Here is a 144,179-nt window from a genome sequence, read left to right as displayed (position 1 = left end):
TATAGCATTATTTTTCAGCTTTCCTTTATTTACAAAAGATTGTCCTTTCAAAAGGTCACCAGCATTTACTAGCAGTTATCTCAAAGCAATAGCTAAGCCAGAACAGCTTTTTTCTTATACCTATGGTGCAAAATTCTTCCCTCCTTCTAGGAGGTAATGCCTAAAATCTATATGACTCCAATATACTGTGCCCTTGTGATATTTTCTGACCTTATTGTGTGGCAGGAAAGCCTATCGTCTCCTGGATGGAGAGAGAGATGCCTGCATTTACGTGTACATGTACTTACTTTAAATAGATTCATTAGATTTTACCTTCCTTCTAAAATACAGCAGTCTCCAGGTCCACTTTGCTCTTGCTGGGCTAACTTGAAGTAAGCACAATACAACCCATTTTTCACAAACAGAAAGGTCAAGATCTGCTTTGTGGCACACACCTGTCACTATAGCGACTGTAGCTGTAGCTGTTGCAAAATAACCTGTGACACGGCTATCAGGAAGGACAAGAACGCGTCATTTCTCCACACCTGAAAGGGCAGTTGTGTTTCTTAAGACAACTAAATATTCCAAATAAAGGGATTTGAAAAAGTGTGTACTTGCCTATTTTCTAAAGAGGGTGGCCAGTTTTATTTCAGCATGTCAGTTTTGTTCTGGCACAAACTGATGCTTTATTCCTTAATAAATATCCAACACTGGCAAATTGAAGGATGTGGGAGACAGGTGTCAGTCTCATGTTAAGATGCCTAGCCATTCTTGCTATTCTCTAATATACCCCACAGCATCAGCAGAGAACAGTTCTAAAATTACCATTTCATCAGCTGACCTTACAGGAACAGATGGGGAAGGAACCAGGTGCATTGCTGAGTTGTCGCCTCTGCAATAATGTGAAGAGCATGTTTAATTCAGAGGGGTCTAACCAGCCTTTTGGCCTGGAATAACTATAAAACCTTCTTCACACTTCTTTATAGCTGTCCAATCTACAGAAAAATATAAATTTCTTCTGGGGTGGTATAAAGTGTAACCATAAAATGTTATGTGTAACAGCCACAGATACTTCGCTGCTGAGCACAGCAGAACCATTCTCTTGATGTCTGTATCCTGCAAATGTTCCAGTTCCACCTTATTGGGCTCACATGAGACTTTTAATTCAGGGTGTCTGGACATGATATTCTCATCCCACAAAGATCCATCAATAGGAAATTTATTATTACCTAAGTATCAGCTTTCAGCTGATAAGAAAAGAGACATGAGCTTTGCTAACATTTCTCAAGAAACATCATAGAGCCGATCATAATTTTACAGGTGTAAGGCCATGCATTCTAAAAAAAAATGGTATTTGTTGAATAACGAAATCCATCAAACTATCTTTTGACAGGAGGGTGGATATGTTTAGAAGACTGCAGGACTTTCAAGGTAGTTTCATATTTTAATATTTTGAAAATTAAACTTCTAAAGTTTCTGCTCAATTCTGTATTTTATGAATAGCAAAGGAAATTAGAAGGCAAAAGAACATGATCTTTGAAAAAGAATTTCCAGGTGCAAGGAAAGAATGAATTACACACTACACTCAGAAACTAGAATGAAATTTCCATTCCTTCTCTGGGTACCAGCCAAATTTCTACAGTTATATAGTACTGACTACCAAGAAGCATCTCATGCAGTTTAACAGTGAATTTCTAGGCTCCGTTAAGTTCAGAAGGATAATTATTCATAACATGAGAGTTGTTTTTAAAAAGCCTCCCTCTTCAGTGTTCCTGAATTACATCCAGAAATACTAACAGGCTTGAGTTTCATGACTGCTTCTTTTACCAACTTCTGCATTTCAAAAGACAATTTTGGATGAGCTGAGGTTAAATTCCTCAGCCTATACATGAAAGATTCCAACAAGAAAACATATCCCTTTAGTGACATTAGTGGAAATACATAAAACTACATCACCCCTTAGAAGAATAGTAGCTTTCTGGCACCAATGCAGGCCAAAAGGTCCAAAGATCTGGTGCAATTTGCAGTTGAAAGTACAGTGGCAACAGAGATGACAACTTTTTTGTAGAATATCCTTCTCTTTTATGAATAAACACCTCTTATACTACTTTGCCTTCAGTAATCAATAGGCCAAAGCAGCTTTTAAGTAGAGTTATATCATGTTTTTTCATTTAAAAATTTTCAGAAATAGAATTAAAATATAAATATTTGAATGTCTTTGTCTTTTTTTTTTTTTCAAGATGAAAACCATTTTCCCTGTCTATAAAAATATTGAATGGCTTTCATGAAAACCTTCCATGAAAAACTTTCTTAGGAATAAAGGTGTATATAGCCACTCCCTTTTTTTTCCCTTTCCCATTACTTTGCAGGGAAGGATAAAGCTTTGTCATGATGGTAGGTACATAGATGCTCGCCAAAGTAGTGAACAAGAATTAATGGTGTTATGGAACCACAAGTAAAATCTCAAAAAACTTATACAACTTTTTCTCATATACATTGATCTAGAAATACCATTAACCAATACTAGTGATGTGGCTCCTCCAGCACAGCAAACCAGGTACTGGAGTCCAGCACTCCTCCAGATAGAGGTGACCCATGGAGAAGCACTGCAGGAGAGAGGCAGATGGGGAGGAATGACATGACCATGGTTGCAAAAACATTTATAAATCATACTGAAGGGAAAAATTTAATACAATCTGAAATATATAAAATCATATCTACACACATACATGCATGTTTACACACCTGTACAGTGACCACCTAACTTTACAAGCACACCCAGAGCACTGGCATTTCAAGCAGCAGAGGAAGGCCAACCTGTCTCTTGGTTCTGACATCTCATAGAATTATTCCAATTCTGTAGTGCCCAGGACAACAGGCTAACAAAATAAAGACAGGTGCCAGTGGATTAAACTTCACTCAGTTCTAACACTGAATTACAGCACACTGCTTGTCTACATTTACTTGTTCTTTTTCTAGAGCTTGATCTTCAGTGCCATCTAGCACACACAAGTTGTTCAAGCAAGTGACAACCTGTAGAAGTCAAATAAGAGGGAAAAACCTTCCATATAAGAAAATCCTATAAAAGATAGTCTCAAGGAAGAGTATGCACAACTAACGTAATTTCTCCATTGAACCTCCCCAAAACAAATCTTTGTGCAGACCAAGTAGCACTTAGGCACACTTTCTAAAATAATTCCATAATTCTTGTCTTTCTTGACCTTGATGGCCAGCCATACCTCATGAGTAGTGCTACAAACCATATTCTCACTACTGACAGAAAGAACAACATCAATGTAAGACTTATACCTATATCGTTCCCTTGAATGATACTACTACCTGTGACCCTTGAAGAGTCACAGGTAGCAGCCTCAGGTCTCTGAGTGATGAACAAATTACTTTAAGGGCTGTTGAGTAGGAAGACAAAAGAATACTTCAGCCACAACTGTATAGTATTCAACAAATAGCAGGTTTCAATCCTGGACCATCTAATAAAATAAAATAAAATAAAAGAGGAAAGAAAGAAAGAAAGCAACAGATGTAGTATTGGATAATAATGATCCAGAATTATTTAATGCATTGTTTTGACAGACTTCACATCATAAAAGTAAAAGCAGACCTTCTTAATAATAAAATATAGATAGAGACAGAAACACAGCAGAGCAACAAAGAACATAATGGAAGACATTTGAAGATATTTTGACATATTTTTCTCCTTAAACAGTCGAATTTACGTAAATTTGTAAACTAGCCTGAATATATTCATGAGACGTGGGAAAACAAGTAATGCTGTTAAAATAAAGGCTAAACTGTATCAACAACTTAACACCAGTGCAAACAGAACAAGGACCTGAAGCGATTGTATAGCAAATATCAACTTAAGGCCAGCACCAGATCATCAGTGTCAGTGGACAGCTTCCCTTTGGCTTCTGTAAGATGAAAGCATATTTGACTAGCCGTAGGATGTTCATTTGTTGCTTTTATTAGAAAATAAACTTATTTATGTTTAAAGAGATTAGCTCCCCCACTGAATAGACAGCCCTTACTACCACATGACTCAGGTCACTTATCCCAACCACTAGCTGGAAGACACTCAAGGAAAGGAAAGGAAAGGAAAGGAAAGGAAAGGAAAGGAAAGGAAAGGAAAGGAAAGGAAAGGAAAGGAAAGGAAAGGAAAGGAAAGGAAAGGAAAGGAAAGGAAAGGAAAGGAAAGGAAAGGAAAGGAAAGGAAAGGAAAGGAAAGGAAAGGAAAGGAAAGGAAAGGAAAGGAAAGGAAAGGAAAGGAAAGGAAAGGAAAGGAAAGGAAAGGAAAGGAAAGGAAAGGAAAGGAAAGGAAAGGAAAGGAAAGGAAAGGAAAGGAAAGGAAAGGAAAGGAAAGGAAAGGAAAGGAAAGGAAAGGAAAGGAAAGGAAAGGAAAGGAAAGGAAAGGAAAGGATCTCCTACCAATACTAAAAATTTATATTTTTCTTGCATAAATATATATTTATCCTGTCTTTGGGCTTATCCAACTATGGGAGAAGCCAGACAGGACTTGTAGGTTGTCTGCCAGGAGCCAGTAACATTAAGGTAAGAGTCAAGAAAGATAAGAATGAGAAAAAAATAGGAATAGTTAATAGGGATGTTAGAGAGCAACAATAGGAATTTTGACCAGGGACAGGCTGAGCAGACATGATTGTGGATGAATTAATAAAGAATGGCCTAAACTGCAAAACCAGGAGGTACACCAAGTACAGGAACAGACAGGCAGAAATGCATGAGGAATAGGACAAAGGCACATCTGGAAGAGAAGCCACCATATTCTCACCAAATTTATATCAGAGCAAGAGTTCAATGTGAGGAGTCGTGGGTGTGTGTCCAAAAAGACAGTGAAAGACAAAACATCCACACATCTTTGTTCACCAAATTTATCTCAGAGCAAGAGTTCAATGTGAGGAGTCGTGGGTGTGTGTCCAAAAAGACAGTGAAAGACAAAACATCCACACATCTTTGTAACAGCTTCCACAGTCTTGCATGCAAAGCCTTCATCTAGCAGCATGGCCTCAAACTGATGCCGCATATTTTCTATTCTTGGAGATAGGCTGAGGCCAGAAACAGCATTGATATTAACACTATGCTTGTGGTTTGCATGAACACCAGGCTGAGCACATTAACAGCTATTTCCTCCTGGTAGATCTGTCTTCTGACTTAAGTCAGTTTACCCTCTCCAGAACCAAGATAAAGGTATAGATTATTTCAGACAGAATATGAAATAGATCAGCAAGTTCTCAATTGGTTCAGGGACCCGAAGTGACTGTAGTGCCTGAGCTATGTAGCTGGAAGAGTTGAAGCTGGACCTCCATAAGGGCCAGTAAAGGCAACTTTTAGATAACACAGAGGTGGTTGACCTAGCAGTAAAGGGTGAAATGAGTGAGAAATTAAACAAATCTTAATTAAAAAATGAAAATTATGAGTAGCTCTAATATGGAATGAAAAGACAAAAAAAAAAAAAAAAAGGACACGAAAGGCTAAAAGAAATCAAAATATGCCTTCTATAGGGAAGTTTTTAAAACAGTTTCTTGTAGTCTTTAAAGCAATTCAGTGTAACAGAGGCTGCACTCCTGGGTTTAAAGCAGCCCACCCTAAGGAACGAGAGAGAGAGCACTAAGAATGTGTTGGAACTTGCATCTCTTCCCATAATTTTCAGTCTTTCCCATATCTCAGAAGAGGGCAGTGTGGGATGGAGAGCTACTAGAAGTGACAAAATTCAGCCGAATTCTCAACAGGAATTGCTATCACCATGTAATTTGCAATTAATTACTTCTTTTGTTTTTATCCAGAGAACCGTGTGTGATGTATTTGCTCAAATGCATGAGCATTCAAATGCATGGCTTGCTCATTCTCTGATGTTAGAGGAAAATATCTATCCTTCTGACATATCACCAGCCCCAACCACAGAGAGGTTTATAACTGCTGAGTAGTTTAATTCCGGGGGGGAACACCTTTTCATTTTTATTTTTTTACACTTTATTTCTTATTAGCAACATACAAAGGAAATGGTCTTTATCCTTGCTGAGACAGAATGTCTCTTAGCAATTAAGGTGAAAGTAGGTGAACACCCAAAACAGATGAATACCCGATATAGTGTATGGACAATTAAACCCGAATTATACAAATTTTACATTCTCATGAATAACAAAAATATTGTACCTGCTTCCCTACTGCCTTGATCTTTGTGAGCTATTTACACCTGTACTGCATAGATGTAAACCGTCATCATGCTGAACTGTGTATGGCTGGTTTTATGTATGTATGTGCATTTTATGTTTTCTGTTTGCAAATTAAAAAGACTGCACAATAGCAGAAAGTCCTTGGGCTTTTCCTCTGTGCTTTTTCTTTGACTGAATCAGTAATAAAACTGGTCAGCTCCTGATGGAGCAAATTCCCACTGCTGTTAATTTGAAACTAAATATTTTGTAGAAACATGGTAATCTCTGTGAGCAGTTTTTGGTTTGGGAAATTAAATGATTTTTAAAGGGATTTTTTTTATGTTTGCTTTAAAATTAGTTGTTCACTTCATTTGTAGTGTTCTAAGAATTTTTCTGTTACAACCCATGACACTATAAAAATTAATAATTTTCCATTTCCAAATTAAAAATTCTACCCATTCATATGAAGCCTATCAAACACGAGGAAATAAATGCTGAAGACAATATTGTTCAACAGAAACTTTAAAATTTGGGGTGTTTGTTCCATTTCAGAATGGAAGATCAATATTCAATAACAAAACTGGGAGCAAGAAATGGTGATTTAGAACTAGCCAGCTCTTATTACTAGTCTAACAGAAACAAATTAGACTCCTTCAAAAGAGGAGTTATTTGAATCCTTTGATATTTTTGAGTTTTCAGCAGTCCTTCCATTACCATAGTTCTGTTTCTAAGACATTAAACTTCTTTCAGCTATCTGATGTCTGGAACTTACACTCAGTTTCTGGTTTGCCAGCTTCTTAGTCTTACTTTTTCTCCCTTCCTTATAATTTTAGTTTCTGGTAAATCCAGATTGCATGTCTTTCTTTTATTTTCTATCAATTTTGGCCTGTCATCTTACTTCCATCTCAGCACACCAAAAGTGATTTTGTTTCTTTGATTACTTAAGCTGAAGTTACATCATACAGACTTATACTGTAGATGCACAGCCACATAGGGATGTATCGCTATAAGCATTGACATGAGACCACTTTCTTCCCCAGGGGCCTCCACCCCTGTCTTTCTCCCATGTTTTTTTGTTTTGTTTTGTTTTGTTTTGCGGTGTTTTGTGTTTTTTTTCCAGTAAAGCAGTGCAACAGCAGTCGTGGGGATGAAGGAAGTGTCCAGCTGTTTGACACTGACCTGAGAAGTAGCTTCAGAGCTTGGGGAAGTCAAGGGTGTCCATGGAGTTGCCTCTCAGGGCAAGCATGTCGGTACTCTGAGGTGAAGGCAGCAGATGAGCAAGATCTGCACTGGAGGGGGAGGGGGTTGGTTAGTTGTTTTTTTTAATGCACAGCAACCGACATAGCTCATTTCAGAGCCTGCTGTCTCTCCACAGACGCTTCCCTAAGGATGCATGTTAAAATTGCGAAAAAACGTTCTTGAGTTTTACTAAAACCGTCAAGTCTGTATGACTGCATAAGTGTGTAATGAATGCTGTAATTAAGGCTAAGGACTGCTGCTGCTTTGGATAATTTATGGAAATTTTTTTCACAGAGCTGTGTTGGTTTTTTTTTTGAGCAAAATGGACAAAGCTTAATCACACTTCATATTAGGTCCCATTTATAAATACTTAAGAAAGAATTAATAAATGATTAAGAGACATTTCAGTGAATGCTCAAATATTGTTTAAACCAGCAGGTTAATAGGGGTTAGATTCACAGGATGTTTAAGTCCAAAACCTCTGGCTACATTCTATCTAAATTAGCTTTTATGTAAATGCATGCAGACACATGCATTTCTACCCATAAAATTCCCTTGGTGTGCAATATCTGCCTGTAGGTATGCCAATTGTCACGTACGCCTTGACAGAGCAGATCGTCTCAGGTCTGCACATAAGCAAGAGTGACAAGCAAGGTAATCTGCCAGATCTCGGTTGCAGCACCTCACCTGGAAGTCCTCAGGACTCCTAACACCCTCTCAGGAAAAGAGCCTGCTTTGGCCTCGTAACTCACCCAGCTGAGTGCTTATCTGAGATGCAAGCAGACATGTTGACCTCCCAGCCTCGTACAAAACTAAACTAACCTGCAAGTCCATTCCTGAGGGACACCAGTGGAGGAAGACCTGCCATCTGCTTTTGGAAGAGAGGTTGGTGGGACATACGGGGACTTTCCACAGAACTAGGGCATCCAGGAAAAGGGACTCAGCTCAGAGGTTCAGGGGAGGGCATGGCAGTACAAAAGGAAAATACAGAGGCAGCCAAAGGAGACAGTGTCAGGATCACAGCTACATCAGTTTGGTTTGCTTCAGTCCCAGCTAAATCCCATGTTAGCCATGGCAGTCATCTGACTTTACTCTAGCCATGCAAACAGAGGCACCTTTTCACCCAGAGAAGAACAATGGGCATATCTGAAAGGAGATCCACCCCTTTTTAACATAGACCTTTACTCACTTGTAGATCAAACAGTCTATATTCCCTGTGAAGTAGACTACACGGCTTGTTCCTGGCCCGATCTGTGCTCAGTATTTAATCATTAGGCTGTTACACTGAGAAACCCAAACCACAGGATTTTCAGGCAGTGTCACTTTTTAGACAGCAGTGCTAGGTTGCACTTTGCAAAAGTAAATCATTAGTAGCTTTCATCTAATTATCTGCATCTTGCTAAGCAAACTCCACCTTAAATGCCTTTGATCAGATCCTCAGATGGTTTAATTAGCAGACTTCAGGCATCCATGTCAAATGTAAGATCTAAAATTCTGCCCTTTACTAATCATTAATAAGTACATCCTTCTGCCTTCTTCCATGATACTATGATACCACTCACTGCACAGAGGGGAATGCAGATGACCCATTCTTACACACAAGCAATTATTAATCAGCCACTTTTCTGTTTTATGCTTCTTGTCTGTGTTAGAAGGCATTAAAAATAAGTATTTAACCTATGTCAGGATAGGGGCCAATGACATAAATATTATTTTCCACACTCATAAGTCTACACTCATAAGTCTGTCTCCCCCATCCCTATGCTCTCACATATTGTGTTTTGTCAGTTGGAAGTGTACCAGACAAGCATTTTGTACCTTGTTTTTTAGAAGCTAGGCTTTGTGTCTCTGGGTGACACAGAATAGAATGACAATATATCAGATGATAGCATTTCTGCCCAAAGTTGCCCAGAAGTGAAATTTGGAGGAAGATAGATCTGTTAGATTCCTGTGGGAATTGTCACTCATTCAAATGTATCTAATCTATGGTTGATGGTTAAACCCACAGAGGTGTATGCCTCTTTCAGTAGGGTATGAGTCAATTTAAGCCTCTGAACTTGACCCTTTCAGGCCACGTCCAGAGTGCAGGACCCAGGAGTGCCTGCCAGGCTGTGCTCACATTGAGCTGTTGAAGTGCATTGTAGACACAAAGGAACTGCAGGAGACCCCGGAGCAAATCAATTCCCCATCACCATCCATCCCCTGGTTTTGCTGTAAGAAAGCTCAGGCAGACAGCAGTGGAGCTGCCATCCTCTTCTGCAGCTCTCATGACCTTGACAACAGGCAGGCCTCTAGAGAGAGCTTGCTCCACATGTGAAGTCGCCCCTAAATTAAATCCCTCGCATTTTGCAACACAGATGTTTAAGAACCCCCATTCTGCTTCCTGCAGAGTTTCTTTTTATTGTAGTTCCTCCTGGAATTGCACACTGTCACCAATATTTTTGTTTCATCTTGTTAAATAAGAGTTAAATCAATAGGACTATTATTCTCTTTGTGTTTGTTCATTAAACAGTGTGGGAAGTTATGGCACACTAGTGAAATCACAGTCAGAAACAGATTTGTGTCTGTAGGTTTTATCAACATATATAAAACTGACATTCAAAAGTGTGTCTAACTCTTTTATTATGAAAATTTACTTATCTCCCTACCTCCCACATTCAATAACAACAACAAGGAAGAAGTTTTCTTAGTCAAACACCATTTGACACTCGAAAGTGAAAATGAGAATGTGAATGATACTAATTTACCCAACAATCACTGCTCAGGCAGTTTTACTTGCCAAGGAAGTGTGACAAAGAAAATGCAATTGTTCAGGGAATTGTGCAAGCAATAAAATGCTATTTTACTATACTTAAAGAAAATTAACAAGAGCAGGCATGGAGTAGCTACACTAATGTCTTTAAAATGACCTAAGTGCAATAAGTGAACAAGAATTGGGGTTGAGAAAAGGATTCTTTAAAGTTTATTACTCTCATAAGCAATTTTGTTCTTCAGCCCATTTGTTTCGGACAAAATGTCTGTATCTCTATCTCCTTCTGTTTTGCTTTTCCATACTGCATAGGTACATGAACAATTCTCTAGACTTACTTTCCAGGACAGTTTGTTTTGTTGGATGTAGGACAGAACAGGGTCATGCTTTGTAAAATACGTTGTTCAGCTCAACAGTGCAGTGCCCAAACTTGATATATCTATATATATCCATATGAAACTATAAATACAATTTTCAGCCCCTAGACAGGCATTTTGTTTCCCAATAAAGTGCATGCAAGGAAAGTGAAGTACAGATGCTGATGTTGTGCCAGAGGGTGTGCCAACCGTGTATCAAAAAAAAAAGCACAATTGCTTGCCAGGGAATGAGCCCATGCCTGCTCCTGCACAGTTCAGCAGTGTAGGCGAAAACTCTGATACCACCTGGGCATACAGCTGAGCAACCCTCTTCCATGCTTCTATGCTTGTTGATTCTGTTCTGACAATGCCTATTCATCACTCACCTTTCCTGCCTTTAAATGCCTCAGATGCCCATGTGCTGGCAAATGAAATGTGTGATCTATTGGACCAACAGCTGAACCATATTAATATAAGCTCTTACATTGGGGAAAGAAAAAATCATCTTTAATTTAGGAGAAGCAGATTGATACTGCACCATGGGCTGTTTTTAATGTATAATTTAAAACATTTTCTCCATTCCTCCCACCTCCTTCCCCCTGCAATGATATAAATATGGAATGTCTTCAAAAGTTGGACAAGTCCAAGGACAAGGTTCAAAAAGGTCTTCTTTTCCCTCACTAGGTATGTCCTTAAATCAGTTCACATGGTCTAGATCAATGAATCTATGCTAAGTGTTACTGAATTTTCTATTTGCAAAGCCAAAGCAAATCTTCAGCATGTAATAACCAGCCTCTTGTGTAGAAAGCAGCCAGGAACCATTTTGATGGGTGAAAGAAATGAAGTGTTTTTGTAAGTAAGAGGGGAAAAAAAAAGACATGACCTCTATGTTCTGATTTTCCTAAACCTGAAAGGCTGCCTGCTGATTCCAGGTAGCAGCTGGATCTCACAGCCTGGATAAATATAGTCTCTTTTAAGTAATTGTCTCTAAGAAAGGACACAATGCTGCAACTCTTTAGCAACATACATATAGATATACACATATATACCACAATAACCCCCTGATGGAGGCCTGTAGCTATTAATTTCTAGGTAACAGCACTTCAAATATGGCAGAATCAGAATGTTGGGCACTTCTCTGTCAGAAAAGAACCTAGTATTTACAGAAGTGTCTTTTCCTCTGTACTCCCTTTGTAGGCCCTCTGATGTTGTAGATCTAGGTATAGCCATCTAAAACACACAGCTGCAGACACACTATATCCCTTACATGTTTTCTGGCTGCAGAATTCTGGTTTTCTTCATGAAATGCAATCAGCAGTCAAGGATTTGTTACTGAGAATATAGAGCTCCTGGGGCTCTGTGTTGATGGTACAAGTGCTTCCCTTTCTCAAGTGCTTTCCCATGATCATTCAAGGCCTTCAATTCTCCCCAAGAAAAAGATGCACATAAAGGTACTACTCATTTCATCACTCTTGACTTCCATTTAAATTACTGTTCATCTTGGGCATTGGAACAAGTTGCCCAGGGAGGTGGTGGAGTCACCGTCCCTGGGGGTGTTTAAGGAAAGGTTGGATGTGGTGTTTAGGGACATGGTTCGGTGGGTGATGTTGGTGGTAGGGGGATGGTTGGACCAGATGATCTTGGAGGGCTTTTCCAACCTTAATGATTCTATGATTCTATCATTTTATGATTGGGAGCCTTTCCACACCCAGAGCCACATCAGAAAAAGTATCTCTTCTACTACTAGTGCTACTACTAGCGTAGTACGAGTTATTGCACCTTTATTCTTGACCCACCACTCCAGTAACAGCTCTGCTTCTTTAGAACTGCATCAGAAAAAAAAAAAAAAAAAAAAAAAAAAAAAAAAAAAAAGTCTTTTCCAACCTTCCCTTAAGGAGCTGCTCTGGTTCTGGCTGGGATGGATTTAACTGGGTTCACAGCAGCCTGTGTGGTTGATGGCATGGATGGCATGTGTGATGACACATAAATATGTGTCAGAATGGCCAAGTGGTCTAGTTGCTGCGTGAAGGTTCAGGTCACACTCCTGACAGGATTTTTTCTCTTGGCTCCTTTTCCCATGGATCGAGGGTGTCATGTGTCAGATCCATACGATGCCAGGTACCAGTGGACATCAGTGTTTGTGCACCCTAATGCCATCTGAGTGTGGGGGCAGAGAGCCCCTCTGGAGTGGCAGGGGGATGCCAGCCTTGTCTGTGTTGGATGCAGATGTGCCCCTAATAGGGGACAGGTGGAAGAAGCACCTTATTGTGGTTGGCCCAACCCAGGTCAAAGAAAAGCAGGTGATGAATGATATCACGATGGCACATCAGCATCAATATTTCACCAACAAAGACTCCCTAGTTTCTGCCCATGAACTGATTCATTGACTGGAGAGTCAAGAAGCAACCAGCAAGACCTGAGCACCCTTTAATAGTCCAGTATGGCTAACAGTGGACTACCACAGCCTGAATGAAGTCACACCACCGCTGAGTGCTGCCATTCTAGAACTCCAATATGACCTGTTTGAAGGCAGCCAAGTGGCATGCCAGAACTGATATTGCCAATGTTTTTGGCAGCAGAGTGCAGTACACAGTGTGGTTTCATATGGAGGATTGTCCAATACACTTGGAATCAACTGCCTTGGGGGTGGAAGCAGACTGCCATTTGCCATGGGCACTGGAACAGGGTGATGCCCCTGAACATCAGTAATACCTTGGTGACATCATTGTGTGGGGCAACACAGCAGAGGAATTGTTTGAGAAGGGGAAAAAAAAATCTGGCTCCTTCTGATCCTTCCTATAAAACAAAGCAAGGCCAAAGGAACTGCACAAGAGATTTGGTTCTTGGGGGTAGAATGCTCAGGTGTGCATCACATCCCTATGGGTCTGATCAGTGAGATAACAGCCACGTCCCTACCAGCTAAACAGAAACACAACTTTTTTTCTAGGTATTGTAGGTTTCTGGAGAATTAATATTCCAGGTTACAGTCAGCTTGAGAGTCCTTTCCGTCAAGTGTCAACAAAGAATTGAGTGGGGTCTGAAGCAGCATCAAGACTTTGAACACATCAAACAGCAGACAGTTTATGCAGGAGCCATTGGGCCCATCCACAAGACCAGCTGTCAGAGAAGTGCTTTATGTTGCAGTTGGGGAAATAGCCTTGCATTGGGCCTCTGCAAGAAAACACCAGAAGAAACACAAGATCTACCTCCAGGGTTTTGAAAACAGGGCTATTGAGGATCACTAACCCCGACCCCAAAAAATAAAAAAAATTTTAAAAAAATGGAGACTAGCAGCATATGAAGGGGTTCAAGCTGCTTCAGAAGTTGTTGATACAGGAACACAGCTCCTCTTGACACCTTGGCTGTCTGCACTGCACTGGATTTTCAGACAGAAGTTTCCCTCTACGCGTCACGCAAGCAAAAATACATGGAATACACAGGTAGCATCAGTCACATAATGGGACCAAAAAGGGAACCCCAACCACACAGGAATCCTGGAAGATGTCATGGACTGGCCAGAAGGTAGAGATTTCAGAGCATAGCTGAAGAACAACATAGCGAAGAGGCACCACCTTACAATGAATTATCAGAAGGTGAACGGCACTATGCTCCGTTTACCATCTACCTGTCCTGTTGTAGGAAAACATCACAGGTGGAAAGCTTTTGTGTAGAGTTCCACATGACAAGTAACGGAAGCCATTGAAGAAGCTGAGTCAAGTCATTTTTCAGAAGTGAAAGTCATTCATCTGGGCCTAGATGTTGCCAAATGAGAAAAGTGGTCAGTACTCTACCTCATGGTCAGTACACTAACTCATGGATGGTTGCAAATGCCCTGTGCATGTGCTACTGCAGTGGAACCAGACCAACGGTCAGCACAGAGGTAATCCCATTTAGGTTTCTGCATTGTGACAAGACATCAGTGCCTAAGTAGAAAACATAGCTTTGAAGGTACATCATGTGGATGCTCACATACTCAAGAACTGTACCACTGAAAAATATCAATGCAATGAACAGGTAGGTGAGGCTACCAGAATTGTGTCTCCAGTTGACCTAGGACAGGAACTTAACTGTGACCTATTTGTAGCTCAGTGGGCCCATGAAACATTGGGACATCTAGAGAAAGATGCAGCATACAAATTCGCTAGAAATCAAGAGATACACCTGACCACTGAGGCTATCACCCAAGTCATCCATGAACGAGAAATGTGTGCAACAATCAAGTGAGCCACACGAGTGAAGTCTCCCCAGAGTAAAGGGAAGTGGCTGGGCTATCGATATGCCAAGGCCTGGCAGATTGATATGATGGACCACTGCCAAGGCAATTGCAAAATGCTTGCCACGCAGCTATTGGTGGCTGGAAATGTTATCCTTAGGTCAAGACTACAGAAACATACCCTGTATACCATGCCACTGCCCCTAACACCATCTTGAGCCTTGAAAGACAAGGTCTGTGGCAACAGATTACTCCAGGAAAAAAAAAAAAAAAAAAAAAAAAAAAAAAAAAGAGTCAAAAATCAGTACTTGTTTCCAAGATTACCTCATAGACTCCTGTGCCAAGAAACATGGAGTTGATTGGGTACATTATAATCCCCTATCACCCACAGGTCTGCAGAAAATTTGAATGATATAAAGGCTGTTAAAGATGTAGCTGGGAGCATTGGCCACCAGGGAATGGAAGCACTGGGATGTAAATGTGTAGAAGTCACTTGGCTGGTTAACACCAGAGACTGCTAACCATCCTGCCCAAACAAAGCCCCTACATACTGTGGGAGAAGATAAGGACACATGTAGAGAAGTGGCTGAGTGCCATGGTTTTAGCTGGGATAGTGTTAATTTTCTTTGTAGAGGCTCATATGACATAATGTTTGGGATTTAAGGTGAAAATAATGATGATGAAACACAAATGCTTTTAGTTGTTGCAAAGCAGTGCTTACACAGAGCCAAGGACTTTTCAGCTTTTTGTGCTGGCCTGCCAGCGAGGAGGCCAGAGGTGCAGAAAAAGCAGGGGGGGGACACAGCCAGGACAGCTGACCTAAACTCACCAAAGGGATACAGATGATCTTAAAGGTCCCTTCCAACCTGAGTCATTCTGTGATATCCTGTACCATATGATCATATGGCATCACACTCAGCAATAAAAACTGGGGTAAAGAAGGAGAAGGGGGGGACATCCCGAGTGATGGTGTTTGTCTTCCCAAGAAACAGTTACACATGATAAGTCCTGCTTTCCTGGAGGTGGCTGAACTCATGCCTGCCGACAGGAAGCAGCGAATGAAATCCTTGTTTTGCTTTGTTTGCATGCACAGCCTTTGCACATGTTTTCCCTAGTAAAATGTCTTTATCTCAACCCATGACTTCTCACACTTTTGGCTTTCGGGTTTCCTATACCATCCCACCTGATGGGAGTGAGTAAATGGCTGTGTGGTACTTAGCTGCCTGTTGGGGTTAAACCACAGCACCAGGAAAGGTAACATGGACTACTCCTTTGCTGGGAAAAGACAAACCCATTCACACGATTGTCTTTGCTCTTGGACCCAGGTGCAGTTGGTGAGTAATGAGGGAAAGTGGGAAAATCTAGCATGAACCTCAAGGAGATTTAATGCTGGGGGGAAGTATCCCATACCTGGGTTGTATGTTATAACAAGTACCACAGCAGCAAACATGTGAACCAACGGAATGACCCTCACAAGGAGACAGGCAAGTGTGGCATTGTTGTAACCCAAGCCAGCCTTAGCAGCCAACAATCCAGCATACTGCTTCTCCTGGCCTGAGCAACCACCTCGACAGATGGAGCCCACATCAGTGACTGTTCTTATGAACATTTGGTGGGGAAAATATTATGAAGCTCTCCTGGTACAGCTTCATGCCATTCTTTCACATTCTGTCATCTGTTACCAGGGAGCAGAGACCAGCACCTCCCTCTCCATTTCCCCTCCCCAGGAAGTTATAGAGAGCAATGGGGTCACCTCTCAGCCTCCTTTTCTCCAGACTAGACAATCCAAGTGTCCTCAGCCTCCCCTCACAGGACATGTCTTCCAGCCCCTTTACCTGTTTTGTTGTCCTCCTCTAAACACTTGCAAGTATCTTAACATCCCTCTTATATTGTGGAGACCAGAACTGAACACATTTCAAAAAGAAAAAAAAATATAACATTACACACAACTAAAGACTACCATCTGATCACAGTAAAAGTCAACAGTATTACACTGAAAAACAAAGGCTGCCATTAGTGATAAAAATAGACTCTAAAAATGAAGGGAGGAAGGGAGGAAGGGGGAAGGGAGGAAGGGAGGAAGGGAGGAAGGAAAGGGAGGGAGGGATGGAGGAAGGAAGGAAGGAAGGAAGGAAGGAAGGAAGGAAGGAAGGGAGGGAGGGAGGGAGGGAGGGAGGGAGGGAGGGAGGGAGGGTGGGTGTGGGGGGGTGAGGATTTCTAAGTGAGAAAATATAAAATACAGCTTATATGCTTGGAAGTTTTTTTACTTCCAAGTAAAAATTTTATCTGATAGGCCAAAAAGACAAGGAAGAATTCATTAAACCACCACCATCAACAAAAAAAAAATTCTTAACTATAGCATCTAAAAGGCTGACAGACAAAAAGCTAGGCTGAAAATTCCTACTTATATCTAAAAGGAGCACACAAGAAAGATGATTTTGAAGGAGATAATCTAAATGAACTCTTTCCTATGATGTTCCTCCTGTGGCAGCTATGGGACTCACTGACACCAGAGCACTTCCTCATGGGGATTAGCCCAGGGAACAATCCCAGCCTGGAGTGCAATAAGCAGACAGAAAGAATTGTAACAAACTGAGATCATATGGTCTTCACCCATGGTGAAGAAACAGAAGCACATCTCTGCTAAATTGGGATGTTCAGTAGGTTTTACCCTGTGGATTAGATTGGTGTCTATAGACAAGAAATAAAATGCAGAATGGCACTGTGATTTCAAAAGCTGCTTTGACAGGAACAGCTACAGAGACAGCACTGAGCCTGAATTATACAGTGAACTGAGTGGTAGTGCTGTAATTAAAAAAACTTATAGCTAGAGATACTGGAGAAAATAAAATCCAACATGGCTCTCTAAAGGAAAGAGATGCTTCAAAAGGCTATTGATGTTCCGTTAAGAATTCAGTGAGCATTTGAAAAGGAATTACATAGTTATATCATGTACCTGAACTTCCCAAAAGCTTCTGAAAAATTTGGGCACTAAAAGTACCTAATGTTATTAGGTTGTCACGGAATAAGAGAGAGGGAACCCAGTAATTAATAACTGACTGTAAAAGCTGAGTAGTCAAAAATTGCGACTGGTCAGTTTTTACAGCAGAAGAAGGATATCCCATGGGGAGTAAGTTTCAGAACTAGAGCCAGATTTGCTCACCATATATTCATGAATGGACTGTAAAAGTCCTTCTTCATTGCTATAAAAGTAATGAATATTTGTTAGTGAGGCAGAAATTTTTCTGCCTGTAGAAAACTGTTCAGGAAATTCAAACCTAAAACTGACCTCAAAGTCTTATGGAAAACTCTCGTGATGCCGAGTGACTGGGTAATAAATGGCAGAAGAGATTCAATGTCAATAAATGCAAAGTAATGCACATGGCAAAATAACAATCCTAACTATACATATGCAATGATGGGCTCTACATTAACAATTCATGAAAGAGGTCTCAGAATAACTCCGGATAATTTCCTGAAATGTCAGCTCAATGTTCAGTAGTCAGAAAGGCATAAAGAATGTTAGGAAGAGAATTAAAACAAGCATAAAACATAACTATAGCACAGCACAAAACCATGGCTCATCCACAGCTTTCCTGACCATCCCATCCTGAAATGAATGGGCAGACATAGGGGACTATCAGGTATGTCTTAACGTAGACGACTAAGTCTGTAATGTTGCCTGGGACATCCCAGCTGAGCTGCTTCTTTCTGCTTTCTCTGACAAAGAAAATCCTCTGCCATGTTCAAAGCAAGGGCAAAATAGTTAAAACATTAAGCTGCAAAGCCATTGCTAGTGTTTTTATTGCCCCCAGGAGCTGTGTTGTAAAAGATAAATCATTTAACAGAAATTTAAATAATCGAGAGACAGTTTCACTCAGTGAACTTGCTATTCTCTTTTTGTCCTTCATAATCTTTCATGTAGATAGTGAGGAAAAAAGAGAGATAGATAAGAGAAGTCCTACTATGAATTGAAAGTTAATAGGAGAGGGGTACCAGACAGGAAAAACATAGATAAGCAGCATATTTTAGAAACCATAAGGCCTTTTCCAGCTTTACTTAATGTTTAAATTGCCTCCTGTCACACTTGAAAGTAGTTCTGATATTATCTGTGAGTTATAAACTAATCTTCTATCTTTACTCTGACCTTCTTCTATGGCAATAGTTGCAAGATATTAGTGACTGAATGACAGAAAAGAGATGTAACTACATGGCCATAATCTGAAGTTGGTTTTGCTGAATAAATATGACAGTAGAAAGCAAACTGGAAAGTTGATCTTGAAAAAGATTTTGGCTGAAGAATAGGTACCTGAACAGTCCATAAAAATTACAAGATGTACAACTGCATGAGATATACCAATAAGGAAAATATCTGTTGCTGAGGTCTTTAAGTTCTGTTACTGTAAATAGAGGTGTGGGTGGGAATGACAAAAGTACATATATAGGAGGATCATGGAACTGCCTACACCACTATTTCTGGAAAGGAAAGCCAGAGGCAGGGAGGGAAAGAACTAATATTGTTTCTTTGTTAAAGGGCAACCTATCCTGTTCACAAATGCGCTTCTTTTTCACTTCCTTTCTCATACTGAAAATAAGAGCACTGAAAACATTTATAATTTCTGGATAAATGCCAGCTTCATTTCTACAATTCAGTCTCTGTGCATCTGAACAGTCTCTGTGTGCTTACAATCCAGGCAGCCGATACTGCTGCACAGTTTCTGTTTACCTAGTCTGTGGGTTTGCCTAATCTCTTAAGTAAAAAATATAACAATTTGCCTTCAGGAGAATGAGCAAATAACCTCCCCTTAAACAAGAGAGCATTAGCACTGTATTCATTTCCACATGACATTTAAAACTGTAATCCATGCTGTGTGGTGTCTGGGGGATCCTCCTCTCCCTGTGACTCACTTCACTTCCTGCCTGGCTTCTGAATCTAATTGACTCTTCCAGCTAATTTCATTTGGACTGTCATTATGATTATGACATTTAACAAGATTCCTTTTATATTTAATACATTTCAATAGTAAATTAAAATGAGAGCTAGCCGCTACTGACATTTGCACTACGTAGGTATTTGCAGTTTTACTTTCCATTCAGTATGATTTCAGATGGTCAGAGAGGAGTTTTTGGCAGGGGAGAATTAGCTTTATGCTGTGGTTGACTTTTTACTTAGTTTCTCTCTGTAAAGAATTCACAGGCAAGGTGTTAGTCTAAAACTGAGCTGACCCACATACGATTTGTTGATCTCATTAATCACTGAATTAAGTGATTGAATCTATTTGATTGCAATTACAGACTCTCCCTCCCTCATTAATCATGGCAGTAAGACCCTGATTTTCATAGGTATGTGAGGAACTAACTTCTTCTGAAATCAGTGGCAGGATTTGAACAACTTGAAGTTGTTGTTTGGTTAGTACATAATTCCCATATAACCCAACAGATGCAAGGTTTTAGCTATGGCTTACCGACTCTGCACAGTTCAGGAAATCCGAGGATTTATGTGTGTGTATAGATGAGAGACTGAAACAGAGAGAGAGAATAACTGCACAAAATACACGTCCTAAAATTGGTTCCTCTCTGGAGAAACATTTTGACTGCTAGATAAATTACACTGTGTTTGCACTTTTGTGGAGCAATCCTGACATCCAGCGGGCATCCCCCTTACTGCAAGGCACCAGCGCCTTGTCTTCACGGCGGCAGGGCAGGTGATGGGTCACAAGTGGAAAAGACCAGAAAATATCCAGGGAAATAACATTTCTTTTTTTCTTTTTCTTTTTTTGAAATGAAAAAAAAAAAGGTTTCCAATTGTTTCTTGGATGCATTTCTACTATTTCTATTCATTAGTCTTGCTGACTGCATTAAATACTGTGTTAAACAGTATTTCAGGTCCTAGGATCAGGGCACAGAAAGCTGCCTGGCATGCTAAGCCTTACAGTCCATCAGTTTTGCCACGAGTTTAAGGCAGTCAGGGATGCCCAGAAGAAAACCAAACACTTAGGCTGTCATAGATGGTCCATTATGTTATAGTCTGCTGCGAGTTGGCAGTAATAGCTGCTGACTTTGTTCTGGCTGCTTCTCACCTTTCGCAACTACTTCCATAAGTTCACCACCATTAAAGCAGGGCAAGAAAAAAAGGAGGAGTTTGCCTCCCACCTGGGGCAGAAGGTTGCCATTTTTATGAAAGCAAGGATTTGGAGTGTCATGTATCATAACGAGGACTGTCATAACTTGTGGATGGCATTGCTAGAGCACAGGTATAAACTAAGCTGGTTGGGTGAGCTGATGAATCTAAAGGTCTTTGAACATTAACTCCTCTTTTCAGCAATTTTCAGTGCCATTTAACATATGAACATGTTTGCCATTCTGTGGCTGCTGCTACATCCATCACTTCCTGTTTTTTTTTAAGCCCCAAATTTCATGGTTGCTATGGCTATGTTATTGTTATCTACTCAATGGCACATGGGTGGCTGCATTACACCAGTGGTTCTGCAACAGATTCTTCTTCTGAGAGAAAGAAGGACATCTCACTCCTTGGTTTTTGCATTATTGATTTGATCAGGGTCTAAACCATAGCAAAGCAACTGGGTCAGCTTCAGCTCTTCACCCTCCCAGCCCTGCAGGCTTCCTTCAAGTCACTAAGGTTGTGCTGGGTAAGGTTATTACTTACAGCTGCCATCTGGTTTCAGCTTTAATACTGAAGGCAAAGAGGCTGGGTGTGTTTCTCAGACACAGGTCTGAAGACATTACTGGGATCAGTCCAGCTTACTACTTCGACATGGATTTGACTCACTTTTTCTGCTGTCTGGCAGATGGCCTGGTGTGACTGCACAACACTGGTTCACATTCAAAAGGTTATCTTCCCAACCAGTCTTAGGCATTTCATTAAAAATTTGTGACTTAAATCCTGAGGGAGCTGCCAGGCCCACCAGGGAGCTGTGATAGCAATCACCAAGCACTGACTCCAGCCGACCCTTGAGGACCCATCTGAGTACTGAATGCTGCTTAACTGGGAGGACAGTCAAGTTTTAAAGGGGAGAGGAGCAGTGACTGAGTGGAGGCAGGCTGTGTGAGACCCATTTGTTTCTCCTGACCTGCTCCATTTCATCATTTCACTTGGCCAGCAGTAGAAGCCTGAAGGTCAAGCAAGCAACCATCAATACTCCCCACAGACATGTACCATTACCACATTACAGCCAGGAGACACACGCACATACACACACATTTCATGCATAAGGAGAATGATAGTGCTAACTAAAACATAAATTCAGGGTTGTCATTTCATTAGTAACTAAGCAGCAATGGCAAGAGCATCCCTCCTCTCCATTCATACTGTATTAAATGACTGTGCACCTTTCCAGCACACAGCATTACTCTGAAGCCTTTAGAAGAAAATGAGGGTAACCTTTTCTTCAGCCTGCCAAGGAACTATGTAACCTTGTAATTATCCGGCTTTAGATAGAGGAGATACATTGTAATTGTGTACAAAAGAGGTCACAAGTTTATGCATCCTCTGACAGACTGCAGAAAGAGAACTATGGCAGAACCTCTCCAGCAGACCTTTTTAATTTATTTTCCCCAAGTGCATTAAATTTTAATGTCATCTTTCTGACCTGTATGTTAGCACATTTATGAACATGTGATTAACTGGTACCCAAGCAGAAAGCCCAAAGTGTCAAAAAATTGTTTGTTTTTAATTGATTTGGGCTCTCTTCTAACAAATCAATATTGCACTAAGACAAAAAAAAATATTACAGAGTTTAGAGGGAAGTTAAATGTAGATGAACTAAAATCAATGATTGACATTCAATAAAACCTGTGGTGGTTAGAAACCTACAAGCTGCTCAGTCAGTAATGGTGATGGTTTTGTTTTACAGGACCATCTATGGAGCAAGACTCCCCTACTGGAGATGTACAGCAGAAATACAAAGCAAAAGGTGTCCTTCTTGCTCCACGGAGCAGAGTAACATAGCAGAGAGACCACACTCTGCGAGTTGAAGCATCTCACACAAAATACCTGTCATGCCTGTCCCCACCAAGTTTTGGTAGTTATCCTGCAGATGAGAGGGTTGCAGGGGAGCTGGAGACACACAACACAGTTACCTGAGCTCACTCATGAGAAGTCAGTGATTCACCCAAGCTCACCAGCTTTAGAGTAAGTTCCTACTGGCATACCAAGGGGCAACACAAAGCTTGCAGTTTAACCTCTGGCTCCATCAAAAGTGAAGCTGACTCAGGTGATTCCCTTCTAGTCCACAGTGAAGACTTGGCTTATCTGATAAGATAGAGTAATTCTTATTCCACAGGAAAGAAGCAGTTCCTTGCTTGCTAAGTGTGCCACTTGTAACTGTAGGGTGAAAACACTTATTCAGGTTACCCGCTGAAATAGCCCTGCCTGAGACTACATCCCAAGAGCATCCTCAACTCTACCTATAAGGAATTTGGAGAGATGGAGGAATTTGGAGTGGAAAGACTTTCTGTCTTCCCACTGGGGAAGTCTGGAGACTCGGTAACACTACAGATACACACCACCACACAAAAGAAGAACAAGCTGCAACCCAGTGGTTAAAACTCTTATTAACTGTGGGTTTTTATGAAGAAACCACTGCTTTAAATAACAAAACAAGCATCCAAAGAGGTTCTTCCAGTGCTTAACTGTACTTAAATGAAAGGATGTTACTAGAAAACCTCCTCATCTGTCTGCTGGACAATTTTTAACAAAATAAAAATAAAATAAAAATGAAAATAAAAATAACAATAACAATAAAACTTAAAAAAAAAAAAAAAAAAAAAAAAAAAAAAAAAAAAAAAAAAAAAAAAGGAAGATACATCTCTGTTTCAGGACAGAGATGTTACCACCAACAAAGCAAAGTACTCCCTCCAGAGGCATCATAGTGACTCCAAGTTTTAAAGAGATATCTAGTTCAGAATACGAGCCATACTGAAAATAAGCCTAAATTCTTCTCCCAAACAAGAAGGTACATTAAATATCCAGTGTGAGACCAACATTGCTCACAGCAACGCAGCAGCAAAGGACTGACTCCAAAGGACTCACTGTTACCTGTGGAGGAACATCACTCCCCATCTTCCATCCGCCCCCTCCCCACCCCTGCCCCATTCACCTCTTCCCAGGCAGGAAACCCGTGAGGGTCAGGCACTACCCACTGTTCTCAATTTGCTCCCTGCAGCTCCCATGAGTACAGAAATAATGCTTGCTTAGTATTTGCCTGCACGGGTATATTTAAGCTATGTTCAGAGAGAATGGGGTTGGTCTTTGTCTCTTAGAACTTGAAGCCTTTGCAAGCAGCCTCTGGATGCTCGTAGTACAGGACTGCTTCACCCCCTCCTCCTTCCAAGCTCAGAGAGAAGCATCAGCTCCTGCAGATGAACTGGACAAGCTGGGTTGCGTATAAACTCTGGGGTCCACAGCAGGAGAGGGAAGGTGGACTAAAAGAAAGGCAAGGCAGAAATAATACATATGAATTTAAAATATATATATACATATATATTTATTGTATGACATGGTCCAGGCATGGGTGTTCAAGCACCATTTTTCTGTGCCTATAGCAATATTTTCCTGCTGGGGAAGGTGAGAGAGTAAACTGTGCTGAACAGCATATACAAAAATGCCTTTCGGGTAAATGCTTCCTATCTAAATTATCAGAAAAAAAATAAAATAAAATAAAATAAAATAAAATAAAATAAAATAAAATAAAATAAAATAAAATAAAATAAAATAAAATAAAATAAAATAAAATAAAAAAGCAGGAGCTTTTTTCCCTTCCATTTTGTCTCTCTGTCAAAATAAATAAGTAAACCAACTTTTCTGCCAAGTTTGCTTTGTGTATGGTGGGTGCCTGGACGGCTAAGGGATGGTGAATGTGTTCTGCTATCCAGGAGAAGAGGCTAGAGTGTTTTGAACCACATTCTGAGACATCTTTTCTTGCTTTTAAAACCATGTGTATAGCCTCCTATTCCTGACCATTTCTATCTGCCCCTCCTAAGCCCCAGAGGTCAATCAGAATTTAGATATACCTGAAGAAGCAAGTCTGATACCACCACACTCTGATTGTGTATTTGACTTTGTGGTCTAAAGGGCCTTGTTCCTTTTCAAGGTATGTGCAGTGGGCATTATTAGATGTTCCTCAGGTGGCATCAACCTTTTCCTACAATGATCCTGGAGACTGAGAAAGGCAAAATCGCTCCAAAGCATGCTTGGGCAAAGGGCAAACATCTGATATTCGTATTATCTGGGGAGTGTGAATGCAGCACACAGGAAAGAATCTTCCCAGGGAAGTCTGGTAAGACAATGTAAATTGTACAATGAGCCTAGCACAACGGAAAAGGAATGAGCAGGGAAGACAGTCCAAATTTCCCTTTGCGCCTAATCACTAATCAGAAGAAAATTTTTCCAGCATTGTTTTCTCAGTGGTTACAATAAACAAGACTGAGAAGGGTAAGCGATCGTGATACAGAGAGACATAAAATATACTATAGCTCAGAGAGGTCTGGTTTTCCATGAAAGAATTGGCCCTCTCCCTTCACTTCTGCCCTCTAACAATTTGGTCGTTTCAGGGGAGACAATTCTGAATTCCATTATCCTCCTGAGATGGGGAAAAAAATGTAAAATTAATGCCTGAAAACGGAAGGTCTCATGCAGGGCATTTGAGGGAGTGGGAAGATGAAGGGCAGGAGAAACAGGGCAGCATTGTACAGATACTGGGTCTCAGCCAAATTTCTCTGCTTGTTACTTTTTTCAGAGCCTCAGGGAGTTTGCTTTTTCCAGCTTTATTGTCTAAACTGAGCTGCAAAAAATAGATTCTTTAAAGTTTTATCTCCTCCTTTAATAATATTCAATCTGAATTCTCTTCCCTACATATAAATTCTTAATTATTTTTTTCTTGAGATCTTCTATTTGAAAATAAACAAACTGTATATGAAAGGTGGTTTTGATTTTGCTTTTCAGCATTTGAAACACAAACCAAATCTGCTAAGGTCTTCTCTGTTAAAATATGGAGAGGGTTTCTACTTTTTTTCCAACAATTTAATAAAGGTTCCTGTACCCTGCTGGGTGCATTTTGAAGTAAAAAGAAATGATATAGAATATATTATTGATCATTCCTGGTGGAACACCAGCAAAGATAAATCATATGGAACTGCACAGTTCATTAGACATTGACAGGGTGAGGTACTGCCCTTCTGGAACATGTGCTGCAGACAGCAAGCAGATGCATTATAAAATACCTTCTTTTTATTTAACTCTTCAGGGGCCCCCAGAACTTGGACGTATTGCTTTTGGAAAAGTTTCACTTTCTTTCAGCTTGATCAAGCACTTGTGGTACATACACAGAAGACTAGGGAAAGCTTTGCTTACATGGAGAATCCACTAGAAAGCAAAGAGCTCACTTTCTGGAAAAACTGAGTTGCCCTTTATAGTCCGGGATTGTTCCCTTCCCATTTAAAACCCATCTGTTCTAAAGCGTTCAAAGACACAATAGTGCAGAGTTTAGAAAATCAGAATCCTGACACTAACATTAAAAATGGAAAGTCACTGTTTCCTGTGATTATTTATACATCTAATGATGCCGTTGTCAGCATTACTGATGCCGTTCACCAGTAATTGTTACTTGCTTTTCCTGCCACTACACAAATAGTAGAAGCGGGCACAGGCTCACATACATCACTGCAGCACATGACGCCCACAAATGGATTAATCAGCTCTCATTAGTTGCTAAGTAACAGTGCCCTGACCTTAGCGTATGTTTAGCCAAGGAGGGACTTGGATGCAGCGATGTTTCACGTGTGCATGGCTGAACACCCATTGCCACCACACCTGCCACTGGGCACGCTGCACAGCCAGTACCTCTGCAAGCTGTACTACACTGTTAGGCAAATATGTTAGAAAATAAGATGACTGTTCACATCATGACACATCTTACAGTTTCCTTTGGCATATCTCTTATTCCCCAGTGTCAGAGACTGCATGATGCAGATGTGGCCCTGTGGGGCCACTGCAAGGCTCCAGGAGCAGTAGGGTCATTCTTTTTTTTCCAATTTACGAGTTATTCTGGTCACACCATATCTGGTATGGCACATTTTTAATTCTGCAGTTAATGTTACTGAGATGCACCATATAACCTTTCAAGATCCCAGCTAGCACCATAAAGATCACAAGCAGGTGAGAAATAGTCTTTGCACTGAGACAAGTGTATCAGAAAAAATATGTGAAACATGAAAGAAATGAAGTGATATGCCCATTTTGAATGAAGTGATACGCCCATAAGGGCAAGTGTAGGGTCCTGCACCTAGGGAGGAATAACCCCAAGCACCAGTACAAGCTTGGGGCTGACCTGCTGGAGAGCAACTCTGCACAGAGAGGGAGGCCTGGTGGACAGCAGGATGACCATGTGTCAGCAGTGCGCCCTTGTGGCCAAGAAGGCCAGTGGCATCCCACGGTGGATTCAGAAGAGTGTTGCCAGCAGGTCAAGGGAGATGATCATCCCCCTCTACTCAGCCCTGATAAGGCCACACCTAGAGTATTGTGTCCAGTTCTGGGCTCCCCAGTACAAGAGGGACAGGGAGCTACTGGAGCGAGTTCTGAGGAGGGCTATGGAGATGATGAGAGGTGTGGAGCAGCTGTCGTATGAGGACAGGACGAGAGAACTGGGACTGGTTAGCTTGGAGAAGAGAAGACTGAGAGGAAACCTCACTAATGTATGTAAATATCTGAGGGGAGGTGTAGAGGGGATGGAGCTGGTCTCTTTTCAGTTGTGCCCAGTGACAAGATGACAGGCAATGGGCACAAACTGAAGCACAGGAGGTTCCAGCTGAATATGAGGGGGCACTTTACTGTGAAAGTGACAGAGCACTGGGACAGGTTGCCCAGGTGTGCAGTCTCCTTCTCTGGAGATATTCAAAACTTGCCTGGATGCCATCCTGCGCAATGTGCTCTAGGTGATCCTGCTCAGCTGGGGGTGGGCATGGGAGGGTGAACTAGATGATTTCCAGAGATCCCTTCCAACCTTGGCCATTTTGTGATTCCGTGACTTCACTGGTGTCAAGAGCAGCCAGTGACGCACAAGGAAATGTGCTTGGACTTGTGCAAAGGACTTGTATGGAGTCAGGTTGAGCTGCAGCAAAGTCAAGTTTCTGTTTTGTTACTTTACCGTAGCTCAGAGGAAATATTCAGTCACCATATCCTGCCCCAGAAACTGATTTTTCACACCACAGCCTTTGTATACATTGCATGTAGTCTTTTGAGTAGGAGCTCCAAATAGATTAAAGGGCTAAGACAATGTAATGGGCATTGTTTTATTTAGGAAAAAAAAAAAAAATCTTGGGTAAATTAGCTGTTTAACTCAGGATTAAGGCCAGGTCCACTATATTAAAAAGATACAGCCCTCTGTACTTTCATGGATTTTATTAGAATGAATAAAGACATTCAAATTCAGCATATGGATAACCACATCTAAAACTATTGTTTGTTGTTTTTTATTTGGAAAAAAAAAAAAAGGCTTTAATTCAATAGTGACATCAAGATGTCATTAAGATTGCATCAGGGAATTAATGGAGGAACATTAATAATAGGTTAAACCACCAATTAGTCAAATCCCCAAATTAATGCAGCAGGAGATTGAATCATGAGATTAAAATAACAAAGAATCTTTACTTTCCAATTCTTCAAACTGGAAGGAAGTAGCATGTTTGCTTTAGCTTAAACTTGTAACTAAAAGATTTTGCCCAAGGCAATAAAAGCAATTAATCTGTTTTTAAGAAAATACAGAAATCAGATTGTGGTTTATTTTGAGTTGTGACAGTGCTAATTCAAGAGTTTTCCTTATAGCTCACCTCTGTCATGATGACAAATATTTCCTTTTCCTACCCACATTCTCAAGACATAGATTTACCAGCTAATTTAAAAAAGAAAATATTTAATAAAAATAATAATAAAAAAATATTTTTTGTGTCTCTTTTATTAACCCAGGAAAATATCTAGTAAAGTATACTAGGCTAAATGCAAGATTTGTTTTTGAACATCTTTACATGCACTTTACAAAGGGGTATAAAAGGACACCACATCCATGTCCTAACAGATGAGAGAGACATTTGTTTTGAAAAACAATAGAGAAAGTGAAAAGAGAGAGAGAGAGAAAATGCAGCAGGTTTAAACTCTTCTGCCTTCTAATATGCACCAAGGGGAAACACAGATTACAAATATGACTGCCAGTTTAGAAGGACCTAAAGAAAAAACTTTGGTGTTTTTTTTGCACTTCCATAGGACAGGTCTAGTTAAACTGCTGGCTGCTCAGGGTCTTCATTTGCTCCGTCACCTACTCTATCTCCACAAGTGTCCTGGATGCCCCTCCACATGTCTCTGCCAGCCTGACAGAGCATGTGGGACTTGAACTTTGCCACTGCTTCTTGCAGTGCTGCCCACCGGTCCACTGGCTGAAAACAGAGTTCAACCTGGCTCAAGGACTTCAGAAGATAACCTACCACAAAATGCCTGTACAAGGCATCTGCTTTCTGGAAACACCCACCCTTGAAGTCTCAGGCAATAAATACCTTCCCAGGGCACAAACTCAGAGAGACACCCCTCTTACCCTTCTCTTGGGTAGCAGCAACAATATGCCTTACAGCACCAGCATCTGACAATCAGTCCACATGTGCCACATGGATGGCTGGGGCCCCTGTGGCACTTCTGAAATAGCATGACTCATCACTTGACAGCTTCTAACATCAGCCCGCAAAATAAGGGCATGGGGAAAGGAGACTGTGTCTGTGCAAATGGTTATTTCTGGCTTCTAGTGACTGCCACAAAGAAGTGAGAGACATCTTCGAGATTAATACCAGCTGAAGGTTGCTAAAAAGCAAGTTTCACCAAACAGTGCCAGAGGAGGCCACTCAATAAACCAAAGTATTTATTTCTCAGGATAGTCATTTTTGTAGTGTACCCACAACCTGCAGCAGTCATACAGATTTTCAAAACATATGAGGATAGTTTCTTATGCACTGTTTTCATGTAACTCATCCTGATTTTCGTTTCTTTTGCAGCCATGTTCACATGAAGATTCTTCCATTGTCTATTTTGCAAACTGGCAATAGTTTGTAATCACTATCAATACACAAAACAATGAGCACAATTGCTCTAGAAAAGAAGGAAGCCGTCAGGGTGGGTTTGTTTCTTTGTGTTTGTTTTTGTTTTTCTAAGTCAGATATGCTTTTGATGTTGGTAATACCTGGGCAAGTGATCATATGAATTAAAAGAGAATACTCCGTTGCTGTCCAGAACAATTTGCTAATGGGATTTTTAAGGTATGAGAAGACTTTACCTACATGGACAAGATAAAAATAAATAGATTTGATTTAGAGAAGAGAAAGAGTGAAGGAGAATGGTTTAAATCTTTTTGGTGTACTTCATAATGAAGGATAAAATTCTAGTTCATTATCTCTTTAATACAGAAGTCTGGGAAAACAAGAAGCTAGATTGGGGAAACTAAATCCAGCAAGCTCTCTTTTTGTTTTTTAAGATGCCCTAACAATAATGCAGCAGGGTGAAAAGATCAGGACCACTTTATACACATTGTGCTAATTACTGCAAGTACTTAAAGTTGTAATTAGCTTATTATACTGCAGAGAACCTAACATGGCATGTCTTTCAAAAAAAATTTCTCTCCAGATCATTAGTGGGAAAGCTAACAACATCTGCTTCAAATAAAATCAACCAATTAGCACAGGCAACTTCGCATAGTTTGCAATCAGAGAATTATATTGTGCCAAGTGCTAATTTCAATGTGAATTCTATCTGCTTCTTATATCCCACGCTTATCTGCCAGCACAGCTGGTGTTTAACACCACTGACTTCAGTGAAGTCTCCAAAAACTTATGTTAATTTGAAGTAACCTAATCAGAAGTGTGCAATACAGACCGGGCTTGATCTCAGCTTAATTAAAACTGACCTTGTCGTTTCACTGCATGTAAAACACCAGTATCTCACCATTTATCACCCAGCAATGATAAATATGCAGCTTCTGTGAGAATCAGGGACGACAAGCTCCATACTAAAGGATCTATTTTCAGATATCAAAGCTTGATTTTAACATACTGTAAAATGCCACTCGCTTGTGCCTGCCAGCAAATAATTCATATAGTTCAGAAAACCCAAAATAATCTCCAAAACCTCCTTCCAAAATTCCCAAACAGGGCACTACTGCCAGACTTTTTCTTTTGGTTCATTGTGAGAATCACACATCAAAAGCAGGCTATTGTCACTGACAGTAGATGGGAAAGAGAGCTTTCTTTTAAAATGAAGCTTGTGCTTGTTCAGTGTTGATGTTACACTTTTCCAAGTGGGAAAATGAAGACAAACCTGAACATGAAACCAAAGGCTTTTGCAGGAAACTCAGCATAGTAAAACATAATAATCAGAAACCAATTTGTAATGTAATTAATTTATTTATTGCATTTTCTGTTTTAAATCAAATACTGTCTATTTTTGAACTTGAGTGTATTTTATCAGTTACATTTTCTGTCAGGTAGAAATGGCTTCCAGGGTCTAGCTATAAACATCCGACTTTCTGTTTTCTATGGGGTTAACAATGGGAAGTAAGGTTACAACATCTGTTTTGATTCATTCTCTGAAGGACTCTTGCCCTCATTCTTCACCCATTGGACATGTTACATTGGATGTTACTTTTCCTCCTGGGACTCCCCCCAGCAGATCCTTGCAGTAATGTCCCTATGGAACCCACACTGGGGTCTGAACATGAGCATAACTACAGGGGCCACTCCTAGCATAGACATAGCTTATACTAGCAAAATAGCTAAAACCTTTTGCCACTCTGTCTGATACTGGTTCACACAGCAGAAAAAGTACTAATGAAAGCACTTTTCCTGTCAGGCTAACTGCATTAGTGCTAGGGAGTCAGACACAAGACAGCTTGTCTCAGTGGAACAGTAGTGACCAGCCATGCATGCAGACACAGCCTACTGCAAATGTAAGGTAAATTACACCAACTCAACTCTTTCACCAACACTACAGACAATATAGTTGACCTCATGCTTACTGAGGACAAAAGTAAGCACAGTCAACTCCTAAAGCTCTTTTGGGAGTGCACTGGGGCATCTGTCCAAGCCAGGACAGATGCTTGCTGAAGTCAGTGGAGAGGAAGAAACACAACTAGAGCATCACTCATCTTGAAGCAGAAACCTAAAACAAGCAAATAAACTGAACTTCAAAATGCCTTCAAAAAGGAAGTGGAGCTTAGTATGACTGACTCAGATAATCCCATCCATGCTGCAGATGGCAAAGTGAGTTTAATTGCATCCAGGCTTGACCAGCTTGCCATGTCAACCCGGTAGATGTAAAGCTGTTGCCAGAAACAAATAGACAATAAAATACCACCCTTACCCCTAACGTCTGTGGCTGTAGCATGAAGGTTTCCAGTGATATCCAGTCTAGTTCTCTGCTTACTGTTCAGACTCCCTTTCTTTATAAACTGCTTCCCCCTGTACCATGATCTGGTAGCTGGGTTACTTCCTGCAGTACAGGTAAAGTACTTGCAGGTGGTTAAAGGTAGTCTCTTCTAGTGCAAGGTAGTCAGCTTCTTATTTCAGATAGGTTTTTACAAAATTTTAGCATATCCAGAATCATCATCTCCTCCTCCTCTCTCATATCACGTTGCTTTTGAAGTCACTGGTTTAGTATTGGAAGAGATAAGCAGTTTAAGTGACCGCAGAAGGATAGTAACTAGGTGAATAACTTTGTCATATGCAGCAGCAGGAATAAATAATGAACAATAATCATGACCAAAGACACTGTGCTTGGTAGCATCACAACATTTCCATCTCACCCTTCTGTCTCTGAGACACTGTGGGTCCATATGCATACTAATGCAAATGTATGACTGTGTGTGATATATGCTCACATAGAAAACAGATATAATTCCCTTACGGCATGTATCTGTTCTTATACATGTGAATTTAACATCCCAGGTATTCAATCTATAATAAAAGCTCCCTCTAGAACAATGACTCACACAAAGCAATTGAAAACATATCCAACAGCTCTTTTGAGGAAGGCTGCATATTACACAGACAAGTCAAGTAGGTAACAGTTTATGACAAAACATAAATTAAATTGATCATCATGGACTCATTGTTAGGACTGGATCACTTAGAGAATAAAGCCAAGAACAATTCCTTCCCAAGTTAAACTTCACTGAATATTGTAGGTGGCAAGATAAAAGCAGAGAAACCTGGAAATCTACTTCTAATAAAGGCTCTGTAAATACTCTCACAAGTTAAAGAAGCAGTAGAAGAAGCTCTAGAGGTTACTTAATATGGAATATTAAGGAACTGCAGTATCAAAGCTGCATCCTAGTCAAGCCTTTTAAGGAGGATATAAGCCTTGCAAGAAATGGTTATGAATGCCAACACTCACAAGTTTAGCCATTTTTGAGAAAGCCTTTTGATTAAAAAATGTTCTGAGGTGTTGTTGGATCTTAATTTTGATGTAGTAGATGCTTTCTTCTTTTTGTACACTACGTAGTAATGGTTTTGAGCTCAAGAAGTTCAAAGGTGTTTGTTATCATTTACCTTCCTGCATGGAACCACACAAAACACACTCCCACTCTGACCCCAGAGGCAGCTGTTCAAAACTGAAGTAAATTGGCTGTGCTTGTCTAGTTATAGAGTTATAAAAAAAATCATGTTGGCTCAAAACTATGTCCTAGACCAAAATCAAGGGAAAAAAAAAAAAAAAAAAAAAAAGAAAGAAAGAAAAAAAAAACACTATGCTGTTTTGAAGCTTTTTATAGACTGCTAATTATTACTGTTTTTTCATTAGTTCTTAAGCAATGGCTACACAGTTGGCTTTGTGGAAAGAATGTACATCTAGGGCGAGGTTGTACTGTAGGCCAGGTAGAATCACAGAATCACAAAAAGATTTGGGTTGCAAGGAACCTTAAAGATCATCTAAGTCCAAACCTCCTGCCATGGGCAGGAACACCTCCCACTAGACCAAGTTGCCCAAAACCCCATCCAGCCTGGCCTTGAACACCTCCAGGGATGGCGCATCCACAGCTTCTCTGGGCAACCTGTGCCAGGGCCTCACCAGCCTCTGTGTAAAGTATTTCTTCCTTATATCTAATCTAAATGTAAATTCTTACTGTAAAGCTGTTACCCCTTGTCCTATCACTACATACCCTGAAAAAGAGTCCCTCCCCTGCTGTCCTGTAGGCCCATTTTAGGTCCTGGAAGGCTGCTATAAGGTCTCCCTGGAGCCTTTTCTTCTCCAGGCTGAACAACCCCAACTCTCTCAGCCTGTCTTCATAGGAAACATGTTCCAACCCTCTCATCACCCTTGTGACCCTCCTCTGGACTTGTTCTAATACTTCTGTGTTCTTATGCTGGGGGCCCCAGCGCTGAATGCAGTACAGGTAGGATCTCATGAGTGCAGAGCAGAGGGAGAGAATCACCTGCCTCACCATATTGTCCACATCTGTTTTGATGCAGCCCAGAATACAGTTGTTTTTCTGGGCTGCATGTGCATAATGCTGGCTAATGTTGAGCTTCTCTTTAACCAACATTCCCAAGTCCTAATCAGAGCTGGTCTCAATCCATTTGGGATTGCCCCAGCCCTAATGCAGGACTTTGCTCTTGGCCTTGTCGAACCTCATGAGGTTCACACAGACCCACTTGTCAAGGTCCAAGTCCCTCTGGATGGCTTCCCTTCAGTGTGTCAACTGCACCACACAACATGGTGTAATTGGCACGCTTGCTGAGGGTGCATTCAATCGCACTGTCCATGTCACCAGCAATGTTAAATCACACCAGTCCCGTTACTGATCCTGGAGGAACACCACTTGTTACTGATCTCTACCTGGAAATTGATCCATTGACCACAACTCTTTGAGTGTGACCATCCAGCCAATTCCCCACCCACCAAGTGGTCCATCCATCAGATCCATGCCTCTCCAATTTAGAAACAAGGATATCATGCGGGACAGTGTCAAACACTTTTCACTAGTCCAGGAAGATGATGTCAGCTGCTCTTCACCTATTCACCAATGTTGTAATGTCATCATAGAAGGCCACTAGCTTTGTCAGGCAAGGTATAGTCACATTTAGGCTGAGAGAAGCTTAAGAGATGACACAGACAGAAACATGACAAGATGAGTGGAAGAAAGAAGAAACTAAGATAGTAAGGTGTGAGAAGCTAAAGGGAACAATAATTTTCCACTTGGGAACAGCAACAACAAAGGTAATTCTCTAGTTGAAAGTGCAGAGAATTAACAAAAGTTACAAATTTACAGTTTAAAAAAAAAAAAAAAACCTGTACCTCTACCATTAACTTTCCCATCTCATCCACAACCCCCCAATTATCTTGAGCTCTATCTCACCATGACTCTTGCAGTCAGGAGAAAATCTATTAACAGAAGGTCAATTAAATTTTGCATTTTTTCTTACAAACATAATTGGTTCAAACAAAGACTCAGCCATCCTCCAGATGCTGGAGAAAATCTGATCACTTGACCAGAGAATTGGAAACCAAGTTAAGGATCATATAACCAAGGACTCTGGAAGTGGATAAAAGTCCTAGGCACAGAGGTCTCTTGTTGACAAGAATAGGAAAAGACATCTGACTGAAGGAGTAAAATTGCATCCTACCCTGTGAAATCACCACACTTAACCTACCCTTTATGCACCCTGCTCTTCCTCTCATATTTGCAAAGCCCAGCATGCATATCTGAAGCCAAAAGATTTGTCTGGATTCAGATAAAAGGAAAAATTAAACAGACTGCTTGCACTGGTGAAGCTTGTCAAATCTCACACCTCCTTGGTTTCTTCCTTCAGATTGGTGGCTTTCACAGGAAAGGAACAACATCTTGCTACGTGGAATGGAAGAGATGAATTACTGTTAATCACATCTGTAATAAATATAGACATATTAATCCACACTTTTCAAAAGTTTAAAAATCACACATAACAACTCCAAAGGAAAAAATACAGTCTAGACCCAAATAAATCTATATTTATATTTATATGTAATTGGATATGAAGCTTAAATATATTAAGTTAACTATATATTTCCGTAAAGTGAGTCTTTTTGCTTTCTTTTAAGCAAGTAATAAAGCTACTAAATCATGCATCCTGCTTCCCTCTTCCTCCTCCATATCATTTAACTACAAGGGAAAGAAATAGCAATACAATCCTGTGCCCTTCAACTGAGTTTTGTGGAAAGCCTGATCCCAGATAATACATGCAGATAAAATCTACAAGTTTGGAGCTACCTGGAAGAGAAGGGTTAAGAGTTCTAGGGTGCAAATCCCACCAAATACTACATCTGAACTATGTAATAATGCAGCAATTTAGCCACCAAATACTTAGAAGCCTGCTCTAAATATATAAGTAACTTTTCAGTGTCTCTTTTGAACATTACTTTCAAGTTTGTACAGTTGTTACTTTAGTCCTGTAAAGGAAAGGACTTAGTTTTTAATCTGAATGTCTGCAATAGATACTGCCTCAGATGTCTGTGTCTTCATGAGAGTGGTTTTCATTCCTTGCAAAGTGGTGTCATAGTCAATGCTGCCACTTAACAGAGCATTACCAAAATGCTTCATTCTAAAATGTGCTACATTTACTTGAACTACCTAACTGGAAAATTAAGCCTATTATATAATTTTCAGAACAATAAAATTAAACTCTCTGTGAAATGTGTATTGGCAAAACTGGCAACATGCCAGCTATCTTCAGCAAATTAATTAACTAGTAATATTTTTGTAGGGTATTACTGAGTTTGGGCAGGACACTGTGAACTTATTCACAGAGACAGCTGGTATCCCTACATCAAGGGACTGTACTGAGTCTGCTGTTGCACCACATAGTTAGCCTCAAAGCATGACAGGCACCACAAACCAGCACTACTCCCTGGCAATGTGTCCCACTGGTAGGGAACAAAAATGGGTTCAGAAGTAAGAAAGAAGACAGAAATCACCTTGAGAAACCAGGCTCCCCTGCAGGACCTTCTGAAGGCTCTTCATGAGACCTTATTGTGAAAAGTGGTCTGGGTACTCCTGCATCTCACTGATGCCAGGGAAAAGTGAGGGTGCACAGCATTTTGCAGCACCAAGCAAAGTAGCAGAACTATTTTATAGCTGTTTTGATTGTTTTCTTAATGAATTAGCCACTACCATAGTAAATCGACCTCAGAGACGAGAAATGGCCATCAGAAGAAATAAAAGGAACTGAGCCTTGACAGGACCAAACAGAATCAGGTCACTCTTTAATTACTCAAGCTTTAAAATTTATATTCTTACTAGATGGGAGTGAAATCATAAAGATCCTCACTGGAGTTCTTTCCACTCCTTTTTCTCCTACAGCTGCCAGTGAAAAAGTTGGTGCCAGCAAAGTAAATAAAAAGAAGATACATCCTCAGAGAGAAGAAGGGGGCTCAGAAATGAGAAACTGAAGATCCTGAGTAGAGGAAAGACCCAGGGATTGATTCTGGAAATCAGGGATATGCATGTATGCATGGAAATAAATGCTGGGATTATCCATGATTCTGAAGTATCAACACCTGAAGAAGCAACTGTGAGTAGCAGCTCAACATGAATCAATAAGACCTTCTGCCCAACCTTCCTGGACCACCAGCAGCCTCCTGTCAGATGAACATGTTACTTTGAGGAAAAGCAAATGGATGTGAGAGACAATCATGTGGGGCAAAAAACATGATCTCACCTGCTGTTAAGTAACCCCAGAATCCAGATCATTTACTCTGACAAAACCCTAGCCAAAGTTTGAACCAAGTGCATATATTCCATTCCAATATAATGAAGTAGGTTCCCAAATCACTTCCTTGCAGAATGCTGAACACAAGGGTTTGATTTCTGATCAGTGTTGTCATACTAGTAAAAAGCTAGTACATCACTATGCCTCCTCAGAAACAAGGAGACCATAAGGCTTATGGTGTTGTTCAAGGGTTACTTAGTGTGCTGAATGTCTTGAGTTCATCAGATTCATTTTATATGGACTTGTTTTCTAAGCATTAGGCTTCATGCTAATGTCATGTGCCTATAAGCCATGTGTTTTAGTTTTTATACTTTAGCTTGTATATCGTAGTTTATATTTTGTTTATATGCTTTTAGTTTCTATGCCCAAAATCCAGTTTTCACCCCTATGAAACCAAGACTGCTTTCAATCCCTAAGACAATTTTTCACTGCCTCCCTCTTTTAGGGATTCTCTCACTCTTTTATTCCACAATTGAATTCAAGCGGATCTAGTGTCTTGTGATAACATGACATTAGACTGGCAACACTCACAGCTTTCTAGAAATGCCTCATTGACATTCAAGTATCATGACATATTGAAAAGCCTGATGGAAATTATCAGACTTATCAACTCTCAGTTCAACAACACAACAAGAAACTCTTCTTCAATGTGATATTGAAGTCTACATACAAAACTCATGGGAGAAGTCTAGACCCATAGAGTCTATTTATATAAATACGTCTCAGTACAAGTTGTGTTCCACTACATAACTGTTAAAATTTAACTTCACTCAGCTGCAGGCACATGCTCCAGGATTTTTAAAAGTACAAAGGCAATTCTCCAAATTATATAGCTACTGACAGCTGACTTTCTTGAATTATTCAACAGCAAAAGCTTTTGGGAATCAATGCATCAATCTGAACAGGGTTTAAATGTAGAGTGCTGAAATCGTGAGGTTTAAAATGTACATGATCCTAAAGTGCATAGCCCATGTGTTATACCAACAACGTTTTATACAAAGAAAGTCAAACAGTGTCAGAGTTGAGAACATCTGGATAACTTGCAGTGAATAAAGTACCAGCCTGAGGGTGGGTAGGTTGATGCAGGTTGATACTGTACGCTGTTCTTCTTTAGCTTTAGCTTGACTCTTTCCCTGGCTATCTTTATCTTTGTTTTCAGGAAATCCTTTTCAATATTATAATTTCTCCTCCTACATTCACAGATACTCAGTTTTATCCTTCACGTTTTGGCAGAGGAGTCCAGGCTTATCAGAAGCTATCAGCCTTCAAAGACAAAGAACATATATCCAATTAAGAGACATTCATAAGATGAGCCCCCCTGCAGAGCAATGCAGTGTCTTGGCTTCCAGTCACACCAGTTGAGGACTGCTACAAGAAATACTACACTTCAAAAGCACAGGTATGTTTACTGCTACTGCTCTCAAGCAACCAATTATTATTGCAGTACAATTATAGTACCGCAGTTTTGAGTATGAAGATGTATAGCACTTGGGAGGGGGTTGATTTCCTTTCAGTTGCTGTTTTGCCCCCAGGTTCAAAGCTTCTCCGGTGTTTCATGTGAAATAAATTCATAATATTTTAATCAGTCTGTACTGTTACTAAAATATAATCTCACTCACAGTGAAATGATGAATGTGAATCTTCAGTGATTCCATTTGAGGTTTTACTCTGCTAGAACCAAGAAAAATATGCAAAAGAGAAGAAGTGACAGCAACATACAAACACATATGAATGCCATACATTGGGGATTTACCTGAAGATTTCTTCCTGTCTTTTTCTTCAAAAGTGTTACTGTCATAAACATCATGTAAGTGCATGAACTAATGGGTATATTGTCATTGATCTTAAAACATGCAAAATATCTGACGTTATAAATTACTATAAATAAAAACAGAAGATAACTTCCTTTAAATTTGAAAAGAATTAGTCCTAGTTCTTTTCTTTTCTCTTTATCAAAGAAATGGGATTGGAGACCCATGATCCTATGACTATGTCTTTCATGTTCTTGCATTCTCATAAATCACCTGCTGCCTCTAACTGCAAGAGGTGAAGGAAAAGCTGTATCAGGAGGATAAGGCAGTGCTCTAAGATCCAAGTGTCTCGGACTGGCCAAGGATTTTAAAATGCCAAATATCTCTCAAGTGACATCCTGTTGGGAGTGACAAGTATTGCTGCAATTCCAATTCAGCAGCAGCTGTGAAGCAGACAACAGGTGTCTTGAGCCAACATTTCTTTACATCTATTATTGCTTAATGGGAACAAAAATGATTACAAAGGATCTGCCAACATGATAAAATGCTACAATTATCCTAACAGAGTAATACCTATAGGCACTTCAACAAGGGAAGCAAGGGAATCATTCTCCAGAAAAGCTAAACTCAGTATATCACTTGCATTTTTCTAGTCTGTGGTTGTTTTACTTATTAAAAATAAACAAAAATATAAAGAGACTATGTTTTTCTGATGAAATAAGAATAGATATACCACAGGGAAGACCAACCCAGATATAAAGTTTCATATTTTTTCTTACTTCCTTTGTTTAATTTTGTTTAAGAACATTTACTTCACAAGGGTTATTTTCCTCATTCTCAAGAGACAAGATCATATATCTAAAGTCTCCCAAACTTTGGAAATACCCACATATAAATTTTGCAAGGATTCTCTGTGCATTCATGATGACTGTATATAATAAAACATGTATATAAGAAAATATGGGGGCTGCTGAAACCTGTTGCCCAGCAGAACCAAGGCTGCCACAGCTCCACATCCCCAGGTCAAGACAACAAGGCATGCATTCCCGTAGGCACATGCACACACACACAGAATCACAGAATCATAGAATGGCTGAGGTTGGAAGGGACCTCTGAAGATCATCTAGTCCACCCACCGCTCATCCCCCCACCAATCGAGCAGGATCACCTAGAGCACATTGCGCAAGATGGCATACAGGCAGGTTTTTAATATCTCCAGAGAAGAAAACTCCACAACCTCTCCAGCCAAACTGTGCCAGTGCTCTGTCACTCTCACAGTAAAGTAACCCCTCATATTGAGCTGGAACCTCCTGTGCAAAGCATTAGGGACTGACTGCAGCCCCCATTCCCTGTTCCCCTGAGTTGCTCAGGGGGGAGGAGGTGGAAAAGGGTGTATGGGGGGAGGTGTTTTTGGTTTCTTTCCTTTATTGATCACTTCTCTAGCTCATTAGTATAGGCAATTTATTTAATACCTCCCTTCTCTGAGTCTGTTTTGCCCATCACAATAATTGTTGAGCAATCTCCCTGTCCTTATCTCAACCCCTGAGCCCTTTGCATTGTATTTTCTCCCCATTTCCCTTTGAGGAGGGAGACTGAGAGAGCGACTGTGGTGGAGCTCAGCTGCCCACCCAAGTAAAACCACCATGCTCACACAGACTCAGAGAGTGCCAATGGCCTCTCTAGATAATCAGGATAAATGTTCATTAATGGGAAATAGATACACATGTATATAGTATGAATCCATCCAATAGGTGTGCTCCTCAGTTTATCCAGTGCCTGAATGATGTATCACAGGTCCCTCCAGCTGTCAGAACATGGGTGTGCAAGCCCCACTCTGGCTGCTGGTACAGACCACTCACTTCACGGGTACACACATACACATGCCTTCATAGCACCAAGACCACACTAAATGTCCTCACATGTGCATGTGTGCACACATATGTATCTCTCAGGCCACGCTCTGACTCCATAGTCCCTCTTGTAGTTGGCTTGGAGCCTCTGGTCCCTCCAGTTGTCATTGTTCTGGCCCTCTCACCTCTCTAGTATCTAACCCAGTCTTATGGCTGCTTCAATAGCTTGTTCCCAGGCCATTTTTCTATCTCACCATCTAGTTTTGATATTCATTAATGATCACACACTCATGAATGCACCTTCCTGTACTCCATGTGCTGGCACCTTAGGCATGGCCTGTGGTTCTAGTCCAGTTGCTGGCACTTAGTCCTACATACAAATACATGTACACAGAACATAGAATCCCTCACCCAAGAAAACTTAGAAATTGAGCTTGGTGAGAAGACAGGACAGATTGTGCTGAGCAGGAGCTGGCCATGGCCAAACAAGCACTCTGACCAGCAACCTTTTTACACGGATCAGCTCCTAACCCCTCTATTTTCCCAAGTTTGTTCCTCAAAACACCTCAATCATTCCACTACCTTTGGTTCCTCCACAAATATCCCATTAAAATCTTGTGCTGCAAAATATTCTTCCTTGTTTCCGATAGTAAGTTTCAGATCCCCATAGGCAGTAAAGCCCTACTGTCTGAAAGGTGCTCCAGAGACCCTTTCCACTGAGTCATTGTGGCGGGTGTCCCCCCCAACTATGGGGCTTGGTCACCCTCCTGTGACAGTCCAGAGACTGACCAGAGAAGACTAATATTTAGATTAACCATTGTTCTTCTGTGCTTTTATGTGTATGTGGAAATGAACTCTTTATGATATTACCCAACAAAATTAATGCTGTGTCATCAGAACACATAAGGTGGAATAAGCAACAAGAGAGAGAATAAATGCTGCAGACTGAGACAGAAAGGATGTTCAATACTGCCAGCTGTGTGATGAGTCTGTATTGATCATAAAGAAAGTACCTTCATTATCCAGGATGCAGTTGGCTCCATGCTGATAAGTCATTGAGGAGAACGCAATGATACACAAGAATCAATGCATGCCTCTCTTTCCTACATGGCAGCACAACAATATCATTTCTTCCTACACTTACTCATCTGTCCTTTAGCCACCTGCCTTTACTTCCTAGGAATGAACCAGAATGAACCCTCTTTTTTCTTTTTACTTTTCCCATGTCCTCCTAAGATATACACTTAACTTTTTCCTGCTCGTAGAGCCAGGAATTGTACGTAAGAGTACTCTCCATCAGTTGCACCTGCATTTTTCTGATCACTAGAAGTTTGGGTTTTGTTCTTGTTGCTGTTGCTGTTGTTTCCATCCATACTGCAGAAGCGTGAACAAACCTGGACAAACTTCCATTACATTTGGCTCTGCACCTAACAGCTATGAGCCTGCACCTATTTCATTCTGCATCAGGAAAAGACCACAGCATGAAAATTTATGGCAAAGCTGAATTTTTGTAGATTTGCAGAACTGACAGGTTATGAAACAGTCTCACTTCAGCAACTGAAAGTTAAAGTAAGAATGTTAAGGTATAAGGGGAAAGAATAATGACTAGGATATTGAAATCCATATTTTGGTCAGAGAGAAAACTTCCTAACTACCTCATATGCACTGGTCACCATGACCCTCTCCTGCTAATGAGACCATACACACATCACTCACATTCAGATATTATATCACACAGTGAGATAATCAAATATTTGCTATATCAAATGAGCAGAGAATTTATCGCATCTGCTTCATGCAGTCTTCCCTAATCGTGTTATAGGTGTCTGTTCAACCTGCCAGGCATGAAGCAAATTCTGGTCTCATAGCTACTAGTAGTTCCATGTTACACCAACAGCCACATACATATGAAGCCATATTCAGACAGTGGACAAAAATGTTTTGTTTGTGAGAAAGACATACAGTTGGTCATGTCATGAAGATTTTGAAGACAGCCTTCAAGAAACAGACTAGGTGACATCCCAAATAGCTGTTATTCTTTTGTTGATCCCCTTTGGATGTTGCATTTTTAAAACTCTTTCTCCAAGTTTGCCCCCTTTCACAAATCAAAATTTCCTTTCTAGCCACATTAAAATCAAAGATTGAGCAAGACACAAGTTTCAAATTTTCTAAACCATGTCTCTCTTCCAATGTCTCAATTCCATTTTTAACCCATCAGTGTTTCTCTCTCTTGAAATAACTTGAATTCTTGTAGACGATCTATTTGGAGGGGCGCAGAGGTGACTTCTGTCCTCAGAACAGGCAGGGCACACAGATATTATTGCCTTGGGAGGGAAAATCATTCCCCTCCACACTCATTCTTTCATTAGTTTTCCTTCTGTCAGCCAACAACATTGCCAATTAGCACTAATCATGGTGCTAATCATGGTATGGACACCTGTCCACCAGAAAGAAGGCTGAGAACAATTATGCAGTCATTTTACAAAGCTCGTGGAGCAGCTGTCAAATGGTAATGACTTTCAGTCACTGCTGGCTTTGTCTGTATTGCAACAGGTGGCCAAAAGGTGAAATAGCATTTATGCCATTATCTGCTTTCTTAGTTATTCGACCCTGGGTTTTCATTCTTGCTTCTACATTCCACAGTACTTTAGTTTGCAATGAGGATTGGCAGCTATAATGTCTATGAATCTATGTCACGTTTTCTTACTGAGTGTAAAGACTTTTCAAATATGAATAAATTTATACTTTTCAACACTTCAGGAAGACAAAATGGTAGATACTTAAGCACAGTGAGTTTAAAAATGGAAATTGGAAGTTGTAAACTGGCAGTCTATTTGTGCTTCATGGGAGCTGATGTTTCATAGTTCTTACTGTTATGTAGCATTTTGTTCTTATGGACAGGTTCCAATAAGCTCAGGTGGTGCTGTTTGTGCCAAAATTTTGGGAAATCAGGGATCATAATCACCTCAAATCTGGGGTAAGAAATGTGGAGTGACCAAATAGGGGATGAATGTGTAAATCTTGGTTTTAGCTATTTTTCCTGTCATTGTAGAGGAACTGTTTGACAAATACTCAACTCCAAATCTCCATGACATCACACTACCAGATTCACATCAGGAGTGTCCCATCTCTTCTTGCAGTCCTATCCTATGAAGCTGGTGAAGAGTCTAGAGAACAAGTCTTACAAGGAGTGACTGTGGGAGCTGGGGCTGTTTAGCCTTGAGAAGAGAAGGCTCAGAGGAGACCTTATTGTACTTCAAAGCTATGACAAAGGAGGTTGTAGTGAGGTGGGGGTTTGTCTCTTCTCCCAAACAACAAGAAATTGGGCAAGAGGAAATGGACTCAAGTTGCACCAGGGGAGGTTTAGGTTGGATATTAGGAAAAACTTCTTCACTGAAAGGGTTGTGAGGTATTGGAACTAGTTGAGTCACCATCCCTGGAGGTATTTAAAAGACATGTAGATATGGTGCTTAGGGACATGATTTAATGATAGACTTGGCAGTTCTAGGTTAACAGTTGGTCTTGATGGTCGTAGAGGTCTTTTCCAATCTGAATATTTCTGTGCTTCTACATCGTGCCGTGTCCCGACAGATGTGCAGGTGCTGGCCCTGGTGCTGAACACACCTCACACTCACTGGTCTAAAGGCTGCTGCTGTCACAGCATGAGGCCATTCCTCTGGAAGAAAAACATTTCTGAAGCAGTTTCCAAGGCTCATATCCTGCCCATATTACTTTCCAAGCCTATCAAACAAGAAGCTGCATCATATGGTTTTGTTCCAGCAGGAGAATGTAGGCTAAATTAAAAATAAAATTTACTTCAGAAATCCTTCTCCCATGTTCTCTGTCTCTAAAATATGATGGACTTCCAAATGCCTCAATAAGTTGTCACTTGAAAACCTTCAAGTAACTCATCTATCACTCAGATTTGGCTTGTTTTTCTGTGATCACACCAGTGAGTCTGGTGTTTTCAGTCCTAGGTGTTAGAGCTGGGCTATCTGACTTCTTGACAACGGAAGTCAAGGCATATTACACCAAATTCCTAAGGGGCAGGATGAGAAATAATATGTATGAAAGTATTTAATGGCAGAAAAGGAGGTGAGAGAGCTGGCAGGAGGAATGACTAAACATTTCGTCAGCCAGATCTGATACCTAAACTAAACCCCAGACAGCTGAGTTTATTACTCACAGAGTCTATGCAAAACAAACATGGTGAAAATGTAGATACTTAAACATCAACATTTATGTTATCACTTCCCGTAGTACAGTACAGGTAATTCAAACCTTATTAATTATTTGGAATTTGCTTACTGTGCTTCATAGCCTGTTGGTTATTAAGAAATGCTGACAAATTTCAAAATGATTCTTAGAAATTTAGTTTTGCTTCTCCATACATGTACATCCTGGTTGCCTATTTCTGAAACTACAGGTGGAACTAGTATCGTTATTCCCCCTGGAAAAGAGTAGCAAAGAAACTGACTGATTCTGACAATATTCTCAAAATAAGAAACATTTGGTTTATAAGAATCAATTTGGTTATAAAAATCCATTTGGTTCCCCAACAGATTGCTGGTCTTCAGAAACAACTGGACAAATGCACATATCAGAAAGACATTTGTACTGAACACAAAAAAAATTAACTGATATCCTGCTACACTACGGTCCTCTCCACGGGCTGCAGAGGAATTTCTACTCTGATGCTTGGAGCTTGATGCTTTTTCCCTTTAGTAAATCTGGCCTTGCAGAGGTGCATCACTCACTGGCTCATCTTTGGCCAGCAGTGGGTCTGTTTTGGAGCAGACTGGAACTGCTCTTATCTAGCATAATAATTTTTGGCAGTTTCTGGATTCTTCTCACAAAGGCCGCCCTTGCAGTCCCCCACTACCAAAACCTTGCCATGTAAATCCAATAGTCTAAATAATCAAACCCTAAAGTAACTTTTAAAAGTGTTGGAAACATCTATTACTTTTACCCAATCAAAGACTTCAATATGCATGCATAATTTTAAAGTAATATACCACAATTTGGCAAAACAATAGTGACTTTATTCCTTTAAAAATCAACCAATTTAATCAAATTACCCGGTGAATTGGGAAAAAAATAAAAATTGCATTCCAGTTGAGATGATACTAACTCTAAAGCTTTTTAAACTGTGATTCTTGGCTGAAGACCAAAGTAAAAAGTCCTGACAAGCAGTCAGATTTTTTTCTAAAAGTTCAGTTATTGCCTTTCCTCTAAATTCTGCTTTGAAAGAAAACATTATGAAGCAGAAATAGTAATTTCACAGTTGGCAAGACTTGGCATTCAGCAGCAGTTCTTATAGCACTGCAGAAGCACAGATTCTGACTCATCACACATCTTCAGGCAGTGCAGGCCCATATTCTTACATCCAGCAACATCTCATGTCTCTTGGTTGGGTAGGAACATCAAGGATCTTGATTTTCCAATGTATTTCATTGTGGCTTATTAGCAGCCCAAATTTAGCAAAGAAGTTCAACACTGAGAGTGGATGCATTCAATTATTCAATGACTTGAAAACTGACTGTAGACAAAAGACTGCACTTATAGTTGGTTGTTCAAACACTTCATCACTTTCTCATAAAGTGATGTTTAGGAAGCAGACCATTTGTACACAGGGTAACAAAGCTCATTGTCATCTATCCAGGTGCTATTCAGGTGCACAGCAATGCACAGCTATACTCCTGAAGGAATCAGAGAGTCACAAAACAGAGCTTTGAACTACAGTCATAAATCTATAAAACAAAACAAAAATTAATTTAGTTTAACTTTTATACTTTATTTTATTTAAAAAAAAAAAAAGAGCTTTCTCATGTCTTTAATCATGACATAGTTTTTGGCCAACTGATTGAGGATGTTCTTTTGAGAGATACTTTCTCAGATATTGGGTATTTTCACATGCAGATATGGCTATCTCTGGCATTTCAGTGGGAATATACTTCCTCTGGGAAGATGAGTTCTCTTGATCAGTTTTAGGTCAGCTGTTAGAACTAAGGCCTAAAAATACACATTTCTCACATATGATAATTGAAGATAGCTTGACAGAAAGCTCAGACAAAGACCTCAATATTATAAGATCATAAAAAGCCAGATGGACAAAATCTGTTCAGATATCCTTCAGAATGAAGAGACTTTCTAAACAGATCTAAACCCGCAAAATATAAATGTAATAATAATAATAATAATAATAATAATAACAATGAAAAAGAACACACACACACACAAAAAAAAAAAAAAAAAAAAAAAAAAAAGAGTTTTAGGTTACATGGATGCTATCAAAACTTTATTTGTTAGTAGCACCTCTGGTCTCTGTACAACCAGAGCATAAATATGATTACACACAGAAAGGTAGAAGGAATAGAATAGCTTCTGTGCTGCTTTCCTGCACAGCATTAAGTGCCTGGTACAAATCACTTCCTCCAACTTGAAACTGTACAACAAGGAAAATCAGTCACATTAATTTATGGACAAAATTCTCCTTATCAATAAAGGTCACAAAGTCTGATCATTCTGAATCTGCACAGTTATTTGAAAAAGAAATGAGCTTGCTCAGTGCATAACCAAGGAACACTGAAGTCATTAGCAATATTACCGTGGTAATAGAAATGTGATTTTTTCCTTTCATGACTTCCAATATTGAAAGAGGTTTTTCATCCCAGCTGACAAATTCTTTCTGGCTTCTCCTGGTGCTGTGCCAAGCTCTCTAGTGTTAAAAACCTATGAACCTAAAAGTGATGAAATGAGCCAGAAGGACTGCTGTGAGCTTCCAGTTTGTTCTAAAACTCAGCAGCTGAGCAGAGATTATGGGGACCATCAGGATGGCTTTAACAAAGTAAAACAGACCAAAATGGAGGGGAAAAAATGTCCAGATCTGCAAGTTTGCCTGCAGAGAGCCCTGAAATGATAGCACACTGAAGCAAAGGATGCCTTTCTTCTTGCAATTACTGCAAGCTGTCCTTATTCAGAATATGAGAAACATGAGGAAAAAAAAAATCCACAAAATAATAACATACAGCACAGAAAATTAGGAAAAAAACAGATACAATCACATTCTAGCCACATTTTTCTCTTTGATACAACAAATAACTTCCATTTTCAACAATGGGAGTTACTCACACACAACGAAAGGAAAATAGGCCCCAGTCTGCTCAGAAATTGGCTTGAATGGAAAACACAGATTACAGGGGCAACAGTAAAATGTATTTCTATTGATAGCTCGGTTTTCTTCCACTGTGCTTGTTGTAAGTCAGGATACATGTCTCTGTATCCCTTCGTTTTTCCTCTTTGTTTTGGGGAAAATAATATTTTTCAGGTTTTCTATATTGAAATTCAAATTCAAAATGCAGACATTTGGCATCTTGCAAATTCTGACCTTTCAAAGTATTTGGACAGAAAAAGTGGAAAATCTCAGGTTTTTCACAATGGAGCACTAAAATAATAATAATAATATATATATATATATAAAATAATGGAAGTTATCATCAGAATGCTTTAGCTTACTGGTTATACTTCCAGAATGTAAACATACCATAAGGTGAAAACAAAGTATGCCTTGATAATGGGTACTACCTATTTAAAAAATAATAATAATAACCTGAGAATTTCCATCAAATATTTTAATTAAGTTGTTATTTTGTTATTTAGTTATTTAATAATTTATATAGCATGAATACCCACTTTATATAGCATGAATACGCACTCTGAACCTTGTGACTCAAAGGGAGGGTTTCCTTGATGTAATGTCACCTAACCAGTTTCTTCTACAGTCTTTATGTAACATATAATTTCTTCCATTTAGTGTCTTTGAGTAGTGTATAGCATCTTTTAAATAGTGTATAATTAGTGTATCTTCCAATTATAATCATGTGTACCTCACCGTCATAGAGTCTTTGTTACACCACATAAGCTTTGTTATCTAAATCCTATTGCTGCTTCTCTCTCCTGAGTGAAGTGCATATCATTCCCCTTTTTTCTTCTTCCACCTACAGCGAACAGCCATGTTGGGAATCATACGCACTGCTTCACATTTTTAAGAGAGTTGTCCAATAAAACTATATAAGCAGGCAGCCAGGCAGGGAGAGTCAGACAGACTCAGCACTATGGTCTGAGCTTGATATATCCCAGCTGGGGTTAAAAGCATCAGCACGAGTTTTCACATTGCAGCCTGTGAGATGAGGTATTAGAGGACTATACTCAAGAGACAGTAGCAAGAGATTAGAAGGTTCCCAGAGGGCAAGTCCAAGGGTACTTTAAAGTGCCATTCCTGCTTTGTCCTCAGCATCTGCAGAGCATCAAACCACTTTTTTTCTAACTAAATCTTGTACATCACCTGTACAGAGGAGACTTCTCAGGTATTCTCCTAGTGTTATACACCTACTCAGGAACATTAAGGACAAACGACCCTTGGCAAAAAATTTTGCTGAGTTTTTCACTGATGTAACATTGATGCCATTCAGAACTTCAGTGAATGCATGGATATGAAATCAAGACTGAAATAACATTGCTGGAGTTACGATACAAATGAGTTTTATCCAATTTTATCTTCTTTTTTATGTATAGCATAAGCAACCAATGAGTGACCCAGGAACATTATCCAGGTTGAACTGTTACTGTAAGCTCTTTGAGGCAGGGATTTTCTTTTGTTAAAATGACATCCTATAACTACACAGCTGCCTTGTTCCTACCAATCAAAAGACCAATAATCACACTCAATCTCCCTTACCAACTTTAACTACTTATAAGGTAAACTGTTCACTGGAAGTAAGATTACAGAATCCTTATAAGTAGGGCTACAGACCATATAGGCTTAAAAACTGAGTGCTGCTCCAGGAAATTATTTTAAAATGTTCTCAGCTATCTTGCTTTTATCACTAACCTGGACTAGCAATGGTCCATGTTCACGGACAGAACTGGCAGGGAGAGATGCATATGCAGCTCTAGCATAGAACAAGGAGGTTTCTTATCTTCTAAGCAAGGTTCAGGCAAAAACTCTCCCATTGCAATTCACCTCATGGAGCCTGAGAAAGCTACAGCACAGACATCCATCTCTGACCAGGTTGCCCTGCCTCTGCAGTCCTTTCAGGACAATGTTCCTCTGACCACACAAAATAGCTGCTTGACTCTTTGAAGAAGTGCTTGCTTCTCTTTGCTTCCTAAAAAGGGTGCTGATGGTGGTGGGTAAACACCATGTATGTGTCATTTAAATATCTGTATTTGATGAGACAAATCCCACACCTCATGACATTTAGGTTTAGTCTTTTAGATTTGTCTTCAGACACAATCCCAAGGACAGTGGAGAGCAAATGTCACCAGCCCAAAAGAACACAGAGGAGGCAGACTAATTCTGAAACAGCCCTATAATAAATAATTACCCCAGCCATACCTGCTTCTGTTTAGAAATGCTATTTTCCTGCTGACCTTTCCCGAAAGAAAATGTGACAAATTCTATCCTGGCACTTCTGTGCTAGCAAATTTGGCTTGCACATAGATATCTCTCTTTCTACATCAAGGAATAATAATGTTTGTTTTGTCAGTGTTGTTGTTGTTTTTAATCCAGGACTATGCAAACAAATGGTGACAGTCACATGCAGTATGGGCCCAAGGAGCCAAGTATTTAGCACCCTCATCCTGTGATCTTCAGTGAAAATGCTCAGCACCTCAGAATAGACGCCAATCAGCTCAGCAATACCCATAGTGCTTTTATTGCATTATTACTTTAGAACCAGAGTAGGATTTACTCAAGAACAAAATTTGTTAATGAATGTGTAAACTGGTAGTGGTTTTCTTTTTAAAAACAATAAAAATATCAACAATCCAAGAATACAAAGGTATAAGGCACAATGCCCATGTCTTAGCAAAGGAAAGAGGAACAGATGACACTAAATATGCTATAGGCTGTTAGAGGAGCGTGCCAACAGCACGATGTGTTACTACACAGGAAGCCTGAGTTCAGAAGCAACAAGAGCTTGTTGAAACTGTTCTACTGTAATGGTATTCCACAGAAAATAGCTTTTTGACAAAACAGAACTTTTCTGGGAAAAAAAAAAAAAAAAAAAAGAAAAAAAACTTTCATTTTAAATTTAAAATACATCAGGAATGAAAAACCATTCTCTAAACAGAAAAGAAAGAGGTTTTGGTGAGCTGCCAAAAATCAAAGGAATGAGGGAGTATTACATTTATTTCTTTGCTGGCCAGAAGGCTTTTCTTGTCAGTGATGTTACAGAAATCCGAAGTGTTATCAATTTTCAGCTTTTTATTTTTCATGCAATTCTGCCCCAGCAATTTCCTTTCATCACATTTCAACAGGAAAAGGTTAATTTTAAAACACCTCTAGCAGCAATTGCATGGCTTCCTCCTTTCTCTTGTTACTGGATACCAAGGAGTACACAATGCTTAAACCAGTAACAGCACTGAGGGAAAATGCTGTGTATTGTTTTTCTTCAAACTCCTTGCAATCATGGACAATTCCACAAGGAATTAAAAACAAAGCAGTCTTTAATTAACTGCATTTGAAGTATACCCTGTTTTCAGGAGTGCTGCTCAGCACAAAGAGAAAGACAAAAGAAGCCCAAAAACAGCATCTTCGTGCTACTTTGTAAGTCTTCCTAAAGGAGCAGCACACCTCCTGCCTGTGTGTAAATACAGTATTTTCTTGGTCATTCTGCTGCTCCCACTTCCTGCAGAGCAGTGACAGCTTGCAACACCTTTACAGAGGCTGGTAAGGGCAAATGCAGCTCACTGAGCCCACTCCCTGTGCTGGCTGGATCCAAGCCACCTCTCAGTGAAGAACTGGAGATGGTGATGTCATCGGTGATGCAGTCATGCAAGTGTGTAAGACCAGCTGTAGTGTTGTGCCCACATAGCTCTTGGATGTCAGCTGGAAAACACACAGGCCTCCCAGCTCATATCTGTGTAGAAATCCTTGAATTCAAGGGGTTTGGGTGGCTGAATCCACCTCCTACCCCACTGTCAACCCATCAATGGGTCTCCACCTCCTGGGACAGTTGTAGTGGGGAGCTACCAATTCCTTTATTCCTGGCATTCTGCAGGTGAGAGAAAGGCTATGGTTTGGATAGGGAGATTGACAGAGAGTCTCTTCTAAAAATATGGGCAATGTGTTTACTAACCATGTGTAACTTCAGTTATAGCAGTGAAGTCCATGTCTGGGAATCACTGGAAAGTACACTCAACTATAAAGTATGGCATCAAAGGTATATGGGGCAAGAGGATGCATGTGTGCATGTATGTGCATGCAAGTGTGTTTTTTCTCTTTTTTTTTTTTTATATGAAACCTGTTGTCGAAGAGTATGTTTAGTTGAATGGTAGCAATTATTCTGTCTCCTGGGGAAGCAGCATAGACCCATTCAGACAAAGATATTTTCCAAAACAAAATTCATAAAACACTGCATATTTCGTAGTCCTTATAGCTTGATATATAGTAAACCCTTAATGACCTATGTTCAGGTGACAGAAAATGAATATATATGAAATAAGGGTGACAGAACTAGACGTAGAGTGTATATAGTTCATACACAAAATGAATCAGCAAAAACTAGTTACAGGATAAGCATTATGACCATTCACACTCCAGGGTGGTTACACTATACCTTTGAGAAAATACTACGTGATCATTTTTTTTACCTGTAAGCAACAGCATTCAGTATTTCAGGAGCAGAAAAAACTGAGTCAATAAGATTTTTTTAAAAAAATTGCATAAATAGATGTGTGTTTTTTTCAAGACCAAAAAAAAATTGTCCCAGTGAATAAGTTTTTAAAATGATTTGTATGTATTTCCTCAAAGATAATTCAGGGGAAAAACAGGTGAAAGGGAAAGGGAAAGGGAAAGGGAAAGGGAAAGGGAAAGGGAAAGAACAAGAACAAGAACAAGAACAAGAACAAGAACAAGAACAAGAACAAGAACAAGAACAAGAACAAGAACAAGAACAAGAACAAGAACAAGAACAAGAACAAGAACAAGAACAAAATGGTATTTAAAAAAATCAATCTGTTTGCAGGCTCTGATTAAACTACTGTTTCCAAGGTCATCATTTTCAAGATTAAAAATGAAAACACCATTTGGATCCCCAGCAATGACAGAGCTATGATCCCATTATTGTAGTTTGCCTGCCCTACTCCGGGCTCCAAATTGCCGGTGTGTAGATGCCCTACCTAATGCTACATGAGGAGAAACATTAAGAAAAGAGGTCGCCAATTTGGAGTTAGTTGCCTGCTGCTCCAGGATCAGTCATTTGTACCTCTGAAGTGTCCGTTCAACTGGTCCTGGGGCTTTCCTGCAACCTTTCCACCAAGAAAGTAACCTCCCTTTGAGCTATTAAGCTTTTAGGCTCTAAAATTGCCCCTACATTTAGAATAGCTCCCCTGTCCAAGGAGAGATTCAAATAATGGACCTTCCTAATATAACCAGATTCTGGCATTGTTTTAATATCCTTCTGTGATTTTATCAGGCATCAGGTGGAGACACAGCCAAGAATCAACTGAGCTCTCAAGCTGGGACAGTAGAGCTCTGAAATCTCATAGATATACTTACTGCATATTTATAAGATAGGTTTAAAGATGTGAGTCAACAAAATCTGTCCCTGGTGTGCCCATTGTGGTGGGCTGCTTTTTAAAAAAATGGGCTGAGAGACAACCTGAAGCCTGGCAAGCATATTGTGCAGCAATGAATAGGTCTGTTTAGATGAGTAGATACACAAGGTGCATTTGTGGTGATTTCCTCCTATTTGGGCCTAGGCAGGTTTTCTTTCCACAAAGAGGTCTATAGTCTTTTATTCCCTGCTTCATTCGAGTACTTGTGAACCCAACTTGTCCTTAGTATTGTGTGACAGCCTGCTGAGGAAATGGCCCCAAAATAATGAGGGATGGGATTCAGCGAAATATTGTTCATATTTATACTGCCATACAGATCTACACAAAGGCTCTGCAATAGCAGCAGCATTCTGCTGATCTACTGATTTTCTTCTGTGTAGACCCCGCGGAGGCACAATAACAAAAGAAAAATAATAAAGAAGCCATTTAAAGATTTGCGACCGTGCTTGGTATGAATGTTTCTTTAAATGAGGCAGACCATGAGAACATAATGTGTCCACACGGTGCTGCATTTTCACCCGCTTGGGGAAAAATAATTCATAAAGAGAGCATTTCAAATCTATTAAAATATTCCCACTTCCTCTTCCATCAGCCTCAGTTAAGAATAGCAAGAAAGGTTAAAGATTTAATGGATGCAGAGACTGAACTTGCTGTCCTTTTCAGACCCTCCTGAACACAGCTGAGGGCCATTGCTCATGCTGTGCATTACCACTGTCTAAAATAAGCTTGTTATATTTTGCCTGACTTTGGGTAAACCAATGTCTGAGGGTCTGTATTCTGCCCCCCACCCTAAGTGCAAAAAAAAAATACATTATTTTCTTTTTCTCCATAGCAAAAATACACACTGATTCATTCCTACCTTCAGCCTGGGAGATGAATTTAATTTTTAGAGGCTACATTTCCAGATTCTGAAGAACTGGGAAAAGTTCTCAGGCATACCCCTGATCTGAACATAAGTGTTCTTCCATCTCCCACCAAGGTGTATGATTTAACTGAATAAGAAATTTTCAGATTTTGAAAACTGTCAATATATTCACAACCCTGAAATATTTTGGTCTGAAACTTAAAAGCTGGGCATCACCCCAGCTAGTTCTGCCTCCACAGGGCTCATCAGGCTGCTGCTACTTCATCCTAGCCAGGCAGGGAGGCCACTTCTACAGAATAAGGAGTATAACATCCCCCTGAGCCCCTTCTCAAGGCAGACTTTTCTGGATTTACAGACTCATGACAATTCAACCGGGAGTTTAGCCCAAAAGCAGAAACACTCCTGTGAAAAATGAAAATGCATCAAAGAAGAGACGCATCTGTAAAGCATTTAGATTTTACAAATTGGCATTTTTCAACAAAGATAAGCTTTGTCAGGAAATTCCTGGCCAGCTGCAATCAGGAATGCATTTGGGAACCAAATGTTTTGTCAGATCTATGTGCAAGATGGATTTAGCCAAGGAACGAAAGGGACGTGACACTCTGATCAGCGATCCAGAAGATCAAAGGGCATGGCAAATTAGAAGAGCATGGAATTAAACAGCAAATTTCTTTACTTGCAATTAAACTCTTTTAACAGCGCATCTGACCAAATTTTCTACAGAGCACAGTGTTTACCCATGATAAATGCAGCTCTGACCAAAAGGGGCTATAGCACAGGGAGCAGAGACCTGTGCAACCGTAATCATGGCAGATGACAGCACCCCCTTTGCAGGCCAGTGGCAATGCAGAGAAAGTAGGGACTGTAATATGCCCTTTTCTACTAGCAAGCAAAGCGTGATTACCAATACATAAGAATATTTATCCTCTGCAGATTTATGTTTTCTTTCAAAGATAATTTCAAACCCAGCCCCTATGGTGCTGTAGAGAGCCACAGCTTGGTTGGACAGTAAATTTAATTTCTCAAAATACTGTTGTTTATGTTACTTCTGTAATTTTACATAATCTTGTCTCCATATCGACCTGACCTGGAAAAAAAAAAAAAAAGTAGAAAACTGAGGCCCGCAGGGCATTATTTACAGGAAAGCAGTGTCAACAGGAGATAGCTCAACTGCTCCTCTGAGCAAGAGGATTCAGAACTACATCTCCTATTTTTTCCAGCCACTGAACTATTGCTGCTTCTGGCACAAAACTGAAGACATGGTTTCAAACCCCATGAGGCAGAGACAGAGCAGAGCATCAGGCCTCACTGGCTAGGGGACGGCCCTGCAAGCCAATGTGCTATACAACAGAGACAAGTTTGGCCCTTATTGCTCCATGGCACCCCTACCCTAAGGTGTCAGCCACCTTCTCAGTAAATAAGGTCCCAAAATAGCCACCTTCCCCAGCACCCCACCTACCTACCCTGCACCACCAGCTCCGTGCACCCTGCTTCTACCCAGCACCACTTGGCTTCCTCTTCCTGCACCCAGCAGCTGGCTACAACAGTTTCTCTACTTGGAGATAAATCCTCCTCCGAAAGCATTTATCAGAGCCATGCGATAAGCATTTTTACCCAGATATTTCTTAGTTGCCAGAAACCACCTGCCTTGAATCTGTGACCCCGCCATAAATTCACAGGCTGAAGAAGAGTACCAGTCTGACATTCTTCCCATTCCACCTGTGGTTTGATACTTGAATTACAGTAGCTAAATATGACACCTACTGGCTTTAAAGGAAATAATAATAATAATTTTAAGAGAAAATAGTCCTTGTTTAAAACACGTGCTTAGATGTTTTCCGACATAGAACATCTCATGTACCAGATCTGATGATTTGTCTGAAAATTCAAGATGGTCTCTCACCAAAACATATATATATATATACACACACACATATATATACACACACCCATATATATATACACATATATACATACACACACACACACACACACATATATATATATATATATATATGAAGGGCAATTTCTATTTGAATTTAGTATTCAACTAATTATCAATTGTCATGAAGCCATGAGGGAACATATGGAGTCATGGAGTTACTATTCACTTTTCTGCTTTTTTCCAGCCTTCAGAATGACACAATGTGTTTTTTTTTTCACAATGTGCTCTGTAGCTGGAAAGCCCAGTACCTGCCATGCTGGGAGTGCTTTACTTTTCAGCCAGCCATTTAGCAGTCCTGTCACTCTATGATCTTCCTGATCTTCATTTTCACAGGTACCAAGTCTCTGGTTTGTTACTTCTGGAATGAAGAGAGCTTAGCACTGAATGGAGTAGGAATAATTGTAATATGTAATGTGTGATAACTGGTAGCTACAGAGCCCATGCCATCTGGAGAGGCATGGCTTTACACAGGCTTTTTGTAGAAGCAGAATGAATGGAAAAAATGGTCATAAGAATAAAGCTGAATCTGCACAGACACACAGGATTTAGATGAGCCTTGCAAGAGAAATGCCTCACATGGATGTTTGTAATTAAGAGACCTGGTGCATAACAAGTCCTCTTGGATACCAATGTCACCTACTCTGAGCTGGACTGAATTAGAGGCAGTAAGTACATGCTCGCCTGCTGACTGATGGAAATGACTGGCCCTAGGGGACAGGTGGTAAGATCAATTATTCACATCTCCTGTGTTGCTGCTACCTGCACAGCTACCAGCAGACCTGGAACGCCAAGAGGTTTGGGGCTTGTTTTTAACATGTTCATATGTATTACCTTCCTCTGTCACTCAGTGGAAAAACTTTAAAGCAAAAAATCACTGCTCCATTTTCAAAACCAGACGTACAATTAATGTTAAAACCCTACCCACATTCCTCATTTCTATTTATTGCAATCCTTTCATCAGTATTGCTTTCTTTAACTCACACCAACATCACTTTGTCCAACAACAAATTCGAGTCACTATATTAACATTTTGTTAATTCTGGTAGATTCCTGATATGTGTTTAATATCAAGCTACAGACCCTCTTTTGCCTGCAATGGAGTTGTTTGCTTTCCTGCTTATTTCACCTCCACCCTGGCCAAAGGCTGGGCATTAATAGTGAACTCAGAATGAGTATGGTGGAGACTCATCTTTTCCATTCCTGTTAGCTGAACACCTATCCCTGTTCCTCCTATTCCTATTAGCAGCCACCGTCTAACTGCATTAGGACAGTGCAGTTCTACAGGGTCCTGACAAAGACAAGGTAAGTTACAGATGGTTTAGACTTTCTGCAGCTGATCTCTAACAGAAAGCATGGCCCAAAAATAGGCTTTGAGACACCAAAGGTGAACATGATCATACATAAAATAACGCTCCATGACAGAAGGGAAATGACAATAAGGAATTAGGGGTCAGGACAGGTGTTTCCCCAACACCTTGGAAAGGGCTCAGCTGAGCTCCCCTAGGCCCATTGCTCTCTGCTGGGGCTGGCCATGCAGCAAAGGGACAAGGGATGGTGGAGGTCTGGCACAAGCAGCTGCTGGCCCCACAGCCTCCCTTGGCTCCACACACTGTGAATGTGTACACTGCCAGCGTCACAGAGGGAAGGAAAGCTATATAAGACAGCATCCAGCAGGAACACAAGGATCTCTGGGAAGTCTGTGCCTGAAAAAACAGTGTAACAGTGCACCCAGGGACGTGCCGGTGGTGACCAAGCTGCTCCCAGCAGGAGAGCTCCAGCCGGGGCCGCAATCAGCGCTTGCAGAGAAACGTGCCGCCTCTCATGCACACACAAAGGGAAGCTGATGCTGATGCCATTTGCTTGTTCACAGATGGGGGAGCTTAATCAAAAGACAAGAAATGCTGTTGAGTTTTGCTTTTTATTCCCTTCAGTGCCATTCCGCTTACTTTAAAAATAGATGTCATAGCAAAGATTTATATTTAATGTTTTGCTTGTCACAGAGGGAAGGAGCTGCAGAGCAGCGAGAAACTTTGGGAATGAAGAGGGAGGGGGGGTTATCCAGGGATGAATGCATTTGGAACTAGATTTATCTCAAACTAATTTAATTAGAAATGAAAGCGTTACCATGAGCTCAGTCAGTGAATTGATCCTTCCATGCACCAGACCTGCAAGGCCAAGGGAAGGAGTGAAATCAGAGGAAAGCAGGTGAAGGAAATGCTGGGCACAGCCCTGCTCTGCACTGTTCACCAGTGCCCCATGCAGCCTCGGGTGGGCAAAGATCACTGCAGCTCACGCTCCTGTGTATATCTTTCTGTTTCTTTCCTTTAGCATGCAGTTTTGCAAATTCTTTCCCACCTCTGCTGTGCAATGCTGAGACATTATTTTGGTCCCACCCCCCTGAACCCATTTCAGAGGTAATTTCACTGCATTACTTATGCAGTTTCATCCACATTTCTGAGAATATGGTGTGGAGCAGATTACCTAGAAATCTTCGGTTCTTGCCTCAGGCAAGAATGGTCACGTTTGTCACAGCCCACCTGGGAAGTCCAGATAAGTCTCTTCTTGGTGTTCAGAGTGCAAGATATCCTTAGGTACACTAATGCCTGGTGACAGGTCACCTGTGGTCTATTTTAGACAATTCTGCCCTAAAACGTATTTCCCACAGCCCTCATTATAATTTGCGCATGTAGAGTGCTACTGAGCCAATGCTCTCTACCAGTATAATACTCCAATACAACAACAGAGAAGTTATGGAAGACTTCAGAACAGAAACTTTTGGAAATAGATCCATGTTTAATGCAATCTTCAAGAGCCTATGAAGGATATCTTTTTGCACCAAAGACCCTAACCTTAAGATGCTGTCTGGGAAAGCCAGAAGCAACCTGGTATGGCTCCCATACCTATCACAATATAACAGCTACCAGACAGCCTGTGCTGCACCTTATTCTCTTGTTCTGTCTGCCGAATTGTTGCTAATTCTATTTTAGTGTGCTCCTGGGCTAATTTAATGGACCGCTTACACCTACAAAAATATGTATGAAAAAGTTCAAAGTGACTAGTTTTCACAAACCACAGGAAAGAGCTGCACTGCCATTGTGCCCTTTTGATCCTCAGGTGTAGAGCATCCCGAGAGTGACAAGACAAACAATTTAATGGCAGAATTGACCCTTCTCTCTCTCTGAAAAACAGATGTCACTCTCTCTTTTTGGGTGATATTGCTTTTTGTAACAGACTATTGTAACCAAGTTACTGATTCCTTCCATCTGCTTGTGTAAAAGTAAGTTGCCATATTATATTGAAAACTATCGCAAGCTGGGTCACCTACTGAATTGCAGGGGTAAAAATGCATCTTGTTCCCTAGCACCTTCCGAAGGGTACTGCATAGTTATGCAACCTGTTTTGCCTGGATACTTTCACAAACCACCAAGTGACACCCCCACTCCTCCCTGTGTCATCCTGAGCACTTTTATCTTTGTACATCTCTCCTGCTGTTGTGGGAATAAAAGCAGCACAGTGGCACAAAGTCAGAATTCAAAGCTGAGACAGGCAAAGCACAGCCGACAGCAACTTCACCTCTCTTTCCCTTATGACTCTGTGAAGTGCAGTCACCAAAGCAGCACTAATGTGACCACCCAACCCAGGGTATATGACATGCTCTTCTGCTCGTGTCAATAATCCGTGCTGAGAACTGAAGGACCTGAAATGAAGAGGAGAAGGAGAGGGAGAGGGAGAGGGAGAGGGAGAGGGAGAGGGAGAGGGAGAGGGAGAGGGAGAGGGAGAGGGAGAGGGAGAGGGAGAGGGAGAGGGAGAGGGAGAGAAGAAGAAAAGAAAAGAAAAGAAAAGAAAAGAAAAGAAAAGAAAAGAAAAGAAAAGAAAAGAAAAGAAAAGAAAAGAAAAGAAAAGAAAAGAAAAGAAAAGAAAAGAAAAGAAAAGAAAAGAAAAGAAAAGAAAAGAAAAGAAAAGAAAAGAAAAGAAAAGAAAAGAAAAGAAAAGAAAAGAAAAGAAAAGAAAAGAAAAGAAAAGAAAAGAAAAGAAAAGAAAAGAAAAAAAGAAAAGAAAAGAAAAGAAAAGAAAAGAAAAGAAAAGAAAAGAAAAGAAAAGAAAAGAAAAGAAAAGAAAAGAAAAGAAAAGAAAAGAAAAGAAAAGAAAAGAAAAGAAAAGAAAAGAAAAGAAAAGAAAAGAAAAGAAAAGAAAAGAAAAGAAAAGAAAAGAAAAGAAAAGAAAAGAAAAGAAAAGAAGAAAGCATTCCAGCTAGCACTGCCCATCTTCCTGCAGCCCAGCCACTCCACCAGAGATTTAGATCCATGCCATGGTCTTCAGGGCTTTTTCTAGGAAAAAGTAAAATGCCAATTCTGTGGGACAGGGCCACCTGATGAATCAGCCCTAGCCTCCTAATTTCCCTAGCCTCTCCTGCCAGCTTGTTAACCTCTCCCAGCTGCATGCAGCCCTCTGGGAGGGAGACCAGCTTATGTCCCTCGGTCTCACCCACCGATCAGGGCTTCTCCGGGAAGAGAAGAGCAGAGGAAGCTTAGCCCCTGCCAGCCAGGGCAAAAGTGCCACTGCAGATGGCACAGCCCGTGGTGGTAAACAGTGGGCACATGGCCCCCATCACACCCAACAACCATGGCTCCCTGCCACCAGTCACTGTCCCACCAAGCCACCCACAGGTCCCACTAGCCACCCCAACTCACAGCTGCATTGCAGGTTTTACACCACCCATGCATTGTCAGCATTGTGTGCATTGCCAGCGCACAGCCTTCAGGGCCCCTCTGGACCAGACTAAGTAACCTGCTGTGCTGGCAAATTCTCACTGCTTTTCAAGATTAAATTTTAAGTCTCAAAGTGGTCTTTCTTTGGGGATTTGCCTGGGCTCTCAATCAGATACTGAGCTCTTATCAGCACCTCAGCTTCCAAGAGCTGCATGATTGTGATTAATCCAAGGTTGCAGATTCAAAGCTTCTAATTCCATTTTCTTTCTCTGTTCTCATTTTTCTGTACTTATTTTTTATGTGAACTAGATGATTCTTCATATTTCCATAATGTAGTTTCACATGTACACTCCTCTCCATCACTTAGCTGGATAATACTAAATTCCCCGTGCTTCAAAATCAGCAACAGCCAGAAATAAAACCACCTCCTATTTGGCTTGTGTTAAGACTTAGGTATAGAAAAGACCAGTGACTGAATCTTTTCTAGATTCGAATTTTCTCTGTATTTCCAAGGGCTTTTAACTGCCATTTCATCACCAATTCTTTCCTCCTCATGTTTTCTTCTTTTGTTTCCTTCCTATTTCCAGCAGCCTCTCAAATCTAATAGAATCCTGCATCAGTTAGCCTCATGGCCTTGTATAATGTGAAAAGCCACCACAGCCAGTGCCCCATGCTACCGGGCCTTAACAGTGAGTTCCTTACAGCCCACAAGCCCCAGGTGCCCAGGCTCTGGAGCCATTAATTCCTGCTCCAAGCTTCTTGCCAGCCCACCTGGGACTTACACACAAATGCACACATACTCCTGAAACCAGCATTTTGGATCTCAGAAGTCATACATCTTCAGGCTCCCAGAGGCCTCCTTGGTGAGGCGCAGAAGACCAGAGAAACTGTAGTGCATGTAACTGTTCCCAGCTCTTAGCTCCCACCAGGGCAGTAAGAACCAGTGGCCTAGGGACTCAGGCATTTCAGACCACCACTTGCTAAAATCCAGCAGGTTTCTGTAAGTAGGTGCCCAGATCCCATCGCAGTTTCTTTGTAATGGAACACAAAGAGATATCTTAACTTTAGCCAGTTGGTTTGCTCAGATGGGAAAATGCCACACTGGAGAATATGTTACTCAACCTCCTTCCAACCAGTAAGTCTTCCTCTCCTGCTCTGTTCTCACGTCTTCCTTTTTTGACTGTGTCACATATGATTGCCTTTAGCATCCAAGGTCCACTCTAATGGTAGACAAAGTAGGTCCTCAATGGCCCAGCAGACTGCTGGTCACAGCACTGGCCATGGCCCCAACAGGTATCTTCTGTTTTGTATCTGTCCTGCATCTGTAGCCTTTCTGCTTCACAGGAGAGTTCAGAGTCCACAGGGTGGCAAGTGTGGAGTAGCACAGGGGCTCTCCCATCTACAGACTCCTTGGACACAGCTGATTCCTCTAGGCCTCCTGAAACCTGCAGTATCATTTTCTGCCTCTCTTATCACTGACCTGAAACAGCCACTGATGTTCCCAACTCTATACAATGTCTTCAAATTTCTCGCCACAAAATCCATCCTCCTGTCACAGCAAGGTCCAGTTTTGCCTGTATATATAAGAACCAAATACAAGCTGTTCCTTTCAAGTCTTTAGTGAGACAGCAATCATGTGGATGTGTTAGTGGATGGAGTATCTGTACGTTCATCAAAAGCTTTCATACAACATTCGAAGTACCCTCCCACAAAACTCTAGGGGATGGTATTCTCCAGGGCAATACCTTACCCGCAGCATTACATGAGATCTTTTTATTTTCTTTTTTCAGACCTAGCTTTGGATTTGGAATTGAATTTAATAAAGATCATTTCAACACAGCTGAGAGAGCCAAATGCTGTGCGTACACACACAGTTCTGCCTGAACAGACTGCAATGCAGAGTCCACACTCACAGCACATAGTACAGTAACTCAGTAGATACACACCAGGTTAGGTCTGCAGCCCTCACTAAAATGACCAACAAGCCTGGCCTTGGCCATAGTGCTCTCTGAGTGGTGAGCTCAGAGCCTGATCTCTTCAAGTCTGTACCTGTAGACACTGCTGAAAATAAAACAATATTGAAGCATCCACAGATGCGTGATACCAAACAGCTCACAAAAAGGCTGAGCACTGTCAAGTCAGAGTGACCCCTGCTCCATTTCAGAAATGCACTTCCTTACCCTTATGAGTCTCTTTTATTACTTTTAACTACCAACTACAATAATTACTAACAAAAATGCTAGAATATGCTGGGGGAAAACTCACCTGTTTTGTGCTTCTTGTGCCACCCACTGGAACTGGCTGAAAACCCAAGTGAAAAGAAAACATTCAGGGGATTTGATATCCAGTTTATTTTAATGTGCTGCATGAATTAATATAACAACAGCTTGCAATATGCTCCAACAATTTTAATCAATTCTCATTAGCTCAACGTGTCTGAAGAGAAGAACCCAGGCTTTCTAATCTCCTGACCAAACGCCCACAAGCCACTAAGACTGTGGAGTCAGGAGAAAAGCAAACACAGTTCAATGATGTATCAGGACACATATTCTCCAAACATCAATGACATTGTACAGGGCACAAATAAAAACTGAGCTAACATAGTTCATCCAACTCCAGTCACTGGCATTTGAGAAAGCTCAACTGAAGTATATATGAAGCTGTTGGTTTTATATGAGGAAGGGGGGAGCTCACTAGACTAGGAAAAGAATGTCTTGTTTAGTCATGCAAAATGAAGGCTGAGTGAGAACATAATTTCTCTCTTCAAATACCCCATGGGTATATATTCCAGGTGAGCACAGCCTCTAGGACAATGTTCACAATGATTAACAAGTGATTGTAAAAGTCATCAGGGATGAATTTAAGCTGAATGCCCAGGAATGTTTAATAGAATCCAAGCAGGGAGCAAAAATCTCCAGTAGGAAAGATAATGGCAGAAAACCTACTTTTTCAAAAAAAAACAAAAAAATTGAGCTTGAACCACTTCTGAAAGACACTGCATGATGGGATTGTTAGCAATAGCAAAGGATCATGCTTAGGGTCACAGACCCACATTTATGTATTTTTACTGAGGAGACATGTCCATCCTCTAGGAGTGCAAACAACAGGAAGACCTCAGTGTGATAACGTCATTAAGAAAACAGCATTTGGTTTCTCGCTATTTATTTTCCCCTGAAAATGATTATGGGACAAAATACAACAAAACCTGCACTTGAGACTCTCTTTAGTGCCACCCCCAAAAGGCCATTCTGAGTAACTAGCCATTTAAAGTACCCACTATGTTTCCAGCACAATTTTATTTGACCTTTTAATGAAAGAATAACATGTATAAGGCAAATGATTTTGGCTGATCACCTGGGTGACTGCTTAAAGCAGCCTTCCATATAACCCAACCTGCCCATTGTCCAAGCTTTAATGTTAAGCTTTGTCTTTCACAAATGTATGCCTCAAGTGCATTTTGTGATTTTGAAGTTTGTCTTTTTGCCCAGTCTGACTGCATACTTTTTTCAGTGCACACACAAAGTAAGATGCTTCAAAGACCTAAAAAGGAAACCAGGTACCTCCAAGGATGATAATAATAATGATAAAAATAATGATAATGACAACAACAATAATAACAATAATTGCTGAAACCGTATATTTTTCTATTTATTGAAGATTTAAAGAAATGCATAAAGTTCCTTGTTTTCCAAAGATAACAGATCAGATCTTTCTGGGAAACATAGTGGTTCCCTTTCTGTTATACAAAATGATTAAGAATTTAATAAATCTTTTTTCAGCTGTTACTATAATTCAGTCAAGGAGGGCTTTATGCATCCATGTGCATGTACTTGTGTTGTGTTTACTATCACATGAGTACAATGAGACTTGATTATGAAAAAAAAAAAATACATAGCCAAAAGAAACAGCAAGTTTCCTGGTGCCAGAAAATGTGCCACTTCTTTTAACCAGCCAGGCAGCCAGAAGCCCATGCCCATGGTGTGTAAGACCAAAACACAGGGCCTCCAGGGCCAGCCCAGATGCAGCCACACTCACTCCAGCACTAGGGTCATGATCCAAGTGCAACTCAACAGTGCCTTTCCTTTCCTTTCTGGCCAGACATACAGGTATGTGCTACAGAAATGACTGAGCTATGGTGGGAGGCTTCTGCATGCAGAAGACAAAACTGTCACATGAGCTAAACCTAACATTGAAACAACAGCTTTCCAAACACTGCTTTTCAAACTAAAATTGGGGCTATTTTTTCACCTGCATTTTCCCTTGGTGAGTTCTTTGGGTGTATAAGTGTACCCACCATCACAGAGAAACAGCAGAGAGCCAACCTCTATGGGCTGACAGTATCTCTGCCTGGTACATGTTTGATTACTGACACGAACTTCAAGTAATAAGGATCACCTAGATTTACTGACTGTAATTAAACTCTGGTACAAGTGCTTCAGCATTTGTCATGGTCCTCCATCACCCAAACAAAGAGTCATACTGACTAAACAGCTCTGCAGCTCTGTCTGCTTCAGCTTGCAGTGAGCCACAAAGACCTGTGGAGCAAACAGATGGCACTGAGAAGAAGCATACTACGTGTGTTTATGGGAGGGTTCATTTGGAAAACCATCAGTGTGGTTGTCTGGCCTGAGCACATGGAGACCATCCCTACACCAGTGAAAACAAGAAATATGTTGCATGTCCTGGGACTGCTTCCCTGGGGCAAACCAAAGCACAGCAAGGCAGAAAACTGAGAGATTTGTTTCAGAAGTGCCCTGCTGATCCAAACAGAAATGCTAATGTAGGCCCCCTCTGAAGCTCTTTCCTCTCCCCCTGCTGCCTTGTGCTCAAGGTAACCCAAAGGAACTGCACTATCACTGTTGTATAAATTCATTCATTCGCAGCAGCAAATTTCATTCGCTGAAACGAAAGGCTCATCTAATCTATCTACACACTTGTGTTTGTCTTCTGTTTGAAGTAATGATCCCCACAATAGAAAGCAGGGAAAAGCTAAAAGGACCAGGCTTTTGAAATCCTTGTTGTGCTAAAGGTCTGTCTCTGAGAGTTATTCTTAGCAGGATTAATTTCATTTAACACCTAGCCATGCTACTGTTGCCAAATTAGGTAAGTATGTATATAAATTCAAGTGCAGGAAATGTGGGAGCATGCTGTATATGTGACTCACCCATCATGCATAATTAGGGGTATTGGGCTAATAAATGTTATTTTGAAATGCATAAAGTAACTGTAAAAAACATATTTAAAACCTTCAGTTGAGCATGGTTATAAAAAATAAATAAAATAAATAAAATGAAGAAATAGGAGGAGGAGAAAAAACTGCTGTTCATTTTCAGTTCTTGGGGGGAAAAAAATCAAGCAACTCATTCACCTCCATCTGTTTTCAGCCTCTTTGTTGCAGCACCTCAGGTCAGCAACCTTTCTCCCTCAGAGACAAGCCCAGGAGATTCCTCAGGAGCTCTTCTTCCGACAAGCTGTCCCTCGAGATGGAGAAGCTGTACCAGCTCTCATATGCAATGGTACAAACACATCTCTGATTTCTTCCTGTGCATGAGATCTTGTGCTTCTGAGACTGGGTACAAGTGACCAATACCCCAAGGAGAAGAAAAAGCACATCACATTTTGCCTTAGGCAGCCTAGAACATGGCTTGTTTGTTTTTTTGTTTTGTTTTGTTTTGTTTTATTTTTTAATTAAAGAACTCAACCCTAGCTGCCAATTAAAGGAAATTGCAGAAACAGTTTTTTAATTATTTAAAGAATACAATTACATTGCTCACTCTGATGCTTAAGCTTTCTTTAAGAGGATCCTACAAGTCCTCAGAGTGTGCAATGGGGTCCATCAGGAATGGTACGTTTAAAATGGATTTCAGTAGAGCTCAGGGCCAGGAAAATGCAGGTTTACATTGTGTGACTTGAAAAGACAGAGAGCCATGCCAGGAGGGAGACCCTGAGTTCACCTGCCGACCCATGCACCTGTCAAGAATAATAGAAATAATAATAAAAATAAAAATGCAAAAACATGAAAGTTAGCACTGTGTTGACAGGGCTTCGATAAAATTTCAAACAGAGGGGCTCTATCACTAAGTCTTCCCACTGAGCAACATTTATAGTTATTACTTTCTTGCTGCTGGCAGCAAGCCTTTATAGACGTTTTGAGAATACATCCAATATAGGAAGTGGCCTGTTGTTTTTTCTTTCTTCCAGCTACATTATTGATATTTCAGGAGTAATTGAACTTCTCAGCACTAACTTGTTTTCTCCGTGAACTACTATCCCCTGTAGATATGCATGTTTTCAAGGCATATGATAGAGTATCTGTAAATCCTATGCCTAAATGGCACTTGTATTTTCTCAGCCTTTGTAGGGAAAAATAATAAAAAAATAAAAAAGGAAGAAAAAAAAAAGGTATCAAAGCTGTAAAACATCTGATGGCATTTAAACTGTACTACGTTACATCTCTTTTTCACACACCCTCACATACATGTAATTAAAGTCTTTCTTAAAATAAATAAATAAAGTAATTAATTAATTAACAGGTTCACAACTCTCATTATACTCACCAAAACTGTTCCACCCTACCCAGGCAATTTTTTGTTTGTTTGTTTTTTTTCTTGCTATGAATATGTAGTACCACAAGCAACATTAATACCAACCAGCTCTTCATAATAAAGAAGCTAAACTAGATAATACAAAATCATTTTGTAGTGGAAAGCACAGCCACAAACAGAAGTGGATCCATTCTTAACACATGACACCAGGTAAGCCTCTCATGCTGTTTCATACATTTTGGGGGTATAGGATGGGGTTGTTATACATGCTCCCATGTGTCTTGGCTCCTGCAGGCACTCAGGCCAGCAACACAACATTTTCCAGTGTGTACCCATACAGGATAAGTGACGGACAAAGTTCCCATGAAGGATGTATGGATCACTGACAGCCAGCTTCCTGTCCCAGCCACTATATATTTAAAATGGAAAAGTCAGAGGAGTAGTGTCCCTACCACCAGCCAGAGAACAAAAATACTTTCCTTGGAAGCTCACATGGAAAATTAAGAAGGTATTTCTGCTTAAAAGGAAAGGTTTGAAACTTTCTAATTCGGTCTATTTGTTAAGTGCTATGGCTGTGGTGCAGCAGGACGCGGTGTCACCACATGGTGCCCTAATTTCAAATCTCTCTGTGGACACAGAGGCCCCAACTGCAGCCATGGTGACAAAGAACCATTTCTTGTAGCAAATTAATAGACTACAGGTGGCAGAGGAACAAGGCATTGTTCAAGGAATGCATGGCTTGGCTGGATCACCCCCATAGGGCACATTAGATGGTATTCACACATGGTGTCTTCAGCTTCCATCTCTCCAGGTTCCTGAGAGAAGATGGCTGTCAACAAAAGGAGCAAACACAGAGCAGAGTGCTTGGCAACTGCTAGGATTTGTCAGACTGTAATCTCTTATTTGCACACTCCACATTATCTTTGGTCCTGGTTTTCTATAACTTTCAGCAAAAGACAGGTGGTATTAACGCAAGTTTAAGACTGCTGCCCACCAATAACATTTTTTTTTCTTAGATCGTTCTGTTTAAGCCATCTTGCTCGTATTTAAACATAAAATTCAGCTTCAGTGAAGTGGCCTCAGAAGATGTCCTCATGCAGTCCAACTAGACACTGTAGGTCTAGCCACTGCCAAAGGAGAAATGTAATATTGGGCCATCCTACTGAGACAGATCATTGTGAAGAATGATTAAGTAATGTTTTTGTGTTAGTATGAAAACAGAAATCTGTCATTAGATTGCTATGCCCAAATTAATGCATTTAAGTAAATGTCATGATATTTACAAATCAAAAAGATTGACAGCTTCCATTGCATATTCTCATACCAGTCTTTTAGATGTCTAATTAAAAAAAAAATAAAAAAATAAAAAAATAAAAACCACACACAAAAATACAATTGTTCAGAAATCTGAGCCATTAAGTGTAATGTAAATGCTCTGTTTATTATGTGATCTTTTTAAAAGATTAATTTTGAGCTTTCTGTCCATAACATTTTTATGGACTGATGCTAAGCACTTATGGAAAACAAATATTCAAAATAAAATGCACCAAAAACCTTTATAAATCCATTTTTCAATCTCAATATGCAAAGGAAGAACTTGCACACCTGTCCATTCCTGAACTCATCTGGCCAAGTTACAGTTTAGTGAGCAAGTCAGTAAAATAAATCTAAGAAAGAGATAGCAAAAACCTTTTAATAGCAAACATGAGAACATTCTGAATTACTCCTGGACTTACCATAAGCAGATAATGAGTCTAAGTACTTTTAATAAATTATTCATTCTAAATTACACATTCACCTGTTGTAGAAATCTACTGTGATCAGTAATCTCTTTCCTTGAAGTAAATTAGCACATTGCTAAGTGGGTTTCCTCTGCAGCGAAGACCTGACCTTGCACGTGTTGAAGATTGTGGCAGTCAGAGAAAAGCTCAGTTAAGTGTTGTAATTTACTCAACCAGTCTCTTAAGCACCTGCCAGGAAGCATAAATGTAGAAAACACAAGCAGAATTTCCTGCAAAAACAAACAAACAAATGAACAAATGTTCAAGGAGAAAATACAAATGTAAGAAGTTAGGATTATGAAGTCCCATTTCCAGCATGGACACCAAGAGCAAGGGACATGAAGCCTGCCTGAATTCCCCCTAAATCTCAAGGACTGCATGGTTACAGACCTCAAGACTCATCCTAGTGTCCCCAGAGCTCAGTCCCCAGACTACCAGGGGAGTCCTTACACCCTGCACACCCTTCTTGCACACCCTTCAGGTCTCCAGGAGGCCCTACCCGCCTGGTCAGCATTCTGGACATGTGGCAGGAGCACAGCAGGACCCAGCAGCCAGGGGATTAGGCTTCACTAAAGGGAGACTTGAGCATGCTCTAAATTACATGTTATCACCCCTTTCACTTCCATGGACATAGTGAGAAAACCCAGGACAAGATTATCTTTTTCTTTGCTTTTGAAAGATTTGATCTAGTTAAACAAGATCCAGACCCAGAATGGTCGCTGCAGCTATGAGTTTCTTTGTTTCTCTGTAGTGTCTTCAGATGAAATTTTATGGGAAAGCCACTTTCCCTTTAAGGTGATCTGAAAGCTATTAAGCCCCATTCCAAGCTCTTTCTGTATTAAATTAAAAAAGCACTGCTGTTACATTATTTTAAACAGAGTGTGAATGAGAGGAGAGTCAGCTCCTTGGCTTTGTGAGTGTCAAACAACTTCACACTTGAGAGAATTAAATTAATGATTAATTAATTCCTCGTTCCTTACACAGGAAAACAGGTACCTATGTCCCTGCAGTACTCCATAGTGCACGGTGTAAGGAAACAGCCCCTGCTCTCCCTAAATGCCAGAATACAGTCTCAAGGACTACCTGAGGACTGGTTGCCTCAGGACCTTCTCCAAGGACTCCTAAACCAAGTTGCCCTATAAATATGTATGAGAACTGACAATACTTAGGCAGTCAAAACGTGTGAGAGCTGCTACTCTGTCAGCATCAGTTGAGGCTGGAAAAATAAAATAAGCTGAAGAAAAGCTCTTATACCTGGAGAGGATGGCTGTGCCTATGCTGCACCTACTAAACATTCAAAGAAAATGCTGTTATTCAACTGTTCCTATAAATCTGCCAAGGCTTCTGGGGAACAGCATTGCCTATTTTCATACTGTGGCTTATTAAGATAGCTGAGAAGTATAGTGCTTGTTTGAGAGATAATTGCAACCTCCTCCAAACTGTTTATTAGAGGCCAAGATGTGTGCCTGGTTTTCTAAGCTGTCAGCTTGCAAATGCTCAAGTATTGATTTAGGAGGCCATCTCTTCTAGCTTTAGTCTTCTCTGTGAAAGAAGGGAACTTGGGGCTGTGTAAATGATTCTAAACACTTGAAAATACATATTAAAAAAAAAAAAAAAAAAGAGAGAGAGAGAGAGAGAAAGAAAAAAGAAAAACTCTCTCCTTTCCACCTGTTTTGAAATCTTTCTTCCTCTTTTGAATCTTTCTATAAGTCTGTACTATTTGATCTGAAAAAACTCAGTTTCTGAAACAGGACCTCAGGATCTTTCAGGTAAATAATTTAGCTGCTTTCAACAGCTGCTACTTGGATTTTCTTTCTCAAGTCTCACTTCCAAGAAAACAGGAGTGTTAACTTGGCTTTTTCTTTGTGTAAAGATGTGCTGCAGGTAGTCACAGACTTCAATAAGAGTTCTCATGTGATTTCTTAAGGTGGAAACATGAACATTTGTTTAGAACAAGCCTTTTAATTAAAAAATAAAATAAAATAAAATAAAATAAAATAAAATAAAATAAAATAAAATAAAATAAAATAAAATAAAATAATTAAATTAAAAAGTAGAAAAGTACTGACGTCAATGCCAGAACTCTGCTATATAGCAGGATGCATGGCTGCATAAAGTCACCAATTACAGGCCCTAGATGTAAGATGCTGTTTATTTTTACTGATAGTCCTTGGGAGTACCTAAGGCAGTAACCTCACATTGTTTCATAGAGTCATAGACTCATAGAATCACAGAATGTCTTGGGTTGGAAGGCAAATTAAAGATTATCTAACTCCAACCCCCTGCCATGGGCAGGGACACCTCCCACCAGACCAGGTTGCCCAAAGCCCCATCCAACCTGGCCTTGAGCACCTCCAGGGATGGGGCATCCACAGCTTCTCTGGGCAACCTGTGCCAGTGCCTCGTCATCCTCAAAGAACTTCTTCCTTACATCTAAACTAAACCTACCCTTTTTTAGTTTAAAACCATTATTTGGCCTATCACTACACTCCCTGGCAAAGAGTCCTTCCCCAACTTTCCCATAGCCCCCTTTAGGCACTGGAAGGCTGCTATAAGGCCTCCCCAGAGACTTTTCTTCTCCAGGCTGAACAACCTCAACTCCCTGTCTTCATAGGAGAGGTGCTCCAACACTCTGATCATCAATAGCCTACTCTCAGTATTTATTATTCTGGGTTCCAAGTAAGTAACAGTATTGAAACTTCTTAAAGTTAGGAGAAGAATAACTGGAATAAGTTGAATTCTGAAAAGTTTCCTTATTTTTATTAGTGTGTATAAGTTGTGCACTTTACTTCAAAAGCAAAATGTAGGAATTAATATCATAGAGAATTTGTTCTTTTGAAGAAAGTATTTCCTTCTCTTAGTCTGTTGGTCATGAGATTTTGACACTTAAGTTTGTCAATGAAAACTGTCATTCTTATACATTGTACAAAAGAGTGTTTTGCATACATATTCCGTACCTGGAGAAACAAAAGAGAGATTAGTATTTTTTATCATAGAATCATAGAATGGCCTGGGTTGAAAAGGACCTTAAAGATGATTTTTTGTTGAATTGACAGCATCTTAAAATTGATCAGAACACAGAAAGATAGAAAAAAAACATCAGAGAAGGTGGATTTCTAATCCAAATATATATGCAGCTGTGATGGAAAAGTATAGTCCATAAGAGATTTATTATCACCAAGTAGGATTTGTGTCTCAGAAAAGATAGTTATCTCTGATTTTCCACAAGCAAACTCACCATAATGAATATTATTTTCCTGAGACAAGGCCTCTAATATTCTCTCAGTTAAAATAAATTAATTAATTAATTAAAATCAAATCACAATATCCTTTGATTATATTATTCAACAGCATAATAGAATTAACATGTAATAGATTATTTTTTCTGAAGTGGTTTCTGTCCAATATCTGAAAGTCTCAAACCCATTCTGTATCTTGTTCAAATGTTGCACATCCCTTTATATGAATAAAATGTTCCAAGACTTGTGGATCTTCCATTAATCTCCTTGATTCACAAGAAACACTTTGTTTTCTTGGCATGAGACACACAAGGCGCTAGCTGATATTCAGCAATTTACCCATTTGATATTGAATTTACGCCTAGCAATTTGGCAATAAATACTCATCATCTCTCAATTTTGGCTTCCCTTCTGGGGAGTGGGGAGGTCGTGTTTATTCAACTTCTGAGATGAGAAAAATGTTTACTACCATATCATTAATTATGAACGAAACTCTGGCATAACTTGAGCAATAAATAAAACCCAGGCTTGTCCATCTGTGAAATTCTGCTAATGGGCATCACATCAAGCAAGGATCCTTTAGACTAGCTATTCTTGGAGATTCCTGTTGTTACTGCAATTCTTAAAGCATATCAAAACAGATAGTAACATATTGTACCACAGGCCAGAACCTCTAGTGAAGGTGCATCAATTTATAATTGCATGATCTACTTTAAATTTTCTGAGGAGAAGTTATAGAGAAACTTGAGAAACTCAAAGGCCATGTAATAATTAAGATGTATAAGCAGATCTCTGAAAGGGAACAAGAAATACTAAAGTGTGACTATGAAAAGTATTATTCAGCCTTGAAAAGCTGTCATTGTTTCTAAGGTTAGAAAATGAATTCTGGTAGCTATACTGCAGCAGAAAAATCAAGGGAGAAGCAAAATATGCATTACTCAACCTAATGTAGGTAAAAGTCAGCCTCACTGAAAAGATGTGAACAGTTTTGGGGGAAGATGGGTTGGCATGGCAGGCAGTAAAATTATTTACACTGATATAAATTTCCTCTGACATTTCAGTTCTTTAGCTCTTTTTTTTTATTATTATTTTTTAACCAATTTTCACAGCAAAATCACTGTAATGTGATATGCAGATATTCTGCATGAATATTATACCATGTTGCAAAGGTATCCATGGACTTAGTGCTTGCTAAAAAGAAAAAAAGCAAGAAAAAATATGATATTTTGGATAGAATAATGCCTTCACAGCAAACTAAATCTCAGACAGAACACTCAGCCATAGGTGGGTGATGACAGGTATCTCTATTGCAAGAGTCCATGCTTCACCATCTTTGGCTGAATCAGAAGAAATTCCCCACACCACTACATTCCTATTGATAAATTCTAACTATACATGTCCGATCTCCTAAATACCTTACCTATGTACAAAAGGCTGTCCTACATGATCATTTCTGCAGAAACTATTTCTATTCATTACTTACATATGTCTTATCTGTGTAGGATTTGATCACTTCTGCAATAGGAATCCCTAAGCTAATCTTTGGGAAAATCCCCACACAAAGTTAATCAACACACCCAAGCATAAGAAATGGGCTACATACAGCAGGAGCTGCCACATGGAAATTCATAATTATCTGAAATTCTCAGCTGTTTAGGCTTCTGTAACAGTCAAATATTCAGTTGTGAAGGTTCGCTCGGTCCCCTAATTTCAAGTTAGTCCACTGCCTCAAGCCACCCCAACCCTCAAGTCTATGCAAGGAATATCTGGGACATTCCTGGACCATGTTGGGAATTGATAAATTAGGTGCACTGGGTGTGCATACCAGCAGTCATGACAGGAAGCTGCAGCACAACTGTAACTAAAGACCAGGCTTGATTTTTGTATTTATGACTCACTGATAATTTAAGCCCCATAGGTCTTGCCACAGAAAGTGCTCTGTTATTTTCAATAGCCTTTTCCACAAATGACTCACCAAATGAGGTTTCTTTTGAACTATGTAAAGGTGAAATAATCCTTTTGAATTCAAGTGATCCTGTTAAATGCACAATTTCCTTAGTTAGTTTTCCACTTTCTGGTGTTGGTTAAGTAGTCCAGTCATCTCAACTTGTTATTTTCCTTATTATAAAACTTCCATTTTTCTATTATCTCGTAATGCAGCTATTCTGTGTCTTCATAGGCTATTTTATACGTCATTGCAGGTCCTTACAACCCTTAATTTTCTTTCTTTGCATTACTGCAAAGGGGAAGAACAAGAACAGAAAGAGTTTGGAAACTGTGATCTGAAAGTAGCAGACTGTGTTTCTTTTCTGAATGAGGTTATGAAATCATTGCAGCTGTTACAAGCAAATTAAATGAGCATTGGCATTATCTAATTCCAGCCCTAGGGTGAGGTAGATTAGTAGATCTCTTGAAATCTCCTTCAGTCTTGCTAGTTATTTTATTATTATTTATTTATTTTTGTTTCAATGATATTTATTTTAATTTATCATCAAAATGTTCACATACCAATGAAAGAAAACACTGCAACCATTTTGGAAGTCCCTTTCTGATACTTTTTAGTATGACACTAATTAATACACTTTTTTCATAGACCAGAGTATCTAACTCCCAAAATTAAAGCTCACTCTACTCCAGCAGGAAGTAGGCTCCCAACTGATATCAAGGAAATTCTCAAAAGCTATTCAGGATGGCCTTTAAACTGAAATGATGGTCATAAGGGCTTATGTTCTTTATCTCTAAATCCTTTGGATGCTTTTGAAAATCCTTACCTTAATTTTCTTTCCTGCAGTGTCGCAGTGACATCCAGTGGTCAGTAACATTACTTTAAATTGGGCTCTGACCCTACCAAAATTCAAGGGCATCCTACCTGTGTACACTATAAGCCAATGCATGCATTTCTTGCCTGTAAGTTTTCACAGACCCAGTGCTTGATTAAGCATTGACTCAGCATTTGAAAAAGTCACAACACTGTCAGAAGCAAAAAGAAGGTTCCCCGTATTATGGATCGCCCTTTCCCTGACTCCTGCTTCCTATGATTTTTGTTTGGGCTGCAAAACGTTTGAGGCTGCTCCCAAATTTACATGCTCCCAAAATGCTAATAAAAAAGGAGCAATTAACATAACGTGCACTGTAGTAGCAGCCTGGATGTTTTGCGTAAGGAGATCTAGATCAAGATAAGGACTCAGAGCCTTAGGTTCTGCACCATGCATGTATATATTAAAAATCTGCAAACCTGGCAAGAAATATCAGGCCAGTTACAAAATTACTAGTCTATGAGATGTTGTAGCAATCACACACAAATGGTTTCATTGTTATCAGAAGATAAGAGTGAGACTAAGGGCAAAAACTGCTTGAGTGAATTTGTCCAGAAAGAGAAGGACCAAAAACATAAAGGAAAGGCCATGGTGCAACAGGGAGGTGATCAGCAAACAATCACTAGAAGAAAGGGCAGGGGAATCAGGCAGAGAGCAGATCAAAGGACTTTGGCATTGCTAGCCAAAATATCTTGAAAATGCCACAGGTCAGTCTGATTGGCAAGACCGAAAAGCTGACCATTGGAGAGAGGGTACTCCACAACTGGGTGAGTGGACAAGAAAGACAGCCTCAAGTAAGGGAATACGTAGGTGAGTGCAAAAGGAGACCAGGTCTTAAGGGTAAATGAAGTAGTAAAGATGGGAAAATATGCAAGTATGGGACAGCTAGATTTAACAGAAGAGAAGTGGCCAATGCCCAGGATCTGGGGAGATTGTAAGAAGCAGCAGCTGGAGAATCAGGAACACAAAACAGAGGGAAGGGCTAAGGGAGAGGATTTGACTAGCTGACAGCACCATCAAGGGGAAAAGATCTGGGCTGGTACAGCACTGTTAAAAAGAAGGAAAGATCAGAAGAAGGGGGTGGGAGGAAAAAAAAAATAGAGAAAAGGAGAGACAAATAATGAAAAGCCCAAACCTCCAGAGGGCAGAATCCCCAAAGTAATTCTCTTAAAACTGTTGTGCACAGGGGAGGAGAAAGCTTTAGTTTACACCCCCCTCTGAGACTTTATCATTGTTTCTTCAGAAGAGGCAAACAAGGAAAAATAGCCTGTAGATGAGAATGGGCTCCACCAGGACCCCCAGGGTTGTTTTTTTTTTGCCAAGCATCTTTCCAGTTCATTGTCCCCCAGCACATACTGGTGCCTGAGGCTGTTCCTCTTCAGGTGCAGGACTTTGCACTTCCTGTTGAACTTCATGAGATTCCCATCAGCCTGTAGAGGTCCCTCTGAATGGCAGCACAACTGTTAGAGGGGGAGTAATGCACTCCACTCACAAGAGAGAAGCAGCAATATGTTTATTGATATAACAGTGATTTAGCAAAGTTTGATTATAAATAAGACTGCAACTTAACAAAGATTCAATGGCTAGGTACACTTGGTTATTTACAGGATAGAAGATAGGGTTAAATACACTTCTCCAGGAGACCCTCCCATTGAGTCATGAGGTTCAGAGTGGATCCCCTCGCTTTCTAAATGCTTCCTCTGAGGAGTTTAGGTGCAGCTGGATACAAAGTCAATCCCAGACTTGGTCAAGTGCTTATGTCTAAAAGTTGAGATGTTCCCCTTGAGTCATGAGGTTCAGGGTGGACCCCCACTTTCTAAACTCCTTGTACCGAGGAGATAAGGAGACTAGGTGCAGCTGGATCCAATCCTAGTTCCAGGCTTGGTCAACAGTTTATGTCTAAATTATTATATGTGCACATTCAAAGATAAAATTTTAGCAAAGCTTACAAAGCTTAACCAGCTATCAATCACTTATCAGGGATCTGTAGCAGCAAGTGATCTCTTGGCAGCAAGACATAAGGGACCTCTGCAGCAGACATAGCCTTGAGAGGCACCCCTCCCCAAGGGGAGATCCTATCATGCAGCCTGCTATCATACAAGAGCTCAGTGGGATTTTGGCTGCTCACTATTTATGGGGTAAGATGTTTGACTCATGGTCATATTTGCATACCAATTGCAGATGTTACTTTCTTCCAAATCTGACTTGAGCTGGACATTGACCAGCACTGTGGCCAGGTGAGCTCATTTTGCTCAACATTTTGCTCAACTATTTTAGTTCAACTAGCTCCTTGGCTATTGCATGTTATCTTTCTCCCTCAAATCGACATGAAGACAACTGCTGCCATCACAACCAGACACATCTATCACTGTTAGTACTGGTGGTTATCACTTGAGCATACCCCTCCCTCTCCCCCTCCCTCTCCCCCGGTGGTTACCATTTGAGCAGGGTTTTCCACCTGGTGTGTCCACCACTCCCCTCAGTTTTGTGTCATCAACACAGTTGCCAAGGGTGCACTCTGCACCATCATTCAGATCACTAATGAAGATATTCAACAGGACTGCACCCAGTATTGACCCCTTGGGTACATCACTAGTTACTGGCTTCCAAACAGACTTCATGCCACTGATCAGCACATTTACACATTGATAATATGAGCATATTAATAATTATTCTTCTCACAAAGGCCTTAATTTAATTAAAGTTTGAAAATAAGCCTTGAGATCTTCAGATGAAAAGCTGTTGCTTTAGGTATACAAGGAAACACTGGTTCTGTTTTCAAATGTTCTTTACATTACTTGGCTTTATTAATCCTTAAAGTATTGAATCCATAAAACACCTATAAAGCAAGATACATGCATATAATAAAATGAGGTTGTAAAACACAATTACTTCTTGGACTTCTCTTAAACAAATTTACTAAGTAAACCGTGAAACTCAAGGTTTTATGATCACAGCTTTCATTTTAGAATGTGACAACATTACCTAACCTTTCTCAAATGAGTCTTAATTTTCTACAAGACCACTCAAAGGTGTCAATACTGCTAGCGTAATTATCAAGCATGTATCAACTGATACAAGAGAACTACACTAACCACTCAGCAAAGAGATAGTCCTAGAACATTTCAAGGTTTGGCAGTGATTCCCAAGTTGCTTGATGTTACAGCATCATTGAGGAGATAATTATTTTCCACTGTAATCACAATTAGCTTTGGAAGAGATTAATAGCAGAACCAAAACACCTTTTCCACCTCCTCCTTCACAGGAATTTCTTGCTCTGAGACAGTCATATTGAAATATCAGGGAGAAATAAAGAGAAGAGAAAGAGGAGAAAGACTGGGTGGTATGTTATGTACCAACTTGCTTTACAGGTTCCTACAGGCTTCATCAAGAGATCTTGCCATCCATGTTCAAGGCTGCACTAGCCATTAGTGTCAGAGCCAGGATGAGGACTGCAGAGAGCCCTGGTGTTCCTACACTGAGCTAATAGATGAAAATTTCTTTGGGGAAGTGCAGTTGTTTTGGGTAATAGCATGAGTTCTTACTACAGTTCTGGCAGGAATATTTTTCTCTGAGTAACTATATTGTCAGTTCATGTACTTCAAAGAACAATCGCTCTTTTCTTCATTTGGTAAATTCACATCACCAACGTTCTGCTCCTGCCAGTTTCACTCACTGTCATGAGTAGACATAAGGTAATTATGGGAGTAACTGCATATGTTGTAGGAGGAGTTTCCTCTGGAACCAGCTCCTCAGCTGTGCCTTGATAAAGCATTTCCTGGGGAAATCACTAATTCTTATCACTCTGGATTACATTGAAAGGGATTTATATCTGTTGGGTTTAAGAAAATTGAAGGTGAAACTGCCCAGTAATAATATTTAAAAAAAAAAAAAAAAAAAAAGATTCACAAAATATCTTTAACTGTGTATTAGATTGATAATGTACATGAATAATTGTCATGGGTTTATATATATCTTTTCATCTTTTAAGACTGTGGAGAAGAAGGGGGGATTTTCTTAAAAAGAGAAGGTAAAGATTGATTGTGCTCAGAGCATTGTCCGAAAGAGATAATAGTCAGGTTAAATGACTTGCTGCCATCTATTGACCACGTACCTTACAGTGTCTGAAATTTTCAATAAGATGCTGAAAAAGCACTGAAATATTGGAGCACATCAATACAGGGAAACCCGCTTTTGAATGACAAAGTCAAAATACTATGTGCTTCCATCCTGTCTCAACATATTTCTGAATTTTCATTAAAAGCTAATGCTAGTTGTTTGCACATTGTCTTTCTCAATGTTTTAGATTTAAACCAGCAGCTTCTCCTTCCAAATCAGAGTAGGTTTAGAGGTGAAGCAGTTTACTCTCAAGGACATCACACTGATGCTAGCTGAGCTTGACAAATGACTTTGTATAGATTTGTTGTTCACACCAAATTCTGGACCCTTCTCTAAAGCAAAATGAAGTAAACTAGCATCATAGCTTCCTACCCAGAATTATTGCCATGTCTGCAAATGATCGCTTTTTTATGTGTTTGTTTTTCGAGGCTTTAAAATAACAAATCACTTCTTTATAACAAAATTGTCTCCTTGGAATAATAGGCTTAGGCATGATTTCTGATAGAGCAATAGCTCCTCTACATGATAGCAACAGCTTGCAGCAAGGAACAGAAGCCCGTTCATTCTGGAGGTTTCCATCAGACAGGCACTGCTGTAAAAAAAAATTCATTTTTTGCATCAATGAGGTACTCTATTTAAACAATGTTTTGTTGCCTTTAGAAAATGCCTATTCTATACCTAACAAATTATAAGACAACTATTTCCTTTAAGACTTGAGAAAACAGACTTCTGGAGATACAATTATGCATCAGCCAAGCTGTGTTTTATAAAGAGCACAGAGACCAGCAAGCTGTTAAGGCATTCATCTGTCTCCGATAAACTTTTCTTTAGACAACTTTTAGCTCCATCAAGGGTGCTCACCAGCCCTCCTGATTCATCTCACCTCAGGCCTGTGTCTAGAGATGAACACTGTTGCAGCAGATCAAGCAGCACTGACTCGGTAACAACAGCCAAAAAAACTAAGTTGTTATTACTGCTTCCTTCCTACTGCTGTGTCAGAGATACAACTTACTGGACCATGTCTTGTCAGTGACACTTGCCTTCATCCAAATACTCTGCTTTTATCAAAATACAAATATATTCTCAAAAGCAAATTTTGTCCATTCAACTGAAGCTGCTGAATCTTTTTGTTGCTGTAGTCAGTAGAGGAGAAAATAACAAAAAACAGCAAAAGGGAGCAGAAAATCAGGCTCACAGCTCACCAATCCAGGCATTGTATTTCACCAATTGTAGTGATACAAAGAGAAAAAACACTAAATTTAATACAGTGGAAAGATTCCAGTGGCAAACAATAGTGGAGCATAAAACAGTAGGTGATTCAATCTCTGAAAATCCAGTGTTTCTATTGGTCAGGATGGATGCAGAAGGCTGAATCCATTGTTTCAGACACAAGGAGAATTGAGACTTTATTACTGCGTGTCCCTGAAGTTTATCAAGTGTTAAAATTTTCCACCTTTATATATGTAGTATGAACACTTGAAACATTAATTCAGTATTTGGCATTAGGTGTTGTGAAGCCTGAGCACTAAGTCCATAAATCTTTCTCCCTCCTCTCTTCCCGCCCTGCCACATTTAAGCTTATGCAGAACTCTTTAGGGCACATGAAGCGATTGAAACAATTTCTGTTGGCACAATTTTCTTTTTTCCCCGTCCTTCATCCTCTTCCATAATCTGGTCCTTCCATATATTAATACCTCATGACATCTTTGATCAGAACTGACCTTTTCCACTAGTCAACTGCAAACTGGCTTCCCTGATGAAGAAAACAGAAAATACCCTCTTTGTAGAAGGAAAATAAAGTTCAAGCTTCCAATTTTATAGCACTCTACCGAGTCCCTTCATTTTAGCAGACAACAAAACAAGGAACTAAAAGACAATGAAATAAGGAACCAAAAACAGTCAGAGAAGATCTACAGAGATGGACAGACACTGTAGTAGCCAAGTGTCAGTCCACTGAAAAGTCTCCAAGGATCTCAGCAAGCAGCAGCTTTAAATAATTGAAGCATAGCCATATGCCTACCCACTAAAACAATCCTGGTGGTATTCACTCAGTGCTTCCTAAAGCCAAGGTTATGGGTCACTTCTTGACAGGTACACTTGGACAAGAAATAGCCTCTCTCACCTGTCTGCCAGGCCTGAAAGGCATATACTTTTCCTCTCAGCCACCTGACTAGCCTCAAAGGAGCAAACTGGGCAGAGGCATCTCGCAAAGTATTGGCTTCAGTCCTGTAAATTCCTTTGGAGGTGAAAAGATTCCTAGCCAACAAACCAGATGAGGTTTGGTCAGCCCAGACTTATGAGGTGTCTGTCAAAGATAAAAGATAAAACAGCTTTGGTATATCAGCTGCTTCACCTAGAAAGCCAGAAATCTCTCTACAACTATGCTAAACACCTCTGAAGTGATTTATTTTTTTTTTTTTTACTGGGAAGGTGCAATACATCCCAGTATATTCAAAAGCAATAGCAATTTGATCTCAGCTAGCACAATAATATGATCATTGTATGACTCATGAAAAGTGCTGTTCCTTTCATTTGTTCTCCTCGGAAGTCATAGTACCTACAGAGGTTTCACTGCCATAACACAAAGTAAATCCTGAACTGCTATAGTACCTGAGAGCAGTGGGAAGTGTCCCTTTATGTGTCAGCTTCATAGAAATACAGACAGTGCTTTATGACGGAGCAAAGGGATATAATATAGAAGATACAGCAAACCAGTTCAGTTCATGCTTGAGAAGAAGCTTAGTTTCTAAGTGACTGGGCTGAAAAAACATCAACACTCACATTTGAATACCCTATACATTTACCTTCCTCAGATAATGCAAAGCTGCACAGCTGTCAAAATGGTTATAATTTAAAGTGAGCATTCAGAATGTAATGTTCTATATTGGTACTGCTGCTGAGGCTAAACTTTAGGTGATAATTATAATGTTGATCATCTGAGATGAAACTGTATCATACAAACTGCTTCAGAAAAAAACAAACAATTAATGTGTAAAAACAAAATCCTTTATAAAACTGTCATAAAGAAAATGCAGATATAGACATGAAATCATTACTTAGAACCTAGAAATTCATCTTCTTAAATGTTAAAAAATAAAGAATTCAGAAATTAATTGCTATTTAGATTAATATTTTGAATGCATTTTTGAATGAATTTAACAAATCTTTGAAACTGTATCACAGAGAAAAAAAAATATTTGAACATATTCCCCTTCTGAAATTTTTTTCAGTGAAGCATGAACATTTGATTAATAATGTTCATCATTTGGTAGTCCTTTACCTCTAAAAGGTAAAATAGTTGTTATGCCAGAAAGTTCTAGAAACATTAGTCCCTGAGGCTTACATAGTGTTTAATTTCTCACATCCAGGACTATAAATGGATGGAAGAGGCCTTGACTGTGACCCTCATTTAAAAATGTAGCCAGGACATACCCAGCAAATATAGACAGATGTAAGTGAGCAGTAGGAACCTTCATGTGCCACAGAGCAGATGCCACCAGACTGGATGAAATTCCAATGCACAGCTAAATCTGCGGAATTTTGTGTCTTATCTAGCAAAGTTCCTACTTGATATGAACAATGGCCAAAGAACCTGACCCTTGATGAATACTGTTTTCATCCAGCAGTTTATTTACCCATTAAGCCTCATTTTACCAGCCACAGAGATGACTGAAAACTGCAAAGTGAAATATTACCTGTTTAATTAAATAAACCACAGCAATATTCATTCACTAGAGTATTTGAAGAATATTTGTCTAGCTGCATCTGACACCCAGAATAAAATGTGCTCCACAAGCAGTTCCAGAGCAGCTCCCATGCCAGAGTCCTTCCAGATAACCAGACACAAGGTTGTGCAGGTGATCAGGCTCCTTGCAGTCCCAAGCCAACTGCCTGTAATGGGGAAACAGGGCACCAGAGAAAGATCTATCCACATCTTCCATATCTAAACGACTCCTGGAGACCCTCCTACTTTCAGTTCAGCCAAAAATATGCTTTGTGCTTCTTGTGAAGCTCTTCAACAAATGAAAACTTTAGTAGGTGTTTCACAGATGCAAGGAGTGCAACCGTGTCTGTAGTGAGAGTGTATCAATTACATGTATGAGAAAGACCATCATATTAATAATGAATGACAAATACAGGTGGGAAAGGCCAATGTCCTCTACCTAAAATCCACATCTAGGTGTATGATACATGTGGCAGTTAAGGAAGTGGACTGGACTTTCTGGAAACTGGACTGCATGACTCTCAAGCATGACTCTCAATCACCAACCTTTCTCAAGATGCACTATGCCTTCTCAGTCATCAATGGTGCTAATACATAGTAAATCCAGCTGATTCAGGGGATCTTAAGAGCTGAAACTGTAAAGCAAGGCTGAATTCTCTCCACTATCAACGCAGCTGAAGAAGAGTCTGGCAAAGATGTTTGCTCCAGCCCAGCTTTTCATGGCATTTATACGTGAGTCTTGCTTTACTGCTGCTGTTGGAGAGACACCTGGCTCTGGGAAGAGGTGTCTAATTACAAGTTCCATTGCATCAAGCCAAGTTTGTGCTCCAGTTCTTCCCAAATGAGGTCAAATGAGCTGCCAGCCAGGCAATGAGCAAAGGGGGCATAATCTAGGCAAGTGAAGTAATTAACCACTGTTTGCTTCCTACTCGGTAAATAGCATGATGTTACAGTTTTAACAAGCCTTTTATTGGGCAACAAGCAGTGATTTCTTACAGTGGAGTCTCAAGGTGCTTATAATCTTACCAAATCATAGGTAATCTTGTCGCATGTAGTATTTCTTTAGATTTATTTCGTACATAAATTCCTTGTCTAAGGAAGAGAAAGGTAGAAGTCCTCTTCTCATCTTGACCAGCAGGTGATTCTTACTAAAGAAACAGCTCACCCTGCTGGTTAATCGCTTCAAAAGCTTTCAAGTGATTTAATGTGGCATTGAGTTTGACTCACTTTATTACTTCTGATGGAAGACCTTATTTATTTCAGAGCTAATGGGTGAGAGTTAACTCACATTTCTCCATCTCCAGTGACAAGAAAATAACTTTCAATTGGTTTATTTGAGAAATACATTGAAAACAAAAAATAAAAAAGGGGGGAAAAAAAAAGAAATGAAGCACCGAAGTATAAATCATGAACAAGATTTATGGCACAGGAAAGTGATGTTCTTGCAAAGAAAAAGAAACCACTTGCCTCGAATAGCTAACACAGCATAAGTGCTATTCAGAGAGCAGTTACTGCCTTTCTACCAGTACTAGAGCACCTCCATGCACAGTCTGAACCTATATTCTATTGTAAGTGCCTCAGTGATTAAAACCCCATTGTCCATAGAGTTGAACAGCAGGAGATGCTGGTTCTGAATATGCAGACAGGTTATCTGTTTGACAACAGTTTACTATAGGTAGCAGACAAATTATTACTCCTCTGGTACTTACTGTCATAAGAGTTACTGCAAAGGCAAATTATTTGGTAACCCTGTACATATGATTATAGCACCATGTTAGAAGCACTCTCATAATAAAGAAACTCCTTTCTTCATCATAATTCCTTATTTGCAGATACTCATGACACTTTGCTGGGAGCAGGGAACCACCTGATGGATTGAAAGTTACCAATCTTCACAGATTTATGGCAAATTTTTTTACAGATAACAGGGTGATTCTTGAGACATCTGAGCATAAGAAAATATTTTTTCTGCATTTTAGAAGAAATGTTTTGTTATCTTCGCACTTAAGTAGACATAAACAGGCTTAAAAGTTCTGGCTCTGATTCCTGGATCAGTCACAATGTGATATTAATTTTGTTTCTAAGTGGCATCTAAGGACTGCTTTGGCTTTGGGGTTTTACCTGCCCTTAAAAAATTACTGGATTTGACAACAGCAAATTAGCATATGACCATTAGATTAGGATCATTGTTGAAAGAAGCTTGAAAAAAATCCACAGCCTTGACCAAAAGAATGGGATTTATTTACCTTTAAGGACAAGGGCCTGTAGACAGTGTCTCTGTGCATAGAGTGTGGTCTTACAAGTTCTGGGTCAGTATGGAAGAAATCTGAGGCACAGTTCTCAAAAAGAGTTGATAAAAAATATCTTCTGGAGTCCCAGCAAATGTGCAAGTATGTACATGCACGTGTGTATGATCTGCAGGATCTCCCAGTAATTCTAATTCTTCTTTATTTTTTCCTTAATTACTTTGAAATCATAAAAACCTTTCATATGCAAAATGTCACACATACAAAATTCAGATCAGAAAAAGAGTGGAGAGAAATTAGGAAAATTCAAATATTCACTAGCAATGTAATTACTGTTATTTTGTTACCTCATTTTCTGACTCTCACTTGGACCTGATTACTAAAGAAGGCTGCAGGACACTTTGGGAAGAGGTTGGGTGAGAGTAAGGATAACTACTGTGATCAAAGAGAGCTACAGCACGTTAATACCTCAGGTAGATGTTACCAGCATATCCACCAAGTACTCTGGTCCTTTCTCTGTCAACAACAAAACTTCACTAACACAGTGATCTGCTAACTTAGATGCTGATGTAAATCCTGGTGGATTAAAATGAAGCCTTTTAATTACCATTAGTTGATAATAAAACTTATAGAAAGGACAAACAGCAGTCTGGTTTCTCATTTTGACTTGTGTGAAGACAAAGTACTTCTGCTTTCAGCTCCTCCACTCAGTTTCAGTTTTCAAAAGAACCTCCTCTCTAATTTGCAGTAAAATTTCTGTGCTGATTTAGAAGCCCAACTTGAAATGAGATCTCTTCCAAAGATCACAGAATACTTTGCAAATGATAGATCCATTACTGTCATCTCCAGGTCACCAATGGGGAAGCTGAGTTCTAATGAGGGGAGGTAATTTACCAAGACTCCCCACACCTGGCAGTACCTAGCCAAATTCCATTGCAGCAGCTGGAGTCAGACTGACGGCATGACCAGTGTGGTAGGAATACAACCCTTTCTGCCACCTTCCTCTGTATGCTTGCTGGACTAATTTCCAGCATGTAGCTTGCTTAGCTCAAACACAGATGGGAGGGGATGGTTCATATTGCTCCAAAAAGTGACCAACAGTCCTTCTCTTCAGCATGTTTCCAGACCAAATTCTTCCTTGTCTTGCAGCTAGGAGTGACTGCATCTACCTGTCAACAATGCCAAGACTTGCAGATCATGCAGATCATGTGCAATACGTTTTTCAAAAGCACATAGCTTACTCTTAGAAAGGTTTCTTAAAAATAATGAAAATATTGTGGTTTTATTGAAATGTCATCAGATGACAACAGCATGGCTACCTTTCCATTTTTAATTTGCCTTTCCAGCAGACAGATACCATAAAGCACTACTAGATGCAATGTCTGTTGCAGAGAGTTGAACACCAAAAGCTGAAACAGCATCTCACTCTCTCCCTCTTGTTTGTGGAAGGGATTTGCTTGTTTTCCCAGCCTTTTCTGAAGGACTGCTTGTTTTCCCTCTTTAATAAGACACTCACCATGAACCAAAGCTGAAAATTGCACAAGCTATTGAGCTTTGTTCTATGTTTGGGATGTAGAGAAGGACAGATGGCTGGGCAGACAGATTTTGTAGAAGCTTTATTGTTTAACAGCCATCTTATGAAGGGAGAGTGATAATAAACGATGCAGCACATAGGACAGCAAGCATTTCATGTCATGTTCAGAATGCAATTTCCATTCTGAAATGTTTGAGCTATATAGACCTTATGGGACATGATGACTGCAGCAAAAAAATAATTTGAAGCTTGGTATGTTGTAGAGAAAAATCTGGAAGAAAAATACATTAAAAGACTTCAAGTAGCAAAGTAATTAAATTTTCTATTTCCACTACATTATTTAACTGTGGAATGAACAGGGGTACAACTGCTACATTAGTCTTTTCACAAGTTCACTGCAGCAATTGATGCCATCTAACATGGCATCAGGATGTTCAGTCTTAAGAGAGAAAGAAAGAAATAGTTCCTCAGGAACTTTTCTAGCGTGGAAGAGGTACTGAGAAGCCAGTGATCAAGAACCTGTCTGAATTCAAAAGAAAATCCATTGAGACTTCTGCTTTGGAAGTAACTTCATCATGGACACAATAGAGCAAGCCAGCAAATCCTGACCAGTTTTACTGTATATTTAGCAAGTTACTGAACGTCTGTCTCACTGGACACTATTCCCAACCAAAGAGCCTGTGGTCAGAGGCTTCCCCACTGTCAGAAGTGTTTAATCACACCAGTGAACTGTGCAAACTCCAGACAATTTATTTCTTTTGCAAGAAAAACTAACAAAGAATGGGAAACAAACAAGAGAAAAGCAAAGGATCTATCCTACACACCACAGGTACCCAGCAGCAGCAGACACATATTTTTATTCTCATGGTTCTGTGTAAAAAATGGAGACAGTGTTTTCAGTCACATTTCTGGGTCTCCGGTCCTAGGCTGATTCTGAATTCAACAAGTATTGCCAATTACACAAAATATCATGACATGAAGTTTTAGGCTGGATGCACAAAACAAACAAAAGCCAGGAGTCTGGGACTGGAGGAGTGTGATCTTTTAAGGATTTTGAGGGGGGGGAAAAAATGTTGCTATAATTTTGACAACATAATTTAGAGGCTTTTATATAGAGCAATCTACACCTCCGCCCCTCTCCACCTCGCCTCCCCCTCTGGTATTGTCTTGCCTGTCAATTATTGGAAGAAGAGCCTGTTCTTTAAAAGGCTTTTAAATGATTAGAAATTATTTGGAATATCATCTAAAAGCTCTTGAAAGAAAGAACACTACCCCCTCACATATACATACACCAGAAAGTATTTATTTGTATTTTCAACTTAAATGTGAAGGAGTAATATGAGGGTGTGTCTGGCTAATGACACCGAGGATTTTTAGCTGTGCTTGACCTTGGGTGTGAGCTGTGCAGATGTTATAAGGTAAACCTAAAGCTCCAAAAGCCTAATACATGACATTGCGATGCTCATTTCCTTGTTACCTATAATACTGTGAGGATTGTATAGAAAGACTGAGAGAATATGGGGCCATGAAGATATACAGTAGACAGTGTTGCTGTTAATATATGCATATCAGCAAGCAAAGCAAGCCAGCTGCACCATTTTGCCAAGTAAGCAACTTTGTTGTTAATGTAGGGTTTGTTTGCTCTGATACATAACAGACACATTCGAGTTCCTTCAAACCATCACTCTGACTGGCATTGAGAGATATTGTATTATAAATTTTACATTATAATAGTGTTTACTGGCGGAATAAATTGCATACCTGCATTGAAGTGATGGAAAAAAGACATCACTCATTATCACATTCAGCAGCATGCTGAATACAGCAGTGAACGGTGATAATCGTGCCAGCTAAAGTGATTTTACCTATGAAAAGTTGTTCAGATGCAAGAGTCAGAGACTGTTAATGTCTTACATGAAGAATAGCTATTTCCTTGTTGTTTCTGGGAAGAACCTTGCAATCCATTGATAACTCACAAGTTTCATAAATGCAATATATGTTAAAGGTATAAAAATATTTCTGTTTTCTTTACAAGCTCCTTTTATCTCCATATTACCTACCTTAATTGCTGCTAGCTGCTTTATTCCTCCTTTTATTATGCCTCACACAAATTAGAAATAAGCATTTGGTTCAAATGTCACTGTTGGATTCAATTCCATTCCCTTTGGTCACTCCTGAAATGGTTTCTGAGACACTGCTCTTCTCCAGGCAGATCCATGCATCACAAGAGGGACTCTCACCTCTGAATTTAGCCTTCAGTGGAGCCAGGGGTAAAAGAGCCAACTATGTTTTTCTTCCTTTAATTCTTTTTCTCCTTGTTCGCATCCCTAGATGAGTTTCACCAGGCTGTCTCTGCCTACAAGTAGATATTTAGTGTGGGTTTCACCCCAGGCTAGGGCGCATCATTTTAGGCACCAACATGTAGGACTTTATAGGTGGCTGTGGTGCTCTGTACAGTCCATGCAGATCTAGTCAGTGGAGCATGGATGCAGCCAGCCCAAAACAAGTATTAGGGCTACCGTAGCATATGCTGCCTGGCCTCAAGCTGCTAAAGGACATGTGTTTCCCTAGGGCCTCTGTCACATGTGTCAGCCTTGTGCAGAGGTCTTCAGCATCCTAGAGAGCCTGGAACAGCTCTCAAGGCCTATGTTCAGGTAGCCAAATCAGGTCCTATTTCTCCAGTATCCATTGTGGAAGACAAGGCATCTCATTCACATATAGACACCCACACGCCTGTGTTTGAATCTTACTCTGGAAGCTGGGTGAGATGAACCACATCTATTGGCCTCAGTTTCCATGTCTAGCTACATCTTTGAAGTTAAATATAATAATAAGAGCATCCATTCTCCATACTTTTTAGTACTCAGCTCTCCTTAGTTTCATTTGGACTTCATGCCTTTGAGGATCTGATTCTTAAAAGCTCTGCTATGCCTGCAGCTAGGTTTAGTCACCTAAGAGTAGGAGAGCAAACACAGCTAATTAAGTTAAGTCAGGTCAACAAAGTACCAAGCATCTGGGAACCAAAGGACTATTTCATATGCACTCTGCAACTAACACAGGTGCAGTGGGTGCTCAGTGCAGGAGGGAAGGTCAGGATGCCCAGCCTAAGTGGACTATTTCTGAGGAAGCACTGGTGCTGTGGGGAGCAGAGGGTCAGGGGAACACAGTGAGAGGACAGGGTAGGTCAGGTTCTGCCGTGCTGCTCTACCAGCTGAGTGGAGTGCCTGATGGGCCCGGCGTGCTCATTTGTAGAGAAAAAGATTTTTGGTACAAATTATGTGATATCAGAAAGGGAATGAAAGGGGCTTTCATGGGTCACATTCTACCACTGAATGTACACCTGTATGTGAGTGCCAGAGTCTCGGGGAGGTGGCACTGTAACTAAGTAGGTGGAAACAGAGATCGTGTGAGGTAGAAAAAGTATAATGAGGGGGAACTAATCTCCCCAGCACTGCAGTTCTTCTAAATAATATGGAATAATTATGAAATATCTCTAAGATTTCTTAAATTCTAGCAGAGGACCCTGCTATATACTGGCCAATATAGCAATCTGACACCTCTTAAGGAAAAAAAAACCTCTTTTTTTCACTTACCAATTTGTCTTGTTTCTTACAAAAGAATAATGAAATCAGAAAAAAATAAAGAGATGACTAGAAAATAAAAGCAGTACTATTCTTGGAATATCCTTTTACTTGACAATGTTGGAGCAAGGGGGGTGTTTTTAAAAACTGATGATCATCTCCTTCCCACTGGTCAAAGGACACAATCTTCACTAAAAGGAGTCTGACTTGCCTGTCATAGGGCATACTTTTCCCAAGTGTGGGTGCAATTCAATATACTGCAGTTCAAGCCAGTTGCTGGTCCTAATATCAAGTTTCTGTTGACAGACAATACAAAGTATGGCACTTCTGTGTGACTGAGTTGATATTCAACACGGAAACACTTCTCCACTGAGTCACAAGACAGACTTGAAATTAAAATAATTTTCAAAGTAAATTGCAGGTGAAAAACAAAAGGAGATAGATTGAAAATTGGAAGTAATGGGAAAATAAAGATGAGGTGTTAGTGCTACCTAATTGTTTTCATTTTTTCATAATAAAAATGATTATCTCTCTAAATGTATGTCACCCATGCATTTATCTACATTTCTGTTTGTCTATCATTTACCTGTCTTCCACCTGCCTGAAAGTAACTACCTATTTGGAAGAGCGAGTTAAATTGTCTTCCTTGGTGAAGGGAGGGGAGAGAGCTAAAAAAGAGAGAGAAAAGCAATGAAAAATCTTGGTGTAATCTGAATAGCAATGAAGCAAAAGCTACTCCTTGATGTGCCTATGAATCCTGTAAATGAAGTGGCCCTTGAATTAAATTAATTTAAAATCTGGCAAATATTACTCGGCATGTTTGTCAATGTGCTGTATAATTATTAATTTGTTCATTGAGGCAACTATATAAATAAATAGAAAGCAGAATGCCATGATTAAACTAACACTAGAAATCCAGGGTCAAGGAGCCCTGTTATACAGGGATCTAAATAGCTTTCCCAGGTCCTATTTTTACATCTCCATACAGATCTGCAGGTCTGTAACTGCGAATTAATTGGCACACATTTAGATGCCAACAGAGCTTTTGTATTCTCAGTGCACATTTTGTCTTCTCAGAGTGAGATGTTAGTAATGGAGGTTTTAATATTACCCCTAGGGGAGCACCAGAAAATCTTAACAATTTCCTTCACTAGAGTATTTTCATTAGAGCTAAATGCTGTGCAATTTACATTTGAAATCAGGTGTAGGGTAAGTATAATGTGACAAGACATGTTGCAATGTTAGTTTTTTTTTTTTGTTCAAATGTTCCTTATTTACTGCAATATAGCCTCAAAAGATAAGCATGCAATTAAAATAAATATCTTGATTTTTAACCACTCCTAATTGGACTGTTACTGGGATAATAGGAGCACAAAATAGAATCAGGTTTAAAAGGGCCCAAAGCACAAGATTAAAATATTATTCTATTAAAAAAAATAAAAATGTTTCAGGCAAAATAGGTTCTATAGAGCAGAAAAGAGTTCATCATAAGTAAATGAGACACAAAACCTTTCCTTTGTAGCACTAATTTGATCTTACGGTGCTTAAAATGCCAAGACCTCTGCATGACTCAGAAGAAAAACCACAAAACCTACCTTTCCCAACACAAAACCACCAAACAAAAAGAAACAAATTGGTATGAGAAAAAAAAAAAAAAAAATCATTCATTTATAAGCACCCCATGCAATAATGAGCCAGAGGACCAGAGGACTAGAGACAAAGCAGGGCTGATAGATAGCTGGGGATGAATTTCACTGCTTGTTCTTACATGGCATCCTATTCTACCATTGTCCAAACCTCAAGACACACATATTCCATCACTGACTTGTGTTTTCAGAGAAAGAAATTGCACGCCTAAAGTGGGTTTAGTCAGATCAGGGCCTCTTTCATGTCTGAACCTGAATGCAGAATCCACTTGTTTAAATGTTTCTCCATCAAAAAAACCCTAGCAATCTCAGTCAGGCTGGGCTTATCATTGAAGAGGATTCCCATAGAAGGGGGAGGTTTGCAGCATCTGCCTCTCAGTCTGCCAGAAGCCCCCTAAAAATGAGGGAACCAAACCATCAAAGAAGAGACCTGCCAACAGCAGGGAGAGGGGAGGGAGCAACAATCCTAGCAACATGCCATTCTGTGAAACTGTAGCCAGCTTCAAGTGCAGTAACAAGCCACTTCGTGATGAAGGAGGTCTAAGTCAAGGGGTCAGATCCAGAGGGCTGGAATGGTTACAGCTCTCTTGGACTGAGTTGAGGATGGGAATGAGATAACCTTCCCATTACCTTCTTCCTTGCATAGCCAGGCCAGAATGAAGGCACAAAAATGCTAAATGATTTCAAAGGGTAAAAATTCATCCCACCTGACCCAGGTGTCCAATTTAGGCATGTTGACACTGTTGTCTCAATACAGTCAATGAAGAAAAGAAAGTCCTACGTAGAGTGCTGTAGATGTTGGTGGGGTTATGCCACCCATTGTGTTGCCTCCTTCTTGTCACTGGTTATGCAAGGAGTCTAAAACTTCTAACTAGGGGGAGAGTAATCAAGCACAAAATGCTTAGGCCTCGTCTGGATAGGACCAGGTTTACAAAGTATAGCCATGACTCAAAAAAAAAAAAAAAAAAAAAAAAAAAAAAAAAAAAAAAAAGAGCTAACAACCACAGTAATCTCTCGTATGCTCAGACAGAAAAACACAAAAATCCACATCCCTGATCTTCTGGTATTATTGTAAATTGCAGACTTCTGCTTTTAAGGACTCTACAAAAAAAAACTTTATAAATTTTCATTAGAACACTTCTTTAATGAATATAGACAGACTAAAATTATACGAATGTTTGAAAGGATTTCTTCCAACCTTCTGAGGAAGAGTGATTATAAAATTTCAAATTACCTCTGAAGCATTAGATAAAAATATGTGAAATTTAGTTCATTGTCTTTTAAATAAATTTACCAAATATTATTTCTGAGAGCAGCAATGCATGCTTACGAAGTCTTCATGACCTGACAGATTTTTATGAAGTCTCCATTGCCACCTGAGTGGCCATGAAATCCATGCAGAGCAAGAAGCAGGAAAGCTTTGGATATGACCTTGTCTTTGCAAGGCAAAAGTGTGGGCAAGAACCAAAGAACCTGGTGAGTTGCCAAGCTAGTAACTGACACCAAGGAATGGTAAGCAGTAGAGTGTATCCAGTTTGAACAGTGAGGACTAAAACAGACCTTGAAGAGACCTAAAATATTAAACAGTAGAGATAAGAGGGGAGGACAAAAGAGGGGGCTAAGACCAAAATATTTCAACTTCACAAAGAGGAGATGAGGAAATGAGGACTCATGTCCTGTACTTTGTAAAGGCATCAAGCTGTTAGGAATCTTCCTTCATTAACATTAAAAATAAATAAATAAATAAAATAAAATAAAATAAAATAAAATAAAATAAAATAAAATAAAATAAAATAAAATAAAATAAAATAAAATAAAATAAAATAAAATAAAATAAAATAAAATAAATATATAAGCTCTTTGGCTACAATGAAACTGTTAAATGTACTTAGCCAGATGAAGTCCCTGGTGACTGGAAAAAGGGAAACATCACTCCCATTTTAAAAAAGGGTAGAAAGAAGCACTTGTGGAACTGCAGACTTGTGAGCCTGATTTATGTGCCTGGGAAGATCGTGGAAGAGATCCTCCTGGAAGAAATGTCAAGGCACATGCAGGACAAGGACGTGATCCAAGACAGCCGGCATGGCTTCACCAAGGGCAAATCATGCCTTACCAATCTGGTGGTGTTCTGTGATGGAGTGATGGCATCAGCTAACAAGGGAAGACTGACCATTGTCAGCTGCCTGGACTTCTGTGAGGCCTTTGACATGGTCCCACATGACATTCTGATCTCCAAATTAGAGAGATACGGATTTGATGTGTGGACCATTCAGTGAATACGGAATTGGCTTGAAGGTTGCACCCAGAGTGGTGGTCAATGGCTCTAAGTCCAGGTGGAGGCCTGTGACAAGTGGTGTCACTCAGGGGTCTGTTCTGGGACCGGTGCTCTTTAATATCTTTATCAGTGACATAGACAGTGGGATAGAGTGCACCCTCAGAAAGTTTGCAGATGACCCCAAGATGAGTGGTGCAGTCAATATAATGGAAGGAAGGGATGCCATCCAAGGGGCAGAAGTGGGAGAAGTGGGCCCACGTGAACCTAATGAGGTTCAACAAGTCCAAGTGCAAGGTGCTGCACCTGGGTTGGGGCAATCCCAGACATGAGCACAGACTGGGGGAACAACTCATGGAGAGCAGTCCTGCAGGGAAGGACTTGGGGGTTTGGATGGACAAAAAGCTCAACATGAGCCAGCAGTGAGTGCTTGCAGCCAAGAAGGCCAGCTGCATCCTGGGTTGCATCAACAGGGGAGTGGCCAGCAGGTGAAGGGAGGTGATTGCCCCCCTCTACTCTGCCCTCATGAGGCCCCACGTGGAGTGCTGCATCCAGGTTTGGGGCCCCAGCACAGGAAGGATGTGGGGCTGTTAGAGCGAGTCCAAAGGAGGACCATGAAAATGATCAGAGGGATGGAGTATCTCTCCTATGAAGAAAGGCTGAGAGAGCTGGAAATATTCAACCTGAAGAAGAGAAGGCTCTGGGGAGACTTCATTGCAGCCTTTCAATATCTAAAAGTGGTCTTATAAAAAAGGAGAGCAAGTTTTTACTTGGGCAGATAATGATAAGACAAGGGGGAACAGTTTTAAACTAAAAGAGGGGAGATTCGGATTAGATGTTAGGAGGAAATTGTTCACTGAGAGGGTGGTGAGTCACTGGAACAGGTTTCCCAGAGAGGCTGTGGATGCCCCGTCCCTGGGGGTATTCTACGCCATGTTGGATAAGGCCCTGGACAGCCTGATCTAGTGGGTGGCATCCCTGCCCAATGCAGGGGGCTGGAACCAGGTGATCCCTTCCAGCTCGAGCCACTCTATAGTTCTACTATTATCTGATATTAAGCAAATGGTAGTATAGAACAGAATCACAGAATCATAGGAACCATTAGGGTTGGAAAAGACCTCCAAGATCATCTGGTCCAACCATCACCCTACTACCAATGTCACGCACTGAACCATGTCCCCAAGCACCATGTCCAACCTTTCCTTGAACACCCCCAGTGACGGTGACTCCACCACCTACTTGGGCAACCCATCCCAGTGCCTGACTGCTCTTTCTGAGAAGAAATGTCTCCTCATTTCCAACCTGAACCTCCCCTGGTGCAACTTGAGGCCATTCCCTCTAGTCCTACCACTAGTTATCTGCAAGAAGAGGCCAATCCATGGCTTCCCACAATTTCCTTGGAGACATAAAAAAAAATATATAATATAAAATCTTTTGAGATTCTTAAATCAATGAAATCAATGGTTATATTTGAAATTGTGCTTGTAAATTTGGAAAAAAAAAAAAAAAAAAAAAAAAAAAAAAAAAAAAAAAAAAAAAACAACTCTACTTTCCACGTAGCTCTGCCCACAGCTTTGCCACACATCCATCAAAACCTCACCAGGTCTTCAGAAGGTTGTTTCAAATACTGACTATGTTTGAAATGCATAGAAAAGTACAGTCAGGTGTTTGAAGCCATTTGGACAAAGAGAAGGCGTATAAAGATGTTTCTTCCTGAGAGAGAAATATCCATTTGGGGGGAAAGTGAGGTAGGAGGGAACCTCAAAATATGCCTGATATGTAGATTTGGGGGGAAAGTGAGGTAGGAGGGAACCTCAAAATATGCCTGATATGTAGATTTCCATTCATTCTTACTTATTTTATGGTCAAAGTGTAAAATATACATTTCTAGGACAAAATTATTCTGGCCTACTCCTCTAGATTTCTGTTTCCGGCCTGTGTATGTAGATAAGCATGTGTTAAGTCAGCGGTAGGTTGAATGAAGGAGTGGATTGTCTCTACAAAACACGAAGCTAAATCTCAACCTCATGCTTTTCTTGTGTGAGTCTACAGACTGTGTCATGAAAGTGTTAATGAAATAACTTTTAATGAATATATATATTTATATATATTTGTGATGTTAAAAGTCAAAAATTTCTGATCCAAGATTTGATCTTGAAAAAAGATATTATAAAATAATTGAGATTAATTCTTCCATGGGTTGACATCAAAACTATTTAGTTCTTAATGTTTGTCAATGGCACACAAAAGCCAGAAATCAATGTTCAAGTGAAATATCTAGCATACATTACCACATTTGAAAGTACTGTGAAAACAGATGTGATTGTAGAAGACACAAGACTCTGGACAAACAGGTGCCCTGAACTAGGGAAGTCTAAGGAGCATTCTGCCTGCAGAATATCACAGAATCACAGAATGGTTTGCGTTAGAAGGGACCATGAAGATCACCCAGTTCCAACCCCCCATGGGCAGGGACACCTCCCACTAGACCAGGTTGCTCAAAGCCCCATCCAGCCTGGAATAACAAGACAAGACAGGCTTATCATCCAGCTATCTTTGGCTTACCGCTGTCTGTGATATCATCTGATGGAGCTTCTACCCCCTATAAACATCCTTCCAGAGCCATTCAGATTTACAAACTGCCAGACACCTTGTGACCTCTTTACCCAGCACAGGCCATGGCTTAAGGACACTGGCTGTCTGCACAATTAGGAATCAGGAAGGAAAATCAGTTCACTCCACTGTCTACTTACCTAATCCATACTTTATCAATTTGTCTTTATTATGAGACAAAATTTTGAAAGATTTCCTAAACTCAAGATAAGCAACATTCATTACTACTCTCCTCATCCACAAGCTTCTACTTGAGCACAGAAGGCTATCAGCTTGGTTGATCATGACTTCCTCTTCATAAATCCACAATGATTACTTCTGTTTATCTTCTTGTCCCTTCTGCATTTCAAAATGGCTTTCAGTCATAGTTCCTACAGGACTACGGCATCTACAGCAATGAAGGAGATACTTGGATGGGGAGAGTAGGACAGCAGTGGAGGGATGGAGTGGACGCTGGCTGGCAACCACTGCTTGCAAGGTCTAAATTTCTACCTATTCATCAACAATCCATATTGCCTTCAACATCACAGTCCAAGAAGTGCTACAGCCTCTCACTGAAATTATCTGTCTGAACACATTAACAGCAGATGTTCAATATCTACCAAAAGCCACAGTGACTGAATTTTCACTTAACACTTGCCTGCTCTGTTTGTAAGCTCCAAAGGATCATCTTTGTGCGCTAAGGTTGTGACCTTGAATCTCAGTTTGGGACTCCTCAGTGCCACAGTAACGAAAAGAAGGAAGAGGTGAACACATGGAGAGCCTGCACAGGCACGAGAGCACTTATAGCAGCAGGTCCTCTTAGCTGTGCAAAGCTATTTGTAGAATGTTTACTGCACATACAGCAGATATTATGTACCCAGTAGGACACAGGCAACCATACTTCTCAGCAAGAAAGTGAGAGAACAGGCTCCCTCTCAGCTGACAGCTGAGACCAGCATGGTCTATAAGACCTTTCTGTAGCCCACTGTCCTAGTACAACATCAAAAATGACATCTGGAGACACAGAGGGACCCCACTACATATCCTGAGCAGAGCAGAGGAGGTCGCACCCACACAGCTGCACCCATCTCAAGTAGGACATGATTGTTAAAGCAAATGCTTGCTGCCTCCAAGTTGCTGGGTCCCGGTCTTGTGATACTAATGACACTTTTACCCTACCTTGCTCCATCTATGGAAATAGAGGTCTTTATTTTCATTGCCCCACTACTGGACAGTCAGGCAGAGTAGCTTAAACTTCCAGAGCTCTGACCAACCAAGCACAAGAATCAGCCGTAGGGCTCAGAGTCCATTGACATCAATTTCTGCCTCTCAGGTACTTCTTGCTTCTCCTTCTGCCCTGCTTCTCCCTCTGCCCGAGTTCAAAGTCAAACCAGTTATCTTAACTCACTGACTTGGTTAATTTCAGAGGGATATTGCACTCCAAAAGTGCACTAAAAATGCCCATGCAGTTTTACTTCCTTTCCATGAGCTTATTTGCTTTAATTTAAAAAATCCTTTGTGTTTGCACTGAGTTTGTTCCTGCTTCCTTTGAAATTACTTGGAGTTTTCTCATTGTCTTCAGTGAGAAGAAGATAAGATCGTGGGTGCCTATCCAAACAGGATTTCTGATTGGGAGCTGATTAAATATTTAAGCAATTATAGATAGAATGCTCATTTTCAGGGACTTAATATGGCCTGTCTAATTAAAGTTAAGTGATTCCTCTGTGTGTAAGTCCTCTTATGTGTGTAACAAGAAGCACATAGTTAAGGATAAATAATTCTTCAAGGTTATCTGAAATGTGGACCCATTAGTAAATAATATGGCATTGAGCTAAGTGAGAAATACTCTTGAGAATATAATCTCCCTTATGGAATGGAATAAATTGTTCTATAAGCACGCTTGGTGAGATCTGAAGTTTATTTCCTACTGGGAATTGACTTATTTTTCTCCTGCCCATACTAAGGTTTGGCAGTAATATCTAGCCAATAGCCTCATCTAATAAGCCTCATAAGATAACCAAAATCCATTAGTTAGAAATGCTGGCTGGCAGGAGGCAGACAAGTGGGACTGCATCAGACAGAGGACTGACATACACCAGGAATTAAAATAGCATTTCAGAGGGCAAGAGGAGAAAGCTGGCTGAAATTGCCCACAAACTATTACACATTTACCCTGACAGCTTTCCTCTCCTCTTCCACTGTTCATAGAGAGAGTCCAGAATATTTTGGAATTTATGTATGTCTACTGATCAAAATTGAAACTTAACCACTACATCTAATTTTAGAATCCCGATTCGTATTTTAAGTATTTATTTATTGCTATTTATTATCTTTTGTTTTCATTTCCAATATAGTTGTTATCCAAAATCAGTAAGAAAGTTAAATGAGAAGAAATAAAACATATTTTTCCCATTAATTTTGAATATTATAAACCTTTGTTCATCAAAGACAAAAGTTTTTTGTTTGTTTATTTTCACTTTTCAGAAGAAATAACAGAAAAGCATGAGAACTTCTTGTCATACATTTGAAAGAGAAGCTCCATTTTTTCAATTAACAACAAAAACTTTTGTTTAAGGAATACAGAAAACCTAGGAAATAAAGTTCTCCTTCAAATATTTTTGTTTCTTACAAAAAATCAGCTCACTCTCCAGCTTTTCCACCAGCACCACCTAACAATATGATCTCAGCTTTGCAGTCTGCTGAATCCTTGTCCTAGGATTCACATGGAGAAGGAATGATTAAGTCTTGCTTCATGCCTATTTTTTCAATAATTTTAGACTGAATTTTCTAAAATGCTGGGTCATAGACATGGACAAAGTCTCTTCGACCTTCCTCTTTTGGACAAATGTTAGAAATTTTTCAGTGCTATAAGGGAAACAAAGTCAAGTATCATCTTAAGCAATGGAAACACACAAACAATAAATGTCAGTTCTCAGTTATCATGGAAGCTCAGGACACATATGCTCTTCTCTCCCAGTAAGATCTTCAGACATTGTGGTGCTGCTCCATGTCTTCCTAATTTATTAATTTATTATTGTATTCATCATAATATTATGACTCTACATAGGAAGAGGTTTTTTTTTTTTTTTTTTTTTTTTTTTTCTGTGAAAGTACCTTGTTCCAATAGCAGAGGGAGTCCATTTTTCTTTTTAAAGAGTGGTGGCGATATTTTGCTTGTGATTAAAGCTCTGATCTTTAGTCTAGCTTTAAACATTTCTCATGGGCACAGAACTTGCAGGCACATTTTGCAATGTAATTATTTGTGTCTGCAATCTAGTTACTTAGATGTCTGAGTCCCTGATTGCATCCATAAGTCAGGGACTTGGACATCTAAGTGATCTAAATTGCACCTGCAACAATTTGCACCTAAAATGTCAAAAAAGGATATAGCAGATAGAAAAAGAGTTCAGAGATGGGTGATGAGAATAATTAGGGGCATGGAAAACCTCGGAAATGAAACAAAATGGAACAGAATTGGACTGTTTACCTAAGAGATGAGATAAAATGAATAAAAGAGGAAATGATCAAAAGTAGAGGAAATAAGGAGCAGGACAGAAAAGATAGATGAGGTACTTTTATTCCTCCCCTCTTTATCATAATGTAAGAACAAAGAGAAAAAAAAAAAAAAGTAAGCGTTTTGCAAAATTTATAAAAATGGAGACACTTTCATACAATTAACATGTGAAAAGCCTGACCACATGACATAGTAAATCTAGCAGGACTCAGTAGAGGGTTAGACACCTCTTTAGATTTAAAAATGCTCAAAAACGTTAAAAAGGCAGCAATTTCAGAGAACTAATTACCTTCCTGCTTCAGGGCTTCAACAATTTTTCAGTAATATTGGAGGCAAAATGTGGTCCTCTTTCCTCAGGGCCAGACTACTTTAGACAAGCTTGAAGCAGGATTCCTTATACCTTCCCCTGAGTCATTTAGGGTTGCCTGTGGTTTGTGACAAGGAGTTAGGCAAGGTGGAGCCCAAGAGAGCCACACCAGCTCAGCCTCTTCTCCTAAGAGCACACAAACAATTGGAAGCCCTTGCAGAAATTGTCACAGTAGGACTCATGAGGGCTGTAGAGTGGAACCTTGCATCTTCCCTACCTGAGTAATAGGAGGTGCAACTGAGACGTTCAAAGATTTCATATCTAGGGCATGTCCTTATACTATATGAAGAACTAGAATGAGAACCAGTGAAGGGATTTATTTCTACAAGAAAATCTGCACAAGACAGATTATTGGAGCAACAGTCAAACAGGGCTGGCTATAAACACGCACTGTATTCCACACCAAATAGGAAAGTTGTTCATCTGCTTTCCTCTCACATCAGATTCTTTTTCCTTTAAAAAAAAAAAAAAAAGAGATGTATACACATACACACACATCCCTCAGATGCGCTAATATCTTTTGGGCAAAGGAGGAATTCAAGAAAACTTAGAGAGAAAGAGAGGTGGTTAGGGCAATCAGAGGTAGACAAAGGAATACATCAGGTACATGATGTAACCACTGCAGGTTACCAGTGCCTGAACCACAAACCACACTCAGGTAGATCTTACTTTTGCAAGGGGACTTGTTTATAAAGCATTGAATTTTCACACTAGAACCTGTTCTGCAAAAATTTGCTGGCCTGTTCTGTGAGTTTCTCTGCAACAAAGAACTTACTCAGGCTAGTATGTCCTTCCATGCATTTTAATTTCATGATACAGCTGTGGAAGGTTTTAAGCAGGATAGACTGAGAGATATGTGCCAAAAAATCAAGATAACGTGAGTTAGGACAATTCCTGAGCTGCAGGAGACGTGGGTTCAAGTCTCAGCCAGAAATTAGGCAGGAAGCAGACTTAGAAAAGGGTCTTTCACAATCTTAGAGGAGATCCCTAGAGAAATATTTAAAAATGACTTATTGCTTGTCTTTTCAGGAAACAGTTCCAGGTTTGACAGCCGGAAAATATACATGTAGGACTTACTTTCTTGATAATCTTAGTCAATTCTCAGCAATCTTTCTTGTGCATATCTAGTTTTCCCTGTGTATCACAGACAGGCTCTGGAGATGTGAATCAGGTCTGTAAATTCTAGGGTGCCCTAATGGAATAAAAGTGTCTTGCCCCAGATAGCTACGGTATTCCATGTGCTGGGGCAAATGTAGAAAAAGGCACAAAGATGAACATTTAAGAAATGTTAAGCAGGTGGCTGGAGGACTAGCTCCAGTTCCTGGCTAAATATAGTCAAAATCCTTCTCTGGTCATCAATGACCAGGATCCAACAGAGCAGTGAGAGGTCAAAGGAATTATGGTAAGAGAAGAAGACAAAAAAATGTCTGCTTGGCTGGAGATGTGAGGTGAAGAATTACAGAACAGAAAATAAAGAAAACAAGAGGTATTAATGGAGCAATTCAAATGGCTGAACTACACAGAGTGGTAGATAAGCAAAGTGATTTTGACAGATCCGGGGTCAAGGAACAAGAGAGGAAAGAAAGAAGCCAAATTAAAAGTCATTGCAGTGTTCAACTGCAGCTGAGACAATGCTGGCAAGAATGCACACTTCAGCTTCTGGAATTAAGAGTTTAGACCGTATCTGAGATGTAGAGACAGGCAGCAGATTTTGGCAACTGTTTAGATTTCATAGACAAGGAGGTTTAATATGCAATATTTGCTTCTTCTGATTTCTTCCCTTTTATGTGAGTGAATAGGTGCCAGATTGTTTGGTCAGCTTAAAGTTCTTTGAAGCTGAAGGGCCTAATTGACAACTTTCATTTAAAAGCAAGTGTAAGAACCTAGGATGGTCCTTTTGTCCACTGAGATGTTGAATCAATAGCCACGCACTGACACTATGTGTGACTGTCCAAACAAAGAGGTGCTTCCAAGGCTGAGGAATTTGTTCTGATTCTCGAGAGGTTTGAAAGTCTGTGAAAGGGAAAAGAAAGCATAGTTGTTACAGCAACCTGCAAGGAAACACTAGACACAGCCTAAATATGTGGATCTCAGAAAAAACGTGAGAGAAAATATTCTCAGCTGATTGATGGCTAAAGGGCACTTGGACCTGAAAGCAAGGAAAGTGTCTAAAAGTTGTTTGGGAGAATGTTAGTCATCCCAGGTCAAAACTATGTCAGGCACAGCATTCTAAGTTTAACAGTACAATCAAGCTGACCCTGAGTCTGGGGCTGCTGTGTACAGGCAAGCTGCAGCTTGGGGCTGAATTTGAGGTAGGAGAGGAGGAGGTATTTTCCCTCCAGTTATTTCACCATGTTGAAATGCCCGAAATAGCCATCTCTTCCCATGCTCTCTCCCCGGCTGTACAGACACGTAGGGTGTTTCCCAGAGAAATGCAGGGCAAAGTGAGCAGGTATACATGGAGCACTGGATTCCATGATATGAGTGCTAGATACACTAGTATGCTTAGGCAGTATCAAAGTAGGTACTTTGAGCAAAAACAATGTCTTAATAAGATTTCAACATTCACTGGCTTTCTAAGCCTAACCACTGGGTTATATTCAATTGAAAACAAGTGATCACCTTCTTAACTTGGCCAGACTTCAGCTAGCACCACTACAAGAAAACACATGGCCACCTTTGCTTTCTCCATCTGGGCCCCAGCAAAGGAAAAGAGTTACATTGTCTTTTTTGCCCTCTGTACGTTCCTTCTTTCTCTCCTATTTTCCTTTTCCTATGAATTCCCACAACACTTGTGCTTTGTACGTATTTGTCTTTTCCTTGTTAAATATTTTTTGAAAATAATACTTTCTGTTCTGTCCTCCTCTATTCTGCCATGTTTATTCCCAGTCAACGTTTGCTGGCCAATGCCAAATACGATGCAGACCCCTACAGCTGAGCTAGTAGTCTATATCGTCTCTTGTAGAGAAATCTCTCCAAGTTATAATTTACCTCATCCTAACATAGCAGTCAAAAATGGCTCAGATGAATCACGTCTAAGAATTATCTAGTTTTCTTCATATATCTCCTGTTGTGGAAGAGTTTTGGAAAATAGGCCTCTTTTTCCTAGCTAAGAGTAAGTGAGCAGCCCAGATGGTTTCCCACAGAAAAGGTCTAAGAGAGGAACCTCCCTTGGGCCAGACCTCTGTTCGGACAGAGAAGCAGGTCTTGAATAGGTCTCAATGCAAAGAAATGTGGCAAAACAAGACTTTACTTCCTTAACTTCATCCAGAGTAGAAACAGAAAGCTCAAAAATTTCCATCCTTTTAAAATAAAGCAAAACCACAAGATATAATTCAGCTCCAGGCATATCAAATCCTTCCTCAGAAGTTATGCTTGAGAGAAGGCAAGGAAAAAAAAATAGCAATCTGGGGCTTTTGTATCCTCTTTTTACTAAAATTTCGTTTTTTCATTTGCTAAGATGTCAGCTTTCATTTCCATTTCTTCAATAGATTTCAGGAAATGCAGTAAGAAAAAAGGTGGTCCATGATACGAATTCTTGTTTTACTCACTTTCATGTACATACAATGTTCCAGTGAATTTAAAACATAAAGTCAGCAGTTTAGCTAGTCACAGAAGAATATTTGCCCCTGCTTCCACATCTTATTCACTTCCAGAGATTTTTTTATCATGCCAAATACATGCAAGCTTTCACAGGAGCCAACTGTGTTTCCCTTGAAGTCAGGGGTTTGTCCAAGGACTGTTGAGCCAACAAGGAGAACCTTTGAAAACCTGCTTTGAATTCTGTGAGATGGTTGTCTAAGAGCGTTAAATCATTACCATTCAGCTATCAAAAAAGCACAGTCAATTACATATTCAATCTCATTATGTCTGCAATAGAAGAATTTCCAAAAATTGAATGAATTGAGTAAAAGTAATGGCAGCACAAAGTTGTTCTTCCATAGAAAAACTTCATAGCAAACTAACATGGGCAGACAGATCTTTCACGGTGAGTCAGTCCCTCAGTTTTGACCTAAGTGTGAAAATACAACTACAAACCTGCATTGCTTTCACTGAGAACATGAAATAATGCAACCGAAGAGGAGTTTATATGGCAAAAATATTTCTGTTATGGAGTTAATTTCATATCATTTTATTCTTCTCAAACTTATAATTTTCTACTGCTCATACATTTTTATGGCCAGAAGTGATTGTTAGCATCATCTAGTCTGACATGCAGCATAGCAAGGGCCAGAGAAGTTCAGCCAGTAATTCTTGCATCGATCCCAACAATTTACATTTGGATTAGAGTATATCCTCTACAAAGACATCCAGTCTTTATTTAAAAAATTAAAAGCAATGGGAAAAAAAAAATCTGCTACAACTCCTGATGATCTATCTGAATAGTTAATTAAAAGTTAAAATTCCACATCCTGTTTCCAACGTGAAATTTGTTTTCCTCTAACTCTAACCACTGAGTATCTTTGCAACAGTCAAGAATCTTCCAGTATTCTCCACCTTTCCCACTGACATGGTGCTGACCACCTTGCAGGTGGGGAATTCTCCATTAAATATTCTTTTATTCAAAGGTGTTGATTCATTAGAAAACTACACATAACACACGTCCTAGTCCTGTCCCTGCACTACCCCAAACTGACAACAAACCCCTGTTACCCCCTATAGTGGAAAGTACAACAGGCCTATGCATGTGGGAGCACTTGGCAGAGGGGAAGCCAGCTCCAAGCTCACCTCCTGTAGAGTAACCCTGCTTCTGAACTGAGCTAGGGCCCCATCATACAGAAAGGTCTACCTGGCTCCTCTACAGAAGGACCAGTGGCAGCTCATGGTTATTAGCTCCTAACAATGTAGCTGGAAACAACATAACAGGCACTAACCCCAAGGATAAACTCCTAGGGGGACAGAAAAGGTGACCAGAACTGCAGCATACCCAAATAACCAATCCCTGGATTAGGAGGCCATCATATAGCTGCAAAGGTCTCCCTGTGAGGAAAAAAAAAATAATAATAAAAAAAAAAATCAGAGATAAGCAGGACCTTTAAGCCACGTTGGCTATTTACAGCTGAAAAATAATTGGGTACTTGCAAGCTGGCCACTTAGGAAACCAACTTTCACTCATTCCATCTTCACATCCTTGCTTAATATATGGGTATTTCATCTGTAAAATTATTTTAGACACTGGCAAAGTGGCCCTAATGTAACCGTCATTGCTCATCCTCCCTCCCCGCCGCTCTTCCGCAAAGCCTGCTGTGCTACTGTCATGCTATTAACATTCCTCCGAAGTCACGGAAATGCTAGGATGTACCTGATGCATTCAGAAACCCAGCAGGTGCCTTCTGCAGGTACTGCGCGTCCAAGCAATGCCAAGAAGCAGTCATAAAGTTAACACAGTAGTAAACTATGTAATTTTTAGATAACAGCTACTTGCATAAGTACAGAAATTGCTACATTTTATATGTACAGATTGCTCACATTCCAATTACGGACCAAGACCCAGTGCATGCAAATAATTAGTATTTAGGAGTAATACATAATTTTTTTCCCCTGCATGCCACTCTGTGGTCTGAAAACGCTGGTAGATTCCTAAGTTACTTTGCATCTGTTGGTGCAATTTCCCCTCCGTCCCAGAAGTTTCTGGAGCACATAAATAATGTTATAACGTTACAAGGGCCTAATAATTGCGTACAGGAAGCTTCCCGTGCAATTTTCATGTGTTATTATATGGTTAGCTTATTTACACGCCAGTATCATTTGGCAAATTGCATCTAGAAGACGTGGGGAGGCTGAGGCTTAAAAACACACCCCTGCGCCTCACGGCAGCCCCAGGTGCGACACATTTATCCGCTCATGCCGTGGAAAGCCTCCAGCCACCCGACACGAGGACGGAGCAGTGGTGCTGGGGCAAGGCCGGGCTCCCACACACGGCCCCAGGGACCCTCCCGAGGCTGCCCCGGCCCCCGCTGTGGCAGCGGTGCCCTGGCCCTGAGGCAAGGGAGAAGGGCCGCGCTGGGGCAGCGGGCGGCGGCACGGCCGCTAATGGCCGCCGGGGGGCAGCGCGAGATCGCCCAAACGCCGCCGCCATCCCAGCCGCCGCCGCTGCCTCAGCTCGCTGCCGGCTCGGATGGGCTCGGCTCGGCTCGGCTCGGCTCGGCTAGGCTTGGCTCAGCTCGGCTCAGCTTGGCTCGGTTTGGCTCGGCTGGGCTCCGTGCCTCGCCCGGCCTTTGCTGGGTGCCGGCCCCGGCGGCCCCTCCTGTGACACCCCGAGAGGGAGCCCGCGCGGGGTGTTTTCTTCGGGGAGATTTCACCTAGGAGCCGCCGATCAAAGCTAACGCGAAATAAATGTCTCCCTTTAATAGACTGAGTCCGCTAAGCCCTTGACACTGGGAATTGGGATTTCCCCGTGCTATTAGCACTTAGCAGTAGGCGCTCCAGACCAGCCAAGAGCAAGGGATTAAGGGGTATTTGTCTAAACTAATTTCTCCCTGTATACCCGGTCTATAGAGACTGGTGTTACTCTGCTGGAATTGTGCAACACTGCTAATTGGCTACAAATTTAACAGTGGCAGGGCTCCCACCAGAGGCTGCGATGTATTAATTACCCCTGATCCTGCCTGGGCCGGCCGCCCCGCACATCCCCAGGGACACGGCCTGCTTCATGCCGATCGCTCCGGATCAAGATCCCTGTTTGGGGAAAAAATAAACCCCCTGTGATGTGTGGTTCGGGGGCTAGCAGGGCCTGGGCACCCTGTGGAGAAGCAAGTTGGCCACAACATATCATAATTGTAATAAAAATAGGATCGTGTAGCACAGGGCCTTCAAACTTTTATTTATGTGAATAATGGACTCTGAGGATGCATGTTGACTTTTTTTTTTTTTTTTTTTTTGGACACGTGTTATACTGCCACTCATATCCCTTCCAGAACAAGAGAAAAAATGCTTGCAAAACTGGCTGTGATTCCTTGGTATTTCTCACTCCAGCTTGGTTTGCACCTTGACTTCACTGTTTGCTTCTTTACCTAAAACAAAAAGTACTTAAAGTACTTAAGTTTCTATCACACACAACTGGCCACAGGTAAGACTTAGGAGCCATCAAGCATGCACAGATGCATTTTCATTTTGTTTTTAGGTTTAGAATAATCCTGGACTAAGTAAGATATGCTGGGAGAGACCATAGCCTGAAGTCACTGCTGCTACGGAGTGATTCTGTGGCAACCAGAGGGTTGTTCCTCTCCCCCAAGCAGCAACCCCTCACTTGCAGTAGCTACTGCTATTTTGGAAGGGAGGCCGGAATCTCCCATCAAAACTGTTCAGTACTGGTTGAAGGTCTTGGTTTCCAAGATGACATTCTGCTCTCACAAAGGCTCTGATGGCAATCTGAATAGCCATATGAATCTGACTTGATCACAGATCCATCAGAGCTATCTTTCAGGATGAAGCACTGCATCATAACTGACTTGAGCAGAAAGGCATCCTGAACTTGTGATGTTATCTACCTCAGTTGTCTGGAAACCTGGAGTACTAGGAAATAGAAAAATCAATAAAATTTACCACCTGGCAGTTCAGCTTGCTGGACCATGTCACTCCTACCAATACAAAATTAATAAAATAGGTTGCAATTCTGCCTGAGTCGTTTTTGTTTCCATCCTCCTAGCCTGAGGACAAAATCTGAGGTCTGTGATCTATACCTCTGAGATTTATTGGGTTGTGTTCAGCACCTTCTAATGCCTCACCTATAACATATACCTGTGAAACTCATGTAGCATCTTACACTGCCAGGGCAAAATACCCAGTCAAAAGTGACTGTTTAAAAGGCTTTGCAGCATTGTCTGCTGAATCTCAGCATGTGCTGCAGGGCACAAGTATCCTATTCTGACAGAAGTGCATGAAAATTCACAGAATAAAATTCTGTCTTTAGTAAGGTACATGGGAAATATTCAGAATTTCAGCAGGGACAGAGTCTTCTCTGTCAGAGGACACAGAGCTTCAGCCTCTCAGTGGGTGGAGTGGTATACCCTAAATGGCCAGAGGAACCAAAGCCAAGTTGGCAATGTATGCCCCTCACTCTCTCTTACATACACACTGATGTAAAGTTAACAAGTGGTGTCTGTTGATGTGGAATACACTATTGTCATATAAGAACTCAAAGATAGCACCAATTTTAATCTCCGTCTACAAGATAATGGTAAGATCCTAACCTAATTCTAACCTAATGGTAAGAATCAAAGGAACAATAGAAAAAGTATTGGTCCATGAGCAGAGAGGGTTAATTCAGTTAAAAACACGGCATCTAATCTTTCACTGATCAAGACTTTCAAGCTAGAAATTACACAGCCTTAACCAGTGTACTTCTTGAGACGTGCACAGAGAATATGGAAAATTCAGTGGGAATTTCTTCAATATGAGGTTTCCTACTGGCAGTAGGAAGAAGGAGTCAGAAAAATAAAGTGAAGATTATTCAAGGCATTCCAGTTCTGCACAAGGTATAACTAAAATGTACCCAGTTCTTACCAGAACCAGAGGTTGTCTGCCGAGGCAAAAAGTGCCCCCACTAACTTTGCACATCAGCCAGAGGCCAAGCCGCCTAGCCCTCTTCTCATTAAGGGAGAAGTGCCCCATTCAATGAGGCACTTCAACAGTTGTCTACCTTTGAACGTGTAAATACCCCCATTAAATCTGGTGGATCAGGGCCAAAACTAATTAATTTAGTGATGCTTTGCATCAAAATCTCTCTTGCAATACATAGCACTCACAATCAGAAAGACAGGGGATTAATTAAAATAACTATTGAGAAAGCTGAGCAGGTTAGGACTGGGTTAGGACTAAAGAGCATAATGATATCCTTAGTGGAAGCCAATGAAGCAAATGACCCCTGTGAAACTGATAGGAATTTGCCAAGGATTTTTCTGTTTGTTTTTGTGTGTGTGTGTGAGATAAATGAATTGGGACTGGCAAGCCAGCCAATTTTGGGTCCAAGAGGCCATGCACTTTTATTTAGATTACTTCTTTCAACCTGTCCCTACCAACCAGTCTCAACCCAAACTGCATCATGAGCAGCAGCTTCATAGTACTTCCAGGTATCAGAACAGGCCGCAAAAAGCTTCTATGGCTTGTGATTAGACAAAAAAAGGAAGAAAGGACAGAATAAAGAAAGAAAGCAAACCACTGTAGAATTTCAGACATGATTTAAATGTGAACCTAGTTGCATTCAGAGCTTGCCTTCACTGTGCCCAGCTTAGTGAGCAGGCTGGACAGAAAGATGCAGGCCTGATAATGTGCTGTACTGCAGTGGACAAAATCAGGCTCTGCTGCTAGATGACACTCACTAACAGAACAAGAAAAGAAAAAATAAACAAATGAAGTTTGCTTATTTGCTCATCGATATTTGAGAAAGTAGAACAGTAATTGCAGTGCTGCAAGCCTTCTGGTTGAGTCTAATTCTCTAAGGCTCCTTGGGGTGTATCGACAGTGCCATCACTTAGCTGATGTCAACTCAACAGTGCCAGTTTGCTCCCGCTGAGGATCTGGCCTTTAAACTCACCCAGTTTGTGTCAGCAACAGAGTGGCCTCTTGCAACCTTTCCGCAACACTGCAAAATCTTTAATGGCTTGGCACTGCTCTAAATCATTCCATTTCGTAAGAGGAAAGTAAGTGGTATTTCACCTGCCTGGGAGGCCCCTTCTCTTCCAGCTGATTAAGGAGGAAGCACTGTCGTAACCCTCAGTTCTTGTAATATGACAGGCAGTAATGAATGGCTGAGATGACAGTGATCTTTGCATCCTATGGCCAGTCTATTTCCTATAGGTGTTTCCTTGCAACTGTAAGAAATTATGGGCAAACCAATGAAAGAAGCATGCCAGACAAACACTCCAGACTCAGGGCAACATGAAACCAGTTTGCCCATCTTTGTTATTTATTAGTACATACATGTTCTGTCCTCTGTTGAGTGGCAGTCAAGGACTGCCCAACTGTAGAAGGGTTGGATTATTTTTTTCCCATCAGTTAATGTAGCTTGCACGTGTGTAAAGAACATTGTACATGCAAAGTACAATATGTTATGGAGCCAAAACAAAAGAGAGGCTTATAGGCATTTTTGCAAAAACAAGTCCAATTTGCTTTTAATTGTAAAGACATAATAACATTCATTTGTTCAGACAGGTGAATCTCTCTGAAACAGCCACACACGGTCCTATTTAGGAAGTTATATAGTTTGATAAACCCCCAGAACTGTAGAAAACAATCCAGACTGAGCATAGGCTTTTGACATTACACTAGGGAAATGACTACCTTTGCAAACAATAACATCTTTGTGCATAAGCCCTCAGTTCCAACAGTCATGTACATTCATGCATGGAAAAACCTGTAAGAATACTGACATGCCAAAATGTTTGCAAGATCACTGCCGATGAAAGGTTATTCACAGACACAGTCTCAAGCAAAATCACACCCTCAGAGGTACTACAACCCTGCCAAAGTCATGGAAAGCCAACAGTTTTCTACTGTGTGAGGAACAATAGAGCTATTCTGGACAAGAATTACTCTGAAAAGTAGAGGTTGAGGATAGTCATAATTTTCTTTTCAGTGCACCAAAAGCTGCTGTGCCTGACCATGAAGGTTGCCACAGGACATACCCTACCCACCAGAAAAGCTAAAAGTGCAGAAATCAGAGGCTGACAGGGAACGCACAAGCTTTTCCTTCTGTATACCCCACTCCACAAGTACATTCCCATGGCTTGTACGTGTATCCTTTGCCACGGATGGCAAAAATGAGTCCTGAAATCACTGGATTTGTATGTGAATGAAGATGCTTGATACTGTGTTGTATCCACAGAAGAACCCACACCAGTTGTGTGTTCTGTGGCCCTGGCAGCAGCTGTGCCTCCACGTGTCTGAGCCCACTGTGAAGGCCCGCAGGGACAGCACATGCCTGTGGAAGGAGATCACATGCTGAGTACCACTGTTTTTCCTCAGTAATGGTGGTAGCTCCATGGCACCTCAGGAGCCTGTGATAAAGACTTCGTTTTCCCCTTCTGAGTATTTCCAGTCAGAGGGACGTGGACCTAGCTCAGCTACACTCCAAGATGTCAGAGATCCTGGAGCAAGGGCCAGGTGTTCTCACCTTGGGGAATATGAGACGTTTTAGACAGAATGAAAGCTCTAGGGTTGTTATCCAGCCTCCCTCTCCAGGCAAAATGATGTACCCTTATTCCTGACATACACATTAACATTGATCTTCTCCATCTCCCTGCCCTCCATCCATAAGCCATCTTTAATCTCCTGCCAAGCAAATCTCCTACAAAGAGCCTGCAGCCTGGTGCCCAGTTTAAGGAGCAAGTCTCAAAAAGAAAAGAAAAAAAAAAAAAAAAAAGGCCATCATGGACCTAAATCAAAATTGGCATTCTCACACATGATGCACCAGTCAGAAGTTACCCATCGGTGCTGGTAACAGCAGCACTATTCACGGGGTCTCTGTCAGGCTAGGAGAACACGTTGGTCAGCAGAATAAAAAATTGGCTTTGCAGAGGTGTCGAGACATTGGTAAAAAGAATCAAGTCATGTGGACTGGTAAATAAATCAGTGCTGTCTGAAACTTTAGGTGTAACAAAACAAATATACCCACATCATTACTACTGCGATGTTATCCTAAGGTTTACACACCAAAACGTTCAGTTAGACCTACTAGAATAAGAGGGGTAGAGGCAGGATGCATAATCACAGACTGACAGCATGGTTGAGCCAGGAACCTCTGGGCTCACCTGCTCTGACCCCTGCCCAAGCAGGGACACCCAGAGCAGGCTGCCCAGGGCCACTTCCAGGCAGCTTTTGAAGATCTCCAAGGAGGAGCCCCCACAGCTCTCTGGGCAGCCTGGGCCAGTGCTCCTCATCCACACAGCACAGCAGTGCTGCCTGGTGCTCAGAGGGAGAGCCTGGCTCAGAAAAGAGCCTGGCTCCTTCTTATTTGCACCATTCCTTCAGGTCTTCATAGACATTGATGAGATCCCCCTAAGCCTCTTCTCCTTTTCTCCAGACCAAGCAGTCCCAGCCCTCTCCTCTTCTCCTTACATGAGAGGTGCTCCAGACCCTTGAGCACTGTTGTGGCCCTTCCTTGGACTCTCTCCAGTATGTCCAAGTCTTTCTTGTACTGGGAAGCCCAGAAATGGACCCAGCACTCCAGGTGTGATCTCTCCAGTGCTGAGTAAAGGAGAAGGAGCACCTCCATCCACCTGCTGGCAATATTTTGCCTAATGCAGCCCAGGATACCGTTAGCCTTCTTTGCAGGAAAGACACTCTGCTGACTGATGTTCAACTTTTCCAATGTTCTTCCCTTTTAGGATTTTTCATGTTCTGGGAGAAATCCCGAATAATAATTTCAGGCACCTGTCCCACATGGGATCTTTGCCTGACACAAACAAGTGTTGAATCCTTTCAGAGGAACAGAGCCACGTCTGTTCCACATGCTGACATAATCAGGGACATCCAAAATGGTTCAAAATGTTTACACTGTCAGTAGTAACCCCAGCAAAAAGAGTTTTTGAACTGCTTTTTATTGACACTCACCTCATTCCAGAGCTCAGTAGAGAAGTGCATAGTTGATACAGACATCTAAATAAGTCTGAATAAACAATAAAAGGTTAAGTGTTATTTTTTTCAAAGCCTGAAACACAGGCAAACAAATTGAGGGTAGAGAACTCAATTATCTGAAGCTACTGGCAGTTACACTCAACAGAGCTGAATAATTTTCAATTACTCTGGGAGAAGAGGTCACCAAAATATGTTCCCCAATCTGTACTTTCCTAAACTCAGACCTTATGATGTTACAAATGCCCTTTGTCGGTGTAATTTGTTTTTTTTTTTTTCCCAGCAAGCACCCATTTCCTTACTTTGATCTCTCAAGTTCTTTCCTTAGGGCACCTGCATTAAACTTACCCTAAATATGTGCCTTCAGTGGAGAACCCGTCTGAATCCCTACTTTCTGAAACACAAATTTCGCCACCATCAGAGCCAGACACTTTCCCAAAAAGATGCTGCAAATAATGGGGGCTACTGCAAGTAGCTCTCCGAGCCAGGGTGCTAAGTGCATTAACCCAGCAAAGCGAGGAGATGGGCCCCATCCAGGGTGACCTGTGCCAGCCTCTGAGCTTCCCAGTTGTATCTGCACATCCCAGCTAAAGCCGTGGCTTTTCCCAACAGCGACTGCAGGGAAAAGAGGAGCAGCAGGGTTGTCCAGCTTTCTCAGTACAGAAGAGAAATCTCTGGTACATGGTGTGTCTGTGTCTTCTAACAAACATCAGAGAGTCTTGAATGCTGCATACCAGGTTTTAGACTTCATCTCTGTTAGCATCATTTTTTTTCTGAAACTTCTAGTTTCACGTTTTCTTGCAGCCATTTTTCCTTGGCTTTTCTCTCAGCAGATTTTTATTTATTTATTTATTTATTTATTTTAATGTGAGTTTTTCTTTCCAGGAGGCAACAGGAATGGAAGTTACATTTTACATCAGAAAACATCTCCATCATTATAAAAAGAGAAAGGAAACGTCTGCTTTGGTGTGTATCACACACACACACACACACACACACACACATATATAACAAACAACATATGGAGCCAGGATGGTAAAATTTCTAGCATATGGAACGAACAAGGAAATTTTCTATGTACTTCTGTTTTCATATACAGCAGTACCTAAATGTGGCAATTACGGTATCAGGAAAGATGCTCAAATGTTTATCTCTCCATTAGGACTTTACACTGCTATCTGGTCTAAATGGTGCAGTGAATCCCAACAGGAAGAGCTTTTATGATGATAGTGTCATTTTTACAGCAAATATAAGCTGACGATTTTCAGTGGAAGGAGAAAGCCACTAAAAATTGACTAACCTACTTTTTAGTCAGAAGAAAGACATTTTATTTAAAACCTTTGTGTGAGAGAGGCAATCCATTTATCGTCAAATACCTGCCCATACAGTTGCTAGTGTGTGTGGAGAGAAGGTAAAAGAGGAAAAATAAACCTATTTCCTTATTTCCCACACAACATGCATAAACTGCCCACTACATATAAAAGAGGTTTTGAACTGGCTAGTAATGAAATGGCTTCTGGACAGAAAAACTCCCTCGCTCTTAGATTCAGTGCTTCTTTGGAGGTCTGCGGCCATTGTTAACTTCCCAGTGGGGGAATTTTCTCTTTTTGAGCCTGGCTTAAATTTTGTGCACTTGGGGCTATTACAGGGCAGAGAGAGGGTGTGCTTTCCTTATTCTGCTGCCTTTTAGGGGATTGTGGGCAAATTGCTTCGCCTCTGTAAGCCATTCCTTGCCCCTTTATAAACTGTGTGTAAATCGTACCACCTGACAAAGAAAGCTTAATAAATTAATGCTGCAATGTAGCATCTTCTACTGGAGGATTTCAGAGACCTTTCCTGGAAATCCTCCTATGAAGGACGCGACCATACTTTCACTTTATTAGTCATGGACATCTGGGGGCTTCTGGCTTTCTCCTTGGCAAACGCAAACCTTATCCTGTCATCTCTCCAGTGTGTTAAAATAGAAATAAATCTGGATGTCACTGATGATAAACAGTAGCAGGCATGTCTTGCTGTGGGATGGTGGACCCCATTTGCAGGTCCTGACTGCGTAAGGAAAAAGGAAAGAAAAATAAGATAAATTTAGAATCTTAAAAAGCCTTACGAGCTCTGCAGACTGTGTACCACACTAGCAACTCAGTACACTCTTGTACTTTAAGAAAACTCAAATGTCACACGCTGCTGAGCTATTCCCATTGCCTCGTTTTGACAATGTGGAAGAAAGCAGTCACAGACGTAAGAAAAGGTAAAAATAAAGAGATGCCTGTTATCTCATCCTAGTCTCTCAGTCGCTTCCCAATTCCAATTTGGTATTCCCCTCCACTGCTCACCCTCCCAATGCCTTTTGTTGCTGTAAGGTTGACCTGAAGTTGCTTTCTCTATATAGCAAAATGATCCTGGTTTTAAGGTGGGAGGCATACTAATATCACGGATAGTATCCCAAATATGTAATCCCTTATAGGGCATTCTTCACTGCAAATGCATTCAGCATTGCTGCAAAATTCAGGAACTAAAAGCAAACAAAGTCAATAGCCTTTTCCTAAAAAGCCTCCTTTTGGTCTCTCTTCCTTATACTCCAGCCCTGCTCTTAGTACCCCCACATGGTCCCTTACTACACAAAAAGGCTGTGCAACAGAAGCAGCTCCTGGGTGAGCCTCAGCCCCCTCTGCTTGGAAAAGAGAAACCAAAGATGTGGCCCCTAAAATGTTCCTTGCCTCAGTTTTCTGCTGTACCTCAGCTCTGCCTAGACCTGTGATTTTGCATTCCCAGGCATGTGCTCAGAGCCTGAGCTGGAAGGCACATCCTTGGTACTGTTGCTGAAGGGGAAGAAATCAATCATTTCTGTACCTTTGGTTTTGCAGCAGTGTGTTAAACGTCAAAAAGTGACCAGTGACTTCACAGATGTCTTTAAGCACGTGACTACCCCATCTACCAAATCTCTCCCGGCCATCTGGTATGACCATATCCTATGCATGATCACTTGAGTGGAATTTTTGACTCCTTATTCCTCTCAAAAATATTTAAGTTCTTTTTCTGGCATGCCCAAGAAATTGATAAATTCTATCATGACAAGAAAAGACTGCCAGACTTAACTTCATGCTCCTTCATAGCTGCTTAACACATTGGCACCGTCTCTCATTAACTCACAACAAGTGACCTTCTGCTTTTATTAGCCAGCAACTCCAACCTCGGTCATCCACCTGACAGCTTTTCAAATTAGTAGCTGCTATGATTTCTGATATTCCTTCAAACTTTCAAGGATGCCTGATAGTCGCCCACAAAGCTCTCTCACCATTCCCCCTCAAATCTTCTTCTGTATAGCATTGTCCAGTTTGGGGCATCTGTTGTGCTGCAACTCGCTGCACCAACCAATGTTGTTGCAGTGTTACAGGTGTCCCCCACCCTGGCCATTGTCAAGCACAACAAGGGTAAGCATTTTGGCATAGGAAACCCCCTTGTGTCTTCTTTTGCTCACCAGAGGTATCCAGATCCAAGGCTAGGCTCTAAGCACTGTGATAATAAAAAGCAAAAGAAGATGATTCCCCAAGCTCTGGATGTATCATTCAACAAATAAATCTCAGGTCAAATTTAAGCAATAAACTTCAGGTCAAAGTTAAGCAATTTCCTTTTATTTACTTCAATTTTATTGACAATGAACAACTCTTAGCAGGTAAACCTCAAAATACACCTCCAATAACAATTGTTTTGCCTCAGGTATTTATGCAGCATTCTAGCTACAGCAGCTATATAGCATTTCTTTGTCCCCACGCATACAAATACACACTCATACTTAATACATTAGCATTTCCACCATACATTTTTACAGTGTATCCAGTTAAGCAAATTGCTCAATTAGCTGAATAGGGTTTTTTCTTTTCATTGTGAAAAGAGAGAGTCTTGCCGAATGGAACCGCATTCTCGGTAAGAGGTCAGTTGGGTGTGATTTTTGGAATAAAGGAGAGAGGATGAGTGGGTTGTAATAGATTTTTTAATTATTCACATTTTATTGCCTTAAAAAGTCAAACACAGAGGGCAAATCAACACACATACTGGTTCATGCTGGTATGTAACAGTAGTGTGTTGCAGAAAAAGCCCACCATACTTACTGGAATTTTCCCATCTAGCACGTACCTCATGGACATAGAAAAGATTGTGGGACTGTCAAATACCGAGTGTCATGGAATGGTATATCCGCTCGTTGGTAAAATAAGTCAGTTAATTTGGCAGGTAAGTATTAAGTAATCATATTGTCAGAACAAGGCAAGTGGCTAAGAAAGGAAGACAAAGAATAAAAGAAAAAAATATATATATAAAGACAAGGAAATAGGAAGGAATCAAACAGGAGAGGAGGAAGGGTTTTGCTGGCCAAGGGATGTGAGAGTAAACGATTATAACCCATCTCTTCTGAGTGGCCTTGTCCTCATTGCTAACACTGGACTCCCTTTCTGACTTTTTGCTGCAATGGTATATTTTGATTATCATTTGACCTGGGTTTTGTTACATACCAAATGGAATGGCTGAGATAACTTAAGCAGGTAAAATATTTTTTCATCCATATTTTTAAAGATTTTTTAAACAATGCCATGTTCATGTTTTCTGAGGATTTTTTCTCACTTTTTTTTTTTGCTTACTCAGATCGTAGTAAATGTTAGTTTTATTTTTTTTTTAAGTAAATATCATTCCATCTTGATTTATTTTTTCCTGTATTGGGTTTCAACATAGCAAAATTTCAAATGAGCTGAACGTTTATTTTTAATTTCATTACATTTTCCTGGGGTAAAAATGTCTATGATATTTGCCGAGGCAAAGTGTTACATCACGTACTCTATTTATGTTTCAGCATTGCAGTGACTTTTAAAAGCTCACAGCAGGAAATGAAGAAAAGCCTGAACTCATAATTATTAAATAATAATAAAAAATGTACTCTGCTAAGGTTGCATTTATTCAAAATGGTACAATTAATATATCCCCATGTTTCCATTAATATACATTCCGGTGGAGAAATTGATAGGAAATGTGGTCATGGCATGAACTTTACAGCAGGTTTGTATAGTCTCTGCTGAGCAGAGCTTAATTGAGCAAAGCAGCTTGGGTAGGGAGTACTGCAGAGAAACAAGATTATCCATCATGCACCACCTAAAAGATCGATAGCCAAATCCTCCTTGTGTTGCCGGAGCTGGAAGGATGATGCTTAGCATGACCACAGGCAACAGGGAATATAAAGGCGACCCCTTCCCATGGGGGCTAACCATTCCTCTCCTAATCTTCCTCAACCTTTATCTTTAGGTCTGCTCCTTGCTGCTCCTACAGCCAGCCAAGGGCAAGACAGTGTAGGGCCTCTCCCCGCCTGATTTCCCTCCCATTCGCCTTCCTCCTCCCTGCAGCTCATCCCTGAAGCCCTCAGCAGTGCCCCTATCAGACCCCTCTGCTGTCCTCCACAAGCAAAACCATCATTCACAAAACATTGGTGCAGAGCCTTGACCCTGTTCAAGACATCGGTGGCAACATCACCTCTCTTGGATTCTTGCTACAGCCATGAATTTGCAATATCTGTTGCCATCTATCTTTACTCATTGACCAAAAGTCTTCAGTTTTATGGTTCATCATCACATAGACCATCCCCCGTGAAGCACCTGGTCTCTTATCTCATGATTAACCCCCTGCCAACAATACCATCTGACCACCTTCTTATCTCCAAAGCGAGACTAAACTGAACTTGAACACAAAGGCCTTTTCCATCAGCTTCTGCAAAGTGGGTGCTTTATTTCTATATTCCCTACAAAAGCTACCTGTGCCAGCAAGGCTTTCAAAGCACAGCCCTTGGAGAAGAACTCTGTACACCCCAGGCTACAACTGCTGAGTATCATGCAACTCCTGTTTTGCTGTGAACACATTCAGATAATCTCATTCTAATTTGCTCTATTAGCAGGTGAACTTTGACAAATTCCTAGAGACTGAGTTGTCATGCTCCAAATCTTTGGTGGTCTCCTGGAAATGCTACTGGAATAAGCATCTAGAACACAACTCACCTTGTGATCTTTTCTCCATCACTTGTCTGTCTCTACTGAAGACTGATTTGCAGGGAATGTCACTGGATGAATTGATGTATGGGTCTCAAAAAAACACCAGAGCTGAAGGAATAAGTGCTCAGACTTCCACACAATTGTAGAAAGCTTTGATTTTTTTTTTTTTTTTGGTGGTTTCTGTTGCTGTTATTGTTATTTAAAGAGCATACTCAATACTGTGAATAACTGACAAGAAGCAAGATTTAAAAGAGATAGGATTTTGTTAAGCTTTTAAGTTTAAACTGTGTTTATGCATGAAGACCAACTTCACACAGTGTTTATTTCTTGAGATCACAGAGGAAAAAAACATGTTGCTGCTGCTTCAGACAAAGGATGGGACGTGCAGGGCTACCACAGCACCTGGCAGCACGAGTATCACTGCAATTCTTCACACGCTAGTGTATGCAGCAAGTCGAGTGGCTTGTCTGCCCCCAGAACAGGAGGCACAGCACGGAATATCCCAATCCCCCTCCCAGGGCTAAAAGGTATTGCTAAATCTTCATCAGAATCACCCCACAAGACAAAATATTCAGGAGGTAATGAGCACAGTTCTGCTGCTATAGGAAAACATCCATTCTGACTCTTGTAGTCCTTCATCAAAGTGCAAGAGGAAAAGCAATTCTAATAATAATTTTATCTCTGTTATCATAAGTATAACCAGAGGTTTCCTCTTTAACATTACAAAAAACTGCCAGCAATATTTTTATTTCACAACGCTTCATTGACAGACTCTCTTGTCTGAAGCAATTCAGAACTCCGGCTAGTGAAGCTCATCGCTTTTTTATTTGCCTCCTTCAGTGCCGAGTAGGTATTTATAAATGTTGCAGTCAGTCTGGAAATAAGTATACAGCTCAAGGGTGCTGCATGTTACCAGTCAAGCAGAAGAAGACAAAGACAAATAAAAAGCAGTGAAAAGACATGATATAGATATATGGAAGATTGTGACTACCAAAGAGCTAATGGTTTTGTGATGGTAAGAACTGAGCTTAGAAGAATAACAGGTATTAGTAATGGTTTTGTTGAAAAATCTCTTCAGGCCATTAAAGTATTAAGCTGTTCTTTATCACACTTTCCCTTCTTCTTCTTTTCTTTGCTAGTTGGTATTTTTTTAATACTCTGTTTCTTTATATCTCTCCTACCAGATTGAATAGCATTGAGCTGCCTTCATCACACAAAATCACAGATCACTAGATTTTTGTTTAGTTGTAGACATAATTCGAGACAATCAAATTTGAATAGCAATTTTGTGTTCACATCTTTTATTTATTAAGGTTCTTCGAAATACAAGAAAAAGGGAAAATACAAAACCCGGTGCTACATAATAAAGGAAACATCAAAGTGGGGATAAAGCAAGGACAAAAAAAAAATAAATAAATCTGTTTTTTTCTTCTAAAAGATGCAAAACTGGTGATCCAGATTCTCTCTCTTGCAGAGATATGTTCAGTGTGAGAGGCTGAAAGGAATTCAGCAGGACGCCACTCACACAGCTCTCGCAGTCTGTCCTGAGCAGTTCAGGCTTAAATTACGGCTGCCTCAGGGTGCCCCTATCCCTAACCAGCTGAGAGGCACCGGAGGATTTCCAGCATCTCCCGCGTGGTGTGCGTCCCCAGGAGGGGAGGCTGGTGCTGGCCTCAGCCCCGTGCCTGCAGCCTTCCTCCCCGCCCCACATCTTCCCAGCAGAAAGCTCATGCGCAGGGATACGGGTGCTGACACCAGCACGGCACCTCTGCTATTTCACAAGCACAGAGGGGAAAGGAAGAGCATGGGATGAGGCATGAGCTGCTCTTGAGTCACGTTTTTTAATGCTGGGCTAGGTGAGAGTTTTCCAAAGGGTATAGGACTAGGGAAGGGAGCACACACTTACAGATCTTCTGGCATCACCAAAAGCTTTTATTTTGTTGTTTTGAACTGTTTAAAAGGTAGTTGTGCTGGATAAGTAACCAGGGCCAGGGATCCATCAGAACAGCAGACAATTTCAAAAGTTAGGCAGTAAATTTTCCCAGAATCTTCTGGTGGTGAGTTTTGTAACTGCTTTCTATTATTAGCCTGTCGCTATAGTCCTGGATTAAAAAATTTATTCAAATGAAGGAAAGAGAAAATATATTGTTCTGTCTCTGTGGATGGATTTTCCTCCTTGCTTTCCTGTGCAAAAAGTATTGTTCAGTTGAAATGTGAAAACAAGTTATGGCTATAGATCCCATATGTGGAGAAATAGAAGGAAGCTTTGCTTGAAGTCTTAGGATGATTCTACTTTGCAAACATCTTTCGGTAGTATTACATTATATAATGACAGATATGCAGTCCTGCAGGCATGATTTGCTTGAGTTGCCTTCCTTGGTATCTGGAGTGGAGGTCTGCAGAAGGGGTTCCTAAATTACATTTCCCATTTCCATATGCCAATATACGAGTCAGTTTCAACAGATCTGGAGTGACTTTTGGAGTTGCAGTGCCTTGGGGTTGTACGCTCCTTCAATTTGAAAATCAAAGTCTAGGACTCAAAAAAAAAGCATGCACTGAAGTTTCCTTCAGTGAGGGATTTATGCCTAAATCTCCAGCCTGCTCAGTAGGCTTGCCAGTTTTCTCCAATGATAATGTCTCACATTAGTTATTTGAACTCAAATGCAGCATTTGCAGAAGAAAAATGTTCTGCAGTTCACCATTCTGGAAAGAGATGATTGTTGTGTTGTCAATAAAAAGAAGGATTATAGAGTAGGCGAATTTGTTACGTACACGTATGGCCCATGAAATGCATCCTGGTATGAATCTTTAAATATTATCAGCCTACAGTAATTGTTACTTACACTCCACCCACTTCATCCTCCTTTCCTTCCTTTCCTCTGAAGAATAATTTGACAGTCGTTTTCTTTGAAAAAGTTGAACTACAAAATGAATTCTGTGTCTAACTGGGACACAAGTATGCTATCAAGCATAAGCACAGTTATGAAAACGTGGACAAATCTGAAACTGTCATCCATATGAAAGCAAAAAACAGAATGTTTTCAAGAACTGAGATGGCCTGGAGAAACCTGAGACCGTGGTGGAACGGACAAAGCCAGAGGGAATTAAACCTTCACTCCCATCTACACATCCAGGGCTATCCCCATAGCACTGGAAATTGAATTTATAGCTAAAATCAGCAAAATAGACCCAAGAATTAGAGTCACAGGTGTTACTTCACTGACAGCCTATTATAAAGCTCCAACTGTGTCCAAAGTTAAAAAGCCATTTCATAGTTATATTTATCAGGATGAATAATGTGCAAATCTACTTCTCTTCATCTGCCTTTTTTTTTTTCTTTTTTTTTTTTTTTGGTTTATATGTCATTATTGAAAGAAAAATTCCTAGTGCACATAGCAAGGCTTGACCAGATGTTCATCCAGTGCAGCAATGAATCACAAATGTAAATCCAACACCCAGGATAAGCAACACACAGAGAAGTACACAACTCTGTAGCAATTTGAAGGAGGCTTGTGCCACCCAGTAACATGGAAATGAGGCAGAGCACTTAGTTGCCTTGATTAACCACACACCTCCCAATAGTCAGCAGAGGCCAAAGAGAGCTGAGCAAGTGGATGTCATCAGAAAAAATGTACAGAAATGTTTGCAAATGCCAAGACAAAAAGCCATTTTCAGCAGATATATTCTGAAGGACGAGGTGGGAAAAGGGATGCTTGGGAGGGTGAACACTGCCTGGACACCTTCAAGGAAATGAGTCTGGGGATATTGAAATAGTGTGATCAAAATCAGAGATAACAACATGCAACATCAGGAAAAATAAAATTTAAAAAAAAAAAAAAAAAGATCCATAAGGAGAAGGTACAGACGGATCCACCCCTAAGCCCTAGGCCATTCAGGGTTCTGCCACAGGTCCATACTGCAAACAGACCATAGAACCAAGCCCTTCTCCAAATTTGGCACTATTGAATTATGACACCAAAGAAACACGCATTGCTACCAGTTGCCATTGCATTTAACAAAAAGGCTGAAAACAGGAATACCATTTAAGACCCGTTTTCAGAAGAAGAATGGATGTGTAGATGTAGAAGACAGAACTAACACGAACCAATGAAAGTCAATGTGATTGTGCAGCTCTCACCTGTTCAGGATAGGCAGCCTGGGGCAGCCAGGGGACACATGGTGACAACCTCTGGAGGGTGGTGGTGACCCAAGAGCCCCCTGCTCTTTTGAAGTTGTCATCCCCTGAAGATGCCTGCTGAAGAATGGCAGGCATTTAAGCCTGGCTGGCACCAGAAGACATGAGAGGCCCAAAGACTCATAATCAAGATGTCCATATTACCTAACTCAGAAGCATGCAGAGATGAAACACAAAATGAAGCAAGCCTCTGCCAGCACCTTTTCTGAGAAGTCAGGACAAATCTCACCAAAGTGTCAGCACTTAAAAGCCAGATGTGTTGCTTTAGCTCAGTGACCAACTACCCTTGCAGAGGCAGCTCATCCCACACATCCTATGTATCAGCCCAGGCTGGGGTGATGCCCCAGAGAGCCCTTCACACAAGGGACCAGGAGAGAGGCCTGCATGATGCTCCTGGCCTAAACACCAGTCTCCTGGGAAGATAAATTTAAGAGAGCCCTATCCCACCCTGGGATCACCAATCCTGCAGAAGGCCCTCAGTCTGCCACCTCAGGGTGCATCCCCTCTCCACCCAGCTCTGCCCCACAGCAGTGGGCAGCTGCAGGCCCTGCCCCAGTCCTGGATCTGTCCCCCGCCTGCAGACTGGCTGGAGGGGCATGAAACACGGGTCCCTCCTGTGCATTCCCCCAAGCTGAAGAGGGACATAGGGCTCCCGAGGGTGAAGGGGAACGGAGATGGCCACAACAAGGCTGAAGGGGCTCAGGGGGAGCAACCTGAGAGCTGGGAGGAAGGTGACAGTGAATGGGAGTGGTTCTGGATAGGAGTGAATGAATTACTTGTCACCAGCAAGGATAGAGGCTCTGCCTTGCAGAGAGGTGCTGCAAGCACTCAGCGGAGGAAAAGCCATACCCAGCCACGACTGCTTCTCCCTGAGTGCTCAGGCATGAATACATTCGGGCCCAGATTCTTTCCTGAGCTAACTCCGCAGCGATACCAGAAATTATGCAAGTTAAGATGCATGTCTCTTATGAAAATGATGCAATAATCAGTGTCTACGGTTCGATTATGAGATAATTAATTTTAATTGCATATTACATTCTCATTGAATTAAAAGATTTGAAGAGTTTGACTATTTTTATATTCCCCTTGCAATACATTTTGTAGTCTGTGCTATTTAGAGACAGAAAATTGCAACTATTTTAAAAACACGACAATGACTTTCACCTCCCTGAGGGAAATCCTGAATTATTACCTTTGATGGCAACAGGGTTTCATCCTTATTCTGTAAGAGGAAATCGTTCAAGACTCCTTCGTACCTTTGCTTTGCGCTGTTTGAGTGTCTTGAGTTCCCAACGCTGATGTGAAAGCTCTCACTGTTTGTCTTGTGGAAGAGATGAAATTACGTCTTTCTTGGATTTTTTTTTTCTTCAACAGGAAATTTTGAAACAAAAGCTTTCTTTTTGTGGCATTTCCTTGGTGTTACCCATTAAACAGGAGTGCTGGCAGGGCAACGTGTCCCCTCCATGAGCCTGCTGCTGTGGCTCTGTTCCTGCCTTTAGCATCATTGTGCCAGCTGGGAAGGAGGACGACCAGGGTCGGACATTGCCCCATGTGGCAGAGACGTGTTTTGCCTGCTCTGATTTCCCATTTTTCAGCTCCTGCCAGCAGCAGAGCATTGAGCAAAATGTCCCTGTCACAGCCCTAGGCGATTCATTGTAATAAGTCACTCGCTGAATTGCACCTTGTGGTCCCATTGTGAGGGAACAAATCACCAACTTCTCCAATTGCTCAAATATGTTCTCAAATAGTTGCTGAATAAGTCATGCCAGTCATCGACAGTGTGTGACTTCCCATCCAGCAGCTTGCAGCAGGTATTCAAGACCCAGCCTTTGAAGCTGATGGGGTTTCAGCTGGCCGCAGGGGCTATATGGGAAGATCCTGCATCCTCCTGGGGTTTGGATGCCTAGCCAGGGGGCTTTTGCGAGGACAAAGTAAAAGCTTAGTGAATTGGCCTTCAGACAGTGAGAAGCTGGCATTTTCTGTGCCATGAGCAGCTCCAAATTGGAATGAGGAGGGAGAGCAGTGGCCCCTATGCTAGACCATCACTGTCCCCTTTCAGGGTACGATATGTGCTCCTCTCCCAGTCCAGCTGCAGCCCTTCCCTGTCAGATCTGAACACACAGTCCCCCTCAACACTCATGCCCAGGTGCTGTGGAGGCCAGGCACCAGTGCTGCCCACAGCAGGTGGAACACCCTCCTGTGAGCAGGAGGGGTAGGGTTCTGTGCGCCACAAAGGCCCAGCTGAGGAGGCTCTGTGATTTCCAGACCGAAATGCAAGATGTCAGGGATGTAGAAAGGAAAGAATAAAAACTGGGTTTGCAAGCATATCCCCAGTTTCATGCTTAAGTACGTAATCTTGCCTCTACAGAGGATTTTTTTCTAGGATTGGTGCACCACCATGCACACATTTTGTGCCAAAGAGGTCAGCAAAACTGTAAATCTCACCAAACTCCAAGAAATGTGTTTTATTTTTTCTCCAATCCCCAATTTTTGACTCAAAGAATACATGAAGGCAAGTTTCATGTATATTTCTCACATATTCCTGTCTTACACCCCTTACATCTCAACCTTTTCTTTCCCCGTCTTGCATCTTTTACTCTGACTGGGAGACTGAAAGTATTCAGGTATTGATTACACGTCTCTTTCTGACACGCCGTTAAATACGCCATCTCCCATCTTCACACTGGTGACTGGCTTACTTGGCAGGTTTCTTCTCTATGTACAAAACACATCAAAATTGTATTACATGCTGTTGTTGTTTTTAATAGAAATTTTATTCAACTCACCCAAGTTCTCTTCGGGAGATTTTTTTCATTTCACTTAATGCCTAACCTTCTCTGCTGTTGACAGGCACACGAATCTTCCTGGAGGCTGTTGTTCCTGAGCTGGCTGTGCTGGCTGTGTTAAAAGTCTTTTATCCTGAGATCAGTGGTCCCAGGGAGGAGAGCAGGTGATTAAGTTCTGCAATGTGCCTGGCAAGTAGGGACCAATCATTTATTACTTGGCTGTGTCTAGAGCCTCTAAACTAAGGCTTATCCAGTTCAATAAGTGGTGGAACAAAGGCCACTCTGGCATGAAGGCTGTTTATATTTCAATAGCGGATTTTTTTTTTTTTCCTTTTTGATCATTTTTCATTCAACCATTGGAAGGCCTTGGAAGTGTGATTGTTGCCTGCTACTGCAATTCCTCCGGCGGTCCACCTTGCAGAGCTGTCCCACAGCCGCACGGCACACGTTTCTGTGTGCAGAGCATCCCCGCGTGAAGCCAGGCGCTTAAACAATAGCGAGGGGCTTTTTATGCCACACAAAAATATATTAAAAATACATAATGTAACTTGTCTTAATATACTTTTCTGAGTCTAAAAATATGCCAGACCAAAAGAAACATATTTACATAAAAAGCAGACAAGGTCAAATAACAAAGAAAGCCCTTAATTAGTTGTAATCAACTTTAATTTGCATACCGTATATAATTCCTAAATGATTGTTAATAATAACTTTATATAATGGACTTCCAATTTTCATGAAAATGGCACATTTTGATAAGCAGACACAAAACCCTAGTACTAATAAGGTTTAATTTGCATACATTAGACTGATTATCCAAACAAAAGGATTACAGTATTACTTCTCCATACCTTTATGTCCTTATTATGCACATTTATTAACTTCACAAAAGCTAGCTGTTAGTGACAAACAATAGCCATGGCTGGAAGAGAAATCTACAGTGTGAATAAAGTGCATTTTAATGCTAAGGAGCAAAGTTTATACCGCATAAATGTTTTGTTTAACTCTTTCTTTGCAAAAGGCATTATGCTGTATTAGACAGGCACTATTAGCTGCATAAATCACATCTTCATTATGCGATTTTTTTTTTGTAAAGAATATATTTTCTGTAAAAACTATGACCTACTCGTGCTCCCAGCTTCCTGATGTGAAGTTAAAGACATGGATGGTGCTTGAACATATCAGGAAACATGTTTACAATCACAGGATTAAGCTGTTAACTCATGTGATTCCAGGGCACGGTGTTAATAAATATATTGCCATAAGCTTCGTTTTCACAGCGTAAATAATAATACAGGTGGCAATAGCTGTTCCTGAGGGTATTATATATACCCTGCAATTAAAGTGTGAGCAAGGGGGAGGGAAAAAAAAAAAATCATTAGTAGATCTGGTATCTGAAGCAAATGATGCTCGCCAAGGGGCTTATAAGAAAGCCAATAGACGTGAAGCTTAAATTGAATGCCACCCCGGAGCTCCCCCTGAGCTGTGTGACACGAGGCTGCACTGATGTGCCACAGTGACAGTGATATGAGAGGAGGATGTCACTCCTGCTGCATTTTGCAGTCTTCTGGTGAGACGTGCCACCTCTGAACAGAAACACCGCTTTTGGAGATGCATCGTCAGCTCACGCCTTTTCATCCTCCATGAGCCATGCAGCCGGCTCTTCAGGGAGGCTGCTGTGGTTGTCACAAACCCCGAGTGACTTCTCAAGGGTAAGCCCTTTCTTACCTGATTTTCGACCTGTGCCTCTTTGCAACCTGTTTGCATGGCACATCAGAGTTGTGCCACAAATCAGTTTTCAATGTTAGACTGATGCTGTCCAGACAATTCCTTGACTATGCACTGAGCATCTGGCAATGTTACCATGTACAGACAACAGATTTGGTTTTCAGCATCACTTCCATCCAAATGCGTTCTAAAGAGCTGTATTAACCCCCGTGCTAATTTTCACCTGTGCAGCTCAAGGCCGCTGGCTTCTGGTTCAATCCTGGCTGGTGCCACAAGGTCAAAGCCCAAGGTCTTTGCCCCAGCAGGAACCTGAGGATATTGTTGGGAAACTGTGAATGAATGAGGACTTTGTGGTGTGGCCAATGATCTGTAATGGTGAAGCTATCACTGGGGTATTCTTGCACAAAGACCACATGCATTTGTTGGTATGGAAGGGCAGGTGGTGAAAACACGTTTCAGGGGATATAATATACGTGAGAACCCTTAAACCCACTCAAAGTTAGAAATAACATCCTTTGGTTATACATACTTATGATACTTACCAGGTTATTTATCGCATTTGAGCTCTGCTATGGAGATACTGATATTTCAAAGGGTGCCCAATTTGCTTCTCTTCCCAGGAGCCTGCGGGACCCCGGAGAGAACCAAGGGCCTAGCCAGTGGTCTGTGATTTTGGACCAGAAGTTTCTGAGTTAAACCCAATTTATTCTAAAATATTTTCAGAATAAACACACACAGAAGATTTAACAATGCCCATTCTCTGTTCAAAGGGACACAGCCATTAAATCCTACTGACATCCAGATGGGACTTCAGTTGCATTTGTATCCAGGCTCAAATTGTCAGGCTGTGAACAAGATTTTTTTTCTGATATCCCAGCTCCGTATTCATATTCACCTTCATAGCCCCTTACTGAGGTGTGCCTGATTCTCCCTGGACACTCATTCCTTTTGTTTTCCTTTCAAAAACTGGTAAACAGTCTCAGAAATGCACTCTGCCCCGTTCACCTCCCTTGTTTCCATTTCACCTTTCTGCTACACACTGCAGAAAGTATTTCATGTTACAGGCGTTTGACTTTTTGTCTGTCATACTGCAGGTCAAAATCCACTTTCAGTTTTAAAGATCCTTTTGTCCCCTGAATTTGTACAGCTTTGTCCCAGGTTAGATAGATAGATAGATAGATAGATAGATAGATAGATAGATGGATGGATGGATGGATGGATGCAATGTGCAAATGATTACCCAGTTATTCTCACCGTTAAGTTTGCATTCAGTGAGGGAGGATGTGCACTGCCATTCCAAGCGACAGATCTGTGAAAAAGCCTTGGTCACACAGCAAGTTTTAAAGATCAGAAGCTCAGTGTTAGAAATCCCAAGAATATCCAGAGCACTCCAGACATTTCGGTTTTAGAACAAAATGAAAACAAAAACTGAAAGCAGAACAAAGCCAAGGCACCCTTTCTAGCTCATTTCCAAAGAGAAGAAAATAACATTTTCCTGAGCATCACTAAACAAGACAGATGAGAGCACACACCCTGCTGAAGCGAACAAGCAGATGTTCTTGAGCAGACCCCAGCTCACCTGGAAGCCCAGCCAGAGTCTTTACCTATTTATGCTATGGTTGCCTGGGTTGCAACACAAAAAACATCACACAAATGTGCTTTCACTCATGAGAAAACCCCACTGACTTGAGGAATGAAAGGTTATGAGTATGGGTTACAATGCAGGAACAATAATTTAGTTAAATCCAACGTCTTTTGTTTAAAGTTAGTTTTTCTGAGGTTCCATAATATTATTTTTAGTTTTCAGGAATGGAAACAATAGCTTAGCTCTGTAAGTGCCAAGTCTTTTTCAAGGCTTGATAAAAAGCTACAAGACAAGAAGGTGCATTGATTCCAAATAATAACTTATACCCTATGATTTCAAGATTTTACAATCCATGCACATGACTAGAAATATCTGTCTATAGAAGTTTCTAAGAATTATGTATGAAGGGGAGATCTTAAAACATATATTCATTTTTTTATTTTTGAATGGAAAACTTCAAATCAAAAGTCCAACAAATTGCAGCTGTTTGAATTGCAGCTGTTTGAATTGCTGAGCCAATTTACAATCAAATTGTAATTTTTTTTTTCTCAGTTAAGAAAAACCTTTGAATTTGGAAGGAAATGCTCCACTCCGTACCAACCCACTCATACTTTTCTACAATGCCATGTACATCCACAGTCCTAGCTGTCATCTTCTTCAGGAGCCTTATTTTACCATGTAAGTTTCTAAGAACACATCTCTGTTCGTGATGACTTCACAACATCGGATTTTTCTTGCTTTTTATCTTCATATTTCAATCTACTTTATAACTCTGCTTTATAAATTTGCTTGATTCGAGTATCTTAGAAGAAACTCCTTCATACATTCACTTCTACACACTCTGCTGCTATTAGCTGTGTTATTATGACTGTCCTCGGCACATTTACGTCGTGCCTCTTTCAGCAGGGTTACGCTTGTGAGATAGCAGGTTCATTCATTCACCACCAGTTATTTTCATAAAACATCTCTCTTCCTACAGAGCACCACGAAGTGCTTCGCAGATGGATTGAATCTCACTTCAAGAGAAATGCAGAATATTAAGCAGAGAGGTCTGGGGAAATGCAAGTGGATGCTGTATGAGAACAGACCCTTTGACAACCACCCCAGACCCAGCCCTGATTCGTGCTGGGGATGCTCCATATGGAGGTGCCAACACCAAGACAGCCAGGAGGATCACAGCCCAACAGCATCCTAACATAAGGCCCTTGAAGATACCAGTGAAAAGTGAATATACTCTTCCATGAAAAGTGAGCATTCCCTTCTGTTAAATGTGGATGTTCCCTAACCATACGCTTTTTTTAATATCATTATGAAATACCGGTGCTCCCTCAGTGACAGCCAGAGGCAATGGCTTCTGCAGTTGTAGAAATAATAATAACAAATACGAGCATAAGGCTAGGTTTGTTGAGGGGCGTGATCCGACAGAGCTCCATACACAGTTTGCTGTCTTTTCCCTCCACCATCCTGTTTTGCCTTAGTCGTGCACTTGGACTAAAAAACCCCAATCCTGTCAGTAACATCTCCCAGGCAGGGGAACGCCACGCCAGCGCCTGTGCCCCAACTCATGCCATGCCCACGATCACCCTGATTTGGGCTCCATCCTCATGAAGCTGATTTACTGAAACAGTACCTCGTGAAGGTCACGCCAGAGCTAGTCAAACAGGGTGAAGAATGTCCTTCGCTCATTGAACGCTCATTTGAATTTTTAATGGCTTTGCTCCGGCGTTGTTCACACCCCCTCTGCCGTTAGCAGAGCGATCACGTTTCAGCAGTACAAATGCTTGCAGAAAACACATTTCAAAAGTTTCCCGTGCATCCACCAAGGGAACCCCGGCTGCCACAGACACGCACACACACCTATTTGCACAAGGAGCGTGCTGCTGGTGCGACAGGCAGGTACCATGGTCGACACGTGTGCTGTATCTGACCGACCATACAGCTCAACAAGAGAAACCATTTGCAGCCAGGCCACCCTGATATTCATTTAAAGGAACCGCTGGAGCGTTCCAGAGAACAAGTACATTTGAGAAAATGATGCTCCGCTCATGGATGTTCCACGAGCAGAAGAGAATGCGTTTGACAAATAAATTATTTGTTATGAATCCTTTGCTCAGTTCTAGTCAGCACATACAAAGGAAAATAACACAGGAGGTATAATGTTAAATAAGCCTATGATCATCGTTTTAATTTTTTTAGACCACTGTTCCTAAATGCGTTATTAATTTCATTGAGTACTTAAGATTACTGCCATGACCTTGCTTCAGATTTTATCCATGGGCTTACCAGGACCAGAAGAACCACATCTCCAACCATCTCCTGGAAGACTCAGGACGCAGAGCCCCACACAGGTTCTCTTGGACTTAGCCTAAGACTCGACATGAGGCAAAAGCACATCCTGCAGGAAAGCCCTGGTTTGGACTCAAAGCCAGGCAGTGCCCAGGAGTCTGCTGCTTCCTTACAGAGCTGCTGGGGCAGTCACCACTGCGGGGACACTGGGACCTTCAGGAGAGGATGCGCAAAGGAAGGGGATGGAGAGGGAAAGTGGAAAGTCAGGGGGCTCCCGGGTGAGTCCAAAAGCCTCAAAAATCCTCTGGAGGTCTTGAAGGAGCCGAGATGACAACACAACGGGACAGGAATGAATGGGACGGAGGCGGTACAGATTGAGACCTGTAGAGCAAGCATGGGGCAGGTGGGCTCCATGCAGCCACATGGTCCAGGCAACGTGGGCCTGGGACACAACAGGGCCCAGGGAAAGGAGCTGGCTGTAGGGGGGGATAGTAGAAGAGAAATAAAGGTGAGCCACCTTTACCTAAAACTGCTCTCCTCTGTGAGTAAAGAAAACCATGTTAATTAAAAAAAAAAAAAAAAAAACTAGTAAGGAATTAGAAAATAATGCCAACCGAATCTATAAAAAAAAAAAAAAAAAAAAAAAAAAAAAAAGATTTATAAAAGTCTTTTATGAATTATTATGAATTAAATGTATGGAAAAAGGGCCAGCTCTGCCCACCCATGGGCACGGACCAGATATTAAGTTTATGAACAATTACTCCAACGTGACCATTGTTGTCGCTGTCTGGCCTTTTGCCAGATGTAAGTCAATAGGGAAATTGCCACGAAACCAAAGCAACCAACAAAAGCTAGGGCTACTCCTCAAGCAGAAAAGCAGTGGTGCTACAAGCCGGTGCCTGCAAGCCAAACTGAGCCTTGCCAGTTTAGATGACTGCAAAGTGAGGATGTGGCTGCAAACACTGCTCCAAAAAAAAAAAAAAAAAAACAAACAGTACTTCAAAATGAATTCTCTTGGATGGAAAGTCAAAGTTGCTGAGGTCTCTCTTCACTCCACAAAGAGATTTTGGTGCAGTGCCCCAGTGACCACCACTAGGTATCGATTAATCTGCGTTTAAATCGTCAGACTGCAAAAAGCGGGTGAGATTTGTTGTGTCCTCACTGAGGAGGTGGCAAAGCCACTGCACCCAGAGGGGAGCTCCGCTGGCGGTGCCCCGGCGGTGCCCCAGGCAGCACACCGAGACGCTGCCTCTCCCCCAGCTCTCTCACCGTGGCTGCGGGTGATGTGCCGCCGTGCTTTGATTCCCTTGTCACCGTTGTGTTTTTGTGTTGTGTTTTTTTTCTGTTAACGGGAGCCCTGCAGAAGTGACTGAGGTTGTTTCTGGCAGCGCTCTGCCCGTCTCCACGGCTCAGGGCTGAGGTGCGCAGCACCAGGGCCGTGCCTAGGAGAGGCTTGGAAAGGTGCTGTCCATGGCAGTGGGGAATGTATCTTGCATTTTAATCGAGATAACCGCTGCAACTGAGGCTCGTAGGAGTAGCCGTGCCCCAGCTCACGACATCTGCACGGCACCAGGCATTTCTCCATCTCCTGCTACCGAGGAGAGCAGCGTCTTGCCTTCCCCACGCCCAGCTCCAGCGCCGCACAGGACCGCAGCCACAGCCCTGAGCTCGTAAAAGTCAAAAAAAAAAAAAAAAAAAAAAAAAAAAAGCCGTGGTTAAAAAACCTGCGACTGGGCTGCATCGGTGGCAGAGCGATGCTGTGCGCTTCACCCCCTGCGTGCCGGGCTGGGCGCCGCTGCCCTGCCAGCCGCGGGACCGGGGGCGCGGAGCACGTCGAGGAGCCGGGGGGAGATCCCGGGGGGACGGGGAGAGGGAGCGGGGCAGGAGAGGAGGAGTTGCTGTGCCTGCCCCCTGCTCCAGGACGAGCCTGTCCTTCCATCAAACGAACAGCGCTCACTCAAGCACCGGCGGGCTTCATGGAGCTATTTTCGTTTTCTCCTTCGTTGCAAAGAGAGTGGGAAAAAAAAATATAATAACACCAATATTGATAATGATAATAATAATGTTAATACGTCCAGCCGGTGCTGGGGGCTGGCCAGAAGCTGCGCCTGCCCCCATAGCCTCCCTCCCCCCCCCCATCGGGGCAGTGGTGCCCCCCCGGGTCCCCGTCCGGAGCAGGGCTGCGGGCTGCAGGCGGGAGCCGTGCCGCAGCCCTGCGGGCGGGGGAAGGAGGGAGGAAGACGGGAATCCGTGGAAAAAAAATGAAAATAATATAAATAAAATAAATAGAAATTAAAATGAAACAAAACTCAAGCCCCGCCGGAGCGGTGCTGGGGCTGCGGGCCAGGGGGGGCTTGTGGTGGGGCTGCCGTCGGGGAGACCCCGGCCCCGCTGCGTCCTGCGGAGAGAGGAGGGCGCCGGGCCCGGCTGCGGGCTGGGGGTAAGGAGAGGAAAGGAAAAGGAGAGGGGAAGGAAAAAGGAAAGGAAAGGAAAGGAAAGGAAAGGAAAGGAAAGGAAAGGAAAGGAAAGGAAAGGAAAGGAAAGGAAAGGAAAGGAAAGGAAAGGAAAGGAAAGGAAAGGAAAGGAAAGGAAAGGAAAGGAAAGGAAAGGAAAGGAAAGGAAAGGAAAGGAAAGGAAAGGAAAGGAAAAGGAAGAACGAAAGGAGAAGGAAGGGGAAAGGAAAGAAAAAAAAAATAGAAAGAAAACGGGAAGGAGAAGCAGGGAAGGGGCCGGGGCAGAGGCACCGGAGCCCGGGCACTGCTCCGGCAGCGGCAGCCGAGGCTGCGGATGCTGGCGGCGGGGATGCTGCCGATCGCGCCCCGCTGCCTCTGGCAGCGCCGGCTGCCGGCGCCGGGCCCGCAGCGGGCGCAGGGCAGCGCTCCGTGTGCCGGGCCCGGCGGGGCTCCGCTCGCCGCCTGCCCGCCCGGCTCGGCGCGGGGCCGCTGCTGGACCCCGACCCCCCCCCCCCAGCACTCCGGTGCCGCGCCCCGGTGTTCGGCCAGCGGGATGCGGGGGGACGGGGCGGGGAGGGGGGAGAGAGGAGACCACGAACGAATGAAAGTTTGTTCAAATAAACAAATAAACAGACGGATAAACAAGCGAGCGAGCAGGCAGCCAGGTGCCTGGGCACAGCCGAGCTCCGACCGCGGACGGGCCCCGGGGGGGGGCGCGGCAGGAGCCGGGCTCTGGTCGCGGGGGGCGGCCCCGCGGCGCCCCCGTCGGGTTTCGGCCTCTTTTCGTTGGGCCGGGGCTCAACGGTTTCCGATTTGTTTTCTCCTCCTTTTGGGGCTGTTTCTGCTGGGGGCCGCCCCCCGCTGCCGCCCCGGCCCCGCGCTGCTCTGGGGCCGCTCCCCGGGGCCGGGCCGAGCCCCGCGGGGCCGCGCACGTCGGGGGGCGCCCGGGGCGGGGCGGGGCGGGGCGGGGCGGGGCGGGGCCGGTCGGAAAACCAGGCGCGGAGCCCCCCCTCCCCAACACCCACCCGGAGTGGGCGTGGCCGAGCGGCGGCTGGGCGTGGCCTAGCGAGCCTGGTGGGGGGGGGGCTCGGCGCCCCCGCTCCGGCTCCGAATCCGAATCCAGCTCCGCGCTTTGCCGGGCGCCGCGTGCCGGCGGCCGCCCGCCCGTCCGGCCCCCGGCGGGAGCCAATCAGCGGCCGCCCGTCCGCACGTGGAGCCGGGGGGACTCAAGAGCGCCGCGGCCGCCGCTCACTCCCCCCGTGACGGGCGGCCCGGCGGCAGCGGGCAGCGCCGCGGGGGCGGCGGCGGCGGCGCCATGAGCGGCCCCTACCCGGAGGAGGGCTGCGGGGAGCGCCCCGACGGCGCCGGCAAGAGCAAGTCGCCCACGCTGCTGTCGTCCTACTGCATCGACAGCATCCTGGGCCGCCGCAGCCCCTGCAAGGTGCGGCTGCTGGGCACGGCGGCGCACAGCCTGCCCGCCGCGCTCGCCGCCCGCCCGGAGCACGACAAGGCCGCGCAAGGTGAGAGCCGGGACGAGGGGGGCGCGGGGGGAGCCGGCCCGGGGCTGCCCCCGACGTGGGGCGCTCCCCGCGCACGCAGCGCCCCGCACTGACCGCGCCGCTCTGCGCTCTCTCTCCCTCTCTCTCTCTCCCTTTTCCCCCTTCCTCCCCTCCGCCCGCCCCGTCTGTCCGCAGGCTCCCCGAAGGGCAGCCCCCCCTTCGAGGCTGCCGAGCTGCACCTGCCCCCCAAGCTGCGCCGCCTCTACGGGCCGGGCGGGGGCCGGCTGCTGCCGCCGGGACCGCGGGGGGACCGCCCCGACGGGCGGCCGGAGGGGGGCGCCGCCGCCGTGCCCCCCGCTGCTGCCACCGCCGCCGCCGCCGCCACCGCCGCGGGCGCCCCGTGGGACACGCTGAAGATCAGCCAGGCGCCGCAGGTCAGCATCAGCCGCAGCAAGAGCTACCGCGAGAACGCGCCCTTCGTGGCCCCGCCGGCCGCCCTGGACGAGCTGGGGGGCGGCGGCGCGGCGCACGTCGAGGAGCGGCCCGGCCCCGCCGCGCCGGCCGCCGAGGAGGAGGAGGAGGAGGAGGACGAGGAGATGCTGGAGGAGGAGGACGAGGAGGAAGAGGAGCTGGAGGAGGAGGACGAGGAGGAGCTGCTGGGCGAGGACGGCGGGGGGCTGCTGAAGGAGACCCGCCGGGGCGCCGCCGCGGCCCCCGGGGCGGAGGGCGGGGAGCTGTCCCCCAAGGAGGAGCTGCTGCTGCACCCCGAGGACGGCGAGGGCAAGGACGGCGAGGAGAGCGTGTGCCTCTCGGCCGGCAGCGACTCCGAGGAGGGGCTGCTCAAGAGGAAGCAGCGCCGCTACCGCACCACCTTCACCAGCTACCAGCTGGAGGAGCTGGAGAGGGCCTTCCAGAAAACCCACTACCCCGACGTCTTCACCAGGTACCCGCGCCGACGGGGCGGCCGAGGGGAAGGGGGAGGGGGGGGGGGGGCGATCAGGGGCTGTAGCGGGGACGGGGACGCCGCGAAGGTCGCCCCCCGCCCGGGGCCGCCTCCGGCTATTTTTACCCCGCGCCGCTGCCGGGCCCCGGGATCGGTTTCGCCCTCCCCGGGCGGGCTGGAGCGCTGCCCGGCCCCGGGAAGCCCCGGCAGGGCTCGCATCAAAGCGCCGCCGCCTAAAAATACCGGCCCGGCACGGCGGGGCCCCGGGGCGGCTTCGGGGGGCCTCGGACCGGGGAAGGGGGGAGACCGGCGGGGAGAGGCCGGGCTGCGCGCCCGCTGCCCCAAATAGCACCCCCCGACGGGGCCGAGCCCCCCGCTGCCCGCACGCCTCGCTCCCGCACCCCCCGGCCCTTTTTTCGTTTGTTTCCCCGCATGGGGGGCGCCGGGAGCTCTCCGCCGGGCTCTTTTGCTCCCCTGCTGCCGGGCATCGCCCCGGGGGCGCCGCCTCGCTCCCCCCCAGCCCCGGCCGCAGCCCCGGGCCCGGCGGGTCGCGATCAGGTCGCGATCGGGACGGGTCCCGGCGCTTTTTTGTCGCGCTCCCGCCCCGCGTTTTCTCCCCGTGGCTGCGCCGGGACGGGACAGGCCCGAGGCTGGAGGGGCTCGGGCTAAGCCCGGGGGGCTCCTGCTTTAAGCCGGCGGCCTGAGGGCGAATGGACGGCTCCCGGTCACCATCCCCGTGCCTCGGAAAGCGCAGCGCGGCTGTGACGGGACGGGACGGGACGGGAGGCAGCCCCGACGGGAGGGAGCCCCGACTGGGGGAGCCCCGCTGCTCTTGGGGCCGGGTGCGGGGTGCGGGCAGTGCCCGGAGCAGGGCAGAAGGCTGACGGCAGCGTGTGTGTCTCCCCAGGGAGGAGCTGGCCATGAGGCTCGACCTGACCGAAGCCCGAGTGCAGGTGAGTGGCGGCCGCGGGCGGCGGGGCCCCGCTCGGGATCGGGAGCGGGATCGGGACCGGGACCGGGACCGGGAGCAGCGCTCGGGGCGTCCCCGCGCCCCCCCGGCCCCGCGGCGGCCGAGCCGACCCCCGGGTGCTGGAATTGAGGGGGCCCCGCGGGGTTTTGGTTGTTAGACACGGCCCCGCTCGGCTGCGAGCCGGGTACTTGGCTGCGATCAAATCTCCAATCGGGCTTCATAAAAGCCCACTTAGTGCTAGAACAAACAGGGCCATTTGAAGGCGAAATGTTGTTTGATTTCCTCTCCGCCTGCACAAGGAGCTGGCTAATGCTATTTGATTTCCCATTTTTGATAGCAATAAGCCTGCATTGATCTAATAGTGAGTGAGTGCAATGCTATTAAAGGTGTTTGCCGCCCCATACCAGAGTGCATTTCCCAACCCAAGTCTCATAACCAGAGAGACGATAAACATTGGGATGCCCTGATTGCCAACAGAAAACAGATGTCTCCGAGTTGGAAGCTGAGCAAATCACTTTACAGTTAAAATCAGGCGCTGATAAAGCATAATAAATTCCATATGGCTCATTTAATACACAACAGCTTCTTGCATTAGAGGGGCTAATGATGAGATTTGTCCCCTCCTTTCTGTTGACACATTTCTCCATTGTCAAACAGAGATGTGACAGCAAATCAGTATTTTCAGCTCAGGGGAACAAGTCGTGGGAAAGTTAAATAACTTTTAAAAAAGAAAGACACCCCCTTTCTCTCCCCTATTCACGGGAGAAGATGTAATTAAGGGAATATGAATTATGAGAGCCCCTCCGTTTACCTTTGGGTGTACTCAGACTTATTAATTCAATAACGGGGAATTGCAGCGAGGACAGCTCGCTAATTGAGTTTTAGCTGGCAGAGACGATCCGTTTGCCAAAGACTCTCGGCTTCCCCGCGAGCACGGCGCAGCCTCTTCCTACGTGCGCGCCCCGGTGCGCGCCTGGCTATAAATTATAGATGGGGACTGTAGCGAGGGACCCGCAGCGCGGCCGCCTCTATCGGATCCGGGGAGACGGGGCATCGCGCTGCTCCTACAAAACGGAGCCGAGCCTCAAAGGGGAGATTTCGAGCCGGCGGCAGCCCGAAAATCTGACAAATGCGAGTCCCTCTCCAAGCCTCTCGCTGGGTGCGTGTGGCACCCTGCGCTCGCGTTTCAGCGAGTGTGTCTTTCCCTTTGGCGAGCGGTGCTTTAATTCCCACTGCCTCTCCCTTGGTTAAAGCCCGGGCTCCTCGATGATTGTTATTTTTTTTGGTTTGTTTTGGAGGGGGGGAAGAGGAAAGGGACGGCGATTCCGTGGCTTCCGAACTTAGTTTTGTAAAATACACTCTGGAAGCACAGCGTGGAAACGCACGTTTGCTGCTTCGATCGCGCTGCAATTTATTTCCTCGTTGCAGACACTGGCGAAGTCACGATTTTTTCGTTCTTAACCTTTTTTTTTTTTTTCTGGGGGGGGGGAGGAGAAGGAAAAAAAAAAAAAAAAAGGAACGAAAAAGGCGGTGACCCCTAACGCCGCCGTTTGTGTGTGGTCACTTTGGCGAACCCAGGGCGCGTTTCTTCGCCTGGGGCGCGCACGGCGCTCGCAAGGAGCCCCCTGACGGGGAGCCCCCTGAGGGGCAGCCCCGAGGCCCGTGCGGGCAGGGCCGGCGGGGGGCGCGTTGCGGCGGCCCCGGGGGGGCGGCGGCGGAGCAGCGGGCGCCGTCGGGCCGGAGCGCGGCGGTGGCGGCGGCGGGGCGAGCGGTGCTAAACCCCGTGTTTCTTTTGGCTTGCAGGTATGGTTCCAGAACCGTAGGGCTAAGTGGCGGAAGAGGGAAAAGGCTGGGGCTCAGACACACCCCCCAGGTTTGCCTTTCCCTGGTCCCCTGTCAGCAACTCACCCCCTCAGTCCATACCTTGATGCTAGTCCTTTCCCTCCTCATCACCCAGCTCTAGACTCCGCCTGGACCGCCGCCGCCGCCGCCGCCGCGGCCGCCGCCTTCCCCAGCCTGCCCCCGCCGCCGCCCGGCTCCGCGGCGCTGCCCCCCGGCGGGACCCCGCTCGGCCTCGGCACCTTCCTGGGGGCGGCCGTGTTCCGGCACCCCGCCTTCATCAGCCCCGCCTTCGGCAGGTACCGCCTCGCCCGGGGCGGGGGGGTTGCGGCGCGGCGCCGGCCGCCTCGGTGCGCCGAGCCCCCGCGAGGGGCGCCCCGACGGCGCCCCCGGCCCGGGAGCGCCCGGCGGCGGCGGCGGTGGGGTGACGGCGGCCTCTCTGCTTCTGCTTCCCTTGCAGGCTCTTCTCCACCGTGGCCCCCCTGGGCAGCGCCTCCAGCGCCGCGGCGCTGCTGCGGCAGCCGGCGCCGGCCGCCGAGGGGGCGGTGGGCTCGGCGGGGCTGGGGGACCCGGCCAGCGCCGCCGCCGACCGGCGGGCGTCCAGCATCGCCGCCCTGCGGCTGAAGGCCAAGGAGCACGCCGCCCAGCTCACCCAGCTCAACATCCTCCCCGGGAGCAGCACGGGGAAAGAGGTGTGCTAAGATCCGGGCGCCGTCCTTGCCGCTTTTCGTTTGCGTTCGTTTCAGTTTCCCGGGGGGATTTTTTGGGGGGAGCGAGAGAGAGGAGAATAAATTCGCGAGTAGGGAAAGGTCACCTCGTAGCACGAATCAAGACCAAATGGGGGAAAACGTTTCTTTTTCTTTAAAAACAAATACAAATAATAATCATAATAATAATAAAAAAAAAGTGGACCAGCAGCTAAGACTGGGGTAGGTTCCCGAGGTAGGAGCTGGAGGACAGCGAGCGCGTCGCGCGTCGGTCAGCCCTCGCGCCAGTGAGCGGAGCGATGCTCGCAGGCTCCCGAATCCAAAACTCCTTGGCTGGTACATTTCCTAAATGCACAACGTGTTAATTTCCTCGCTGAGCATCAAGCGAAAAAGAGAAAAAAAAAAAAAAAAAAAAAAAGAAAGAAAAAAAATAGCCCTACCTAATAAAATTTACTATATATTAGCGTTACGTACACTTAAAGATTTTTCCTTCCGTTTATCTGGCAAGACAAAAAAAAAAAAAAAAAAAAAAAAAAGCGAAGAAAGGAATCGAAAATTGTAATTGAGAAAGGAAATTGAGAAGGGGGGGAGGGGGGAAGGGGCTGCCCGCACCTCTCCCAGCCCCGTCCTGCGGTGCTGGGCTGGCCTGCTGGGCGCACTGGGGAACCGTCGCACACGGCGCTGCTGCGAGCCGCGGGTGCTCACCGAGGATGCTGCCAGTGCAGAACGAAAGTGAATTTGATGCTGTAAGATAACCAGTGCACTTAAGGGAGAGGGTATATCTTTTTCTCGTTATATTCTTTATCACTACACCAACCAAGGTTTTTATATCAAACCAAAGGGAAATACACTGCTAGAATATGGACTGTTTAAGTCACTAAACTGTGATTATTGATTCTGTACATACCATTGTTATAAAAAAGAACAGAGCTTTGTATATTTGAAATGTTATAAAACAATTGCACTCAGTGTAGTGTTGTAAAAGTTTGTCATTCTGTAGATTCTTACTGTGTTGTAGATATCATAGGGGTCCTAGACAAATATTTATGTACAAACCCTTTATTTAACTTATTAACTGTAGAGGTTTCTGAAACCCTCAAGAGGCGATGGTACAGTACTTTTCCGTGTAATGTCGTTATTGTTAATACTTTTCCTTTGCTATCCGGTGGAGAAGTGCCACGTTCAGAAAATAAACAACGATATATGTTTACCAAAAGAAAAAAAAAAGAAAAAAAAAAAGAAAAAAGAAAAAGAAAGGAAAAAAAAAAAAAAAGGAACGAAAGCAAAAGAACAAAACGCCACAACGCAAAGTCCTTGCGGGGGCGCCGGGGGCTTCGCCCCGCGCCCCCCTCCCGGCCGGGCCCCCCCGGGGTTTCGGGGACCCGGGGCCGGGGCCCCTCGGAGGCGGCGGGGCCGGGCGGGGGGCGCAGCCCCGGGGTGGGGGGCTCGCAGGGGGCAGCGCCCGCCCGGGTCTCGCCCTCCGAGCGCCGCCGCCCCGGGATCAGCGCCCTATTTCTACCCCACCCCCCCACCCCGGTTGTGTTTTTCTTGCTCCCCGTTATTTTTATTTTATCGCTTGGAAGCAGCCTCCTGGCGTCCCAGCGCCGCCGGGGTCGGCAACCCCCGGCTCCGCTCCGCGCATCCAGCGGGGCCGCGGACGGCTCCGGGAGGGTTTTGGGGGATTTTGGGGGGGTTTGGCCGGCGGCGGGGCGCTCTCGGGGCCGCCCCGTCGGGGCCCCGGCCGCGACCCTGCCCCGCTGCGTTTCCCTCCCCCCCGCCCTGCTTTAGCGTTTCAAAAAACACCAGAGGCGCAAAAGAAAAAAATCTGTATTTTTTTTTTAAAACGGTTTTTTATTTTTATTTTTTTTTGATGGGGAAAATAACGCTTGTTCCCTGGACGTTATTAACGGTGCGGTCTGAAATATACATTTTTTGCCGTAAAGAAAAGGGAATCATTATCGAGCCATTACGCATTAAGAAATGTCATTCAGTCATTTTTATTCATTCGGCTGAAATCTTCGTAAAAGCCAGAATCATACTTCTGCAAGCAGCAATTTTGTTAATCCAGGGGGTTATTACTCTGGTCCCTTATTAGGATCTATACTGCTGCCAAGCAATCCTATAACCTTCTCAAAAGAAGTTTACCTCCGTGTTATAAAACCAGTAGTGGTATTTATACTGTGCAATAATTAGTGTATTACTTGAATCCACTAACAGGTTCATTTTATCTCTGCACAAAACCCCTAGTCTGCTTATAGAAAGCTTGTGCCTCCTTTGGCGCTGTTAAAGTGGTGAAAGAGTGAATGAAGGCTGGTAGCACTTTCTCCTTTTGCCTTGCCTTAATTCCCATCTCTTTTTGCTCTCATCCAATTAGTGCAGTGTATTAAGCGGTTTATCATCTCATAGTCAGCTATTGAGAGAAACAAGGCGAACACTTTGCAATAGAGCCTGCTCTCCTTTGACACCCTCAGGTACTTACATATTCCACTGTGCTATGAATAATAGAGGAAGAATAGAGCGCTAATTCCCTCATCAAAGAATGCCTTGTCTGCTGCTTTGCTCAACAACACCATTCTGATCAAAAGAAAAGCAATAAAGCTTAGCATAACAAAACGAAACCTACTTATTAGCTTAGTGGTTAAATTAATGCAGAGCCGCTGCTATTCAAAACCAAGGTTTGAAAACAGCCTCCAACAACCTGATAATGCTGCCTTCGGGATGAAGGAATGTTAAGCTGCAACCTGAAGCTGGCACAGATGAGTTCATCCATTAAAGTGCCACGGGGAGGGCCGCCGCCGGCCGCTCGGGCCCGCAGCGCTCCGGGTGCCCGCCGGGGGGCTTCACCCCGCCGGGGGGGGCTCGGCCGGGCCGGGGGCCGACCCCGGGCCCCATGGGGGGGTCACGAAGCCCCCCCCCCCCGGGCGCCCCTTGCGCCAACACCCCGAGCCCCGCCGGTGCACGGGCTCCTCCGCGCTCAGGGTGCCGCAGCCACCGCCCCACCGGCAGGCCCCCGGGTTGGGGCACGCCTGGAGCTTCTCCGGGGCTTCCTGCCCAGTTCACGGCAGGAACATCTCCGTCATCCTAATGGGGTCGGGCACTAAAGGGCTCGTTACTTGTGGTAAACCTGGGTGAGGTTACAGCAAGCCCGTGTCTTCAGAGGAGCCGCAACGCTGATGCCCTCCTTCCTCCCAACCGCCCCCTCCCCAAAAAGTCTCCTCTGCGAGCGCCCAGGTGAACACCCTGGGAGAGGATGACGGCTCGCAAACACCAGCACAAAGAAGCAGTTTCTCAGATATTGTGATTAAACTTTAGGGTGGTGAGGCCCTGGCACAGGTTGCCCAGAGAAGCTGTGGGTGCCCCATC

The 144,179-nt window shown here is 42.3% G+C and overlaps 1 protein-coding gene across 1 annotated transcript; it reads left to right on the top strand.

Moving 5' to 3' along the window:
- The first annotated feature begins 136,098 nt into the window (after window positions 1-136,098).
- Window positions 136,099-140,946, top strand: ARX (aristaless related homeobox). Its single transcript, XM_038168924.2, has 5 exons — window positions 136,099-136,378; window positions 136,553-137,300; window positions 138,208-138,253; window positions 140,074-140,408; window positions 140,570-140,946. Exons 1-5 carry the CDS (start codon window positions 136,174-136,176, stop codon window positions 140,808-140,810), a joined length of 1,575 nt encoding a protein of 524 aa, XP_038024852.2. The 5' UTR covers window positions 136,099-136,173; the 3' UTR covers window positions 140,811-140,946.
- Window positions 140,947-144,179: the final 3,233 nt, after the last annotated feature.

This window comes from Anas platyrhynchos, chromosome 1 (assembly GCF_047663525.1).
Source record: "Anas platyrhynchos isolate ZD024472 breed Pekin duck chromosome 1, IASCAAS_PekinDuck_T2T, whole genome shotgun sequence".
Taxonomy (NCBI): Eukaryota; Metazoa; Chordata; class Aves; order Anseriformes; family Anatidae; genus Anas; species Anas platyrhynchos.
Note: the sequence above shows the minus strand (reverse complement) of the source record. Positions and strands in the feature narration are given on the sequence as shown.

Bases quoted from the DNA above. Each gene is read 5' to 3' on its own strand.
- ARX (XM_038168924.2), top strand. From the start codon at position 136,174: ATGAGCGGCCCCTACCCGGAGGAGGGCTGCGGGGAGCGCCCCGACGGC. The intron at 138,254-140,073 runs GTGAGTGGCGGC...TTTGGCTTGCAG, and splicing joins TGACCGAAGCCCGAGTGCAG to GTATGGTTCCAGAACCGTAG. The intron at 140,409-140,569 runs GTACCGCCTCGC...CTTCCCTTGCAG, and splicing joins ATCAGCCCCGCCTTCGGCAG to GCTCTTCTCCACCGTGGCCC.